Below are 144,179 nucleotides of genomic sequence, written 5' to 3'. Positions count from 1 at the left end.
CATCAAAGTAAGATAATGGCTGAAGGCACGAGCAAGGGTGAAAGCTTCTTCTAGTGTCATCTTTGATAACTCCGAAGCCAACTGCTTCTCAAGCATCTCTGCCATGTTTACAATACCCGCCTGCCTCATATTACAACCACTCTGCCAGAAAGACAAACATCAGTCAGTGTCACGTCTAACATTCTCATCACACCACAGCATCATCGCAAAAGCACGCACATCAAATCAGTCATCCCTTCTCACATGAACTCCCATGCATCATCATTCATGAAACACCAATGCATAATATCCCATAACAGTTACAAAAATACAAGACTAAATAGCGTACGTGTTATTCAATCATAAACCCGCATGTCCACTAAATTTATTGATTTTTACAATAACAACTACCTTATAGGTCATATCAATTATGATTTTTGAGGTGTTTTTCAATCAGCAACCGTCATGTATACTAAATTTATTGATTTTTATAATAAAAAAATTCAATAAAAATTAAACTCAAAATATAAATAGGCAACACCCCCCTTCAAAGTAAAAACACTAAAAACCACATAAAGCATTGAATCATGAAAGAAGAAGCAAAACAAGCACACCCCATTAGAGAAAAAAAAGTGGGGTGTGAAGGAAAAGAGAGAAAGGTTGGTGCTTTGTTATATCGGTTAGACCTGAGCAAGGACTCGAGTCCTTTCGATCTTGTCAAGCAAGTTGGTGCCAACTTCACGCTGGAGAATGTCATTGAGGAGATTACCAAGCAACCTGCAGTCATCATCGAAGCTCTGGAAGGAGATTTCCTCAGCAATATCATCAGTGATGTCAGTCATTGGTAGGAATGAAGATAGGAAATGGAGGAAGGAGAAGAAAGCAAGAAAGGTGGAGAAAGAGTGAGAGTGTTTGGTGTGAGTGAGTGTGAGTTAAGACATAGTAATTAAGGGTAGAGTGTGGGGTCGGTATAAAGGGTGGAAGGAAACAAAGAACATGTGGCAGGCAGGCACCGCGGGAACCAAGCGGTCGTTAGTTAGTGAACTGTGATTGGAACACACTCTAACTATTCTAGTTGCTTCATATTTTATGTGTCAGATATTACTAGTGTACTTTAATTTATCGAGTTAAAAATTAATATGATTCATGATATGGAATGATTGCTGTCTTAAATTCTTTTTACATATAATAAAAATTAAATATGAATTATCTCACTAATTGTTATATGTTAAGAAAATTTACACCACGTGAAGGTCAACCCTTATGTGTTGTATCATATGTATGTATATGTACCAAAAAGATAGATGTACCTAGAAATATGTATGTATGTAATTGTCTCTGATGTGATTCTACCCTCAAAGTGTCCCCCTCTGTTGCTTTCTATTTTATTTTCTCCCACTAAACCGTCCATTTAATCACCACCATCATTTCATTCAACTCACTTGGTTTTATGTGTGTTTTTTTTTTTTTAATCTCCAAAGGGGATAAAATATATAGGTTGATTAAATAGATTAAAAATATTGTTTTTTGCCCCCACACCCCCACCTCAGTCGTTATTAGTTCACGAGGAAAAGAAAAAGACTAAAGTGTACTATTCTTTTTTAATAACTACTTTGATTATCTTTTATTTATAAAAATTAGTAGAGATAGACGATATTGTCCTGCCTTTTTATTATTTTAATAAATAAAAAATACAAAAGGACTTATGTATATAAATAACTAGCATGATAGAGAAGTTAGCTTTTGTAATAACCTGTGTGATTGAGAAGTCATTTATAGAATCAGTTGAAAGATAAAAAAGTTCCAAAAAAAGTGTAAATCAAAGAAGGGTGTCTTTTTTATTATTAGTATAGATTATAGGTTTCTTTTCTTTTCTTTTTTTTATAAAAAATAATTTCCTTAATTTTTTTAATAGTTTTATTCTAAGTATATTTGTTTTAGTTTTCCTTTTAACTTTAAGAAAAACAAAAATTAAATAAAATTGAATTTTAATAAATAAAAAATATACCAAAAAACTTTCAAAGGTGATTTTGTTTAAAATACACTCGAACATTATTCCTCTGAGTAGAATATTAACTGTGGTTATTATTATTATTATTATTATTATTATTATTATTATTATTATTATTATTATTATTATTATTATTATTATTATTATTATTATTATTATTATTATTATTATTATCATCTTTGTAAAAACTAAAATTGTTAAAATTAGTTTGTATTATGATTTATTAATGAGGTGATATACATTTAAATATATTATTTTAACAATATTTTTGATATGATATTGCACTTGATCCCAGGTAGTCAGTTTCAACCAATTGACCACTACATGAAGGCACATATCCTTAGTGGACGAAGTGAAGCAGTTATCAACTTGTTATAGGCTCCATATAAATAGACATCAAAGCAGAGAAGATAAGTAAGTAACATTCAATTCACACAATATATACCTCAACAAATCAGACGAGTAAAGATATATTTCAATATATATTGTAACATTATTAAATGATCGGACAAGTAAAGATATAATTGAATATATGTTCTAACATTATTAAATAAATAAAGATGATTTTAAAATAATAAAAAATGAAAATTTAAAATTAATAGTTTTATAGAAAGTAAAAGAGTATTAATTTTTCTAACTAAAAAGCCAGGAATGGGACTTGAAAGTTAAAAGTTGAAACTGATGTCCAATGAAACAGAACGGATGATTTTACATTTAGGTGAACGGCTTTATAAAAGTTTCAGACTTTTCACTCGCAGTCACAGATATCTGTTGATAACGTGCCTTTTTACTTGCCAACGTTCTTCTCATTCAACTGTACAAGCTAAAAATTTGAACCACGAATTATTTGAGTCATCAGTCACGTACCTAACAACCTATACAGATAACGCATCTTCTTGGATTCTTTTTGGTACATTCGCATCTTCATGGATTGGTTCTGTATAGGAAACACAGACGGTGGACACTTTAACACAATAATATTATGACGTCTGTTTTCATATTCAAAGTGCAACAACTCATTGTTGGATCACTTTCAATAATTTTGCTTATTTTTTGCTTTAGTGGATTTTAATTTGGATTTTTTATTACTTTTTTTTAGTTTCACGCTTGAAATTAGTTAAGAAAATAGACTTTAAAAATAATGTTTTTTTAAAGAAAATCTAAAGTTTTAAAAGTTCTTTTCACAGAACAAAACTTTCATATAAAAATAATAAATCTAATAAATAAGATTTCTTGAGCTCAAGAATCTAACTCAAGAATAATAATTAAAGATGCTCTTATATTTGAAACAAACATTTTATGTTTAGCTAAAGTTTCATTCTCCTAATGTATTTATTTGATTAGCTAATAAAATATAAATATTATTATAATACTAATTTTAATGATAAATAAAAGGCATAAAATTCATTAAGGACTACAATTGAATTTTAAATTCTATAGACAAAAATTGAAAATTGATAATTTATAGGGAGTGAAACTAAAATTTAAAAATTTTCTAGTTGCAAAAACTATTCTTAAAATGACATATAGGACAATTGCCATGTGACACATCCATATGTTTGTTAAGTGATATTTACCTTGCATAATTAGGAATAACAAAACGGATTGATTCAATCTATCATTGATATGTCAAAAATGGGTTGATCCGCCTCTCCCCCACATAAGAAAATTTGGTTAAAAATTTCTTCCCGTTTGTACTTGGGTTGGCAGTTGGCTGTCATAACAAAAAAAATAAATAATAAACATATTTTAATTGATTTTAATTAATTATATTTTTATAAATATTAAATAATAAATATTTATTAAAGATGTATTATCATAAAATTTGAATAATAATTTAATTAAATAAATTATATTAAGTAAATATTAATAATATATGTATAAAATATAAAATAAATATTAAGTTTATATTATTTTTTATAAAAAAAAGTTGACTATAATTACTTCATGTATTTTCATAATTGCTTGTATGTAATCTGAAATATATCTGAAATTATAGAGGTGCAGGAAGCTCGAATAGAAATGAGCTGCTAGTGGGAACTAACCAAGGTGACTGGGCCTTCCTGAGCGGTGGACTTCGAGTTAAGCCCAGGCCTAGCATTTGGACCAATCTGGGTTTTTTTTATTAACAATAATCGTAATAATTCTACCAACTAAATTATGTCAATTGGGTCCAATATGTCTTCATTTGATAGCAATTCTACAAGTTTCCTTAAGCATTGTGCAGTCCAAGCTCGACCCTTTTTTTTTTTTTTCAATCCAATTATGAACATTCTTTGAGTCTTCCAATTTACCTTTAATGAATTGCCTAGACTCGAAAGTATCTAGAAAAGTAATCAATCTGCTGGAAGATTCTAATATTTTTCTGTTACCTCTTGAGGGGCGTGGGTATATAATCTTGTTACTGGCACTTCATTATTGCCATTTGTTGGTGGGGTTATTAAGGTGGGGACAGAGGGACTCAGGGACGTATTAATTAGAAGGCCCCTGATCTCTGCATGTCATACACTTTGTTATATAGTATATACGTATCATGATTGCTGATAAAAGCAAAAAAAGTCATTACAAGATTCTCCTAAATCACTTTGGCTGTTCCTGTTTCTATGAAGTCCAGGCTTCTTCCAATGATTAACAAAAGAAACAGTCTCTTGCTGCTAACCCTCCATTTAATTTCAGTGATAACATGGATGATCGGGTTAGCTTGTATCAGGTATTGTTGGCATCATTAATATATTTTTGCCTTTTTCAAAAAAAAAAAAAAAAAACTACTAGAGCATCTACATTTTTTAAGCTAAAGCTGCCCATCTTTTATTCCAAGTCCATACAAACATCCAAAGCCTCATATTTATTCTAATAGTTGGACAATTATTCTATTTTAAGTTAGCTTTTAAGAGTTAGATTTTCTTTCTTTTTTTCTTTTCTGAAAAGCAAGTATTTCCATAACCTAAAGGTGTGAGATTAATCCCTAAGAAAGTAGAATATCAATTAAAGGACAACTTCTCTTCCACAAATGTTACTCTATTCACATAGCGAGAAATCAAACTCCTATCATATGCTTAAAGAGCTCAAATTACTAGCCACTTGAGTTACACCTTGCCAATAATTAGACTCTTTTCATTTTTATTACAACATCAGAGTTTATCCAATCTTAATACTAGATCACTTATAAATATACGATCGAGCACGTGGATCAAATTGTTTTAGCTTAATCAAAAATTTTGAATTCAAATCTTAAATATGATATGTTAGATTAAATACTCAAAGAAATAGTTTTATTACTTATAATAATTTTATTCCACTTAAATATAATTCTTTAGTAAATGATACACGTGATTTATAAAAAAAAGTCACTTATAATTATTTAGTCACTCAGTTTAGACTAAGTTAGGTCAAATTCATTTCTAATAGTAACTCCTATTTTTCTTATTCGCGGGAGGGGCTTAATAGCAACTCCCATCTTGATGAAGCTTGAAAAACCTTTAGTAGGGTCATCTAGGTAATTTTAACCATTTTCCTTTAGGTGCCATAAACATCCAAGAATGCAACATATTTAGCAAAAGCACCTGCTTTTATTAACAAAATATACAAGTACTTCTAAGAATTTTCTGTGTTCGCAAAAGGAGAAAAAACGTGCTCCTATAGTTAATTTCCTGAGGAAAATAGATCAAAATTAATTCAGGATACGGAATTTGGGAATAAATACACAGCCACATTAGAGGCAGTTTATTTCTGAATTGTGAAATCACGCAGATCATAATTTATTAATTCAAACATCAAATCTGGCCTTGTTTTTTTGTTTCAACTCGACGATACCTTATTCTATGAGATGGGCATTGATACTGAAGTACAATAATTGAGGTTACAAAATTTCAATGAACTAGCCGCAGTAAACAAATTCGGTGGAGCTGTACGTACGTGTTCAGATTTGTCAACTCTTATTCATTATGAAAAAAAAAATACATGAAACATAACCGATGCCTGGAGATATGTTTCACGTCCATGTAAACATAGTAAATAATTTAAGGATTATTTTTTATGTTACACTACTTCAACTTTTGCATAAAAAATTTAAGGATGCAAGTTAATAAACGAGGTTGGCATCAGGTGAAAATTGAGGATCGCACAATAATGGGAAAGTAAAAAACGAAATTCAAGGTGCATGATGCAGATACTTTTGAATTCATTAATGGGAAAGTAAAAAAAATGAAATTCAAGTGGATGAAATAGAGCAAAGCTTTAGATAACTTTCTTACTTACAAAGTGCCGATCAAAATAAGAGAAAAACTTGTAGAAAAACTGTAAGACTAGCAATAATGCAATATGCTTCGTGATAATAGTTGCTGGGGGACGAGATATTTAGAATTATCATATTCTAGAGGAAAATGGATCAGTAGCTTTATAATGAAGCCAATATTGGTTGAGACTTAATTATAACATGTTTTTCAATTGATATTTTTAATTTAATTTTTTTATCAAGAAAAAAAAAGATTGACAGAAACTTCTATGATTATTTGATTAGAGATTAAACTAATGCAAAGGCCAAAGGATACATCAAATAAAAAAATTTATCCGATTGAAAATGGTAAAAATTGAAACATATAAAATTATTAAGAGAAACTGTTAAAAAAAATATTTTTAAATAATTTAGAGAGAGAAAAAATGTATTTCATCAGTAGAGTCCAAGTACTTCACCACACCAAGTCGATAAAGTGTCTATAACTTTATTCATTAGAAGCAAGTGAATAAACATTAAAGTTGTGACGGTTTCTCTTTTTTTTTTTTTGGAGAGAAAACTGACCGATTCTTATGGAAAGAAAAAGTAGCACATAATTTAAATTATAAAATAAAAAATTATATACTAAATATTATAATCTTTTTTTCATATCATCTCTCAGTGCATGTGTTTTACCAATACTGACGTTCTTGAGATTTGGATTCCGTGAAAACTGAAAATTGTACACCATTGTACAGAACAGAAAATATGTTCATTGGCTCTTGCATGCCAACAGAAAATTTACTTTATTACACAGAAAGTTATGCAAGGAAGCCTAATCTCTCAAGTTAGATTACACTTATGAAAAGTCTCCCCAAAATAATGGCTTTAGTAGAATTAGAATACATGTATGCTTTTGATGGAGTTGTAAGCTACGAATACTACTTGCCGGATTATCTTGATTCAATACTTGTTTTATTGGTGGGTAGGGGTGTGTAAAAAAGTAAAAAAAAACGAATATAAATGATTTTAAATTATTTTAATCGATTTAATTTTATATTCAAATAGTTGAATTGATTTAAAAGTCAATTCAGAATTGAAATGATTTCAAAAAAATATTTTTGAATTTAGCTGATTTTTAATTAATTTTAAATTGATTCTTAGAATTACATCAGTTTCAAATAAATTTTTGAGTTATTTTTTATAAATAAAAAAATATTCAGTTAACTAAATTGACTTTATAAAATAATGTATTTTTTTCTTGGAATAATTTGGATAAAAATTAATTCGATTTAAGTTTGATTAAAATCTGATTTGATCTCAACCAATTTTTTTGCACATTCCTTTCTTGAATTCAAATTTTCATTCTTCTGGACTCGTTTCAATTAATGAGTTTTATAATTTGACTAGTATATAACTGAAAAGGAAAATATATATTTTTCTAACTCAATTCAACGTTAATTTCAACTTGGAGTATGATTGAAAGTTATAGTTTCGTGTATGTCTCAACTTGGAGTATTAATTGATGATAATGTTAAGATATTGCCATTTTCATTAAATATATACAATTACCTTGATACATGTTCAATCTCTGAATACATTTACTGTCATTTCATATCCAACTAAAATGTTTTTTTCCAAACAAAAAAAGTATTCAATTTCCATCGATTCCCCAAGCAAGTCAAGATGGAGTGACAAAAATTGAAGTCACGTCTGTTGCTATATTATACTAATATATCAATGAACATCAAACTCTCATTAGGTATTTTGCATGTTCTCTGTCTAATATATATCCACGGGATTCATTGGCAATATATTGACTAAGGCACAAGTATGGCAAATGCCAAATACCCTTACTTGTTCAAGTTTAAGGTGAATTTTTTTATTCAGTTAACAAATCATAAAATGTCAAGTTATCAGTTACAAACCCTTTATGATCCAGGTAGCAAGTTTAAACCCCGAACAACACCCACATGGGGTTTGGTTCAGCTTCTTTTTATATAGATAATTAGAAATCAAACTTTTGAAGACATGTTTAAAGAATTTAATTATCTATAAACCTTATTGATTGGTGTATCCAATACTTTACAATTATATAAATAACATCAGTAAGGAAACTTGATGAAAATAATCATGTTTTTCTGTATTCTGAATTTTGTGAATCTATACAATATACGTAAATTAAACATAGTTAAAAATAATTTAATTAAAATGTATTGAAAGTAATTTTTTATTTTATTATTCAATCATATAACATAATTATTTTAAAATCATATTAAAACGTTTTCTAATCTTTACTGATATAATATCAAAACTAAACTTTATAATAATTTACTATTAAGAAAAGTTTAAAAATAAAATAGTTTTTTTTTCTAGGATCCACATCCTCTCATTTGATTCCTTGAAAAGATTGTCTAAGAAGGTGTGTTGCAAACCTATTTATTACCAAATATATCATCATTTTTTTCCCTTCTAAAAACAAAATATTTCCATAGTAAGGTGTTAGACTAATCTAGAAATTACTGCAATGCGTTTTACCTAAAATACACCATCATTTACCCAACTTCATAAAAGATATAGTGAGTGACACGAACTCATTTGTGTGGTCCAAGGCAACTCTTGGCTGGATTTCTTCGAATATGCTTCCTCAAGAGTTAGATTAGTGACAGAAAGTCTTCTGAAATAAATAACAGCTACCTACTAACCTACCCCTCAAAATGTCACAAACTATTGTAACCCTGTAAAATCTTCAATTTGCCATGTTAAAACGAAAAATAAAAACAAAATTGACCTTGTGCGCCTAATCGATTTTTGTAACATGGTATTAGAACACTTTCAACCAAGTGAACAGTTTGATCTTTGCCACGCTCCATTCTTCTTAGTAACTTTGAATTTCAGTATTTCATTAGGAGATGATCTAGGCCTGAAATTCGCCCAAAAATGGTTGTAAAGGGAACCTATTTCCGGAATTCTGGCTATATGGCATGTTGGTATGTACCAAAATGACCGTACAAATAGGTCTTGAGAGTATCCTGTGTAGAAAACGTGCAACCTTTATTATATTCTCAAGCATTGACTAGTGATACATCTTTTGCAATGTACATGCTGCATATGCACTTAAAGTCAGCGTAAACTTTGCAAACATATCTTCAAACTAAAGATTTTTTATACTACTGTGCTACATCTAATTAAATCAGGGCATAGTTATCTGACAACAGATATGCTTGGCAAAAGGATGAAAATAAATGAAGAAGCACCCCCAACATTTTTTCATTAGTTCATCGTTTTATGAACCTCCATATATCTTGTTCCTGTTACGGTTGGGTTAAGGAGAAGTTTTTCATGTAAGACTGTTAAAAAATTGTCATATTTATGGAAGAACACTATTTGGAATTCTAACTGCATTGAGAAGTTTTAGAGGCAGAATTCCAGGCACTATTTAATTGTATATAGACACTTCCGCATTACAAAGATTCTATTGACACTTATCATTTTTTACTTATCTGTTTTTTATTTTACTTTACACTGGCGACAATCAAACTTATTTTAGTCTCCACCAATAAGCCGACCCTACTAGATTATCTCATCTTATATCAGTATCGATATCATATCTATATTTTTCTCTCTATTATATTCTTTTCTCTGTGGGTGACAACTAGTATAATGGTGTTGATACATCATTTTCCTAATTCAATTTATCCTTGTCTAATAAATGAAACTAGAGTCCTAAATTCCCCTCTGCATATGGTCAAGGTGAAAACATCATATTAATAGACAAAATTGAAATTCAATTGGTGTTAAGGAAAAACGGTTGCACGCATTAATTATCACTGGCTTATGTGCAGCCGTCGAAATTATGAAACTTTATTCTAATAATTCCCTTGCTTTGAGGGATTTAGAGTCATTGAAATTCATACACAATTCCAACCATAGTTGGCCACCATGAAAGAATATACAAGATAGAGCCCATGAAGAAAGTGGACTTCACCTAATATGGACCCAGCATCAAGATCTCAGCCGAAGCCATAGCTTGTCCCATTGGACTAATTCAATGGGTGTGCCAAATGCCAATAGGTACTACGTGCCAAATTTCTTCAATTAACACAGCAAAAAAGGCATAGGTCATTTAAAGAAAGCAAGAAACAAAGTTTGTAAGAAAACAAAGTTTTCGTTGAGTGGAAGTTTCACAAGTGTATGTGGGCCAAATGAGTCACACTCGTTTAGACCATAATTTTCCAAACGGCAACTTGAAAGACTTTGTAATTGAGCGTTGTATTATTGCCTTTTGTCCTACGTACAGTTCTGGGAAAAGATCCAAAACCTTGCTTTTTTATTTATGAACATTCACCTCAAGTCAATGTTACACGTAGAGACAGAGAGCAAGTGGGTGCATGGGGGATAATGTACTATGTACTACTTGAATGAAAATCAACTGTACATGTTTCTGGATTCTGATTTGCTACATGAAAATAAAATTCAATTCAAGAGAAACCATTTGGTTTGATTATTCAATTCATCATGATCATCACAAAGCACAAATCAATAGGAGGAAACAAAAAATGAAAATATAATAAGATAACAAAAGCCTCTAAAACTGAAACTGAGTAAATATATTATTACTATATGCCATATCTCATATGTACAGTAAAATTTAGAATTACATAACCAAAAAAATTTAGACCTTCTAAGGATCTAATATATAGTATCATTGTGCTTGATCTATATCTGATTGCAAACCTTGCATCTTCTCTCATATCAATTCAAAACCCAACAATTAAAGAAGAAAAAATTGGAGAAACTCATGTAAAATGGACATCTTGGTCAACTCAATTCTTAGGTGTGGAAGCCACCACTGAGTTGTGCCTCTTTGAAGGGCCTGAAGGTGGAATTGGCACCCCTTTGGGTAAGAAGTTGAAAACAAGACCTTTGTAAGGAAATCGCGGTTGTTGCTGCTTCCGCCGGAGAAGTTCTGAGCCTTCATTCAACCGCATGGTTGCGCCTGTCCTTATTGCAGTGCAAGAACCAACAAGAAGCAAGTAAACAAGGAGAATAGCCATAGAGAAGGATTTGCATGGAAGATGCAAAGTTTTAGAATAATGAGAATTGGCCATGGAAATGTAAGGAATAAGCTAAGGTTGTTTTGCTTCAGCAGGATTTTAGCTTGTTAAGAATATGGAAGAAGTTTAAGGAATATGTTGAATTTATTGTGAAGAATTTTTTACTTTGAAGGAACTAAGGAAGTGGTTTTATATATATGTGGTGGTTTGCATGGGGAATGGAAAATTGTAGGCTATTTGGGTTTGTGATGAATGGTAGGAAATATGAACGAGAAAAGTGAGATGCACGCAATAGAGACTATTGAATTTTAGATGTCAACGTTTGTGAAAAAATATTGAATATTTTGGTATAAGTATTTGGCGCCGGCTATGCTTGGACTTGGGGCACCAAGTTTATTACTAATTTAAATTTTGAAGTGTATGAAAATGTCTTATTTCTAGGTCAATAAGAACGATTTCCCGAGAAAACATACCAAAGCGTGTAATTGTGAAAAAATTGAAAACTTGAGCACATGTTTCAAACCCCAACAATTCAAATAGGATTAATTGTCACCGTCACTATACGTGGAAGAACTATTTTCATTTTTCTCTCAATTTTATGAAGTTTAGACTTTGGACGGATTAATTGTACCTAAAATCAAAATTAGAATTAGAACTATAATATGGCATGTACGTGCAGACAGGAAAACCTTAGAATTAGAACTATTATTTGTCTTTCTTCCATCTTTCTAATGTCAATAAGGAATCTTAGATCTAGTTTCACGCGCAGGAAGTTTTGGATTTAAGCACGTACAGCAAGTGTGGCATTGTAGAAAATTAACGTGGCGTGATTAAATTTCAGTAACCATGTAATTATATGAGCTCTATGATTTTAATTTTCTGGCATGGCATAATTGAGATTTGAGATGGGTATAGTAATTTGTAGAGAAACCGAAATTATTGAAGCGCGTCTAGCACAACACAATGGTTGCATGCCAAGCATTCTATTTTTGGCAACAAAGGAAGAGAGGCTTTTCGTGAGTGAATACCAATAGCATTAATTATTGGCATTTTAGTTGAGAAGCCACTTCATAATTCTTGAATGCTAGATGTCCATGAGATGCTTTTTTTTTTATAATACTTATGACACCATTAATTGGGGTGTTTATTTGGAAAATGAAAATATGCCTGGGGTTTGTTCTTTCCGTAGAAATGAAAACCAATAATTCTTGTGGGTATCTTTTGCGTACAATGATTTTGTAAGAAAACAAGCCTTTCTTGGGGTCCACTCATCCTTGGTTGTACATTCAACTTATCGACACTAATAAGATTAATCAAGTTAGTTCATTTTTTTTTACTTTTTTACTTATCTCATAGCCAGATACTAATTCAAGCCATATCTTGCTAAAATATTCAATGGTTCTTAACTAATATCTAACCATACTTTAAACTGCTTAATTTTTCGAATTGTTTAATGATATAGCAATAATAATTACATAATGTTTTGATTTAGAAATAATTACATTTTCACAAGTGGTTTATTAAGTCAAATATAATAAATTATAATATCTCTTTTAATAAATAAATGAAATTGCTTCTGTCTTTGATATCAGCCTTAAAGGATGATGTCATGATGTTAACAAAACTATATAGATTACATCGTCATTTGAATTATCATTATCAATATAGCATGTAACGAATAATGTGATTTGAAACTTAATTAATTAAATGTGTTACAAAGAAACATGATAACAAGGACAATACACGAAAGTGTCAACGTCTGCAAAATAACAGATTTTAAAATGTGTTTTTTTTGTGTGTGTGAGGTGGTTTTAAAATATGAGTGGATGTAGTTCAGTGAGATGTTGTGCAATTTATAAATAAAAACCATGTATTATGGAAAATCAATGTAATTACGAAAGTCGACCTAATAGTGAAAAATCTGTGCAGTTGATAGTACAAAAATTGAAGTTAAAATCTATGGTAATCTATCAAACAACAAAAATAAAATGTAAACGTGGCATGCATGACGTGAAGTTTTGAATTAAAGCATTGAGGCAAAGTGGGAAAGGGTTGAAGAAATTGAAGTAAGAAAAAAGGAAAAAAGTACTGGACATAGTGTGACCGACAAAGAGCGATGGGTGTGGAAAGGTGTTTGGTTGAATATTGTAATTTCTAAATGAGAAGGTCTTTGAAATTGGGAGTGCCTATCTGGCAAGTCTTTACGGCATAAAAATATGGTGCTTAGGTCGAAGGTGATGTTGTGTTTTTCATGTCTCTACGTGGAAAATGAAGGTAATGGAAAAGGATTTTTGCAGTAACTGCGTGCAATGTTATGCCACCAAGCTCGATAGACTTTCAAGTGGTCAACCAAAGGAACCGCGCAAGATTAATTCTTCTTCAAGGGACAAAACTCAAAACAACTTGTTGTTGTTAAGTTTTTAAATTAAATAATGTATATGACTTGTAATTAGTTTTCTCATTTTACAAAATACTGGTAATAATTCTTAAAAGAGATTATTTAGTATTAAAAATTAAAAATATATTAATAAACCAAAAGCTTATGCATCAACTAATGGTACATAGTCATTTTAGATTAACTAGTTTGATTACGAATGTATTTTTCATCAATCACTTTCCTCCCTTAAAAAAAATCAATCAGTTTCTCACAGTTATTTTTCAAAAAAATGTTAATTATTAATCTACTCATTCAGATCTGGTCCATGTTTAAAGGGCTATTAAGAATTGAGCATTGTTTTTCCACAGGTGGAAATTAAAGCGAAGGGACAAAAACTAAGAGATTAATGTTTTTCATGATAATTGACTTTTTTTTTTGGATAAGCTTAAATATCAATATGATTCCCCCCACCCACCTTCTACGTACGTTATCAGACATATTATAACCCAATGGCGACCCAAAACCATTATTGTGTATCTTGTACCTCTCATTTTTTAAAAATTCTAACTTATCCCTTCTATCTTTTTCCCCTTTTTCATCTTCTTTCTCCCGTAGCAGACGCACAACCCATTCTGTTCTTCTCTTCTCGCAACGCAATTTTAATCTTGCTTTTGAGTTCTTCTCTTCTTCTCCAACTCAAGTCTTCTTCCTGCAGCCATCAAAGGCTCCAACGCAAAAGTCTCTCTCCTCCTCCAATGCTTCTTCCCGCAAGTTCGTTTCAACGCTTCACATTCACATTGTGGACCTGTTACAAGAACAGGTTTTCCGTAAGGGAAAAAATAGTTTACAGAATGGCCATTCCGAAAGGAAAAGTCCTACGGATATTCTGGTGTAGATAATCTGAAGGAGAGAGGTGTTAGGGCTAATTCATTAAGGTTTATAGGAAAATTTCAAGCGAAATAGGGGAGTACAAGATACACTTTTGGGAGTGCATGATTCAACTCCCAATATTCTGGTCTTGGAAAACTGTAGGGAAGCCCAATTGAAGCCCATTACCGAATATGTCCACTGATTTATCATCAAATGTGTAGTTCAGTTGGAAGCCAACTATTTTAATTTCTGATATAATTTTGAAATTGCAAATAATTCAGTACAGAAAAGCACACGGAACAAAATAATTGAATGCCAAAAATAAATTATTTTTTTAACAAAATAAAAAGATATATTTTATTTTCAATTTTGAAAAAGCAGTAAAAACTTGCTTTTATTTATAATTAATTTCAAAGGATTACAGAAAAGATATTAACTCGCTTATGTTTATTCTTTCAAATGATCACAGAAAAAGATATTTATGTAGATAAACATGCCCTTCAAGCCTATATTTTTTTTCCAATATGAGTCTTAGGTAGTATTTGATTTTTTTTCTCGTTAAAAGAAACTAGATCAAACATGTTTTCTGAAACTCTTAAAATTAAATAATTTAATTTTTATAAAAGAAACAAAAGTATTTTCTCAAAAATAAATTAAATGAAGGAGCATTTAGAGAAAACAAAACTGATTTTTCTTATCTCCATCTCCCTTTTGAAACATCTCTTTTAAGTTGAAAAAAAAGTTATCAAATAACTTCTATTTCTTATTTTGCCTTTTGAACCCAAAAAAATGGCCCAAACACGCTCTTAAAATATTTTTAAAAATTAAAAATAGTTAATCAATAATTAACAACCAAAGAGAAAGGAGTTAGCCAAATAGTTTACTTATTGTGGGTCATGATTCAATGTGTTTAAAACTGTCAATATGCTGCGTGAACCAAATGTTCACGTTTTTAACTTTCGCTTCTCTAAACTGCCAGGGGTATTTAAAGAAATAAAATTCAATACAAAACACTTGGATTATCTAATAATATGAGACTATTTTAACTTAAATAATAGTCTTAAATTTGAATCTTAATTATGCGCGGTAGTTATATATATATATATATATATATATATATATATATATATATATATATATATATATATATATATATATATATATATATATATATATATATATATATATATATATATATATCAGACTTGAGCACGTAGTTTTTGATATGCAATGCATTAATAAGAATTTTGTTGTGTATAAGTATCCTATCCTCGAGCACAGTTATTTCTTATAAAAGTTACTTGTAGTCTCGTGAAAAAAGAAGGAAAAAAAGTCCATTTCTAACCGATTCGAACTAAATTTTGTTTTCCAAACTAAACTGTTTTTCCTTTACATGGATATATATAGTTCCACAAGCAGCATGTACCATGCCACTGGGCTTTCTGTTTGGTGTTTTGATGAGAGAAAAACAGGTGCTGTTCGTTACAGACTGACTTAGAAGATCAGGAACTCAGAGAATGGTGGCAATTAATATGGCTGTGGCATGGCATGGCATGACAACTTTAATTTGAGCATGACTTAGCCTATGGACCCTGCACATGCCCTTTGATGCCTAACATTGCTCAGTACAGGACAAGAAATTCCCAAGGATTTCAAGATGAATACGACCCATTAGATTTATTATACTGGAAAAGTCAATCTGCTAGTGCTGTCCCATTGATAAAAGCTCATCATTATTTTTTTTATTTTTTTTCCTTACCCTCCATTATTTCTTTAAAGTACAACTTTGCTCTGCGATTTAACCCTTACCAATTTTTTTTATATTTTTTTAAGTACAACTTAGCTCTGCGATTTGAGCTTTTTTTTTAAAGAAAAAACGTATATTTCTATACTTAAGATTTTTAATCTGAGAAAAAAAAACCTGTTAATTTGACACAACTGTATGACTAATACATGACTGGCTTTTTTTTAATTGTTTCAAAAATGGTAGATTAACGCCTTAAAGTTAATTTGAATCATGTGTGCGGCTTGGTTTTCTATACTTTAAAAGTGAATATTTCAATACTTGACATTTTGAAAGTGTGCAAATCATCCATTCAAATTTGTTTACACTTTGGATTTTTTCATAAATGTTAGTTAATATATGATTAGTTTTTGTCTTAAAAGAATTTGAACTCAAGTCTCTCCCTCCTTTTCCTTCTCTTTTCACAATTAATTAGATACCTAAAGATCGATCAATATTTAAATCCTAATTATTTTATTAACGAACATAAGTTTTTACTGTTTGTAATTCAAATTTTAGGATGCTAATTTACATTTTTCCTTGGTAGTAAAACTATAAAAAAAAAAATAGTGGTGTATTAGTCACGTAATTAAATCTATCAAATTTTATATATATAAAAAATACTAATGAAGAAACCACTTTGCACACGTTGCAAACCTTAAAGGGTCTGCCAAATACATATCTTAAAATTTAAGTACTAGGTTACACATGACATGACTCAAAATTCTAGGTGTTAATTTTCTTATTTGTTTACATATAAAATGTTATTTGCTCTTAGAGTTTATTTTATTGCATGGCAGGCAATTATTGATGTTGCCGAGCCAGAAAAGAGAAGGGCATGCAGAAACTATATAGAGAAAAGAGGAGAGAATTGGAGGAGGCATGGTGACATTGAAACCTAAGTTTCGTTGTGGGGAACAGGAGAAAGACGAGGAACATTCAATGCAATTTTGCTCCGTTACTGACAGATGATGTACATTGTCTAATGCCCTAAGAACAATTTCGAAAACCAAGTTTTTGAAGAAGAGAGCTAGCCCAGATCTGGAAGGCCAGAGCATTTTCCATGATACACAAGGTCCATTAAAAACAGTGTACGGTCCATTTTCCACCATCACCCTACGTACCTACGTACCCATCATCTCAAGTACATAGTAGATTGTTGCACACACACACATGACACATCCCTATACTATGGTCTACAACCCTACAAGCCTATTAGCCTAACCTCTAAATCTAACCCTCCACACCTCACTTTCGATGCATTAAAGTCGTAACTGTCCTGCATTGGCAATCAAAAAGTAGAAATGCCAAACCCTCATGCCAAATTCTCTGTTTGCAATGGATCATATTCTCTATTAGGATCATCAAATTATATCACAAATTTTGCTGTATTTTTCTCTTTCTGAACTTTTGGGCCACCTCATCCAACAATTTGTAGAAGTTGAATTCTACAAATTTCAATTTCAAATTGTCTATTCTTTTATACAACAATGGACATCTTTTATGAATAACAAATAATTTCCTTTCAAAAAATTCAACTTAAAACTGATGATTAAGTCAAAATAATTATATGTCAATTGATTCATACAATGATACATTCATAATATTTACTTGAAATACTAATAAGAATATTACGAGAAGATGTTAGAATTACATTTATTAACAATATATTTTTTAATATTTTACAACTCATGATTTTATTTCTTTACAATTTTAATATATATATATATATATATATATATATATATATATATATATATATATAAACATTATCAATGTATCTCCTAAAAACACTTCACGGGAATTCAAATTTATAATATAGAAGTAGATAAATTTGAACTTCAAATTAAAAATACATTTAAAATGAATAAATAATTAAAAAGTAAATTAAATGTTGAATACATTAGATAGGATAATTTTTTTAAAAAAAAATATTAGATAGGATAAGTGATGTGATTTAATGAAAGAGAGAATAACTCTTAAAAAAAATATCATTCAAGGACATAGATTCAAATTTATAATATAAAAGTATATTAAATATTTTTATGACAAAAAATAATATTATGTTAAAAAAACAATGAAGTAAAAAGTATATATTTTTAATTAGTATAAGAATATTTTTCATATAATTCATATTTTTTTTATTTTCATTATGTTCTCTACTCATCGAAACCAACAGAGATAAATCCTTTTACTTGTTTCTTTCCTATTTTTATCAATCCAAATAATACATCTTCATTTTATTTATTTTCTTTCTATCATTCTTTTAGGATCTATTTCTGTAGTTCTTGTTTCTTTTCTTATTTCTTTCATCTCTACTACATACATTGTTGAAGCATACGAATATAAGTGAAATCTATTTAATATTTCCCTTTTCTCATCCTTCTTTTAATTGCAAAATGATAATTTTTAAAGTGTAAAATAGAACTACTATCTAGAAAAGGATTTGAAACCCAGCAGGGGGAAAGTTAAGTAACATTTCAAATGATTCTTCTTGTCTTGGTGAAGTTGAAAGCTAAACCTGCCCATATGTGGTAGCAGGGGCCAATCCTCAGCTGAAAGCTACCCCTTTTTTGGATCATTATTTTTTTTGAAAGGCAAATATTTTTTGGATCATTATTAATTTGTTATGCAACCAAATTGTTGTTTAGCGTGCACAAATTGATTCAAATGAGGAATAAAATCAAGGACTAGGCAACAAAAACACTCTATGGTCAAAGTGATTCCATTCTACTGTGTAGTACATACTTATTCAACTTACAGTCCAGTCCCTATTATGTATAAAATTTTCCACCGGTACAATTGTACAGAATTCTCTGTGTGAAAAGTTGTATAACCATTGAGACGCCAGTATTTGACTCCCAAAAATTAAGAATGGAAAATCTTGTAACCTCAAAATATTTATAAAAAGAAAAACTTTGCAGCCTGTCCTGATGCAAGGACAAAAGGAAAACTAGAAAGTGCAAATAAAAAGTAAGGTGATTATGTAAGCTGAGGTATCCATGTTGAAGTAACTAACTTGTAGGCCATTGCAAGACTATCATATTATGTTAGAACAAAATACAAAAAACATACGAGTTTTTGTAACGCCTAAAAGGTTAAACAAAGCCTAAGTTGAACTCTTTCTAGACTAATAAAGGGTTATATAAGACTTAGAAATAAGCCCATCATCAATATTTTTTCCAGAAAAGTCCACCAGAAGCCATCAGTAGCACAGCTAGAAAATCCCTTAGAGGCTATGAAATGGAAAGTCTCATTCATATCCCCATTGATCAGCTCAGTTTTTGAATCAGATTCTAACAAATTGACCTCTTTCTGGCATGGCTTTACCCCAAATGGAACATGGCTTGATGACATTAGTCCAATTTGGTAGCAAAGGTTTGGGTTGTTCCAAGCACCAAAACGCCTCCCCATTTTTCCAAAAAAGTCCTTAGAGAAGTTAATCTCTCCTGTGAGATTGTTTCCACTAAGGTAAAGTGCATTGAGACAAGGCAGAGTTTCCAGCTTTGGTGACAGGTTCCCTGTGAGATTGTTGTCACTAAGTCCCAAAAATCTTAACAACTTTAATTCTGATAAAGACTCAGGAATTTCCCCTGTCAATCCCATGTTGGATAGTTCCAAAATGGCCAAATTGTTGAGGTTTTCCCACTTTAGGAATCTGATGTCTCCACCCAATGGATTGTTGGACAAAACTAATTCCTCTAAGGAGGACATCTCTTGCAAAGATAAGGTCAACCCACCAGTGAACCTATTATTCCTAAGGTCCATAAGGGTCAGATACTTAAGATTAGCAAATGCATTTAGAAGATTCCCTTCAAGGTGGTTGTAGCTCACATCAAGCTTCAATGCTGAAGTTAAGCTCCCAAGTGTCAAAGGCAAAGAGCCAGACAATGAATTGCTACTTAAGTCAAAGATCAATAACTCATTTAGCCCATCAAAAACATCTGGAATACTCCCAGTAAGATAGTTTCCAGCAAGAACAAGCTTCTTCAACTTGATGAGATTGCCAATGCTTGATGGTATTTCACCTGTTACACTATTTTCTAGTATTACTAGTGATTGAAGGTTCTTGAGGGCACTAAAACTTGAGGGGATGTTTCCAATGAGACCCGGGTTTGATCTAAACTCCAGTGATTCTAAGCTGCCAGCCAGTTTCTGCCAGTTTCCAGTGGGGATGGTAGCTGGAAACATGTCTTGTGATTGAAAGCAATTGAAGAAGGATAGAGCTTTTAGGTGCTTGAGCTCAAATAACTCTCGTCTAAATTCCAATTCTTGAGCACAACTCAGAGAATTGTCATGGACCGGTCCAATGTTCAAGGCAGTAACATACCAAAATCCATCAAACAGATCACAAGAGACCCCCTGCAGAAGAAAACAACAAAGAAATCACAATGTAGCAAATAATTTATCAACATGTTCTAGTTAATTTATAATTTTTGTATTAAATTGCAAAGAGTTCTGATTACATGGTTGAAGGGGCAATAAAATTTCTTGTTAGAAAAAAAATAAAAAGAGGGAGGAGGACAGCTGCTGAAAAACAATTGTACACATGGGATGCTCAACTGTAGAACTAAGCCAAGGGATTATACTTTTACTTTTCTGGCATCCAGCAGAATTTAAAAAGCTTAGGTTCTCCTCAGAGTTCATTTATGAAATTGAGTGCAAAGTCTTATTTATATGGACCTATTAACAATTAGCCAAAATCTTCAAGAGTAAAAACAAAGTTTTGTGTTCAGAGTGTCACTGTTGATTGTGAAAAAAGTATGTGCAAGTCATTAACCAAACAGGAACTATAACCTTGTAGCTATATCTCATCAAGAAACGATGGCCTTAAACAAACTTGAACTGTCCAGACCTTGTCTCTAGCACAGTATAAAGTAGTTGCTTAGACAAGTTGCAGTAAAAGGTACCTGAATTGGAGTCCAACCACAAGGATCTGGATAGAGATCTGAGCCATTCCAGGAATCACCAACAAAGCCTTGAATGGTGGAGTATAGAGCTTCCTGCTCTGCTTTCTCCATAGGAGCTAATATATCATTATCAAGGTCTTCTTGTCCACAACATCTTGCACTCACAGAGAGTATAAAGATAACAAATATGGCATGACTAATTGCCTTGGTGCTCTTCATGATGTTATTGAGTCAAAACAGGATTATCAGGCACAAGAGAAATTCAAGATGGATGAAGATAATTTAAAAAAAAAAAAAAAAAGCAACCACAAGTAGGAGGTTCTTAGCTTGAAGCCTTGAATTCAAGTGCATCTTATGGTTGATGTATCACATGTGCATTTCTCATTTTAGAAAAGAATGAAAGAAAGAAAAAAACAAAGAAAAGAGGAAGAAAATCCTCAAGTTAATTATAATAAAAGATTCAAGATAAAGGTGAAAGTTGAATATCCCTCAGCAATGAATTAGTGGGTATCTAGACAAATACCCCAACATGGGCTAAGGCAGAAAACTACAGTTGTTTTTGGAAGAACACGGGTTGTAGTATCAAGAAAGAAAGAACAAGATCCTGAATTTATGCTCAAACATAGAAGGATAATGGGAATAGAGGAAACACAAAAGCTGAGCAAGAAACCTGACCTCTTCCTTCCTTGTTGTGTTTATGGAAAAACTAAGGAAGTATATATAAAATATTTAAGAGAGAACAACACAATATCTTAGCACAGTTCTCGAAGCTCAAAGTCATAATAACAATGGCATTAATATATGATCAGAGAGCAGAAGCAAAGCAACTGTGTGGCCTATAAGACGGAAGCAAAAAAAAGTTAAAAAGCAGTGTTTCCTTTTTTATGCAGCTATGCTATGCAAATTGCACACCCTATGTGATTGTCTTATTGAATACCATTATTAGACTAGTAATGTCTATGGTGGAAATTATGTAGTATGAAGTGTTAATTAGTCACAACTATTAAAAGTGTTATAGGTGGTTGAAGGCAATAAAGGGATTAGAGTTTGGAGGGATTAGTTGAAGCCTTGAAGGAGCGTTGAGTTGAGTTTGCGTAGGGGACCATTGTCCATGCAAAAGGAAGAGGTGCATGTAAAAGCATGCAAGACAAATAAGGGTTTTTTATTCGTTATTACCTCGTTGTCTTGTGTTTTTTTTTTTTTTTTGCTGATTTTTTTGACAGCACCACTGAAACTAAAAGGACAAGAGAGAGCACAGTGGCTAGCTTTCAGGAGTGTGCACTTAATCACATTGCTACATAATACAGTAAGCCCCAGAGTTGGGCCATACCTGTGTACCTTCAAAACTCGTTGAGTCTATTTTTCTCCTCAAAATTTGTAGCCATCTATGTGAAGTCCAAGTTCTTTTTTTTTAGAAAAAAGTATCATTAATCTTGTTTGAACCTTCTAAGAACACTTTAGGTCAATAAATTTTTCCTCCTAATATTTAACACATGATCCCATGTTCAAGATTCAAACTCAAGATATTTAATTAAATTAAAATAATTTTGTGTTAATTATCTATGCCTTTGGTGTTCAGTGGTAGTTTAAGTTTATTTTTAATGTAAATAGGTAAATAATTTTTCCCACTATTTAAAAGTGGAGCGCGCGGCTCATTAAAAACTTGAGAGTAAATATATTTGCACTTGCTAGAGAAAATTAGGAGTGGACACAGTTTTAAATGCTAAAGCGAAAAAGACAATCTCTTTTTGTGAAACTTCTTTCAATGAATTCATTAATTGCTTGCAGTTTAAGAAAATAAAGTTTTAACGTAGATTGTTTCGTGTATGTTACCACGGAATTCATAGTTGGCACAATAATTATCATGAACTATCGACTCTTTAAAAAGATGCTAGATGCTAATAATTTTCTTTTGTCAAAAATTGCTCATCAATATGACTGTATTTTTTTCTTAGAAATTAGAGATTATAATACTCACATACCTTACTTAATCAATTGAATTAAATTCTATTAGTAAAAATATATTTAATAATTGAATAAATGTTTCTTCCAAATTTTAATTCGTAATTTGAAAAAAAAAATGCTCACTTGAAAAATATACAATGTAACCCTTTATGTTTTGTGAATTTTATATACTTTTTTTGTATTATGAATTGAATAAACATATATTTAAGAAAATCATGATTAATATCTGGGTTGGTAAGAAAAGTTTGTTCCCAGCTTTTGACTGGTTTTATTAATTAGGTAAAATTACAAATTTAGTCTTCCATTCTATTTATCTTTCATGGAGTTGGCATCAGAATATGATATGTGAGAGTCATTATCCAATAAGAACGTAACACACGGTTAACATTCCTTTGTAATAGTCAACATCCAATTATGGGTTGGGGACCAACATTGCGTGATTTAATTAAATACGATAACAAAATTCATGAATAATTTTACCGAGAGACAAAATCTGAAATTGAAGACAAAATGGAGGACCAAAAATGCAATTTTACCTATTAACTAATAGCGGTTGTATTAAAAAAAAAAACTAGCAGAGGTTGTTGTTGTTATTTTTTTTATTTATTTTTTGGTTATGATTGGAACATATAATAGAAAAGGTTGGATTGTTAAACAGCTAGCAAACAGCAGCATCCGTTAACAAGCTTTAATTGAAAGTTCTCTATATTCATGGGGCTGTCGTAGCATCAATTGTTGGTAAGTTTAATTCCATGATGAGACATGATTGTTATATCATATAAACCTAAATTTCCTGTGTTGCTTCTGGTTTTGCTATGGAGAAAATCAACTCCATAATGTCTATGTTTTAACCTAGCTATGTGAGCAGATCGATATATGGCGAAGAAGATACATAAAATTTAACTGAGTCCAAGTTTTTTGTACTAATAACAGTGGAGCAATGACAGGTTTGAGAATGTAAATTAAATATCCAACCAATACAATTAAATTACAAAGTTAAGGTTACAAGTTTATTTGCACTAGCAATTTGATTTGGTTTTTCTGCTGTTTTTTTTTTAAACTTTCTTAAGGTTTCTAGTACCTATTTTTATGTATTAGATGCACTAAATAATTTAATTTCTATGCATTAAAAGTGTAATAGGATTTATACATTTAATTAATAAAAAATCTTGATACATATATACAACACTAAGTCAGTAAGGATCCATAACCTTTTAGTTATGGAGGCAAAACTCTCTCTCACACACACACACACATATATATATATATATATATATATATATATATATATATATATATATATAAATTAGTGAGGGTAATATTCATATTACAATTTTTTTTAACTAAATTTTAAATTATAAAAGTAATTATTACTACAAATATATGTAATACTAAGAAAAAAAAATTAGTAGGACAATTGACCCCTTCCTCCAACAAGTAGATTTGTTCCGCTTAAGATGATTGTTATATAAATCAATAAATTTATTGTACATGTTAATTTGTGACTAAATGATACTTCCTCCATCTTAATATAATTATCATAATATAATTATCATGTAAAAAAATCTTAAAATAATTATTAGTTTAGTTTTTTTAATGTAACATTGATTTTTTTTATTGTTTTTTTTTTAATTTGTGTAAAACAACGACCAATATAATAAGACGAAAAGAGTAATATAAAAATTGTTTAAAATATTTGTGCAATCAAGAAGTATACCAAAAAAGTGGGGAAGATAGGATGAGTTCCTCTTACTCCCGATGACAGTGAGATTAACACCCATCTAATCTTCATGCCTGAAGGATGAGAATAAGTTTGAAAATGATTTTGAAAAGGTCAAAGAAGAAATGAAGAGAGTGAAACTTACTTTGTTATCATGTAAATGGGTAATTTGTGCAAATTTGTACGTAAATTTTTTTGGGTTTTCTCATTTAATTGGCTTGTAGTAATGTTTGTACCTAAATTGCACACAGCATGTAATTTGTATGGGCAGCAATTAAAAAAGTGCTGATCGTTAACACAGTCAAAATAGCCTTGGTTTTAAGAGCAAGTCACCGTGATAGTGCATTGATCCATCAAATTCATCTAATCATCACCCTTTCCCTGTGTAAATGAAATTTGATGAGAATGGGGGAAGAAGATCAGGGGAACCGAATCACCTGCAAGTACCACTTATTGAGAAAAAAGAAGAGAAGATTCAAAAGAAAAAGGACCCATATGGATACTTAGAAGGAAGGACCACACTAAACTAGGGGATGAGAAGGATAATGAAATTAAAAATAAAAAAAAAGGTTAAGCATGTGTAGCCAAAGGCAGCACAACTTTGTCACCTTTCATCGAAGGACTAATATAGCTTGATAGGTCTTTTTCTGTCCTACTCTCTTCCCTACAATTTTTGTTGTTGCCCTTTTTTACTAAGGATAAGTTAGCCACGGGAGTACTTGAGATATAACTATATAGTTATTAATTACCCCCGAAAAATTGAGGAGATAACAATTAACTTGTGTTTTTTAATGTAATTTTGTTAAATTTCTTTTTTTTTTCCAATAACCTTTTTTTTGTAAGCTTTTTTTTTCCAATAACCTGATATGTAGAAATTGCATTAATGGTCAAGAAAAAAAGAAGAGGGAATTACCTTATTTAGCCTCATGTTACTCTACCTACTAGAGTTGCTCATTTAATCGGCTAATTATTAGCATAAAAGTGTTTCAATTCACGGAGACCTTTATTCAAACCACGCTGCCAAAGTAACATATATACATATTTATTTTTTAGTAGACAAGTTTCTTGGTCCAAATCTGCTATAATCATTAAAATTAAACTAGATTGAATGCTACACGCTCCTTTTTTTCAAGTTATAAAAGTGTACGTTTCTTATCAACTAACTATGATACATTTCTTTTAACACACGCATTTAAATTTCTTTATTGTTATAAGAAATTCCTAAACTTATTGATAGAAAAATGAACATAACATTAAATGCGTTTTGAAAAAAGGTGAGTGTTGACACGTTTAAACTTTTTCGACATTGATAACATGTTTCACATCTTTCATGAGTGGGTTTACAAATCTACTCTATGTCTCTATCATGATCTGCACGTAGAATGTGTGAGATACAGCCAATTTTACTGCAAAAATAGACATTGATCTTAATAGGTATTCTTAAGATCAAAACACTCATTTTAATTTTTTAAAAGAATTTTTCTAGTTCATTTCAACAAAAAAAAATCTAGTTTTTTATTTGGTCTTTTAAAAAAAATTATATTTAGTTTTCAACATATACATTGTCCCCCAACATAAAATTCTTAGCTCGTTCCTTTGCTGATCTTCACAAGCCATATCGAGGCTCGAGAGCAATCTAGTGGTGTATGGGTTCTGTCGTTTTGCTTGGACGTTACCTTCTTTTCTGTTGTTGATGATCACATTCACATTCACATGCAAAGCTGAAGCATATCACCTTCAAAATTGAGAAAGGTGCCTATTGGTTGGTTTACTACTACCTAGATATTTTATGGCAATCAGTCCCTCTTCACAGTATTTCTTCTTGTAGTGTTTGCCATAATTAACCGAATAATATCTAAATTCTTTGTGAATTTATGGTTATTATATTTTAATGCACGTGACCTTATTGGTCATGGCTATCAAGGTCCCTGTTTACATAAGTGACAAACATATATGACGGGGATAACTATTTGTGAGAATGGAGTAGTTTTATCAAATTCATAATTAATTATCTTTGTACTAGTATTTTTTTTATTATCATAATAATATCAGTGTGAAATATTTACTAATTTTCTTCTACATAAATGTTTTCTCAAATAACCAATTGCTTTACATTTTTGCATCCACTGTTTAGTATGCCTTCTTACGCAAAGCTTGTTATTCTATTCCAATCTTGTATTTTGGTTTCTGACTCTAAAATAGTGTTTGGTTAAAGAAAAATGGAGAGGAAAGTAGAGTAATCTTTTTTAAACCTTCCTTATTTGATTTAATTTTTAGGAGAGAAGTGGAAATTGAAGAGTAAAATTCCTTCTCACCCAATGTTAGCTTCTCCACTATTGAATAAAATATCACATGCTTTCCAAGAATCATACTCTGCATTAGAAGAAGCTTATTATGACAGATAGGATGAATCAGTTATGTTAAAGAATTTTCTGAAGAGAACGAGTATAAGACGTCAACAAGTCAAATATCCTTAAATAAGAAAAAAATTATCAGAATCCCTAGAATGGAAATTAATAATCGCATTAACGTTCAAGTGTAAGAGGAAAGTGGGTCAGAGAGGTAATCAGATGAGAAAAACTTCCAGAGGTAGACACTTTTGCAATTTATTTTAGTCAAACTCACAATGCAGCGTTTTGTTTTTATTTCTTTTTTTATAAAAAAAAATTATTGAAAACACAAGTTGCACCACAAAATTCTAGTAGCAGTAACAAGCAAGACATTATTAGTCTAGAAAGAGAAAGGAATTGCGACATAATATGGCTGGAGTTGTGGCACCTTTGGACAGCACTAATTACGGGTCAGCATTCCTGAGAAAAATATTTACACTATGCAAAATTGAAAAAAATAATATATATATATATATATATATATATATATATATATATATATATATATATATATATATATATATATATATATATACATATTCTGGACTACGGAATCGGAAGATGGTAAAATGACTTCAAAAAATTATTAGGCAATTAAAAGAATTTCACACACGAGATAAAAGTAATTTATATTTCATTCTTTACCACTACAAGACACTTTTATACTGAGAATTTAGCCTAATTTTAACATTACGTATACTTAAATCGTAGAATAAAAAAATACAAAACTTAAACTAAGATATATCTTATCATATATATTTTAAAATAAACAATTTCATTATATTGATTCAATGCCTCCATTATGTTGTTACCAATAAATATAATTATTTTAGGTTATGGATCTTTCAAATTATTTCCGCAAGGAGTCTGAACTTATTTTTTTATGATCCTTTTATAAAAAGATTCATTTTCTTCATAAAAAAAAAGGAGGAAAATCAATAAAGAGTGATTTTTTCAAAAAATGTTTTTGACCCAATCCAGAGGAATTAATAGTTATGATACACCAGATCCGGTCGTTATTGATATATAATATCATATTATACAAAATATTAACTATTAAATAAAAGTTTCAAACATAAACTATCACTGTGTGTAAATATATAAATTACCACTTTATCACTAAAGTGCACTTTCATACTGAGACCATTTTTGAAAGTCATCGTCACTGTCATCAGGTTGCTCTGGACTATGAACTGCCACAGAATCTTCCTGTGCTTTAACATCGGCATCCTCCTTAGTTGTTGCAACCTCCTTCAAGATAAAACAATTTATGAAAATTTGCATGGCCAATTACGGAATAGAACATTAGAGTATCTTTAGGGGTTAAGTTTTCTGGAGAGGACAAATTCTTCTTCCCTAATATACTCTAATTTAATAATTTTTTAAAATAAACAAAATAAAGTGATAGATTAACATAATCTTTTATTTATTTTTATAAGTATTATAAAACTATCTTAATTTAAAAATAAAATATTTGCCCTCCGTTCCATTTCCCTCTAAAACCTAACTTCCAAACATAGCCTTTGACTTCATAAGGCTACCACTACCAGTGTGTGGACTAATTAAGGATATCCTCAGTCAATAATTAAGAAGTGGAAGCTGTGACAATTATAATTGCCTTTATCATTCCCTATACTTCATAGACACAAAAGAAAACTCATGCCAAGCACGAATTGGGGTAACTGGTTTTCAATTCCATATCGATGTGCACAACCCATAACCCACAATTGGTCCAGGGTGTTCTCCTGCGTACTCAATTATGCTTGCTTCTGAGCTCCAGTCTGTCAAGTTTATCATGTTTCTACACCTGTTTTTCTTTTTGCATTTGAATTACTCCCTTGGAGGATTTCTGAACACTACCAAACTTGATAATTGCACAAGCTAAATTTAGCTTTTCTTAAAAAAGGAAAATAATTAAGGCAAGTTATCTTTCACCCTTGGAGCAACATACTTAAGTAACTTGGCCATCTGAGCTTTGAAGCCAAAGATATCAGCATTGATCTAAAAAGCTTTAAACCTCACAGAAACTAATTTAGGAAATGAAGGCCAAAACCAAGTAAAAATGTTATTTTTTTTAGATGGACCTGCTATGTTCCACATCCCCACAGGTAAAGGCAAACATCATGCATGAATTAAGAATATTTCTCTCATAAATAAGCCACTGAAATAAAAAAATAAATAAAAAATAAGAGCACCCAAAGAAGGGAGATATCAAAAGATAAACTGAAAAGGCCAAAAGTGCATACATGAGTTCCAGCTGTTAGGTCCACAACCTCCTCTGCCATCACGAAATCTGAGGCATCTCCACCGGGGTCTTCTTCTGCCTTGGTGGAAACTGGTTTCACTGGCTCAATCCACAAATCACGAGAGTGATCTACAAGAAAGGAGTATAGATTTGCTTTAGAATAACTTTTTTGCCACATCAAAGAGTAAAGGAAGAGCAATGAAGTTAACCATTCTAAATTTGCCATTATAAGTTAAAGTCATAGAAGCAATCTTGAGGATCATTTCTGGACCGCTTAAACAATAAGCACATCAATCTGGCAGAGAACAGCACAAAACAGTAACTAAAGGGTAAAACCTTTAGCAAAGTGATATACAGCATCATCTACCCGTGAACAATACTTTCCATCTTCGTTGTTGAACTTCAACTTAATTTGATGGGGTGTTTTACCAGGGAAAAGCGGTTCAAACAGAGAAAAAATTGTGCCCGTCATTCTAACAGCCTAGATCAAAATAATAAAAAAGGAATTAGGTAATTCGCTGTAATGTACAGCTCTTTCTGCCATCCCCCTTCTCTCAACCCCAAGAAAAAACAAAGTTACCATGTGAATAGTTGTGTTTAAGAGAAATAATAATGTCAGACATCTTGTGAGAGTTATGCAAATACCTCATAAAACTGTTGAGTGTCTTGTTCTGACCATATTGCCCCAGGTGCCTTTTTCATTAAACACTGGTGATTGAATAAATGGGAAGTTGATATAATCCCTTCATTGGCTTGATCATCATATGCATCTTCTGAACCTGAGAACTCCCCTTCATTATAAGCACCAGCCTCATAAAGAGAAACTCCACCACTTCAGATAAATATTATGCAAACTGAAAATTATTTACTAGTCCACATGTGACTCAAAAGAGACAGTAACAACAGCCAGTAGATAATATGCAGTGGCCTTGTGAAGAGAATCTCCACCACTGCAGATAAATATTATGCAAACTGAAATTTATTTACTAGTCACCACCACATGGCAATCAAAAGAGACGGTAACAAGTAACAACAGTCAGTGTAAATGTAAACTCTTAAAGCTGAGTACCTTTGATTGGTGGAAGACGTATTCGAAGTCATCACCTCATTTTTCTACATAGCAAAACAAATGGAACAGTTGGTGAAAATTTAAGCCATAGTGTCATACTATGAGACTAACAATTGTTAGACATTGAAACACAAGGATTAGAATAGAGTATACACACCGCCAGCCACTCCCTATGTTCTTCAAGTAAAATAATATCCTTAATAGGTATTTGTCGAAGATCAAGTTCATCCTCAGGAATTTCCAGCAGAGCTTTGTCCACTATGAAAAAGAAAAACTTTTGCATAAGTATATCACCAAAGATGAAAATTAAACACAAACAGTATAGTAAGTTCTACCGCATCTTTTTCTTCGTCGAGTCGAATGAGAGAACTTTTTGGGACGTTCCTCAGTTTTTTCTAAATCATCATTAGCCTTCTTACGCTTTCAAGATGTTTTTCCACTTTTAGCCACAAATTTCTTCTGTGAACTTGTTGATACTCTTTTTTTCTTGGATGGATAATCAGCTTCATAGTCTCGTCATTTTCTTGAAGTTCATCTCCATTAGAATTATAAGGAGGGTCAAGGTCATTATTATCTTCAACATCCTCATTGAATGAACTGTTTGCAGGTTTACGAGCTGCTTGTTTTCTCAGCTGCCTTGAGGTTTTACCACCTTTATCCTCCTCACCCTCACCAGCAATAGAAGATCTTCTGTTCTTCCTTAGAGAACACGACGTTGAGCCATCCTTTTTTCTCTTATTAGAATCTTGACAAGCATAGTAAATGACATGAAAAGCTATATACAATCAGATTCACAAATCAGAAAAATGAAAAGGAAAAAAAAAAGGGAAAGGAAAAGTCGTAGTAACTGATATTTACTTCTATTTCCCTCGTAACATCTGCATGCAAAGAATCAGCCAATGTGGGGACTATCTGCAGCATTTGTCAACTCTTCATGCACTGGAATTCCAGAAGTTGGACCTTCACCAGATTTCATGGATTGATAATGAAAGACATCATCACCTGGGCAGGCAGGATTCAAGACCACAATTTCCAGATACCAATAATAATCATGATCACCATTATTCAATAAAAACCCAATCAATTATTTAGCACTTACAGAAAATTATCATATCTTTGAAATCATATAATCTTCACCTCTGTTTCCAACCTTATATTGCTAGTGTGAGTATCATCCTCATTGAGGAGTGCAGCTTCATCGAAGGTTAATGAATCTTGGGGGGTATGATACTTGGGACACCTTTGAACTTGGGTAATATCACATTCCCAAAAGAGTTAATAGAACTAGAAGCAGGTGTAACAAAATTTTGCTCAGCACCCTTCTCATTTAAAGAATGAAGGGCTGGTTTTCCTACACGCAATTTTTCCAATTACCACTGAAGAAACCCATGGTCACATACTTACAAATTACAGTTGTCTGGGAGCCAATCAACCATAACAGCGAGATTTAAAGGCAGCAGCACAATACAAGTGATGCTCTTGAAAGCTAGAATGAAGATGTATGAAGAGAGTTGATGTAATTTGGTAAATCACAAGGAATATAGTAACTCACCTGTATCAGTGGCAGAAAAAATGTCTGCAGCCTGTAAAGTACAAAATCCATCAACATTTAGCAGAGTAATGAAATAGAAAAACAAGCATTAATTTTTCCATTACCTCTCCGGATGATTTACCTATAGTTCCATTATGAACTGCATCCTCAGAATGCATAGCATTAGCAGGGTGAAAAACTGGTATTTCCTTTGGAGAAAGCTGTTTTGATTTGGCCTTTGGAATAAACTTGGCACCCGGCCGAGCTTCAAAAAGAGTGAAGCACTTACTACGTGCAGCAGGAGCCACTGGAAGAACATCATCAAAAGGATCCATGAGGCAACTAATTAGGTCGAGTACAGTTGTATCCAAATCTGGAAATAAGAATAAGAATACTGAGCATGGTGCAAACTTGGAATTTAGATTATGATAGCAATTTTAATTTGGCATTCATAGAACGAACTCTAGGTCTTCATCTTCAACAAAGCACCACAGATTAGCCATGAATGAGTCTTTACCTGTACCGTGAGCTGCAGCGCTGCCGGCGACGGAACTCTCGTCTCGTCCCTTTCGCTCGCCCTTCTTCTGGTTTGCTAATATTTTAAAATAAGGATCTCGCGGTTTTCATAATTTATAGTAGGCTTAATTATACATTTATTCCCCAGATAATTTTTAATTATTTAATTTCTTACAAATTAACTAATTTGATGAACCGTTCAATTACATCCTCAAATTTTTATAAATAAATAAATCAATTTAGTTCTTAAATGTTACAGAATTTAATGATCAAATAAATCATTTAAAATAATTTGAAAATTAAATTGATTTATTTTTAAAAAATTGATAATCAATTTATTTTTTAAAAAAATTGATAATCAAATTAATTCGTTTCTAAAAACTTGGGGAACAAATTTAACTTTTTTAAATTTTGGCAATTAATAATTAAACCTTTCTCGCGATTTTGATAATACTTTCTTGATGAATCGGATACTATATTTTTAAATATAATAATAAAATCATTATTATAAAATAATAAATAATTATATAATGATTCGCACCTTACAATTCCAATTCTTCACAATTTTATGATATTATTATTTTAAAATCAATCAAATAAATCATTAAATCTTGCATGAATTTTGATTTTATATATGATAATCATTTTATTAAGTTTTATGGATTTTTTATAACGAGTGATATTTATAATTTAAATATTCAAACTTTTATTTTTTTAAAATATAAAGTAAAATAATATCAAACTTTGAATATTTAATAGATTGAAAAATTAATTGATCTTAATGATATTTCTTTTATTATATAATATCTATATTTAGCTCTTTTACGCGAATGTTTCAAATTTCAATCAATCGATTTATTTTTGGGAGCTCCTGGTTTTGACACATGTTGGTTTATTTTTTTAATTCCAAATTAATTTACTATTATTTAAAACTTTTGAGAATGTCATGTGTAAAGATTTCTTTTAGGTATATATAAATATAGAAGATATAGAAGAAGAAAAAGGATTTTAAGCGTAACTCTTAACTCTAAAAGTGAACGCCTAGTGACATACTAAGATAAACAAGTTCCATATATATAATAAAAGCCAAAAAGAAGACTAGCATGTGATGTGTAGGAGAATAAAGTACCCGTTGAGTAGACCCACTTGCCCCGAAAACTTCTATAGTTCTATACCCACAACAAATCAGACAAATTTAAAGCCCTTGATCTAAATCTAAATATATTGTAGGTCCCCTCCCAAGAAAAAGAATCATACAATGTTTCTGTTTTTATATTTTTTTTCAAATACCTTAATTATTTTTAATCCCTGGAAGCTTTATAATTGTTTATGTGTCTGTATGTGTCATTAAGACAAATTTTATGTTAAAGATTCAAATGACAGTTCTATTCTATATTTGATAAAATGATTCTCGTAAAGTAAGTTCAGACTGTAAACTATAGCCTATTAGTCTCTAATATAGATATTAGAATGTGGATATTCATAATTTTATCATCCCCTAAAAAATCATAATTTTATTAAATGCGTCGTGGGAAATCTGTGGTATAAGTCGTAGTTAGGTGTCTTGCTTAGTTGTATATCCTTGTTGGTAGTTGAAAAAATATCAAATGAAATCAGATGCAGAATTGAATATTAAAACATTATAAATATCAAATCTATAAATATTATAAATAATAAATCAAGAAAAATTATTAAAATTCATGAAATAAAAGAAATATCATTAAGATCAAGTATTATATTTACTCCACTCAAAAGTAGCTTGGCGAAGAAAGGATATAAAGATAAATGATACAATATGTTCTAGTCTTTATCAATATAATCTATTTGATTTTAGTTTTTTTAATTATTATTTTTTTTAGTTATTATTATCACATATCCTTTTCATCCTTAATTACAATAGATTTTTTCAGAAATTTAATTGTTTTATTTATAAGATCATTTTTTTTAATTTTCAAATGAATTAATTTTTTTACTACATACTCTTAAATATTCATCTAATCATACCAAGTTATATTTTACTTTAAATGTTAGAAACATAATAAAGCTTGAATGGAAATAATCAAAAGAATGATTCTTTGAAAACAAAGAGAAGAAAAAGAAGAACAAGAGATTGGTAAAGGCAAATGTGAAACAGAGGGAAACTAGAATAAAAAACCGGGCCCCCATTCAATTTTATTTGACGTAAGCATGGTTCAAAAACCCCAAACTGATCCAATAGCATAGTTGACTTTTGTATTCCATTATGTATTTTTTGGGATGAAAAATTATACTAAAGGAATCATGATTTTCCTGTATAAATTTTTTTCACCGCTTGGAAAAAAAATTTCACTCAAGAAATACACAACAAAATCTTGTTTAATTTTTTTCACTCCCTAAAATATACAATAAAATCATAATTCTATTATATCTCCGTCTAAAATATACAATAAAATCATAATTCTATTATATCTCCGTCAAAAAGGCATTTTTGGGATAATGATAAAAGGTACCTCGTGAGTAGTGTAATTAGCAACTGTAGTAGGACCAATAGCAACTCCATTCGGCCTGGTCTAATTTTTCCTTTTAAAATTAATGGGTCAATTTGACCTGGTCCGGCAAGCCAGCTTGCCACCCAGAAGTCATAAGAGATTTTTGGGCTTGTCCGATTGACCCTCTTTGCACCCTCTGACCCTTCAGGCCAACCCGACCCATTAAACAGTTTTAAATTGAAATATATGAAATGTATATTATCAAACATTAGGAATACAAAAATAATGAGTTAATTGGAGTGGAACTCTTTTCAGTTTGCAGGAGGCTTTGATACAGAGAGCATAGAAGCTTTTGAAGAACGAAGGAGCCGCATCCATGCTCCACCAGGTGAAGATAATAACCAGAAACATAGTTGATCAACAAAAGTTTTCTTTTTCTACTTTTTGTTCCCACTAGTAGTTGCTTCTTTAATATATATTACCTTTTTTAGCTGTATATGTCATTCTTCTGGCTCAATTTTCATTGAATATACTGAATGATATACAATGATATAAAAAAAATCATACTGTAGTGTTGTAGCTTTGAAAGGTGAAAATGAAAATAGTTATCACTGAATTTGTACGGTTACAGCAATGTAATGAACGACACTCACTCTGGTCGATAACTTATGTAAATGGTTATATATTTATTTATTTTATTATACTTTATAACTGTAACTTTTAATATAATTTTTTACATATAGACTACATGTTAATAAGTTTGTTTAATATTAAGAGAAAATACAACTTATTCAAAAAACTAACGTACAATAACAAAGATAAATTAAAGAGCGACGTGTGCGTGCATGGGTCAACCGGTTAGTTTTTAATTAAAAAAAATGAAACAGTGAAAATTAAACAAACAAATGTATATTATTATTATTATTATTTGGAAAAAAATAATTAATGAACTTGATTGAGCTAAACTGCCCAAACATGACAGCTTCATTGAAATGTAAAAGTTGAAAAGAAATATTAATCATTAATTACCTTAAATTAAATAAGATCATTAATTTTTTGATAGAAAAATAAGATCATTATGAACTTAAACTCAAAATCAATAATTAATCATATTGATGTCAAGCCGTGATTCATTCGGGACGAAACAAACATAACACCATCTGAAAAATTAAACTCTCATATCTACTTCTAAAGATTATACCTTAAAAACACTAAACTCATAAATTTTTAATCCTCTAAAAAAATAAACTAACTTTTAAAATTAAGAATACATTAAAGATTACTTTTTCTGCTGTTATTAAATTTGTGTTAATTCATAAAGAGATTAATTTTATTTTTTTAGTAGAAAAATTATGTTACCATTTAAGTTTTCAAACGATCATTTCTATTATAGTTAAATATTTACTAACACAATGAGTTAAATATTTTGCAATAAAAATGAATCGAAGTTAATTATAAATCTGTTCATAATGAAACTAGCACTAAAAGATTGATTTCGTAATATATCAGAATCCCACACGATTGGGGACATGGTGGGACTTTTAAGTTTAAGTAACCTTTTTCATTAGGTGAGCTTGCACATTCGATCTCTTTCTCTATCTGGGTAGTTATTGTGTACGAATTGCAATGATACACATTACACATTGTTTTGCCTCCATCAATTGCAACAGCTATATATATATATATATATATATTTGGTTGACAATGGCAGTGGATCCATTACAAGTGCTAATGTCTAAACTTAAAAATGCAATGTGGACAACGACATTATTAAATAAGTAAATGAACCCATTATTTCTCTATGCGAATTAATTGGGACAGTCGGCAAAACCTTTTTTATTTGTAAAATTTATGACTTGAAGAAAAGAAAACACACCATTCGTTTTATTTTCCTTAAAGCCTTCCGAAAGTAACTGGTGTTGGCCATGTACAATAATATAGAGACAACAGATCAACGGGGTAAACAAGACAATTTTAGTTATGTAATCTTATAATAAATGTCGGTATTTTGAGATATTAGTTTTTTACTCCGGGCCGAGAATACACTCAAATTCAAAAAAATAATAATCTTATAACTAGCATTTATTTATCATGTTAAATAGTATATGATATGCTTAATATGCCTATACATGTATGTGTATCATACACTATTATTTTTCGATTAATATTCACGATGAGATCACATTCACATGTGAGAGAAACAGCTTTAGTCATTATAGAAGAAATGTAGTTATCAGCTAGAATAAAGCTTAACCTTTCATGTCAACAAGTATGCAATTAATAATGGACAACAGGTATTGTTCTTGCGATGATTTTACACGTGAAAACCTGCATTGATGACCACTATTTTTTTATTAACATGATGGCCATTATTTTACATGTGTAAAAGATATAATACCATTGATTTCATTAATGATAAAAATTGGAGTGTTTATGAATTTAATAAATATAATAACATCATTCTTATTTTTCAAAAAATATTGAAAATAATCATTATATAGACCCTGAAGGTACCTAGTGTAGGTGGTTAAGTGAGGAGATCTAATATTTAAACAATGACACAAAAAAGTTCAACCTCACGTAACTTAAAAATGAAAAACTCATTTTCATGAATCATATTAATTATAATCTCTTCCATGCATTATTTAACTTTTTATTCTATAAATATGAAGCCAATAAACAATTTTTTATTTGCATGCTTATTATTTAACTAGCAAATATGAGAATGATTTTCTTTACAAAAGTTGGAAAATCGGAACAGAATAACCATTTTTAACATGGTGTGTAAGCGAGTATGATATCTGGCTAGTCCCACCCCACGTACTATCATTAGCCTTGCTCTACTTGAGTTCTATTCCAACCTCCCAATGTTCAAACACTATCAACGAAAACCACTAGACCAATTTGTTGGAATATAATCAAGAAATATAATATAAAAATATAAGTTATTATTTATTGGATTTTATATTATTATAATATTATTTTAATAGTAGTAAATATATGTCATTTTTTGTTGCTCATTCATTTAAATAATTTTCGTGTTCGTATATTGAAGTATATATGGAGTTCAAATCCAGTTTCCAACACTATTAATTTCTAAATTCATTTTTTACATGGCACGTTAACATAATCACTAAATCGTAATACCTTAGAATTCTTCTTTTCTGTTATTGTTTTAACCAAAAAAATTATAATAAGAATAATCCATCTCGTGATATAGCCATCGAGTCTTTCCTTTCTTCTATACTTAATTAATTAATGAGTCTGATTTCTTAGGTAGGTAAATTAGTGAACAAATGTCAAACAAGAAATAGGAACCATATATATAATTTATCAAAAGCGTGACCCATACGTTTAGAATATGCTGCATTATGCACATCAAATACCACTGCCTTTTTTCTTGTCCCTCATCATATCAATGAATTACGCACATCAACATCCGAAAGCACTACTTTAAAAAGATCATGCCTGTATATATGCATTATATCATGTCAATTGGCTAATTTATTAATATAATTCTCATATTATTACTAAATAAAATGTCACATTAAATATAAAAATAAATAATATATACATTAAGAGTAAGAGTTTTTGCATTATTATTTAATTATAAACTGTTTTCTAAAATAAATTTATTAGTTTTTATAATAATTACTTTAAAAATTATACTAAATTCTTTATTAATTGATAGTATAAATTTTCTAACTTTATTGGGTGCATGGAACAAGATTATTTTGAGAAAAAGGGGAAATAATGAACCTTTCTATTGACAAAATTAGACACACACTTTTTGTAGTTTTTTTCTTGGGAAGACAAATTGATAGTTAAAAGTATAAAACAAATAAATATTTAGTGTAATTATTCTCGTTTCTATATCTACGTAATTCTTACATCAAGAAATTGCTCGTTTTATTAGTTCACACATATATATACTTTTTAATCTGTTTTAATCTTCACACATACCCTTTTTAATCTATTTCAGACTTTAGTTTCTACTATTGTAAACACGTCAAGGATTAAAAAAATTAAAAAGTGTATGAGTAAAATATAAATGAAATCATTTTTAGGTTTAAGGACTAAAATGAAAAAATTGTACTTGTATAAGAAACAATGAGTAGTTAAACTTAAATTTTTTTATCATACGAATAAAAATAATTCTTCTTACTTATTTTTGAAATATTATTTTTTTATTAAAAAATTATATTTTGGCTCCAGTTTTTCTAAAATTACTTTTAATATTATTATTTGAACTTTAATTTTATTAAAATCTAAAAGAATTTATTGTGGGTGGATCTTTTTATTGTCAAAATCTTACAATTAATACAGTTTGGCCACTGCAGTTATTCATTTAACTTTTGAGATTTTGTGGAGTACATGTGCATGTATTTCCTTTTTTTAAACCGAAATATCACCTCTAGGCTTATGAGAGTTACAGTGGGGACACGAACTTCCTAAGCAAAACTGTGCATGTTAAGTTTCGCTTCTAAGCTTAAAAGGATATTTAATCATGTTTAAAAAAACTTAAAAGAAATCTAAAGATCGAAGCTTTTTTCGGAAGCATTTTTAGACGCAATCTCCATTTTCTTGTGTAAACGAGATTATACGAGATGATGATGAACATAATATTGATATCATTATCCCCTAATCCCGAGGATACTTCCTTTTTGGCCCACAATATCTTCGTTCATCCATTCCAGATCTTCAAAGGAACCAAAGAAGTTAATTGTCTCATTAACAAAAACACACATATAAAGTAATGTTAAATTTTAATTGAGGAACCATGACCTAACCCATCATTGGTTATGTACATGCTCCTTTTTTGCTTTTGCAATTTAAATTTTGTGATATTTTAATAGTCTTGACATTTATATATACTGGTAGTTGGTCTGTGGTTCATAATTATCAATGACAAAATTAACTAGTATGTAAGTGTGCAATACTACTAAAAAATCTTTTTAGAACAATTAAAAATAACTTTTCAGATTGGTTATACTGATATTATGATAAGTCATATAATAGAATGTTATGATTCTATATATTGATTACTATTTTTTTTTCTGGTGAAAAATTACTAGTATTTGATTACCAGTCTTTTTATAGAACAGTTTGATTATTTTGATTACCAGTTAAAAACTTGTAAATAGGCATTCAACAGAAAAGACACAAATGACAAAACCATGCTTCTTATTACCTCAAATGAATCTCCTCAACTTGAATCATATTATTTGGTTCATTATAACTCTTAAATATTGAAGGTTTAACATAAAAAAAAATATAGTTAAGTATTAAAGAAAAAGTAAAAATTATTATTTTTATAATTATGATATTGATATGAAGTTGTTTTCATTTGAAAGATCACTTGATTAAAAGGCACAAGTGCTATCATTTGTCTTAACTGGTGTTTGGTCATAAAAAAATAATATCTCCATATGAATAATAAAAACAAGGAATTGTGTTAGTTAGACCCATGCATTGTCCGAAGCTTTAATTTATACGAATTTATGCATGTTTGGATTTGCATCCAATTTCTTAGAAAATCACGTCTATTTAATTGTGACGTAGAAGCTTCAATGAATAGCTTCATATATTCACGTCAATTACTCAAGTTTTGCCACTCAAGCATGCATCCAAACATGTGTTTTGACACTTTAAATGCCTTTAGTTGTATCTTACATTTTTACGTTAGTATTAATAACGATCGAATAAAGATTTATTGATATTTTTATTGCTTTTCTTTTTTTCTTTTTAATTTTAGAAGGTCATTTCACATAAAACATAATTAGATATTATAATATTGTGGTTTGTTATTAATTAATGAGATATAACTTAGGGGATTGAATGTGCGTGGTAACTTCTCTAATTTACCCTTTATGTTATTAAATATCACTGTTTGCTAATTTATTGATTTTTTTATATCGAATTTGATTAATAAATCAATAAATTCAAATTAAAATATGCTTAGAATGCATGTTACTTATATTTATTTGGCAACTGAAAATCCACAATTAGTGGAATAATATAAATATTAAAGTAAAATAATAAAAACTCAAAAATCAAAATGAAAATGTAGATTTTTTTGGTATCCCATGTATAGTTTTAGAAATTTGTAATTTTAATTAAATTAAAAGTTCTATGGACAAGATTGTCACAAAAAAAAAGGAGTAGAACATGAATATGGTTGGTTTTTATTTTCGGGTATCTTCATAGTGAGCAAGGCATACGGTGGCAACAACATGCAAAAGGTACTCTAATAAGCTAATATTAGAATAAATCATTTGGCAATATCTTTTTTTTTTTTAATTGACATGTTTTTTACGTTGAATTGTTTCTAGAGCGAGAGAAAGAGAAATATCAAGAAAAACGCGCATGATAAGAATTGAATTCAATGTTTGATCGATAAACCCTTTCACATTTTCAACCACCAGGGTTACGATCACTTGCAATGACAAAGTGTACTTATTAATTAATCTTCACTTCCCAGAGAGAAATCATGCTTCGACGCCAATCAAACACATCATATTATATATCATTATGCTCAAACTAAAATCTTTTCAATATGTGCAGTGCCGTCTCAGCTACTCATGTTTCAATATAAGTTTCCCTTTCTTTTTTTTAACTTTCATGAATCTTTACGTTGACGAAATCAGCAAATCATGGTAATCACAAAAAATCATATGCACTGAAAACTCGAAAATCGATAGTATTCACTTTCGGTAACTCAAAACAAATGAACTTAATATACAAGTACAATCTCAAGCTGGCAATATGATCATATACTATATAATTATACACAATAAGTTGGTCAATTCTGAATTCTGGTTCCAATATAGACCAAAAAGGGGAAAATGGGAGAAAAAGAAAGTTAACAAACAAGACAACAAATATTCAGGTTATATCATTATCAAGCATTCCTCTACTAACCATTTATCAAGGTCGAACATAATTGTTTCCGGTGGAGAATGATATTTGTGATTTAGACCAAAAAAACCATTTCTGGTTCAACTGAGAATTAATCCATGATCAATGGTGTAATGGGTTTGGACCAGTTGGCACGCGACGCTTCTCAACGCCATAACGTGGATCAATCTCTGTGTCTGAAGGATCATGGTGCACTGCCCCACCCGGTTGGTGGTGTTTATGATGATGCCTGAAGAAAGGAGAGAAGTCAAATTTGGTTGCTAGAAATTTTCTGCTCATAAAATGGTGATGAGAGGGTAATAATGAGTAGTGGCTAGTTTGTGTGATCTGCTTCTTGTTGATCTTGGACTTGAGATTGTAATACTCGTGAAAAACTAACAATAGAAGGGAGAGCAACAAAAGAATGTGAACTGCTTGGGAAATTTTTATGGCCATGATGATGGAAGAGATAGAATAGGAGATGGCAAAGGGAGAGAAGTGGAAGCATATGGGAACATATGGAGGAAAGTGTTGAGGTTGAGAGGAATTTAGCAGATGGAGTTTTGACAAGTTGGATTTGGTGGATCAGGGTTTAAGATGAGGAATATGGTAGGGGGAGTGTTGAAATGTGTGTGAATTGGCCTTTTCATCAAAACCTCAAAGAGTTTTGAGTACCTTTTTTTATGGTTTATTCTCAACGAGAGGAGTGAGGATTATTGGAGGTAGAGGTAGACACTTTCCCCAATGAAAGTTCCTTAGAAATAAAGGGAAAAAAAATTAACTTTTAGGATCATAATGTCAATTGTCAAACCTGGAATTATGTATGATTATACTTATTATTATTATTCTCTTGTATATCTTAGATGCATTGGGAAAATGAGTATGATTAAGATTACTGTCTCTCTTTCTTTCTCTGGTTAAGTCTAGGAAAAAAAAGGAACGAAATAAAATAATAAAGATGATTGGGTGCAAGGAAAGATCCGTGCTGGTTTTGAGTGTATTGCAACTTAATAAAAGGGTGGGGAATGTGCAATCCATATTTTCTATCGGCAAAGCAATCTAAAAACTATTTGACAAAGGTAGGGAACAATATAATTTTAACTGTGGCACAAAAGAGAAGGACCAAGTAATAGATGAAAATATCTGAAAAGTGATTTTAGAGAGAGGGACTATAATCATTTTTTGCCTTTTAGTTTCTCCTTTGTTCTTGTATTTATTATATTTATTCTATCCTTCTCCATTTTCTTTTTCTACATTGATCTGGATAATGGGGAGGTTTTTCTTCTTAAGGGAAAAAGGAATTAGGCACTCAAAACCAATCACTCTTATTAAAAAATAAACGTTTTAAATAGATTGAGAACATTTTGAAGAACTTATTTGAATTTGTAGAAATGATTCGTGGGATAATGGATAATGGATTTCCGTAATATCTAGCCTGAAATTTACATAACGAAGTTACTTTTGTAAGCCAAACATACAATCATTTCAAACTCCCCTGCCGACTTAAGTGAGTATATAACGTGTCTCTGCGTATATTAAAGAAAATATTATTTTAATTATTGATTACATTTGTATATTAAATAAAGAATCATTTTGAGATAATTTTGATTCGCTTAATTTTGTTTAAGAATACATTTTTATAATGAAATTACAAAAAAAAAACAATAAAAATAATAAAATTGATTTTTTTTATAATTTATCTTCAAGAACAATATCTGATGTTTTGAATGCTTTTATTTGAATTATAATGCATATTTATACTTAATATTTTAAAACCTTTTTAAAAGTATTGATAAAATATGAAGGTTATCCAAACATTATATGGGTTAAAATACTAGTATTTTATAAAATAACACAAAAATATATTTAAATATTTTAGGCTTAAATATATTTTTAATTCTTATAATTTAATTTTTTTTTACTTTTGGTCCTTGTAAAAAAAATTGATCTTCTAAATCATTTTTTTTTATTTTTCATTCTTATAGTACTTTAGATAATATTTTTTAACTTTTAGAAGTACTATCAAAAATACTTTAAAGTCTACAAGCAAAACAAAAATAATTTATAAGAATTAAAAATAATAATTTCACGTGAACGAAAAACAATAAAATACAATAATTAAAAATGTATTATTTAGTTATTTGGGACAATACTTATGTTTATTTATACATAATCTAATATTACCTCTTAACTTATTCCTTATATAATAAGAAAGAGAGGTGTAGTTCTCGATTTATTCTGTTTGCATATATAAATAATTGTGTATAAAATAAGTCTAACTTAATTGGTTGAGTAGTGTATGAAATATATGAAATATCATACTATCTTTTTATACTTAAATTCATTTGTTAAGGAAAAAATATAATTTATTGTTTGAAAAAAGTATAATGTGATTAGTGAAATACTAAATACAAAAACTTATTAGTTAAATCCACAACTTCTAAAGAGTTTTTTATAAATAAATAAAAAGTGAAATTGTAGATGTAAAATATGATTTTTGTATTTTATTAGTAAAAACTAAAAATTTAAAGTGAAATTGTGGATTCTATGTACAACTTCATTTATTTTATCATTTTCTTTTCATTCATACATTTTTTTATATTTAAAAAGTAAATTTTAATTCAAAACCTATTACTTTATTTTAAAATCGTGATCCATAATCAGACATACCCCATTTTAATAGTTTATTCAAATGGTACACTTATTTAATATATACTATTTTTAAAATAAATTATACTATATCCATAGGGAAAAAAACCCTGAAAAAATAAAATCCTTATTCAACGCATTGCTAGAAAAAGTACAAGGCCGTTTAGCTTCTTGTGAAGCCCAGCTTTTAGTTGGACTAGGGCCGAGTGGCTGGCCGAATTTGTATTGCGAAATAAGGCAAATTCTATATCTACTCCCCTCACTCCCCTTTTTCTTTAATTTAAATTTTTTACTATCATTAATATTTATATACCCAAAATATCCTTATATGCTATTTAATCACTGTTATGAAAAGTAGTTTTCAGAATGCTGTTTTAGTTTTTTAGTCCCGAAAAGTATTTACCACTATATTACAACGACTTTGTTATTTAAAAGTAAAATATATTTTTAGTACTTATACTTTTACTTTTGTTGAGTTTTATTTTTAGTTTTCGAACTTTCATACCAGATAAGTTAGTGCTGAATTTTATAAAAAGGGTTCACAATTAGTTCTTCATTTTTTCTAATTTTTTTTTATCTGATTTTAGTCCTTTAACTTTTTCGTTGTCTTTACTTTTAGTCTTTTGATTTCATTTTTATTCTTATTTTTAGTTCTTTTAAAAAGATTAAAAGTCAAGATGAAAAAAATAAGAAACTATTTTTTTCAAAAATAAAAAATAAAAATCCTAAAAAATTTAAGGACTAAAAATATATTCTACCCTTAAAAGAACATGTTTTGGGCTATTTAAGGCTGATTTAGTTTTTTAGTCCCGGAAAATAATTTTTGGAATACAAAACCTGAAACAACATTCTGGAATGCAACAATAAAATTTATGGAAAACTGTTTTGGATTATGTATTTCAAGAAGTATTTTCTAGAATACAAAATGTAAAAAAAGTACTTCGGAAATTATTTTTTGGAATTTAAAAAAAAAATCATTGTATCAAATTATATTTTTAATTTTCTTTCCCTCAACGCTTAATTTATTTTAAGATGAAAAAACCTTAATGTTAGAAAAGAGATCAAGCAAGCAAGGAAGAGGATCGTTTATATCATAACCAAATTAAATTAGGAAAGGAGAGTATAGTTTTAAAAAAAAAGGGAATGGATATAACATTTTAAGAAATTATTTGAACCCCTTTTAAGGAGCAAAATCCCCGAATAAAGTTCTATCATGTTTATCTTATACACTATTATCCGAACAGAACATGCCTTAGCACATTCTCAAGAACGTCGACTCCCTAGTCCAGAAAGCCTAGTATCTTATGGTATTTTGTTTTAACAGGAAGAACAAAAACACTTGGTTCAATATACTTGCTTTCTCTGTTTAACAAAGCTGCCATACACTTCTCATTTTATATGCTCAATTTTCTTCATAGTTTCAATCTACACAGCTCATGAAAGCTGCCTTCACAGACCTTATTCTTCCTTTGCATCATCACCCAGCTTGTAAATTCCCAACCAAAAAAATCAAAGATCTTGTTCTTGTAGTAAATAGGAATAGTCTAGTTATTTTGAAGCATCTAATTAAAGTTGTTAGTTACTAATTGGATTGTAAATTTCTAATAATACTGAAGCCCTTGCCATCTGGAAAATTAAACATAGTTAACTAATCAAATAGTCAAAAGAAGAAAAAAAAAAAGTTTTGAAATCATATTAATATCATAAACTGTCCTATATTACAATCATCAGACTATGCATATTTATTGAATGAATGTGGATATGATCTTTCTATTGTATCAGTGTTGCCTTCTCAATGAATAAGGCTATGTTTTTTATCTCCACTGGAATTAGTGGATGAACAATTCAAGACACTTGGCCTGACATTTAGTTAAGAATACACATTCTATTGGTTGAAAATTAGGGAAAGCTGATTTCTTATTTTTCAATAATTTAGGAGATGATGTGCTCAGTCTTGGTGATTGTTTTTTTGTTTGCTCAGTATATAATTAGTTAGCAGTTAGCACTTAGTTATACGGTTCTTATGAAATTGATGCTTTGAATTTGAGTAAAAGTATTTTATTTGGTATTTGTTAGTTGATTTTGCAATTCACTCAACTTGCATTGCATTGTTTGCATTTCTCCAGTTTTCCCTTTCAGCTGCTAGAGCAGGCAACTTTTACTATCCCCTGGAATGGGATCCAAGTCAGGAATGTATATTTGCTTACAAGCATTCAGTTCTGTTATATTATTTAGTATCAAGAAGTGTTTTTTCCTGTCAGGGTTCTCTGAACAAGTTTCATGTTCAGCAGCATGTCTTGAGATAGTGAGCAAGGAAGATAGATCTGGTTATATAGATTATAAGGTACTGATTCACTTTAACAACAGCTACAGTATTGCCATTAAGTCATTTTGGTTATTTTTTATCTTCCTTATTCTAGGACTGCTATAACATGGAAAATGGAACAATGTCGAAAATGATCATTTTTAAGTTATTAATGTCTGTTTTGTTTGTTGAATAGTCATAAACTAGTTCAGGTGTATAACATGTAAAAGACAAATATGTTGATACGTAATATGAATTAAGATCGATGACTATATTTTAATGATCACTTATGATTGAATGGGATCATAATTTATTTGATGTGTGTCAAAATGTGGTCTTACCCGCAGGTATGAAATTGGTTTGTTTATTTGATATGCTTTGAATTAGCTTTTGTATATCTATACTTGTAAAACTAGTCTTCCATTACCCCCCTTTTCCCAATGTGGCTTAAATTGGATAGGATGCAATGTTAATTTTTATTTTAACTTCTAATTCCACGTTATCTAATGACCCTGCTTTCAGGTTTCAGATACCTTTTAATGTTTAGTGTGGAGGATGCAGTTCTATGATTGCAAAGGGTGTCCGATTCAATGCAGAGAAAAAACAAGTTCGGAGTTACTACTCCATATAAGTATGGTGTAGTCTTGTAGACTGCAAAAGTGATAGGAAGAAGATGCAGCAGTAGGCCCAAGAGGAGCATCAAGCCTCCCACGTATTTGGATGGATATGCATAAAATGATAAGTGTAGGAAGTTAGTTATAACAGATTAATTACAGCTTTTCCAATACTGTTGTCAAGTTGTTATTGCCACTTTGGATCGTGCATTCTGTTATCTCACAGAATGACCCTATGATATGTATAAATATAGCTATAATGAATGAAAGAAGGTAGAGATGAATTTGAGTCAGAATGCTTGGTGTAGAAGGAGGCCCCTTGTCCTCGAAATCAAGGCACTATTGTCCTCTGTTCCTATCAAAAAGCATCTAATGTTTATGATGGCTACAGTGGCCAAGATTGTTGTATTATTTTTTTGGAGAAAAAAGCAGGAATAGAAGCACCTGCTTGCTCATAAAAACTCTTTTATCGTTATATATATAGAAATTAATTTTGATTAAATAACTGACAGTTTTATGCTATAATTAACCTTATGGTGGCACATATTTTAATAAATTTTGATATAGTATCTTATTTTCTTATAGTATAAACAAATTCTCCCTGACAATGGTTTGTATATGTCTTGTAACAATACCATATGATTTTCAAGTGTTAATGCACTACATTTTACTTGGAGTAATCTAAATAATACTGCTCAATCTATCTTCATTTGTTTATCACTAGTTAACAGTTTTATCTGGGTTCTATCAGATATGAAGCTTTACCATGAAGACTGCATGCAGTAAGCATGAGATCATCATCCAGACAGATCCAAAGAACTGTGAGTACGTGATCATCAGTGACAGTGGTGCTCAAAGAAAAACAGAGGATTTTGATGTTGAGGATGCAGAAACTTTTGAACTACCAGCTGACGAAGGTATGTGTTAATCTGTTGCAGAACAAAACTTTGCCGTTACTTTTTCCTCCTTTCATTTAAAATTTGAAAAATATTTCTTGGAATATTATATTCTAACCAAACATGTCTATGAATTTACCCAATAAAAACATTAATGTCATTTTTTAGAATGTACTTAATAATATACCTTGAAAGAAAAGCCCCTTAGCTCATTGCCCTTTTTACAAGTTTAGTGCTGTTACTTTCTTGGCATTACAAGTCGTGATTAAAAAGTGTAGCAACTGATCCTCTAATCCAAGTGTTAGCTAACTAGCTTTTTTTAAAATTTCTGCTTTACAGAGAGAGAAAAGCTTGCTGAACCAGTGATTGTATGTCTCCAGTGAGTCACTATCAAATTCTAGACATTCAGATGACTATGCCCTAAATAAGAAGCTGCAATCCCAAATCATAGTATCTTATATAGCTCATGAAATTTATTGTCCCCCCTCCCTCTCCCCCTATTTTTTGCCCTTTCAGTAATTGTCTTTATTTTTTGTGTATGATATTTTCATCTTAGTTTAAGATTAATTCTTTTCCATTTTTCTCAGCGTCAAAAGAAAAGAGTTGCTGCAGAAAAAACTGCTTCCAGCTTCAGAGGGCATTGATCAATGCTGGCTCCATCTTCCCAGGATTATTTCCAAGAATGTGAGTCTTGAAATGTAACATTCTTATGTTTGTTACAAGCTATAAAAAATATTTGAAGACATAATTCATTTTCACCAACTTATATTACACATGTTTTTTCCTCTTCTGATAACTATGTAGAGGGATGACAATGTTATATTTTTATGAGAATGAAAGTTATTTTCTAAAATAATTTTTTACTTTTCTCTTATTATGTCTCATTTATTTATTTAATTTATATTTTATTTTTAATATAAAATAAATTTAAAAACATTTCATTTTTTTACAGGAAGACATTCCATTTAATGATAATAAGTAGTATGAAACATTTTTTATGAGGAAAATATTTTCGGTAATAGTTTTTTATGAATATTATTCTCAGGAATATTGTCAAAGCCGTGAAATTAACAAATCGTCTTCTAAGAGAAGAATTTATTTTGCAAGCAAAACATCTAGGATACTAGTTGGGGCATTTAAACCATCATATGGTCACAGCGTGCTGTTTCCTCAAGCTGGCAAAAAGGAGCTTCATTGAATGTAAGGCATTAGATAGCAGAAAAATATCAGTTGAGTTGTTTACTTGCCAGTGATTTTTGACTTCTGGCCCAGCGAATTGGCATTGGAGCCTGCACATAAAAATTGCTTAATATATATAAGGTTCTTGTTCATGCAGTCGCTTGTTTTTGGAGCTGAAGAGTTAAGATTTTTTTTTTCTTTGAGGTTAAGATGAAGCATAGGGTTTTGTGAAAAGTGTAAGCCATTTAGGACGTGTGATGGAACTAGTTCATTTTCGCGCATCCTTAAAATTGAATTATGGATACTCATTGTTTGTAAGAACGGGTGTAAAAATTAAAGATAACAGAAAAGCCTCCCCATCTGTGACTAGACAATGTACCATCAAGTAAATAGTGTATTATTCAAATAATCCTAATTATTTCATACTTTATTTTACTCTTATTTTTCAACCCTTCTATTTGTACTAATAATCCTTCTCTATTTTTCATTCTTCTTCTTTTCTCTTTCACTTTATTTACATTACCTATCGTATCTTTCGTTTTCTCTCACTTATTTTCCATCTCTCATTCTTCTATAGAATGAACACTCTTATGAGTGTAAAATTTTTATTTTCTAGACACAAATCTTCATAAATTCTTCTCAAATTCAGGTGCCACTGAGTAAACAAGAACACCAGAATCCGAAGGAGATTTTTGTTTTCGTTGGGAAGTGACAACTTATATTGCGTACCGATATTGCGAGCAACATGACAAGAAAGATAGCAACATTATTAATGGTCTGTACACATGGTGGTACTCGATCAATACATTAGAAACTTGACAAAATAATTTCATTTAATATTTTTTTCTTAATAAGTACTTGATATTACTCATTAGTATTTCTATATTTTTATTCACATCAGGATTATGTTCGGAATACCATGAAATGGAGGAGCAAGAGATTTCTAGAATACTTAAAAAAAGGCTGGCATTTATTTTGTGGATGACAAAAAACATAAGAATATTAAATTATTAAAATAGAGTTAGTAGGTGAAAAAATTGAATAGTTTACTTGACACATGTATAGAGTTATATTAGCAAAAACTAGCGCACAATAAGAATCAAAGAATAACACTAAAAGCATTTAAGGTATGCATAGATTATCGAGGAAAAACTTCAATTTTAATTAGAGAATAATACTAAAAGCATATAATTTTATTTAATTATAAGAATTATTTTAAAAAAATAAACGCAATTAATTTAAAAATATAAAATAGATTCAATAATTACCATATTAAAGATGCAAGAGGATGTTATACAAAGTTAAAATTATTCATAATGGAATAAATAACAATTTTAACCTCTTACATTACTAACACTTTTAAAAAAATTCATATTTTTTTAATTGCTCAAAGTTATTCCTATAATCAAAAGTCACCAGATTGATCCCTAGAAAAATAGAATATTCGTTAAGGAATAATTTCTCTCCCCACAAGTGTAATGCCCTATTATCATAAGTGAAGCATTATATTTCAACATTTTAGAATGTATTAGAATCTCTCACTTCAATTAATATCTGATATTTTGAATTGACTTTCTCAACAATCAATCAAAAATAAAAGATAAAATGTTAATCCTATAGTTACACTTTTTTTCTATTTTTAAAGAAAGGATTTAACTTTAATCTATTGTTATTGTCATAATTGTTACAAGGGTTGACTTTGTAGATAATAATTATTGTCAAAACTCTTACTATTATATCCTAAATATAATTAGTACGGGGTAAAACTATTTTTTTAACCTTAACATTAGACCATAATTGAATCTTTTAAGTTATGGGACATGAGGTCAGCATACAATTAAGTTAAAGATACTACGCAAGGATGGGGAAAGCTTATGCTAGAAAACAGACCAAAGGCAAGCTGTGCCAATATTTCAGTGTCTTTAAATTGTCAAGAATATATATAATCTATAACAGCACTAATGCACACATTTAGGGACTTTTCCCTTTAATTTATAGTTGACAAATGGACTGTCCAGTCCAATCTGAATATATATATATATATATAAAGTTTGATTGTGTCAGGTCAACATTTTTCAAATCTAATCTTGATCATTGGACCCATCAAGTTAAATTAGTCAAATTTTTTTAGGTCTATAATCTTAGAATCCAACTTGTCCATTTTTATGGGTTATTTGGACTGGGTCATTGTGTATTTGTGTCCAACTCATTTTACAATCTTTAATTTTGATGCCTTAGGTAATTGGGGTATATCAATTATACACTTAAAGTGCATAACTCAACCTCCCTGTTAATTAATAGTTGTCACAAAATTATGCACAATTATACTAATTTACATAATGGATATAAAGTGATTAAATATAAATTTCTCAATAAATACCAATAATTAAAAGAAATAAAATGAATTAAAACTCCTTTCACAATTATGTACCTTACTTTACAGAGAAATTAAATGAAGAAACTTCTAAAAAATATTGAAATACATAAAACATAAACTAATTTAATTTTTGGAAATTTGATTTATTTACCTTATTAATTTATTTTTTACACAAATTTTTGTTGAGATATTTATGCAAATTAACTAGACCCTTCTCTAATTAGTCTTTTTTTTTATAGGCAAAAAGAGAATTTATTAAACATTTATGTTCAGCACAAATTGTACGTACCAAAGAATACAGCGAGTGTATAGAAGCTCACTCACTCAGACCCTCCTCTAAGTATTTTAATCATGGTATGATCTTAAACAAATGTGATTTCATTTATAGCTGTATCTAAAACGATAAATATTTGGCCCAATCTTGCAAGATATGGGATATTTCCGAGGGAAAAAAAGATTCAATGTACCTTGCTAGCTCTTCTATATAAATCTTAGATATGCCTCCCATTCATATTAATTATGTACAAATTAACAACCTTATGAAAACTTAGTTGTCTCTGAAAATGAAATGATTGCGGCTACTGCGCGCTACATTATTCTCTTACACTAATAATCTTAGTGAGTTGATACACTTACAGTAATTATTAAGCAGTGTATGAAGATTAAGTTACTGAGACTCGAGATTTTCGCGTTTGAGTTGACTCATTGGTCTGAGTCTAAGAAAGAGATGAATTTGAAAGCAGGGCTGATTTTTAATTTTTTTTGTATTCATTTATTAAAGTGGCTTAATGGAAGCGAAGATACTAAGATATGCTTGTATGAACGAACAGAAGCATCTTGATTCGAGGCAATACTACACCTTACGTGTGTACGTAAAAAAAGAATAAACGTTATATAGCAACTAATACACACACAACTTTCTAAGTGTTTATTTGATTGTATAAAAGCTTTTGTGTCTTATGGCAGACACACACACCACACACACAAAAACACTAGGATGTCCATCCATATTGTTTTATTGGGACCACGTGCATATATCTTCAATGGAATCCTCGATAGCTAGCTATATATATTGAAACTGGACGAAACTTAACATCCAATTATGTCTCTAATATTTTACTTTTTTTGTTACGTGATGAGCAATGGTCAAGATTATATTGATTATTTTGTAAACTACATGGAACAGTTCAGGAATATAATAATACCTTACTAAAGTTGGCTGGTTTAATTAACTTCTGTGTGTTCATTTATATTGCTTGTTCATGGTTTTCCAAAAAGAAACCTGATGAAAAAAGCAGCAATGTAGTCATTTGCTTTCTACAGCTATGGCTTATGACTCATCAGTTCAATCTAATTAAGTGGCTGTACTTCATTATTAATTGATCAAAGTTGAAATAAATCATGATGAATACAGAAAATCTAAACTGAGAAGATTAATGAGAATGGTGCAAGCCTGCACCTTACGGTTCTAAGCTATGAGTGTAACTGTATAACTATAGACACATTACTCTAGGCAAAATAAGCATGGCTTAGAAGCTCCACTTTGGCAAATCATTACTACTATTTTACTTAATTATTTCATTCAACATCGATTATAATATAATAATTAGTAGTAGCTCACAGGCAAAGAAAGAAATGGACTGCAATCAGTACTAGAATTAATGGAATATTGTTTTTTTATAAAATAAAATTATTATTTAATCACAGTTATCTGATTTCAGTAACATTCAACGTAATCCTTGATTAAGAAGCACATGATGTCAAGTTTGTATCAGTAAGTCTCGATTTCAACTTGCCATTTTATTTACCAAAGTTTTACATATCCCTGTTTAAAAAATTAGACGGGGAACAAACACAACACACGCATTCCCCTTTACCAATGTAAACGAGGGGTAGTATTTTTATTTCAGGCTTATATAAATACTGGCGTAAACATATTTATTTTGGCATGTTAGTGCTTTGTCATAAATATATCAAGTGGTACCTTTTGTCTTCTTTTTCCTTTTGTGCGCGGTTGGTGACAGATAATTTTAAAACTAGCGATTGAAGATTCCACCACAAACCAATACTGGCATATAAGGCTACGATCTATCATTTATATGAAACGCATGAAGACAAATAACCAACCCGATTTGATTTGAGAAATTGTATTTGTTAGTGTTTTTTTTTTCTGCAATGGAAAAGAGAAGAGAGAGAAGTGAGAAATAAGATAATTAATATAGAGTGATGAGAATATTATAAAAAAACTATATAAGTAATATAATATAATTCATTTGATTTATATATGTATCATCCATGTCATGGATGCCTCACGTCAATGTAGTCTATGTTTATCCAAACGAAATAAGAAAAGAAAAGATATGTAATCTATATATAGAGCTCAATTGAGGTACGCAAGTGCCAACTCATTTTCCATTGCAGATACCTTCTGAATCATCTAATACATAACTTAATAGTATTAGAATATATAACATTTCAGTTTATAAGCACTACACAAAAATTGTCATATGATAATAGAATAACCATCAATATAGTATTTATTTAAAAAAAAATTAGTCTCTCATTATAGATATTATAAGTGTTCAATAATAATGCAATATTTATACCGTCAATATTATATATATATATATATATATATATATATATATATATATATATATATATATATATATATATATATATATATAATCTACTGATAGAATTATTTGTTAATATGATATATTATATCGTAAATATAATGTAGACTTATAAATAATTCTAATTTTATTAAACGAAAGTTATGCCACTTAGAGAATTACAATTGAAATTAGTTATTAAATAACTTTATTAAATTCCAATACAAACACTTCTGCAATAGTAGCTAATTATGAGTGTAGGAATTATATAAATAACACTGCTCAAACTTGCCACATGGTCATGATCATACCAATATATATTTTTTGGAAAAGGAAGAAAAAAATAATAGTAAAGCTAGTTTTTCACATCATTACTTGTTCTGTGCTCAACGAAGGTAGCTCACGCTGAATTAATTGATCTCAAGTGAGATTAAGAGTGTACTTGATAAAAATAAATAAACATATATGATACGATCACATAGAACAAGCCATCATCATAAATACACGCTCAATGCTTGCTGATTTGGCCTACTTATATTTCATGTTTTTTAAGCAATTTTAATTGCTAGTATATGCAAGCACCCCTAATCATTTCGCAAAGTCCAACTAATTTTTTTATTAAAAAATAATATATAAATCGCATATATATATATAGCCATCCATCACCATATATATATGCATGTCAAAATCTATACTTACTCACACTCGGATCTTGATTTTTTATTTATTTTTTTTATTTTTGTAATCGTAATCGAACAACCCTAATCATCATTTGGTAAGATAGAGATTTTCATGTAACGAGAAATCCAAGTAATCTCTATCCAATATTGCCTCTTAGAACGATACACGCTGATTGAAACTCGAAAGTAGTGCTCTCATTGCTCGTGTACCAACTAAGTGTTATTTTATTTTGTAGGTAAAACATTTTAAATACATGAAAAATCAAATCACAACATAATTAAATAACCAGATACTTTATTATCTATATCTCATTGTAATAGCCCTATCTAATACCCCTTTTGGTGATTAACTAATCAATAATAAGAACCATATGCATATATATATACATTCCACAACCCAGATAGATAGGTATTGCAAATAAATTCAGAAGTAGTTTTATTTTCTTTTTTTTTTGCCGAGAAACTTCTTAGGAATTTCCCTTGTCTTTCATATGTTAATACAAATGCATGAATCTTGTGTTGATAGCAAAGGCAGGGAAGAATATTCAATGATCATACTCATTAATCAAAAGCCAAAGTCTCCTTGAGTTGGTTGTGAATGCTGGAGAGCAGAATAAGTAAAGAAGGGCATAGGCACTAAGATTGAAAGAGCACACGTCATGACAGGGTGGGACTGATGTCATCATAAACTCCACTCAAAGGGTTATATGGAATTGGTAGTGGTGGTGCAGCTATCATCAAATGTTTGAATAGGGTTCTTCTTCTAAAATTAAATTCTTAACACTACATATAAAACTATTCAAGAATATTAAAAAATGTGTACACATAAAAAGGTATATTAGTTATATATAAAAAAGATGGAACATAAAAAGTTAAGAAAAGAATGGGACCGAAGCAGACATGCGTGTGATGACCACAAAAATGCCCTAGAAAACAAGTACCCTTTCTCTCTAAGTTTCCAAGCCCTACAGCAAAAAATATTATTATATAATTAAGGGAAATAAAAAAAAAAAGGCTTAAAAAGGGGGGTTCCATGCTGAAGCATATTAATAGTAACGTTCCAGAAAGAAAAGAAAACAGTGCCTAGTGACCGACCTTATTTAGAAAAGGATAAGCCTCTTTCCCTAAAGAAATAGTGAAAGGATGCCTGAGAGGAGACATAGTAATGTGGTTATGTGTACTTGCAATTAAAATGTTATGTTTCATCTACCTTGCGTTACTTATGCAGTAATGTTGTTCTGAATCCAGGTTAATTATGTCAGGCAGGGGAAAAGTTGAGAAGGAAAAATAATGCTTAAATATTTGGCCGGTACCCTTTTTTTTTTTTTTACGAAAAATGAACAAAACCCACCCTTTAAAATAAGGATTTATGAAAATAAATTAATCAATATTTTAATTTTGATAAAATTATAGTTGCACCATTTTTTTATAAAATTATAAAGTCTCAACAGTTAATAATTTGTGCGTAAAGCAAAAAGTGATTTCAAAAATTTAATTTTTTAAATGTGAAAAATCATAATAGAGAGCGGATAACGGATCGATGACTAAAAAATCTGGGTTAGAAATATTACTTACGTACGTGGAGATGAAATTGATAATTAATTTTTATAAGTGTTTAAAATAAGTTCTCTTTACCTTTGTAATATTTTTTTTATTAAGAAACGAATGGTGGGTTTTGAAAACCCATAATATATCCAAATATTTCTTTATTAAGGAAAATTATCTACAATATAAAATTTTAAAAAGGTGAAATTCTCTTCCTTGAAGATTTTTTTTTTTTTGTTTATTTAGAGTGAAGTGGTACACTCTTTTAATTTTAAGATATAAACAGATTACCACCCTCATAAGAATTTATATTTATATTCAATTAAATATAAACTTACACATTATATGATTAGCATAATTTTTTTCTTAATAAATTTTAGAACAATTTATATTCACTTCTATTGTGGTTTCTTCAAAATTTACACAATGTCATTTTAACATTAGAGTAGTAACCTCCTTACAAGGGTACACCTTTTAGGTAACATGTGGCGTCAATGTGATAAGTTTTAAACAATAAAAGAAGATTACTTTAGGGGCAAAACAAGGAGTATGCGTAAATTTTGAAGAAATCATTGAAAATGTCAGTATAATTTGCTCTAAAATTTAATAATAAATGGAGATATTGAAAAATAAAAATAGACCAAAATGATATTCTTTTCATTTAAAATTCGATGTAAAATTAATTTGGTAATAATTTAAAATAGACAAATACGTTTTTCAAGAAAGTGACTGAAACGCCATAAAATAAGAAGAAAATAACAATTTGACAGGTGATAGTATTCAGAGTAGATTTATTATATATATCTCTACAATTTTATAAAAAAAATATTTTCTTTTTCTTTTCTTTTTTATTTTTATGATAGAAATAATCCATTTATGTTCAGAAAAATTATTTGAAAATGAGTTAGATATATGCTGTAAAAATATCATTAAGCTGTTATATAACAAAAAAAAAATTGAGGAATTTGAAATTAATTTTGGGAGGCCTACCCGAAAGCTCCTGATATACCTTTTGATTGGCATAGAACGAAGTTTCTGGACGGTTTGAAAGTCTTCTAACTATATATGCAAAGCAAATTAATACAATTACTCTTGAATCCAGAATTCACAATGTGTAAAAAATAAAAAGAAAAACATTATAGACATTTGGTGTGTGGTTATCTCTGGACACTCAACAATATAATTATAATGTTGAATAGGGAAATGAAATGTGTATAGGCTTTAATGATTTTAGTTTTACTTTTGATGGCCAAACCTGCTTATGGAACCGTGTATTTTATCTTGCAGGCTTTGCCAGTGAAGAGATCTAAGACTTGCCTTTTAAGCATTGCTACTAACTCGGCTTGTTTTTCACCATGCAGCACGAGTTGACTCATCAAAAGAGACAAACAAACAACCATTTTCAACATCTTTTGGACCAACCACGTTCCTTGTTGTAGCAACAAATGCCAAAACAGTCTCTGTGAGAAGAGATTCATGGACAAAAATAGCAGAAAAAGTAACAAAAAAAATGCTCAACTATTTTGATCTACTAAATTAATTTTTTAATTTCAGAAAATTCAAGATGTAGAAAGTGATGCAGTTAAATTAGAATGAATGTTAATTTTTTGCAATTGATTTACTTTTAAATGTCAACACAATGTTTTAAGAAAATTGTTTATTACTATGTGAGTAAATTATTTTTATAAGTTGGAAAAGAAAGGAAAAAAAAGATAGAGAGAGCTTGATAAACTGTGCCACTTGTCAAAAGTAAACGGAAACATCTATTATTCCTTGGTGTTGTGTGGCTTTTTCAAGTTCTAACATTCTGGTGGACAATATCTTACCAACCCATTTCAAAGTGACATATTTTTATGCATTCTTTTCACACACACAAAAAAATAGTTAATCTTTTTTTTTTAGCTAAAAAACAAAATTATTTTGTCCTATAAAACCACGTTATTGGCTGCCCTTTGCTGTCTCCTAACTCTGAGTCAATTACGTCAACGAGAGGTAGAAACTAGAAACAAAGTTAGATTAAAACTCTGTCAAGAAAAAGTTAAATTTAAAATACAAAGAGCTTGAAGAAGCAGTTACCAATTAAGATGATACTCCTATTGTTAATTTGTTATGAAATCACTGCCATCGATCCATGGTTATGAGAATATGTATGCATTTCCAACGAGAATTCATCAACTGATCGTTCTTCTTTTTTCACACTTTAAAGCAAATATAAAGTATGCATGTAATTAATATTCTCCATTTTTTCTTGCCTGAAGGAAAAATTACCGAATGGTTTTTCTATATTGTTCATTCAAGTTGTGAAATTAAACGGCCAAGAAAGAAAATTAAATTCACGTGATAATTAAAAGGAATGATTCAGTTGTTTTGCAATATGATGAGTTGCTAATAATAATATGCTAAAAGTGACAATGATCTGAACTTTAGTTTAGATTAAACTTTAAGCTTCGGCTATCGTTGAAATTAGCATATAGTAGCATGCCACGTTAAAAAAGAAGGCATTGCGCTGATCCACTACTCTATCTCTCTATAATCATAGTACTACTACATTATTATTTCAATCGGCATTAGCTTTATTATCTACAGTATTATTTTTCTTGTTTTCCCATTTGTCCTTGTCCATGGACCATTGATAAACATAATCACATTGTACATGACACGATATGATATATAGTAGTAGGGCAATGTTAACATGTGCCCTTAAGGCACATGTTAAGGAGTAATAAATGGCTCATGGTCCCACCTATTTTATTTTGGACAAAGAGAAAATTAACTTCCAAAGTATAATAAGTGGTCCCACATTTATGATGCTGTTTTTTCCAAAGTATAATAAGTGGGGACCAACCATCATTTATTACACATTAACATGTGCCCTAAGGGCACATGTTAACAGCACCCATAGTAGTATATGCTTAAATCTTGATTAATTTTGGCATTAACAGGTTTAAAAATTAATAAAAGGGGAGGGCAAAGGGGCACGAGTATAGTAATTAATAGTAGTAGTAGCTTACAGCTGAAACCAAGAGACATGCTAGGAAGAGAGGACAAGTAGAGAGAGAGGTGGAAGGTGGAGTGTGTTCCAAGACACAATGATTACATGGTCTTGGGGAAGCATAAAGGGTGGCGTGGACATAGCAAGAGTATAGAAGAACGTGGGGGGCTTGACCGAGGAAAAGGAAACGCCTAAAGCCCAAACTAAGGGCTAAAAATGCCCCAAAGGAACTAATAAAAAATATAAATTACTATAGTTAATTAATTAAAAATTCATGATAATAAATTATTACAATTTTGAATTTTGACTTAATTGTATTTTTAGTTTTTGATTTTTAAACAATGTAGTATAGTAGTTTTAATCTCTTCATATTGTGTTAATTATGTTGTTATATTTTTAAAACTACATCAATTTGATATTACTATTAATATTTCTATATAAAATTTTAAACATTCATTAGATTTTAAAAAATTTCTTAACAATTATCTTTAGTTTAATGCTACACAAAATTGATGTTTTATTTATAATCTCAATCTCATGATTTTTTTAGTGTTAATTTTTTAATAAATTAAAACACTAATTAAATTGGGTCTTTAAATTTATTAAATTTTTATTAAAAAAATAAAATTTATTTTTAAATCATTAATTGTAACAAAATACCAGTACTTGGTAAAACAATAAAAATTAATAATACTAATGGAAGCAAGAAATTAAGAAAGGTTGGCTAAGAGCATTCATGATACTATCAGTCTTTTTTGTCCTTGGTCGGTCGACAATCTGTGTTGTGTGCGTTCACTACGGTTTGGTTGTGTTTCCCGTCCCTATCTCTAGCTCTTTCTCTCTCACAAACTCCTATATAGCTATTTTAAAATAAATAATTAAATAAAGTTATTTCTATATGGTTATTTCTGTAGATCATTTGCGTGCAAAACACATGTACTTTAGAGTTTAAATATGATTTGCAGAAATGTAGTATTTTTTTTTATAGCGTCATTCAGTAATATGTTAATTAATTAATACTACATTATTAAAAAGGTAGAGTTCATAATTTTTAGGTAATTTTACAATATAACTTGCACAATAGTAGTATTTTACTCGAATCAAAATTAAAAGCATATGACATGGCATGTATACCTAATGAAAGCTACTCATACATATATGCCTGTATAGTTATGATGGAGTGAATGCCGTAAGAAGAAAGGAAAGTGAAGTGGCAGCACTCAAACAGTCTTTGTATATGTTAGAGGGTGGTGGTGGTGCGCAGAAGGCTGCAAAGAAAGAGTATATTAGAACGAAAAAAATATAAATAAAAACAAAAACAAAGTAACCAAAAAGAGACCAACAAAGCACGAAGGAAAAGGAAAGTTTTGTTGAATGTAAAAAGGATGGTTACATTGCCCCGCACAAAGGTTTGTGGCAGAAAAACACTACTAAGTGAAAGAGATTTGACATTGAGGCAGAGAGAGACAGAAATGGAAATCCAAAGCCTTTGGACTTTTCTTTCACCGCCCACCACCACAAGAGAAAGAAAGAAACAAGGAAAGTAACTGATTGATCCCAGCATGATAGAATTACAAACCACAATTGTATTGTATCACACATCAAAGAGAATTTAGGTATGTCTCTTACTTCTTTATTTTTCTTTTTATCTCTTTGTACAAATATATGCTACTATTTTTTTTATATTAACTTTATTTTTCTTATTATATCATTCATTATATATGTTTATTGTATACTACTACTAGTATTAATTTTCTTTCTTTCCTATTTCTGTCTTTTATGTCAAAGTATACACTCATGATTGAAACGGGTGTGAAAAAAAGACCCATTTTTTTTAACCCACGTTGTCCCTCTAAATACCCTTTTCATTTTTATTCCTTGTGCAAGTGTAAAGCAAACTTCTCCGAACTCTTTATTCTTCCAAACCTCCTTTTCCTTACTCATACCAGACAAAACAAAACAAAAAACAATAGAGCATGTAGAAAACCAAAAAGAACAAGCCCACCTCAGCTATATATTCTGACATTTGAATATCAAATTTTCCTTTTTTTAATTATTATTATAATTTTCCTCTCCAGCAAAATATTCTTATATAAATAGCCTTGGAGTTTGTATTATCCTTCAATAGAGTTAGTTTCAGATATAAAATAGGAAGCAACAACAGCAACAGCAGCAGCTATAGACCCTAGGGAAATGATACAGGAAGATCAAGGACAGTGTTCTTCTCAAGCGATCAATAACTACCACCAAGCCTATCAAGAGCAGCTTCTCCTTCAGCAACAGATGCAACAACAACAACAAAACAATGATATCTTTGGTGGAGGAGGAGGATTGAACATGTACCCTGGTGCTGAAGTTTCTCCAATCATGAATCATCATCATCAACCATGGTCTATGACTATGCCACATCATCATCACCATCATCAGGTTCATGACCCTTTTCTTGTCCCTCCCCAACCTTCACCCTATGCAAGCTTGTTCAACAGAAGAGGTCCTTCTCTTCATCAGTTTGCATATGATCATCATGGTTCATCTTCTGACCATCTTAGGATCATATCTGAATCCCTTGTTGGACCGGTGGTTCAACCCGGTTCAGCAGTACCCTTTGGCCTCCAAACCGAGTTGGCTAAGATGACTGCTCAAGAAATCATGGAGGCTAAGGCCCTTGCAGCTTCGAAGAGTCACAGTGAAGCTGAAAGGAGACGCAGGGAGAGAATCAATAACCATCTTGCTAAGCTCCGCAGCTTGTTGCCTAGCACAACCAAAGTAAGTCTAATTACTAACTAATTCTTCCCATAAATTAACCACGTATTAAAATTATGAACCACGAATTAGTTACTAGTTTGCATGTATAATTAATCATCTGTTCAACAAAAACTAAAGATTTCAATCTCGTATATATTATTACCACGCGCGCCTACAACATGATGCGTTTTGTGTATAAACAATAGTGTAAGAGTGTGTTTTTAATTACTTTATGGAGTTTCAATTGCAAAGATCGATTTGTAAATCTTTGCTAGATTCTATATTGTTACTTTGGTATAATAACCTTTTAGAAAATGACCTGAAAAGATTGTCTCATTGTTTTGCCTGCTTTTCTAACCACACTTTTTGGCTTTGTTAGTTCTTGTTTTATTTACACATTGTTCTTCTTTTTCTTTTGGTCTTAATTTCTTCACACTAATGACTTTAACTATGTACATGTGTTTGGAGTGTATGTGTGTGGTAGTTCCGAGGACAGCTAGCTAGAAAAAGTACTCGTTGTAGTAAAAGAGGATATGAGAGAAAAAAAAGCGTATTAGCGTTAATGTCGCTTGGTTGGCATGATAAAGAGGAACCAAGTACAGTAGAAAAGCTTCGCATGAAAATTTCTTGCCGGATAAATGTTGATCAGTCAAATTCAGTTTGAGAATGAAAAGAAATAAAGCCAGAGACAAACTAGCACCCTTGTCAGTCACAAACACACACACACACTATCTAAATCTATATACCCTTCAAAAAGTACCCACTACTTCCATTTCACAATCATCATGCCATAACCTAGCTACCAACCTCATATAACATCTCCAAAGCCCCATTATTTCGTACATGTTTGATTTTCAAGTCAAAAAATTCTTCTGAGACAAAGGTAATTTTATCAAAGGATGAGAATATTTCATTTTGTTCGTTAGATTTACATTAGAAAGTAGACGTAATATTTCTAACTTCAATCGTATTTCTTTTGACACCATCATAATATACATTTTGTATAATTAATTAATTTCAGTGCTTTATTTAATTTTACCATAAAGTAGTTAATTAGTATAATTGCTTTATTGTTTTGTTATTTTTATTTTTTGATAGACAGATAAAGCATCATTGCTAGCAGAAGTGATTCAACATGTAAAGGAGCTGAAGCGTCAAACCTCGGTGATAGCAGAAACGAGTCCGGTTCCGACCGAAGCTGATGAGTTAACAGTGGTAGACGAAGCCGATGAAGATGGAAACTCTGTGATCAAAGCCTCATTGTGCTGCGAAGATAGGTCAGATCTGTTCCCTGAACTAATCAAGACATTGAAAGCGTTGAGGCTAAGAACCCTTAAGGCTGAGATAACAACGCTTGGTGGGCGCGTCAAGAACGTGTTGTTCATCACTGGAGAAGAAGCAGATTCAAGCAGTGGCAGCACTGAGGACCATAGCCACCACCACCACCAACAACAACAACAACAGTACTGCATTAACTCAATACAAGAAGCTCTTAAGGCTGTGATGGAGAAGAGCGTTGGGGATCATCATGAGTCTGCTTCTGCCAATATTAAGAGGCAAAGGACCAATATAATATCAATGTCCTAGGAGGAACGGATCGAGGTCTTTATGAATTTTATTTAATTAAAGGCCTATATATGCATGATCATTATTATCTTCTAATTATTAGTTGTTATAGAAGTATATCTATATATTTTGATTTTGATTTGCATATTTTTTGGGGGGTATGGTTTGTTTTTTACTCTTTTTTTTCGTGTTAATGGTGTGTGCTGGAAATTAAATGTTGTTACTCTATATACATATGTATCTTCTCCATCAACATCATCATCGTTAAGAAATGAGGAAATGATAGTTTGGTGGGTTTTTTGGTAACATGTGTGCCTTGTTTGTTGCTTGAGTCTACACTGTAGTGAGAACCACTGGTGAAGATCATAGATGTAGAGGAGGGAAGGAATTGGAAGAAGGATCTATTTCGTGGCAAGAGAAATTCCTTTTATTGAATCCCAATTAATATGGAAATAAGATCTTCATTGTTGGGAGAATTGAACCTAGAATAATCTTATATATATTCTTTATTTTTTATAAAAATATTATTAAGATGTTAAAATTATCCTTAAACCTGAATATGCAGCAACACTAAGCGTTTTTATAGCCTCCTCTCTCTCCTTCCTTCTCCAGGTGCATCACATTATAATTATAGATGTCAACATGGAAAGGTGGTAAAGTAATAGGCATATGCTGCGTCCCCGTATAAGATCATTGGTAACCATACCATTAATTATACCGTGTCTATAATCACCTAGTTCAGTCAACAATGCTTTCCAAGGCATAGAATATATCATGCATTTCAGTACATAAAAAAACTATTAATCAACCTAAATTTCTTTTATCATTTCTTGACTAAAATTTCTTAGGTGGAAAGTTCTTTTAACCATGAGATTTCGAATTAGAAGTGTTTAACACCTGTAAAGCCTATAGTCATGTTAAAAATATAGTATATTTCTTAAAAATTAACTTTACTCGAGTTATCGACGTGGATATGATTGCCTAGGATTATATTATAGTGAAGGGCCATATATATAAAATAAATAAGCATTTCAAACAATTTCTTGAGTCTATATACCTTTATGTCTGTTTCACAATTCACAAATCTGAATATCAAATATAGAGTATGTAGTTTAATTTTTTACATAAAAGTATTGAGCTTACGATTTTTTAAATATTTGTAGAATTATTTTTCGATTTAAGTAGAAAATAAAAAGATATACGCTTAGAAAATCTAGTAATTTTGAAACATAAAATAAATTAATATCAGATTAAAATAGTTAAAATTTGAGGACAAATTTGTTTAAAAAAATAATCAAGTTAAGATTTTAGAGTTTTAAATCTTAATATTGAAAGAAAAGTTTAAAAAATCAATAATTTGATCATTTAAAAAATAGAAGTTAAAATTAAATAATGGTAAAGTCACATATATAAAAAAATTAAAATAATAAAGATATCTTCAAATTTTAAAATAAAAATTTATATTTATAATGAGTATTAACATATAGTATCATCAAAACTTATGCATCAATTGCATCAATGAAAATATTTACATTTAATTATAAAAAAAGTATTTTGTATATTAGTTATGCAATTAAATTTAAGAACAATAATGAAATTTTAAAAAACTAAAATGAATGGAAAACCATTTAAAAATTATTTTAATTCATTTAAAATAAAGACTTGAACAATAAAACAAAAAATAGAACTAAAAAGTTCATAATTTTGTAAAGTTTAGAAAGTATACATTATTTAAATTTCTTATATCAGTAAAAAAAATATAAATAATTTTATTTATATATACATAAATGCACAATAAATAATATTCAAGTCAGTACAATATGCTTGTTAAAAAGTTATCCGATAATATTAAAAAAAAAACTCAAGGAGACTAATTTCAATTACACTCAAATAAATTGACACTACACTCATTATTATTGTGTTCAAAAGGCCAGGGACTGGCGAGGGCAATTATGACTTCGACTAGGGTTATAGCTTGATATCATGCATATACATCACTGTTAAATTCCAAATAATTCATACGATACACTTCTTAAATTAAAGTTGTAAACATTTTCCTTGTAGTATATGTTGAATCCTTGAAATTTACACAACAGTTATTTGAATCTAATTATTTTTCACACGCTCATGTTTTATACTAATTTATACTTTTTTTATTTTTCTTTCTTTATTTAACTTATCAAAAGTCATATCATAACTTACCAATACAATTTATGTAAAAGGATATAAATAAATTAAAGTGTAAGTGTAAAAACACTAATTTCTCTTATTGTTTTACATGTATGTTGAATCCTAATTAGTTTACAATCATTTCATTAAATACATACTAACAGGTTACAGATCCCCTAAAAAAAAAAAAAGAAGAAGCTTATTGTATGGCAGGATATAGTATAAATTAAGCAATCTTGAATCCACATTGTTCTATCTATAAATAACCACGATTTAAAATAAATAAAATAAAATCGTATGAGCTGTTGCAAGTAAGGAGTAATAGTATTTAGAATATATAGAATTTTTTTTCCTTATATAGTCAAATAATTTTTATTAACAGAATATGAAAGATATTTTAAAGTAAGTACAAAACTTAATGTCAACAAAAAAAAAACAAAAACAAAAAAATGGGTTGCATACTTGCATAACAACCAGTTAAATTAATTAATTACACGACAATGGAGAATTGCACTAATATGAAAAGTGACATCTCCTTGGTTAGGGTAATTAAAGTTAAATTCTTGCCTAAACATATCGTAAATCACAATAGATCCGAACCTCTATATGTTAATCTTTTTTCTTCTTCTTTCACCAAATGTTTATTATAACAAGGGAAAATGGACTTTTCACCTTGTCCAAAGTCATCATTTCAAATTCCGACCAACTGACCAAGCATACATGTTGTCATCTTGACCTAAAAGAAAACCTACAGGCCAAACACATCAACAGATCTGTTTTGCGTGCTTGTTGCTTTGCTTTGCTTCTCATGAAACTTTTTCTTTGTAGTTAACAATTTCTTTTTAATTTGCGTGCAAGAATTAACTAATTCAAGTTAGTTACATAACATAATAGAGTAGTTAATTTTGATAATAAGCGAGAGGAACAAGAATTGCCACAATATTTGTTGGTTCAAAACTTTAAATCGAGGGAATAACATTTCAGAGCTGATGAGTTTGGATCTATTATTAATTACAAGATGTCTTGATTCCATTCAACAAGCTCAAGATGAAAGGGAATTAACATCGAAAAGATTTAAATGATATCAAAATAAATTTAATGTTACATTTTAACTCAAAATGTTAAAGTTTAAATTTATATAATTGTACTTCAATAATTTTTCCTTGCATTGATGTCATCATTTCCAATGAAATAATATAAACTTCTTTTGACACCTTAAAAAAAATTCTTTGAGTAAAAATATAAACACTTCAAATCTATTTAATTACAGTACTATTTAGATTTTCATATCTTTAGCCTTATCTCATTTGATCTATTTTTTTCCTCAACAAAATTGCATGAATCAGAATTAGTGTGAAAACGATGCCAATTAGCTTTCATATTCATGAAAATGCACGAATTTATAAAATATTTAGACTTAAATGCAATTTTAGTTCTTATAATTTAATATTTTTTTTGCATTTCATCCTTGCAAATTTTTTTATTTTTAATTTTTGAAAGTTATGTTTGTTTTATTTTTTATCCTTATAGTATTTTAGATAATATTTGTTTACTATTTAAAATATTATCTAAAATATTTTAAGGACTAAAATCAAAACAAACATAATTTATAAGGATTAAAAACAAAAAAAATTGTAAGGACAAAATATAAAAAAATTATTAAATTTTAAGGACTAAAAATATATTTAAACCAAATATTTAATATATTACTTTTATATTATTAGTAGTAATTCATATTTTTTTTAGAATAATGTTAAATAAATTTTTTTACATCAATATAATATATTTTAACTTATAATTATTATAACTTAGTTAAAAAATAAAAATATTATTTATTTGGTACAATAATTTTAAAAAATAGTTGATACCAATTTTATTATTAAATAATTTATGAATCAATTAATTCTTTCAAATTTCATCAAAAATAATTATTCAAAGTTATTTAGAATATGAAGTGTTTTTATATCTTTATTCAGAAGGACTTAATATCATAAGTATTTTAAAATAAATTAATATTAAGTAAATTGTTGAAAGAATAAATTAATATTGATATTTCGAAACTTTAAATTATTAAGGTATAATTTATAAATATTTTTTGTATATATTATATTTTTTCATATTATGGTAATCATCAAATATATACAAAAAATGATTGATTAATATAATAAATTACATTAGCATATTCTAAAGAAAGGGTTGATTCATAATATGTGCTCTAAAATGATTCTTAATTTTAGTAAAAAAAAATATAAACTCTAGTGAAAAAGTAAAATAATGTTTAAAATTAATTATGTCATTTAAAAGGGGTTTTAACTCATAACTCATACAAATATTTCCAAAAATAATTATGTCATTTAAAAGGTAAAATAATGTTTAAAAATTAATATTATAAATAAATACTTGAAATAATAATATATAAGTCATTGAACTCAATTATACATTCATCAATAAATTGATTACTCAAATAATTATTAGTAAAAATTATCAAATATAAAATGATTTAATTTATCATAATCAAATCGATTCAAACAAACTAAAATAATTCATTTAACTTATTTATACTTTAAATTCTATTACATTAACATTTTTTTAAAGTATTGTGATGATTAGGCAATTCTGAATATGTTCCAATAAAGCTAGCAATTTAGTTAACTTCTAAATACTTAAACATTGTTTTTTTTAGTTATTCAATTGTGATTTTTATTATTCATTTTAATAAAATAATTTATATTATTTTTAAAAATTAAATAAATATTTTTCTCATACTATATTAAGGGATATCTCTACTTAAATTTCTATGCGTTTTTTCAAACTTTATTTCTGTTTTTAATATGATTAGTATGTATAAAAAACTCAAATTTATTATTATTGATAAAACATACAAAAATAATTCGAATGAATTTTCATATATTTTTATTAAAAAATATAAGAGTTTATGCATTTATTGTGCCAATATATTCATATAATTTTTATTAATATTAAATTGTATAGTAATTAAATAAATGTTATTACAATATTATTTTTGTTATGTCTTATAAGGATAGTGTAAGATTTCTTTTTTTTTAATAACATTTTATATGTTTTCATTTTCTTTTTTTTTATAACATTTTGGATTATCGATATCATCAAAGAGATAGATACTCTCTCCTAGCTCCCAAGTCCAAAGTCTACGCTATTGTCCAAACCTGAAATACATATGAAGTTTTGATAAGCCATTTAATCCATATTTTAGCAATGTAAAGTAATTTTTTTGTCCTTTTTTTTCATAACTACACCCCCTTATTTTTACTACTTTTTTTTCTTTGCACATTTTGAAATATCTAAACTAACCACACACCTTTATTCTCGTTTCCTTCCCTCTAAGGCCACCGTGAACTCTCTTTTTTTTTTTACTTTTTGCATATCCCGCATAGATTAATTTCCGAAATGGATTCCAACATTATGAAAACTAGTTTTTGCAGGGTTGTGTTGAATTTTAGAAAAGCAGCTTTTGAGAAGCGTACTTTTATTAAATAAAAAACGGCAGGAGTACGAAGAGGAAAAAAAAATTGGCTGAATAAAAAGTAGATAATGTGGGCCCAAAACTCAAAAGAAGCCCAATATATACACTAGCGGTGTCAAGAATTTCTCATGGGTGATTACTTTTTATATTTTTTTATGTCTTCGAATTTTTTTTCTATGTTTCAGAAATTAGTTTTTGATTTTTTTCCTATACTAAAAATTAATTTTGAAATGTAAATAAAAAAATAGAAGGTGTAAAGAGGAAAAAAAAGTGCAAAAGAAACTTCATTTCTTAAGATGCATGACATGAAATGAAATGGAATTCTATTTAATACCCTTCCCTCCCTATTTTAGGAATTAAATTTTAGAATATATTTAAATTAATTCATTCTCAAAGTTTCAGCATGCATTCTAAAATTTAATTCCTAAAATATGAAAAAGGTATTTTGGAAATATGAACCAAGAAAAATTAATAAATAAACAAAAGAATGTAATAATTTTTAAAAAAAAAAACGTAAGTTTTATTCACTGACACTAGTTTTTGACCCGTATAAAGTTTATTTGTGTAGTGATAAGGTGATTTTGTATTAAATAATATAATTTTATAAAAAAAATTCATGTTTTTTATTTAATTTTTTTTGGCATATAATTAGTAAAATATTTTTAAAAATTCAATTTAAAAAATTAAAATAGCATGTGTTACTAGAAAGTCATTAGTTTTGTTACAAATAGTTGTAAATGTATACATGTCCCAAACATCTAATAAAAAATAATAATTCAGGATTGAAAATATACATGTAACTAAAAATTTCTGTAATTATTTACCTAAATTTTTCCTCCAACAAAAACTATCATCCTTAGTGAATAAACGACATTAATACTTTCGAATTGAAATTGAGTGAAATTGTAGAGGAAATATAATTGATTTTATTGTATATAAGAAATAGAAATTTTATATATATATATATATATATATATATATATATATATATATATATACATATATATATAATGTATGGTATTATTTGGAAAAACTTGATCAAATCGATGATAAACAAAAACACAAATTAGTGTATAAAGAACATAAATTAAACTCATTTACAAAACGGAGACTAAACCTATCCATTGCAACAAAAAGAAAAAAGAAACTCATCTTGTAAGTAATACAATATTTTTTACAAACACAATTAAAAAAAAAGGAAGAAAATGTGAGAAAATAACACAAATCAATAAAGTTGTTAAAATCAAATTTAACAAAAAAAAATATTTATTGTACCTAAGATTTTGCTAAGGTTGAAATTATCTGTTAATACAAGAGAGAAATTCAACAACCATGCATAAAAGTTTTTATTAAAAAGGAAATACTGCAAAAACCAAAACATACCGTAATTATTATTTATATTTATACTAGGTTAGAACGGAAAGATATTAATCATAATATTAGAGAACTGTACATTAATGATCATTTTCAAAAAATAAAAATAAAAACAATGCAATGTAAATTAGAAAATTGAAATAGTGTAGAAAAAAAAGCATTTGCCTTATAATTTAAGGATTTTAATTATATTAGTGGTTGCAATAAATTTATTTGTATGCATAGTGATCACTATAATTACTTTTTTAAATTTCTAAAAAGACACTAGAGCATTAGAGGATATTTTTTATTTTACTTTAAACTTCATTTTTTTCTCTTTTTCGTTTGATATCTTTAAAAATGTGCATGAGCAGTAGCGTAATATTTAATGTTATTGCTTAATATCAAAATTAACATTTATTTAAATTTTTAAAATAAAAACATGTATAAGAATATAAAAATTAATTTTTAATTATAAAATAGAAACTCAAGCATCCATCAGTTACTCACGTAACTATTTTTGGTATAAACTCACACTACTTTTAAATCATAAAATCTAATTTATATTGGTTATTTTTTTAAATTATATAAATTTTATTAAATTCCATAATTTTCCCTGAAATAAATTAATTAAAATAAAGGAATATTATTTATTTATTTTAGTATGTTAGCAAACCCTGAAGATATGAGATTAGTTTAATAATTAAGAAAGAGGAGAATAATAACAAAAAGTAACAAACTAATAATTAACAATTGTTGATAAAAAAAATATTCTAGCAAATCTCATATATATTGTTTTAATTATATATTTCAATATTTCTTTTTAGCATATATTTAAAATATATGTACACAAATAAAATAATTGATTTTTAATTAAATATTTAGAAGTGCATTAAAAATAATTATAGTAAAATCGAGCAAGATGATTAATTCCATTTTTAAATAATAGACATTGACTCAAAAAAAATATTAAGTGTATTTAAATTCATTATTATTTATTCTTTCTTCAGATAATGATGCAATACCTATATCAAAAGTATTTATACAAATAGAATGTAAATATAATATTTTTTTAATATATAATTATTTTAATTTGAGTGTTTATTTTTGTAATTATGGATATTGTTTTAATGTGTACTTGATTTTTGTGTGTTTATAATAAACATTTTTAAATTCATTTATATTAAAAATTAAAATTAATTTAATTTTTTGAAATTGTATAATTTTTTAAAATATATTCACCTGTTAATTATTTTAAAATGATATTTTATTAATTTATTTTGAAGATAATATTTTTAATTATGTTATACTGTTGAAATTTTGAGTTGGTTAACTTCATCATTACATAAATTGTATGGTTCCTATCATACAATAATATTTTTCTATTATTATTAATATTTATTATTATTTGACTATAATTTCATTAATTTTACGTTTTAAAGTTATTTATCTATAAGAATTATTATATCATTCAGACTTTATATCTTATAATTTGATTATAATAAGGATTATTTTTATATAAAATATTAACTGTATTTTTTTCTAATTATTAAAATATTATTACATGCTATATTTTATATGTTACTAATTTTTTATCTTATATATTTTGTAGTAATTATTTTCCCATTTTTAATAAATTGATAAAGATGAAGTTATAATTAATAATAACTACAATATTATTATACACTCTATAATTGTTTTATATTTATGATACTTAATGAGTATTTATCATTCTTTAAGGTGTTATATTTTCTCACTAATATTATACAATATCTTGTAATTGAACCTCATGAAACCACGCTGCTTTTGTATTATTATTATTATTATAAATTTAAGATTTGAATAAAATTCATATTAAAAAAGAGTTTAATAAAATTAAATAATAAGCATCAGATATATTTAGGTTGAAAAAATATCATTGATAATAAAAATTAATAATATTTAAGATTTATAAAATTAAAAACTAATCATTTGACAATAAAATAAATGATAAATATTTCTATATAAAAATTAAAATAAATGATACATCGTTTAGCTTTTTTACTATCCTATTTAGATATTTGGTTTATATATATATATATATATATATATATGAGCATGTTGAAGGTTAAGATCAGTGAAGTTGGATATTACTAAGTCAATTTAACTATATTAATTTCAATCAAAATATATATTATTAACGTAATTATAATTATTAAACTTTATACTAATTTTAACTAATATTAGCAATTGAATTATTCATTAAATAAAATTAAATTTGTTAAATGAAATAAGGATGAACATATTTTGACAAATAACATACGTGTCATTTGAACAAAATAAGAAAATACTAAATAACTGGTATTTTTAAAAACATTGTTTGGTAATATATTTTATTAATTTTGGTAAAAATAATATTGATTATAAAATGAAAGAAATATCTAAATATATGTTTCATAAAAATTAAATATTCATTATTTTAAAAGTATATTTATCTAATGAAAAGTGGAAAGTGAGTGAAGCAAACCATAACAGATAAATATGTATTTGAAAAGGTAGGGTAAAGAAAAATAAAATTATTAGTAAAAAATAAATGATTAAAAGATTAACTATTCATTTAAGAAAGTAAGTGATCTCAAATAATATGATGAAAACTCTAGATAAAATTAATAATAATAAAAAATACAAACCAATCAATATAGAATACAAATTAAACTCGATAATTTTAATTGAAAGAAAAACTTGTTCTAATTGTAACTAATGTAATATTTGTTCTATTTCTACAAACACAATTAAAAGAAGAATAAAATAGAAAGAAAAGTGAGAAGATAATACAAATAAGAAAATTTCTTAAAATCTGATTTACCAAAAATCATTTAGGTGTGTCAAAAATCCTGTTAAAGCTGAAATCATATGATCATGAAAGTGTGAAATGAGAAAATGGAGGAACCATGAGAAATTTTATCTTTTATTTTGGAGACCAAACCAAACAAAACAAATCTTTATCTTTATATATTAAAAAGGAAAAATTATGCACAGGCTACAAGTCACAATATGAAGCTAAAACATGATATTTATAAAGTTTATGTAATGAAGAGTAATTATATAAGTAATTTATTGGCATTGGTTGTTATGAAGTTGAAAAATTGTGTCTATATATTATTATTATTTTATGGATTAATCATTGTTTGAATTAACAGTGCAATAAAGCAATTTTATAAAAAGTATCACTCAGTATATAGTATTTCTATAATATAAATATATATTACAATTAAATAATAATATAATTATATATATATATATATATATAATAGTTATTATAATATTTGACATATGAGATATAATATAAAGATAGAGGGAAAGAGAGTTAACTCTATTTTTTAAATGTTAAAAAAATTGATGTTTATTTTATTTTTGGAAGTAAATAAAAGCCTATAATAGAAATAGAAATAAAATAAACTGAATCGAGATTAATTCTTGTCATTGTAATGGTAAAGAATTATAGTTCTTAATTCTTTTACACTCTCACTATACGTAGAAGGTGTATTGAATTTTTTTCCAAAGCTTAAGAATCAACAACTTCTATTTATAACACTTTATAGGTATTTTATCGTCAAAAATACATTTAGTAATCATTACTCTTATAATGATCATTGAGAAATAAGCCTTACAAATTCAAAAACATTTAAATCACTAAATAAAATTAAACATAATTTTATTAGTTTTAATAATAATAAGATTGTAACAAATAAATTTTAATATTCATTATCCATGTTTGATTTTCTTTCACAACTACCCCAACCATACAATTGATAAACTTGATCCTTTGGTGTACAATTGCAAACTATATATCTTGGATTTTGACCTTACTTGCTTAACTTTTTTAAATGGCGAGGAAACTTCCTTTTGTATCGTACTCTTTCCACCATGGACTACCCACTATCGTTGGCATGCTCTTAAATCAACCCAACTTGGTTATCCCATAATAACGTAACTTACCGATGAAAAATGTATAGTTTCCATAAAAAAAAGGTTTTGTACGTTCTTGGCAAATTAAAAATATCTAGGTTATTCACAATGAACAATGTAATTTAAGTGAAAAGCAAATTGACTAAAATCCTAACGAAATAAATTTGATCAATAATGTTAAAGTTAAATCTCTGTTAAAAGATAATTTGTAAGAAAAAACAATCTTCATATCTTACAAGACTAAAAATTTATCAAAATCATGTTATATTAATAATAATACTCGTAATAATGATTTTTGATAAATAATTTAAATGCGAAATTTGAAAATTCATATGAAGTTTGGCATTTAATTTCAACCGGTAATTAAAAAAATGTGAACTATTTTCTAATTAATCAGGTAAATTTAAGAATAGATTCTAGAGTAACCGAAATTTATCAATAAATTATTGCTACGAGTATAATTGGATTTGATTTTTTGAAATAAGTTCTTGAGTTCAACTCATTTTCTTTATTAAGTTCAAATTCAATCTTCATAAATGATAAAAAAAAATTGATTGAGAGGAAGAAATTTCATTAACATGAACTTCCAACTGACGTTAGTAATCAATTGATCTTTTTTTTTTTTTTTATAAAAAAAAACTTTGACTCACTTGTAAACCCCAATTAATCAGATCAACTCACGAGTTACTACTCATTTTAATTAACAGCTCGGATAAGTCTGTATTATTTGACTATATATGGAATAAACCGTGTTTTGCACAGTAGGGTGGGTTTATTTTAAATGATTTGGGTGGAAACTTCAAAGCACTACTCGAGTGGACTGTTATGCACGTAGTAAAGATTCGAGATAATGAAGTTTTAATTATAATTCCAATTCTCATATAAATACAGTGCCAAATAAAAATTTGCTTTAAATGGAAGGAATAAAAGATCATGCATATTTCTATTAGTTAAATTCGGTTATTCAAATAAATACTAAATATAGTTTACTAATTAAACATCCACTGGCCAATCCCATGAGGCTAATTAGACGTGTGAAACTGGACAAGTTTCGTTTTGGGGTCCACACATTTATAAAACAATCCTGACGTAATGTACATATCTTCTTCTGTGGCCATCATTAGCAATAATCTCAACAAAAATACCCCATATATTAAATTGGATATGGACTCTGGATTATATTTTTCATTGGATTACAATAACTTTCTAACTTATAAAACACGAAATGTTTCTAAAAATTAAAAGAAGTTTTCCTACTTAAACCTTGGTAATAAAAGAGGGGTGGATAGATTTAGAAAAATATCAGAAAATGAGACAAGGGCATGGTTTATCTTGGTAAATTCGATCCTCTCAACCAATCAAGTATACTTTTATTAAAGGGATCTAATTAATTGAATTTATAAACATATATCGTGTTTAATTTTTAATGATAAAAAAATTGTATATATTTTTCAAAATAATGTTCCATTTCGACCGTACTACAATTTTAAAGTACCGTGTATGTATGGCTAAGATGTTGAACAATAACTGTGTGAATAAGGCACCCCTCTTATGATATTCTTCGTACCAACTCATACAAATCCATTTCAAAAAATAATAGTATGATATAACACGGACGACTTTGAAGCAATAAAAAATGTTTTCATAAAAAAATGGCATTTCAATTTCCAAAAAGGCCAATAGAATAGAAGTTGAATATAGAAATGAAATAAAATATGAACATGGAATCAAATTTCACTAAGTGAACCCCCAAAAAAATGAAAATCAAATTCCACTAATGAATAGGTGGACAAGACACCGACCCCTAGCCCTCTCTCTCTCCCAACTTATCCCCACCTTCCATTTCATAAGTCAATATTTCATATTAGTTTAAAATTTGGATTATCTGTATTGGTTAAACAGATTGGACTCCATATTTTTGCTGGTCCAATTTTAAATAGCTTTAACAATTCAATTGCTCTAAATTACCTAAACTTAGCCGGAAAAATAGAATCATGTCAGTTTTGAAGGAAAAAAAACACTCTTCCGGAAGTAAATTTGCATTTAATTGAGTAAAATTTTGGCCGAGTTGTCATAATAATTAGTCAGGTCAAAAGAAAAATAAAAAAGAACCCAAATTATTAAAAAAAAGAAATTCAAATATTCCTAATTATGTTAACTGTTTTATCTTATTGTTTCTATACAAGATTAAAACATTTTTGCAGTCAACAAAACTCTTTTCTTTTTTCAATAAAAAAGTCCTAGGTTTAATTTAAGTCTCTGTCTGTTCCTTTTCCTTTATAAGCAGTTTATTATTCAAAAATATAAATACAATTTATAACTATTTAGTGGAATTCATCTTTATATAAGATTCCTGGTTGAGTTTTCTACTTTTCTTTTCGAACTCTGAAGTTGATTCCATTTGATATAAAGATGGGTATTTTCGTCCATTCAGTGTCGCACTCAACATAAAGATATAAAGATATTAAACATATAATAATTATTTAATAAATGAATAATAGTAGGATATAAACGTTTCTTTAGCGTAGAAGAGAAGGTAGAGAGAGAGAGTAGAAAATGTTTTAAAAAAGGCAAAGATTTATTATGTAACGCAAGAAGCTGAGGCTGTTCCCAAGTCACTCTCTTTGCAACCTCCGAGGAATTTTGGTAGCATCCTCTGCGATGTTTTGTCATCAGTTTCAGTTTTTGTAAAAGATAGATAGATAGAAAGAGAGAGATATAAGTGAGTTGTTTCAGTTTCTGTGTGTGTCAGTAAGTGCTTCTCTTTTGTCCATTTTTTCTTCTTTCTCGTGTGGGAAAATGCTGGTTCGGAGAAGGGTGATGAGTTGGAGAAGGGTGGCGAAGGCCCTTCAGGCTCTGGTAGCTCATGTCTTACTTTTCACCTTCACTATTACCCTTGCTCTCAAGCTTGATCATGTCATTCGTCACTCATGGTGGTTAGTTTTCTCTTTCTCTTTCTTCATTCACACACTTTCTTTTTGGTTATACCCAATTTAGAAATAGTGGAAATGAATCAAAGGGTCACACCAAAATTCTCTCTTTTCAATGATTTTTGTTTCCAATTACCATATCTAGTGACCCTGCTCGGTGCTAATTTGTTTCCCCCTTTTGATTTTCAATGCATGCAGATGTTTCCTTTTTCTTTTCTTTTTTTGTTGTAATTTTGGGAAAAAAATTTGGCATTCATTTACCTTGAGATGATGTTTTATTATTTTCCTTTTAGAAAGGCAACTTGCTTACCTTATATGCTATTGTTCTGTTGTGTTATCTATTTATTATTATTGTACAGTTTCCCCTTATTCCTTGGTAATGAGATGAGACGAGATGCCTTTGAGTTATTTTAATAATTTGATCTTTTGATACTTGTACTGGCTAACTGGTGTTGATTTCAGCTAGTAAGGATGAAAGTACTTTGCTTGAAAGTGTTAAGTAATTTCCCCCCTCATGTCTTAACCTGGTTATGTTCCAAAAGAATGCTTTTCTACTGCTATGCTAATCATGATAATAGTACTGCATAAGCGTTATGATCAATATTCTCCATTGCCTCGCTAATCAGTCACAACTTTGGTGGGTACTGTCCCCAACCGAATTGTACCGATGAGAATAATCATCAAAGGATCCTGGGTTGTCTGTGTGGTTTTGAACATGAAATGATTATTCTTGTGATGCATGTGTGAGATGATGATTGTACGGGAGCCTATAGGATTTTATTCCATGAAAGTCTTACTGATAGCAATAAAATTATGGCATTTCCTTTTTCATTCCATATGGATGCTATATTGTCCTGCTGAGATCTTGTACCGTATGATCCAAACTAACAGCACTCTCAAGTTTGTCACACTCAGGAAATGGGAATATATATGGGTGTGTTATTTTCATGTTGATGTGCAACCATTTATGTTATGCCAAACATTGAATTGAACATAAACATTTGATCATTCCATGTAAATCATGGGCAAGTCCTTCATGATAATCATGTCTTAAAATATTATTGCAAAGAAGATATAGATTAAGATAGATCATATTATTCCTATAATAGCTAATATTGTAACATGTCCTTTTTGGCAGGAAGGTATTTTTTCCTCTATGGGCTTTTCATGCTGTGGTAGCACGAGGCAGGTTTTCCTTGCCTGCTCCTTCGATGCCTCATGATCGCCAAGTGAGATATGCTTCTTGGAAAATCTTCCATGTTTTGTGGAAAATTAGAAATTTATCCTGTAGTAGGTTTTTGTTACTGAACTAAAAATAAGTTGTTTATGGGCAGTGGGCTCCTTTTCATTCACTCGTAGCAACTCCACTACTTGTTGCATTTGAGCTACTTCTTTGTATGCATCTCGGGAGCAGTTATGGTAGGCAACATTTTCTTGTGGTGCAGCCATATGGATTTTGTTGACAACTGTATCTTCACACCAAGATAATCTGTGATATGTTATCAATTGTAAGATGATATCAAATTAAATAGTATTCATTGTAATGATGCAGTGATGAATTTAAGGATTGTCTTCATGCCCCTGATATTTCTTGAAATGGCGATTTTGTTTGATAACGTCAGGTAATTGTCTTGTTCCATTTATAAGCTTACCAAAATTTATATTCAAGTAGTTCATAAGCAGTTTGCAGATATATTATAACCCATTCATAGTCCTTCATCTTCTTTAATATTAGATGGAACTGTCTGAAATAAAATAAAAAATGGCAACAAAATCACCACAAACATTCAACTTTATCTACTGATTTATAAAGTAACCTGCATATTTGGGTATGCTTTGAACAAATCATTTTGATTGTTGAGAAGTTTCACAACTTAAAAGATTTTAATAATTGAACTGTATGGCTAGGCATGCTTCTGCTCAATGTTAATAAATTATACAAGCTGCTTAGCTGCAAGCTGCAATACATTCTCTTCTGACAAATGGATGTTTTATTGACAAAAATGCCTTTTCATAGGATGTGTAGGGCTTTGATGCCTGGAGATGATGAAAATCTGACCGACGAAGCAGTATGGGAAACTCTTCCGGTAGGGTATTATTCATTAGTTGACTAATTAATTTAATCATTGATATGTTTTGTAATAGCCTAGAATAAGGTCTCTACTGGCATTTGCTTGGCAATTTAAAATACCAAGATTTGATGACTTTTAAGTAATATTTATTCAAATCCTCAGTGAATTACTTAGTGTTATTATTATAGTCTATAGAGGAATGAGGAATGAGAAACAGCAATAAGATTGTGATTATCCATAATTTAAAATCCGTTGATGTGTATGGCATTGTGGTTGTAGATTATACTTAATTTTGGTTGAAAATTAGTACTCAAAATTCAAGTCTCTTTGTTTTTGCTTTATGGAAAGTAAAAGAAAAGAAGAATCTTCAAGCTCTATAAAATATAAAAAAAAAATTGCAACTTCCCTTTTCTTTTTTTCTGTCCTTGTTTTGCACTGAATTGACAATTATCCTTTTATGTATCAAATGTGACTTACTGACTCATTTTAATGATTCATTCCTTGGTTGGCAGTTGACTATCTTTTGGGCATTCATTTCGATGTCTGATGACCAACATTCAAGTTGAATAATATTTCACATTTCATTCTTATAAATTGCTGTATATGGTATGCTTTAGAAATATGGTATGCCCTGTGTTTGTGTGTGCGCTGCATGCAAGGCCACTGCCCAGGGTTTTGAGGGGTGTTTTATAATTTGTGTTATGGAAAGTGCTATCTGGTTGAAATGGATAGCCACTGCATTATGGATTATTGACACTTGTACAAGGTAGTTAGTAAGTGTTGGTGTCTTTATATCCTAAGAGTAGGGCAGCACGCTGGTATGAAGTATGAAACCTTATCCCTTGCATTTTGGTGTGCTCAATTTCATCATAATGTCAATGGTTGTTTCTAGGCAATAGGAGCCTTACAACTACCAATTGCACATCTCATCTTGGGCGTCAACAGTTGTTATAACCTTTTTATACATTATATAAGTTGATAACTCTAGTTTGTCTGTAATGTGTATGATGTTGATAATTTCCTTTCATTGAGGTGATCTTCTAATATTCATGTGCTTTCTCTGTATTTCATTTCTCCTTCCTACATTACAAGTAATCATGTGCAGGGAGGAAAGGGGGGATTTATTATGAATATCTTTTGTTCTCATCTTAATAATTGATATACCTTATTCAAGACTTGTCTACTACAAAGAGAACATTTTAAGTGTTTTACTCAATTGATAATGTAATCTTTGGTTTGCTTTTATTTTCCAAAAGTTCAATACTAAGTTGTGTAATTCTCTTTTCTAGCACTTCTGGATTTCAATATCCATGGTCTTCTTTATTGCTGCCACTGTGTTCACCCTTCTAAAGATATGTGGTAAGTTTCAAGTTTCTCTTGATAACAATTGTTGATCATATAATGAGCTTCTATTCTGTCTAATTTCATTGTTAACTTGGAGCTGCTTCTTACTATTGAAATATGACTTTATCATTCCCCACCTTTTCTTGATCATATGATGAGCTTCTATTCTGTCTATTGTGTTTGTGATGTTGGTTACAAGGTTGTCAAGCTCTCGAGTTAACTAGTAAACTCTTACGTGTTTACAATTCTAGGTGGAGGAAACGAGTTAACTCGCTGTCATACTTTTTTATGGATGAAACCGGGTAAACTCTTTAAACTCGGGTAAACTCTTTAAACTCGTGTAAACTCTCGAGTCAAGAGAGTTTGAAATCAAAATGTAATTTTTGCCTCCAATTGGCCCCACAATATTAGTGTTTTACTATGGCTCAATTGTTTGATCATTTATGTAGTTTAATCGTATTTGATATTAATGTACTATAACACTATTATTGTGGTTTGCTACTTTGCTTTATTGTGGAGTTGAAATGTCAAATTATTGTTGCCTTGAGAGCATATATGTCATTAAAAGAATTTTTAATATTATTAACTCGTTGGGTTGAGTTTATGAGTCGAGTTTACAAAAGCTACACGAGTTTACGTAGATTCTCGAGTTTGACAACCTTGGTTGGTTAATTTTCCACAACATTTTTCTGATTTATGAAACTGACTCTTTTAAAGACATTATCTGCCTGCAATATTCTCGGGCAATGACTTTTATTTATTTAATGAAAAATTTAGGAGACCAACTTTAGATCGGGTTTTATTTTGGAACTAAGTTGTTCTTACATTAAAACTCAATAGAGATTCTAAATTTATTTTGTAAGTTACAGATTTAATTCCCTGTTTGGTTAAAATTCATCTATTGTAGTTAATCTTATGATTTTTTTGGGGAGAGTGAGAGGTGGGACTAGGGTTTTAAATAACCACTCTTGTCAAATAGTTACAGTTCCTTATATTGGCATTGTGATCAAGAGGTATCCTGAGTTATTTTTATCGATACATAAACTAGATGAAGTTTTATTTGTTCCTCAATTTATACCTAGCACCCAGCCTACGAATATTAATTGCAAAAAAGATGAAACAATTTACAACACAGATTGAAGGTATTTGACATGGTTGAACATTAAGAAACCAATCTTCCATATTCTGAAAGTCAATTATATAGTTGTGATATAAGCTGTACTCATCCTGACTTCTGTAATCTAAATTCCTTTTTAAGCTGGTAAAAACAAAGGTATACTATAAAAAAGTTCAACATGATGTGTAGTAAGGAATTATGATCACTATAGCATATATGTGGTTATAAAAAAGTTCTCTATGCACATTCTAACATTGCTTAGAATGTTTGCTATTGGTTTGTCAGACTGTAGGAAATGGTGTATTTAGTTACTTCATGTAAAGTACAGGGAATGAGATGTCATAAATAATCTTTAAAGGGTCCTTCTAATAAAGCTAAGAATGAATTAATGTATCTGTAAAGAAACAGATGCGTATAAAGGGAAATTGGCACAAACAGTAAGGCATATTTACACAGTGACACTAATGTAAACATTGATATTGGTACAAAATTGAAGGATACAAGAAGACAAGTATCTAGAGTAGGTTGTCTTCCATGAAATACTTCAATTGATACAGATACTAATAAATACAGCATCCTGGAGTCAGCACATATATTCAAACAGTTTTTATCTACAGAACTGAAAATAATAAATAGTCATTTTCCCATGTGTTTCTATCACATCTGCATGCATCTATGAAAGTAAGCTGTATTTTCTTTGGTCTATTCCTCCAACAATGAGGATTGGTCAAGATGGCTTAGGAAAACAAGTCGTTAAATATGTGTAATCGGGGATATATACTGTCTATGTTTGATTTGCTCACAGTATGGTTTTGTGCTGTTTTGTGTTACTTTGGTCGCATTCCTTGCAAATTTCACTGTTTGACAGTGATTGATACTCCTCAAACTTTTTGTTACTAACTTTATTTCAATTACCTTCAGGTGATGTTGCAGCTCTAGGATGGTGGGACTTGTTTATTAACTTCGGGTATGATCAATATCTTCTGGTAGATTGTTATGTATTTGACCTTAATCTTGTGCCTTTTCCTTCATAGAATCCTTGTATTCTTTTGCAGCATTGCACAGTGCTTTGCGTTTCTTGTTTGTACAAAGTGGCACAATCCAACTATTCATGGAGGCTGTCATATTACAGAACCATGCTCATCGTCAAATACCATAAGATACCTAGACTTTAGGACAGGAGGCTTAGTTGTTTACACAGATGAAGATAGACAGCAAAATGGGTTCTGCAATCTACAGGATATCGGTGGGCATATTATGAAAATTCCATTCATTGGTTTCCAAATACTTCTTTTTATGCATTTAGAGGTATGATAATTGCTAGCAAAAATCTTGTCATTTATGTTCTCGGAGTTTGTAGGTTTCCTCAATTTTTGATTTTCTTTCCTCTCTTTTTTTCATTTAAATTTTAGGGAACACCATCCAGTGCAAAGAATCTGCCCCACTGGGTCATTTTTTCCCCACTTTTTTTGTTGCAAGGAGCTGGGGTTTTATTTGCAGCTTATAGATTAATAGAGAAGATAGTTCTTCTACTCTACTGTGGAGATATTCCTGAAAGATACTCAGCCATAGCATCAAAATCCCGTGAGTGCTTTGGGTTCTTTCGACGTGGGTCAAGGTATAAGTTTACATCTGATTGGCTAGAAAAAAGAATTTGTCTTCGGTAGATTCTCTACTGAACTTAGAAAAACTTGAAAAAGTTTATGAACTGACATGGACAGTTTTTCATTGCCTGCACTTTCCCTCTTAACAGGTTGCTTGGTTGGTGGTCAATAGATGAAGGAAGTAGAGAGGAAGAAGCTAGACTTTTTTGTGCTGGGAGTCCTGGGTCAGTACTCTACCCTACATTATGCCTTTATATTGCATATCTTTGATGTCATTAGCATTTTTCCCCCCATGCTTGAGAGCTTTAAAATCCTGGAACCTGGTTATCACTTTCATATCCTTCTCTTGGAAGTCTCAAGTTGTGTAGTGTAATGATTTTTTTTCTTCTTCTAAAATTAGCAAAGTTTTCTGTGTCTGTTTCAAAAATAGAATTGTGGAGATCTTGTTCAATTCTGATTTATCAGTGATAGTTATTACTACGTCAGTTAACAATTGGAGTGTGCTTGCAATAAGACGAGCTTTTGTTCTTTCTCTTTATGCTCTCAAGTGGCTCTTACAACAATAAGTATTTGCCCCTTATAAAGTTGCTATTTTCAACAGTATATAATGATAATCAAACTTTTCTCTAATTATGTGATTTGATTTACTATTTAGGTATAATACTTTCACCCCTGATACGGTGAAGAAAATGCCTAGGGCAGATCTGGTTGAGGAGGTAAAGATGTTTCCTTATATCAAAATATGTAGCTACCACGTTATTTAGTAAGATATTGTTTCCTTATTTAATATTACCTTAGTTAAACCAATTACTCGAGAAGGTTTAACCTCTTAAATACATTTCAATAATCCCCCTTGTAACTCACAGATTTGGAGACTACAAGCTGCATTGGGCGAGCAGACACAAGTTACAAAATTTAGCCAGGATGAGTATGAAAGACTTCAAAATGTAGCATTCTCAACTTTGATTTTACTATTAAAAGTAGTTTATATAATCTTGTACAAACATTCTTGTTATTAGTTTGTAGGTTATTTTTGTTCATTGTTTGTACTTGAATGACTGTCAAGTGTATCAGGATCTAACACTCTTCAAATTGAATGGTAAATGTATCAGGAGAAGATCTTATGCAGAATTTGCTTCGAGGAGCAGATTAATGTGGTCCTACTTCCCTGCAGGCATCACATTCTTTGCAGGTACAAGCCCTTGCTTTGCTCCAGTCTGATACTTTTCTGTCACTATCCCAATTAACTTTTCTATACTCAAGCCCCAAAGAGGGAACTCTAAGGGGCAGTTTGGTTTGAGAGAATATTTTCTTCTTTTATTTTTAATAATTATATTTACACTTTATTTTCTGTTTTGAAAAGTTTGTGTAACAAATAATGGAGACAGAAAAAAAATTCACTGTTTCCTTTGCAAACTTCTGAATACAGGAAACAAAATAAAAAATTCACCATTTTTATTTTTATAATTAAAAGTAATCAAGTAAGAACAGAAAACGTTTTCTGAAACCAAATGGTCTCATGTGCTTTGTATCACGTTTTATTTTAGTGAGGAAATTTCCAGCAGTATGCTGCTTTTGTAAAGAATCTATTCGTTAAATTGCATGCAAATACGTTATGAGCGACTTGTGTTTGAAGATATTAATTGTTTCTTTTTTTCCCGTTGCTTCGGACTTCTAATGTGGATAATAGCACTTGCTGCGAAAAATGTAAAAGGTGCCCTGTCTGTCGTGGACCAATTGAAGAAAGGATGCCAGTATATGATGTGTAGACTGAGTTCAATGAAGATGTATAGGTATCTTACTGACCATACAGCTTGTGATTTTAGACGAGGCAAGCACTGAGAATGATCAAAATCTCTTCTCATAGATATGATGAACATCAGAAGTTGGATAGAATTTTAAACGTGTTACCCCCCCTATTTTTTCTTCCATAGTGCATTCTTGCAATTCAGAAGGGATTGCCAATAGTTGCATTGTCTTGAATTTTGGTACCATAAGGATTTATCTACACCAAAAATGAAAGATGACATATTTGAGGTATTATCTGTTTTGATGTTGGTCTCAGCCTCGTGTATGGAGTCATGGTTTTATCCTTAAAAAGTCAATTTCGATAGGTTTAGGTGAATTATCTTTTGTCTCAACTCTTAAACGATGTGAGATTGTTTGTTGGGAACAATATCTATTGTACTTGTAGAATGTAGTCTGAAAAAAAAAAGACTAAGGTAGTCGTATTTTACAGACTAAACTTTAAACAAAACGTTGATGGATAAGTATGGTTGTAGGTAGGGATATACGCCCCTTAGGAGGACAGGAAAAAATGATACGTAAATACTAAAATAAATACGTGATAGTCAAACAGGACTTGTTGAATGTTTGGTGGGGGTTGCCTCATTCGTTTCTTAGTCTGACAAAGCGTCCTTTGCCCTTGTCATCGGCTTTCACTTAGAATTCTAAGGAACTGGGCCCTGAATTGTGACTTTTTTCTAGAACTCAACTGTATGAAGATATTACATGAATTATGTTGTAAAATAATTAATGTCGTTATATGTAATATTAAATTTTTTAATATATATTAAATTTACATGTAAATTTAGATAATAAATTTTGTGACAAGTAATTTTGATCTAATAATTAATTTGTTTATATATATGAATTTTATGAAACCTATGATTTTTATTTAAAATTTATATAAGTAAAAAAATATATTATTATATCAAAATTAATTATAATAAGGTAAAAAATACATTAGTAAATTTATCTTAATAAATCTATAATTTTTATTTATAATTTATATATGTAAACAAATTAATTATTAGATCAAAATTAATTGTCACAAAATTTATTATTTAAATTTACATGCATATTAAATATACATTAAAAATTTTAGTGTCACATATAGTGACATTAATTATTTTATAACATAATTAACTTATTAGCTTAGTTGGTTAGAACGGCATGTTAACAACGTAAAAATCACATATTTTTCTACTAATCTCTTTTAGTAAGACTTTTTCACTCAATAATTTTTGTCGGAGAACCTAACTAATCACTTTTAGTAAGACTTTTTCTCTTAATAATGGTCTTTTACCCATTTAATTTTACTCAAACCAATATAATGTTGGTTCACTATTGATTTATTAACTCTACAATGATAAGTGCAAGGTGGGAGGGGGTTTAGTTGAATGTGGAATAAGAAGTCTTACATAATTTTTTGTTATACTAAACAAATATATATAAATTTGGACAATAATACGTTGATTTTGGAATATTACAATAAGAAGTCCTAGACTTCTGGTCAATGGTTGAATTCGAACATGTCTGCAGCTTAGTCCATATCGGAGAGATCATGTTGAAAGTCATTGAGTTAGTATATTTATGCAATTTGCAACTTCTCACTCGTAAGTCTAAACTAATTTCTTGTTTCTAATTCTACTATTTGACTGACGGATAGCACGTAAGTCAAATCTGTTATTGTTCTTCTTATCGCCTAGCTTCAACTGAACAGTGTCCATCACAATATATTACATTTTTATCCATAAACTGCTCACATCACAGTACTTGTGGGGGGCCACAATTACTTAGATTCTTTGTAATCTTTGTATATTTTGTGCAACTATTAAAACAAATTACTCATTTTGCTTAAATTTTGGTGTTATTACAAAAAGTTTATTTACTTTTACCTTTGTCAGAAAGAAAATAGGAGTAAGGTTTTCAAGAACATCTATATAGACTATATAGTCCAGCGCTTCATGACGGTGAATAGTAATTCTTAAAATGTTACACAATTAGACGAAGATTTGACACCAAAGCAGAGTAACAGGTAACAACTAACAAGAATTTGTTGCACCTAAGAACATACTCTAGGAATACAATAAAACACTTTAGATAAAACAGTCTTCGAAATAACATCAACATAAAAGGTCCATTTCTAATGACTCAATACATTTCCACCTCACCAAAGCCTAGTAATTGGTAACAACAAAGTTAGAACATTTTTGAGGAGGTGATTCTTCTCCACAGGAAGCTGTGAATGGCACTGCTTCCACTACAGATTTTGTGCCGGTAATTTTATTTTCCCCTTTATTAATCTTGTCATCGATCATAAGAGCAAAGCCCTCGAAGCAATCCTCCAAGCTTCTGAATGCTTCATCAGGATAGAGAGTGCTAATCTCAACATCACCAAGTCCATCTATGTTGAAGTTAACTTGACAACCTTTGATGAATATGTCATGAGTGAAAGATGCCACAATACTTCGCGGTATGCAATTTTCTGCACATGCACACATCAAAAGTAATACTCATGCAGTGTGGGTGAGGAATGCTTTTAATGAGTACACATACCCTACTTTAGTACTTGAGATTATAATTGTAGATCAATTTAATCTTGGCTTTACAAATTAATCTTTTAGTAAATATCATTCACTTTAATCTCTTTTTGTGATATTTATTCTCACATTAAAGATTACGGAAAAGGGTATTTTGTAAAATCAAACTTTTGTAAAGTACTAAAGTAATGAATAGGGACTAAAATAGGGGTCTGTTCCCTCTTTATAAACATAAATCACAAAATATGGTCAAACTTATGAGACACAAAAGAGTAGGAATTTGTGAATGACTGAACCTGCTGCTACTGCCAGAAGATCATCTTCTGAGATGGTCACTCTGGGGATTGTAAGGCCAATTTTCTTTTCCCACAAAGAAGCTAGCTCGTTGATGCTGTAACAGTTGTTAGATGGTCGAAAATGAACATTTTTGTTGACTGTCCTGGCATCATCAACAACCTTCATTGTGAACTTTCCAATATCAATGCCATCAACAAAGTAAGCTGCACACATGAAGAAAAAAAATGTCACAGTTTATTGTTTAGTGATAGTTGATTTCAGGGATAGGACAATTTGTTCAATAAATGTGTGGAGTAGTAGTTGTTTTTGTTTACTTATTATACCTTTGACATTGCCATGACCATATATCTGTAATTGATCCAAAGGTGGAGGAAGCTGTGATGGGTGGCAATTGTCATAGTAAGGCCAAGAAGCAATGGAATTACAACAGATATTGGTATATGGAATCCCAGATTCCTCAACCACACGCCTAACCAGTCGCTTCTCCTTGTACATTGTTAGACCTGGCTCCACAGGATCTGCTTTGTACACATCATGCCCAAACTCTGAAGGCAAAAACCTCTGCAACATTGCATTATAACAAGTAAGAGATTCTACACTAAACATTGAACATCTTTTGGTTAAAAGTTAGTAAATAAATAGTAATGATTTAACAGTGAAGAGACTTGTGCTGTTTAGATGCCGTTGAACATAATATTTGGTAGGGTCTCTCCATATGAAAATCACATCAATACCCCTATTCACTATTATGAGATATAAGATTGGTTGAGTGGCTGGAAAATGGAAAAGGATGAAGGGAGAAAGAGAGATTGTAGTTTCAAATCCTCTTAATTGACATTTCTAATAAAACTAACAAATTAATATTTGCCCATAAAAAAACATTATTCACTACATTACTTCGTACTCTTCGGTGGGATAAATCACACAGTAAATGGACTTTTTTTCAATAGTATAAAGTTTATAGACGTAGTAACTCTTGCTACATGAACGGTTTTTTGTCATTAATTTGTTTCGATAGTTACAATATAATAAAGAAAAAACATTCTGCTACAAAATGAAACGTACTTAATTTATTATTTATATTTGTGTCGGTGCATGAACCAACTGTTTTCATTTTTTAAAATGTAAAAAAAAAAAAGAGGAATTTTCCATTTAAAAAATTACTAGAAAAGAGTAAAATTGTACCTTAATAGTCTTAACCGATTTCATGGCCTCAACAAGTATAAGCTGATCCAGCAAGCTCTTGGCCCCAATAGCAGAAATGACAATGTCTATTTCATACTCTTTCAAAATCTTTTCCACAAAGTCCTTGTTATTTATCACACCCTGCCACAAAATACAACACAACAGATTATTATCTATGAAAAGAAATTAATGAAACTTACCACATTCTTTTAAACATATTGTTTATCATAAAAAAAAAAGTTCACATAAGTCAACTAAATATACAAAATATGATGACTTACGTGAATGACAATGGCACCTTTGTCTTGGAAGTTTTTAACAATGGCATCCTTGGAAGGGTTAAGAGGTCCTGGCCGAACAAGCAAATAAGTGGGGTGTGCTGAGATGAGGCTTTCCTCGGCCACAAATTTGCCTATGAAACCTGTTGCTCCGATGATGAGAACACGACCCTTGGTGGGCATGGCTGGTGGTGAAGTTACCATGCTTCTGGAATATTGAATATTGAAAGAGTTATGTTATGATGACAATTTGGGCATGCAATACCAAAAGGGTGCTAGGTGGTTTATATAGGACAAGTGTACGTTACTAGAGCTAGAAAAAGAAATAGTTACATTAGGGGTAGTGTGATGCATGTAGTGCACTAGTGCTCCAAATATTTTTCATCTACTCTTCAACACACACATGACTCTTTACCTCATACTGAAAATATAAGTGGGAGTGTTCTGCCTAGATTGTCATATCGAATTTTAGAATATCATTTTTTTTATACATAGAAGAATATCAGATTCAAGTGCTCAAAGGTTTTATATATATACCCAAAATGGACTTATTAGTGAAAAATTTGGAGAATTTGCATGAGATTTTATTTTATGTTAAAACTTCATTACTATCACTTTAGACAAAAAAAGAAGTTATGTATATCTATTACACATAAAAGAAATATTTTTTGGCTTTTCTACCAAATTTAAGAATGCTATCTCCCCTCGTCCTTAATATATGCCTTCTTTGACTGATAGATAGTTGCATCTTTCGTCCACAAATGTCGTGAAAACTAAAAAAAGAAAAGGAAAAGAATAAGGAATTATTTTTTTAATCAAAATCATTGCACGGCTGCTTGAATTTAAGATCCATTTATTTATGTCTTTTTTATTATATAAAATTTCCATTTTAAAGAAAAACATGTTTTAAAAATTTATGAAGATATTTAATTTAAAAAATAAAATTAAAAAGATTAATATTACTTTCTTATAAGTTGAAAATAATAAATTGTATCATAACATATTTTTTCTGAAAAACTTAATTATTACACAAACGAAGCCCAATAGCTTCTGACACGTAATTTTTTTAAAAAAATTTACGATAGATTAATTTTAAAATAATCAATAATATCAAATTTTCTATTTAAATTTTAAAGATAATAATTAAATAAATTTGCATTCAAATTATGATGCTCTATAATTAGTGGATGCTTACAAACGAGATATATATCTATGACATAAATTGAATACAAAATCAATATAACTAGCGAAGTGTTTACTAAGGAAAATAATTGTTTTTCATTTTTATTTTTTCAAGACATTAGAAAACAATAAATTTAATATATATGTATTATCAGTATATATGTTTTTACGCAAATAACTAACAGAATTTGATCATTTTGTTATGACATTCTATTTATTATATATTTTTTTGGTGAAATCTATTTATTTATTATATATTGATGACACAAATTATTGGATGTTTATTTAAAAATACTTTAATAGTACATACATAAATTAAATTTTGAAAACATAATTTTTATAAGTTAAAACAAAATATACATTATTTTATATTATCAATATATCGTTGGTCCAAGTATACTATGTATTAATACCATGATGATTCCCAAAAAAAAAAAAACTCTATTTTTTAATTAAATCTTCATTTAAATTCATATTTATTCTTAACTTTGATTTCTTTTATGTCATCTTTTCGTAAACCACTGTCTATTGATTAAGACTCCTTGTTGTTACAAACGTCAAAAATCCAAATGCAATAACGTTTTTATGTACTAAACTCGAATAAGATAATGATGTGAAGAAATAATGACCTTCCGTTATCGGCCAAAGAGGCAAAGATGGTGGGGGTAAAATTGCAAGAGCACGCACGAGAATTAAATTTGTGTCTGTCTGATCAAACCTAAAGTGGCATTTGACATTCTGAAGGTATGCGCCACAAAAAAGTAAGACAAGAACTTAGACTATGTTTGTATATTTGTTTCAACCGGGGGTTAATAGCAAAAGTATCTATATACCTTTTCTTTTGTGTTCACTTAATTCTCGTGACAACAAGTTGACAAAAAACACATGCACTTGTTGTTTTATATTTCTTAATGTATGTTTGGATAACCATTGTAAATTAAAGTCTGCACAAAACTCATCTTAATTTGCAAAAGAACTTTCACCATTCCTTTTACAAAATGAGTTTTGTAGACCATTAATTTGATTTTGAAATTTGTGGATAATAAGTGGGACTAAAAATGAAGCATGGATTGACATGTTTTGTGTTTCAAACACATCCCAGTCTTCTTTTCTTGAAAGAATTCACCTGAGTATGTATCTCTTCTCATCTGAGTCTTTTTTTTAAAATTATTATACTAATTTTTATAAATTTAATTCATTTAATTTTGAATTTTGATTAATTTAATGATTGAATTAAGAAAATATGATGTTATAAAAAAAACTATTAGGTAAGTTAGAGTAAATTAATTTTTGTTTTTTAGACTAGTTTGTCTTCTCAAAGGAGAGGTGCATAACACAATCCACTCCACAGCATACCCAGCACTAGGCTCACGATTGCTTGCTCTCATCGTCACCTATCATTATGTCATAACAACATTTCTTTTTTAAATATTTGAGCAAGCTCTTCAATGTTATTGTCATTTGCAATATTCACAAGAAACATAATTAATTTTTTGTACAAGTGAAAAGCCTTCATATTTGTCAAAGACAAAAGAGTACAAGATTCGGGAGCAACAAGCCTTTAACAAACGTGGTATAACCTTATAATTTCCGCACCAAGTTCAGATGCCATTACAAACAAGTCTCACATGCATGCCATGTCATTCAATCATAGCAACAGACACCATTAATATTTGTTACATTTGAGGTATTTGGTTGTATATATACATATTGGAAGCTGGAAGCAGTTATGTAGACAGCGCATTTCCTAGTGGTGCAGGTGCAGCCATATGGATTTTATGATCACCAGATATCATTCAGTCACAGCAACACATTACTTGTTGCATTAATTTTGGAATATTGCAACTTCTCTTAAACGTTTATATATGCATCTGAAATAATATAATGAAAGTCATGTGTTGAGTTACTTTATTTATGCAATTTGCAACTTCTCACTCCAAACTAATTTCTTGTTTCTAATCATACTATTTGACTAGCGGCCTTAGCAAGCATATAAGGTGGCAAAATTTGTTATAGTTCTTTATATATCCATCACAGTAAATTACATTATTATATATCCATAAACTATTAAACTGCACAAATCACAGTACTTGTGGCCAACTACATAGATTCTTTGTAATCTTTGCATATTTTGTGCAGCTATTATTTCCCATACAAGATAGCCTACAGTTCCCCTGCCCCCCTAAATTTTAAAACAAATTACTCCCATTTTGCTTAAATCATGGTTTTATATATAACAAGAATTTGTTGCACCTCAGAACATACATAATCTAGGAATATAATTAAATACTTTAGGCAAAACAGTCATCGAAAAAACATCAACATAAAAGATTCATCAAAATTAAATCTCAGATATTTAATTTTTTATTTGATAAATCTTTAAAAAAAATTATGATTAGATAAAATTTTAATTTGAATTTAAAATATAATATTCTTGATTTTTTATTTTAATCTAAAGATTAAAATTAATTATTCTCATTTTTACATAAAAAAAAGATCATTCTCATATAATACATTTTATATATAAAGTCGTCTTCTTCGAACACTAGTCAAGAGGAAGAACAAAGACAACAAAGATAGACGATGATTCTCAGGATTGTCATACATGGCGATATATATGTATGATCTCGTTCTAGGACATTTTGACACAGTTGGAACATTGAGGCACATTCTGAACACAGATAGTATTTGCTGTACAATTACGCCACTTACCAAGTCCAAGGCAATTCACTTCTTTTTACTTTTTTAAATAGTTTGTTTGGACTTGCCGTTGGCCTGCATTTTTTTTAAATGCAGTTGAACGGAACCATGTGATGACCAAATGGGCTTATATACAACATCCATCATGTATATTCTTGGGGTGTTGCTAGATGCACCCTGAAATATTGTTTGTGCACCCAATAATTTAAATGAAGTGGTAAAAATGTCCTTTACTTAAATTTTAAAAACCCCCTCTCTCTCATTTCCCTCGCGCATTCTGTACATGCTTTCACCGCAACGCAGCTTTTTCCTACTCTGTCTTTGTGTTATCGTTGTCGCGTCACCACCGTCATCAGCCTCCATTGGCTTCGTTTAGGCCGTCTACACCACCGTCGTGCTTTTCCATCATCAAGGTAAAGTTTTTTTTTTGTGATTTAGGATCGCATTTGATATCCGTGTAACACATACGTATTACCTAATCTTTATGAGTTATACGAATTAGTTAATCCATATAACAAATAAGGATTACCTAATCTGTATGAGATATGTAGATTAAGTTATACAGATTAGTTAATCCGTATAACTCATACAGATTAACTAATCCATATGGTTTTTTAATTTATTAATAAATTATTTTTTTTTAATGGTAAATGTTTTTTATTTATAAAAATATTATTTTGATTTTTTTAATAGTTATTGTTTAATTTTTAAATAAAAAAGATTATTTTGAATTATGTTTTTAAATAGCATTTTTTGTTTTTTTAATTGTAAATACTTATTGTTTAATTTTTAAATAAAAAAAGATTATTTTGAATTATGTTTTTAAATAGTAATTGTTTTTTAATTGTAAATATACTGATTTTATTTTTGTTTTTAAATAGTTATTGCTTCTTTTTTAACAATCATATTAAAATATTTATAATTTAAAAAAATTCAAAAAATCAAATATTTTTTTTTAATTAAAAAATTTAAAAATTCATATAACTCTTATGTATTAGTTGATCTGTATGAGTTATACGGATTACATAATCTATATAACTCATACAAATTAACTAATTCGTATGAATTATACGGATTACGTAATCCGTATAATTCATACGAATTATAATTCATACAGTTTAATCAATTCGTATGAATTATACGGATCATGTAATCCATATAACTTATACGGGTTAACCAATCCATAAGTTATATAAAATTTACGAATTAATCAATCAATAAGTTATATAAAAAAAATTTACTTAAAAGGAAACAAAAAATATTTAAGGATATTTTTAAAATTTTATTTTAATACTGAGTGAGCTAGCAATATACCTAGTGTACTCAGCAACACCTATATATTCTTGTATTAAAAGAATTGGGGGACCAATCTTATATTAAAAAGTGTTAACATATAAGAAATTTTTTTAAAAAAATAAGGCCCCCTGCTCCAACTAGATCCACCCCTGAACAAAATTTAATAATTTGCACAAAATTATGTAAAGTACAAGCAAAATTATTTTATCTATCTCGGGATAAAGAAAAAATATGTAAGACAAAAAGAAATATAATATCATATTTTTCATTGCAGTCAAAAGGAAATAATTAGGTTGACAAAAAACTTTAAAAAAAAAACTAACTATTTCTGATAATATAAGATCATATTGCATCAGAAAACATATGAAATCTAAGCTCAGATAGACAAGCATTCTATACCAAAAGACAATTGTCATTCATGACTTCATACTTTTACAAATTATTCTTCTAATTTGGGTTACAAAATAATTTGTGTCATAAATTATCCATAAATTGATTTGTGTGTAGTGGCAAAAATGATAAGAAGCATAATGATGTTGTCAAGTAGGATAAAATTCTATTTGAAATTGCGCTTTGAGATTATTCTAACTTGTATGAATTAATAAGATTAGATTTTCATTTATATATTATATTGTATAGATTCATTTAATTTTAATGTTTAATATTTTATTACTTCTAATTATACCTCTTAATTTTAATGTCAATTTTTATTTGATTTAATGTTTAGTAAAAACAAAATTCTTTATCGATTAGTTCAAATCACTTTTCCTTATCTTTATACTTGTTTTTTTAACTATTTATTTATCTCTATCAATTTATTATTTTCATCTTTATTTTTAAATTAAGTTTCAATAATTTTAAAATAAATTACAACAATAAAAATACATTTATTTATCGTAAATTAAAAATATGGTATATATATTAAAAATATTCATTCATAATAAATTTTAGTTTTATAAAAATATATTTTTTATCCTATATGCTACATATAGTAAAATACTAGTATATATATAAGATAATAGATAATATATACATTTTAATTTTTTTTAAAAGTTTAAATAAATGAACTCAAAATCTCTTAATAAATTACTTTTTACCCATTTTAAAATATTTTTTAAAACATAGAAAAACCTCCTTTATAAATCACAAACATTCTGATAAGAATATAATATAAAATTGCGTTTAAAAACGAAAAAAACTAAAAGGAAAAAAAAAAATCAAAGAGAGGGAAAGAGAATACTAAAGAGACGGTTTTGAATCTCTCTCACACTCACACCTGTGAAAGCATCATTCTCCAACCTCTCTTTCCTATGGCTGGGTAAGTATTTTCCTTCTCTGCTTCACTTTCAAACATCATCGAACAAGAACACTGTTGTCTTGTGCTTCTCTTTCTATATTGCAAATGAGGTTTGATACTTTCATGTAAAGATCATACCTTTATGGAGTTTCGTTTGGGTTTTTCTGAGTTGGCTTTGTCCCTGCTCTTTTCATTCTTCTATTAGTGAGAACTAAATAGAAGATCACCCTGAGCAATTGAAAGTTCAGCTTTTCTTCACCCTTTTTCTGATGATGCGGATAGTAGTGGAATGCCCCTTCTTTAGTTTAGTATTTTCTGTAAATATAATTGAAATGGAAGCCTGCTGCTTAGTGTTACCTGAGTTTTGATCATGCTCGTGGTTTGGTTTTTCTTAATTTTTTTTTTACTGTAAAATAGCTTTTCTGGAAAATTTTCTCTGTGATCAATCATGTTGATCATAAGCAAGGTTTTCAAAAAATGTTCCACCACCGCTATTTTGGCTGCAATGACAAGGTTTTCAGAGTATCCGCAAGTGCGATTGTCGTCACATCGGTGGCATTTCTCTGCAATATCAAGGATTGTGATGAAACCAGGACCGCAAGGCTGCAATTTAAAACCTTGATAATAAGTTTATCTGAAAGTTAGTCAATTCTTGTTAAAAATGTCAAATTTTACTTGGTTGACCTAGGTAGTTCCTGTCAAATAATAAATTTTTTATTCTGATGTGCCTCTTAGATTGTATGTCTTCCTGAGTTTTTAAGCCATCTTTGTACTAAGTTTAGAGGGTCAAGTGTTTTTCCCTTGTTTGAATTAGTCTTTTATTAATTCTATCACTTGTATTTGTGACTATTTTTTATTTATTCTTTCTTGATATTATCCTTTGGAAGCTCAAGATATAGGACTCTTGTTGTTATTTTGATCTTAGTTTTTGGACCTTCTGATTATTATGATTTATGTTCTGAAGTGATGCATTGTCTCAGATTGTTAAAATTGTGTTTCTACTTGTATATGCAGACCATCATGGTTGGTGGACAAAAGTAGAATTGCAACCAAAATAAAGAATGCCTCTGGAACATGTGGTAAAGTTATATGGAAAAGCAATCCTTCCAGAGCTTGTCCAAGTTGTCACCATGTTATTGACAACAGTGATGTATGTGTATCTTTTTATCTAGCTTTCATGTTTCAGAGTATATTTCACAGGAACATTTTTTCTGCATAGATATAGATATTGCAATTGTGCATGTAAGGTTTGTTTCATGTAAAATGTTTGTCCTCCACCTCCTTCACCTCTAGTTTTGTACTTGTGTGTTTGTTTACTTTTCAATTCATTATTACATTTTATCATAATTATGCTAGTCTTGATAGTATTTTTGGTTCTTTGCTGAGTTTTGACAGTGATCTTCTATGAGAGTGATTGTATATGAAAAAGAAAATGTTTTTCAGTTATGCCTTAGTTAGAGCTGCTATAAAGAAAGAAAGAAAAAAAAATGAAGAAAGTGATTTATCTTAACGGGATCGAATGTGAAGTATTAATGCAAAAGCATTTAAATATTTACATGTATGTGTTATGTAGTTGTGCCTTGGTGACTTGTTGGTCATGGGTTCGAATCCGGAAACAGCCTCTTTGCATATGCAAGGGTAAGGCTGCGTACAACATCCCTCCCCCATACCTTCGCATAGCGAAGAGCCTCTGGGCAATGGGGTACGAAGTTTATGTGTTATGTAGTTGAAAATAGCAGCAACTACATAACTTTAAATGATTTATCCTTAACTACCACTTAAGAATTAACAAGAGATGAATCACTTACTTTTTACTTTTGAATGTATAAGCATTTAAATTTGACACAAGACACCAACTAGAGGGCTATAGGCATTATCCAAGTACCATTTTCTTGAACACATACTCATGATCTCAAATGTTTGTTACTTGAGTGTCTGTTTTTCTTATTTTTAACTGTGCTACTTGCCATATTTCTGGAGTCCATGAAATGTGTCCTAAAAGTTTATTAGCATTATTGAGTTTGCTTATACATATAAGTTCAAGACTTCATTCTTTTGTCCCCAAGTATTGCATTCATAGTTGTAGGTGTTCTCTTACATTTGAAACTTTATGTTGTTAGGTAGCCCAAGAATGGCCTGGACTACCTTTAGGTGTTAAATTTGATCCATCTGATCAAGAGATAATATGGCACTTGCTTGCAAAAGTTGGTGCTGGAAATTCAAAACCTCACCCTTTCATTGATGAATTTATTACTTCTCTTGAAGTGGATGATGGGATTTGTTATACTCATCCCCAACATTTACCAGGTGGATAGCATGAGTTTTATTCAAACCTTAATACTGGATTATTTTTCAATCAATATAAATAGTTATATGGTTATAAAATTTAGGTGTCAAGCAAGATGGAAGTGCTTCTCACCTTTTCCATCGAGCAATCAAGGCTTATAATACTGGCAGTCGAAAGCGTCGAAAGATATGTGGTCAGGATTTTGGTGATGTCCGCTGGCACAAGACTGGAAGGACTAAACCTGTCATCTTGAATGGGGTTCAGAAAGGCTGTAAAAAGATTATGGTCCTGTATATAAGCCCAGTGAGAGGAGGAAAACCTGAGAAAACTAATTGGGTTATGCATCAATATCATCTAGGAACAGAAGAGGATGAAAAGGATGGAGAGTATGTTATCTCTAAAGTGTTTTACCAGCAGCAGCAAGTCAAATTTGGTGAAAAGGGTGACCAGGATATTCCTGAAATCACTGAAGCAACTACAGTTAAAGTGGATCCAGTCACTCCCAAATCTGTGACTCCTGAACCTCCTCGTATTGAAAATCGATGGTCAAATCTAGACCTAGGACAAGAATCACATCACATTCCTCAGGTAAAACCTCAAACTGTGCTTTCTTAGGAAATGTAATTTTTTTTATCATATGCCACACATTTTCTTCTTGCGTGTTTTTCTTTGTTTTAGGAAGAGAATGTATCACATAATGAAAATGTAAGTTCTATTTGGCATGTCTTTTAATAATATTTGGCATGTCTTTTACTAAGTTGTCAAAATCAAAATGAAAGTTGCTATTAATCTAATATAAAAGGTCTATTTGTGGTTTTATTTCTATGCCACCAAATATCTAATTTTCTCCTGTTTTAGTGAATTAGGCTAATTTGATTAAAGGATGTGCTATGATCTAGTTTTTTTTTAGAGTAGATATTTATTTCATATGGTTTTGCTACCAATAGATGCATGCTTACTTGTTGCTCATTCTCTGAAATAATTTCATACACTTATAATTGTTCTTGGCTATTAACAGTGTAATACTGAAATGTCACCTGACCACTTTGCTAAGATTCTTGATGTCATTTTTTTAAGACCTGAATGACAATGATTTAAAAATTGTGAGATTAGTTTTGATAGTGGCCACTGGTGGGAAATGTGAAAAATAGCACCTACAGAAGTTGATAATTCTTGTTCTTCTGTTTTGGTCTTCTGCACAATATTATTCAAAAGCATCCTCAGACAGATTGTTTGGAGGACCTTCAGGCTGATTGTGAAGATCTTGCAAAAGATGATCTATTGATAGTAGAAACTGAAAATAATGAAGGGATAGATAATATAGAAAACAATGCTGAGGAAGACTCAAAATGGTGGGATAGTGAGTCACAGAATCTGTTGAGCTCACAACAACTTGTCGAAGCATTGTTCTTGTGTGATGATCTCCTTCAAAGCCAGTCTCCCAAGAGGGATGGGGAAAATGAGCACAAAAAACCATCTAGTCTTTCTGTTTATGCTAATCTAGGACCAGAGCATCTGAAGAAAGATATCGAAGAGTGTCAAAATCTTGTCCTTGACACTGCAAATGTAGTGCCTGAGACACCACCTTCAGAATTTCAACTAAGTCAGCTGGTATATTCATGTTCCTATGATTCGGCATTACATTGAATTCATTTTAGTTGTCACTACTACCTAATTTTCTTCATTGGTAATACATTTTTTTGTTTCTGTAGGATTTCAGTTCACAGGATAGCTTTGTTTCCTGGTGTGCCAGCAAAGCATTTGACTAATATGGTTCTTCACCTCAAATGGGAAGTAAAGTTTTTTGTAATATTTTTTTTGAGAACTTCTCATTTTAGGATCAGGGCAAAATTGAACTGTTACTTTGCTTGATTACTTGGGATGTAATGGAAGGCAGTGAACTTGTGTTTTGATACTTTTACTAACCATGCTGAAATTATAAGTATGTCCCTTCTAGGTTCTCAGATCTTTGATGTGGACCTGACTTGCCCACATGTATACAGACACGTGTTTCTCACTCTGAAAGTGAAAGATACACATGTTTATTACTGTTTTTAAAACCTTTGAAGTATAATGTCCCTATAGTCAAATGCATTGTCTACCATTAAACACTTGAAAAAAAAATGTTGTAGTGGTGCCAGATTCATGAACATTAAAAGTGTTAACAGTTTATTCCAGGTTGTGTTGGTTTGTAACTTGCAAGAGCTACCCACGAGCATGCTTTCATTTTCACGGGTAGCATTAATGCCTTTTGGGACTGTTGAGTGCCCCGCAAGAGCACAATACCGAATCCTTTTTAATTATTTCTTTACAAACTGGCCAAGGCGTGTCATAAAGTGATAATAAAAGTACTAAGATTTTTAATGCTGGCTTTGTTGTGAAAAAATAAACAACTTAAGCAAAGTTGTTCAATAAATATATAAGTTGGACAAACCATGTAAAACTTTCTAACAATCTAAATAACTTGGTTAATCTTTCAAACCTTTTTTTTATACTTTCTATTTAATCAGAGCATAATAATTGAGAAAAGTTTAGTTCAGTTGATTGAACAAAACATGAAAGTTGTTTAAATTCTTTGTTACTTGTTTTTTATTCCCACAAATAAAAAAAATAAAAATCAGAACATAATAAGTTTGTTTCTACTCTCTATTGACATCATGCTACTAGTTTTGGAGAGGTAAGAACAGTGTATTTTCTGATGCATAATAATATCATACAATTATGAGTTGATCATCTTATCTTCTTGCCTTGCCTTTGTCTTGATTTATCCCCAATGCAGTTGTAAATCTAGAAACATTTGAAAACCCTTCCCTCCCCCTTCTTTGTTAGCTTTGGATTCCTTCATCTTAATGTGTTATTCTACAAGAGAGACAGACACTATAAATGATTCCTCTGCGGTCTTTGTAGAAGAAAATTGTGGGTCATCTAACATGGACAATCCAAATCATAATGAAATTATGTCTCTCATTCTAGTGCAATCTTTCACGAGGCAACATAAACCGACCATGGTTAGTTCATAGTGTTCAAAATATCTGACTATTAGATCAAAGACAATGCTAGCTGTGATGTTATTCACAGACAAATGATCTGGCTTAGACAATGACGAGCTACAAAATTAAACTTGTTTTTGGTTCAGTTCATTGGGGCAGATAAGTCAATCCAATCATATTACTTTCTTTGGAGTTTATAGCGCAAAATACTTTTTCTTCCCATATTGCACAGCATCTCTAACGTCTGAATTATATGCTTGTTGGATAAAAAGAACAGCAATGCGTTAGTTTTTTTTTTTAATGACTTTGTCACCAATAGCAACATTGCATCATATATGTTGGCTATGAAATTATAGGTCTTAATCTTAATATGAACATTAAGGTGGATTTTGCTATCGATCCCGAACATTTGGAAGAAAATATCTACAACAATATTTTATATCAACACGAAAAGAAAAAGTCTAAAGCAATGTCTCAAGATTCTAATAAACTTCCTTTAATTAATCACTACTAATCACGATTCTTGGGTATTTTATTGTTTATTGTGTCAGGCAATAGTTACAGGGAATGTCATTCTGTTAGGGGTCTGACTCATCAACACCATGCAAAATTGTTGGTGTCTCGTTTAACAGCATCTAATCTAATTTATGTTGACGAATTAACTGAGCACATGTAATATATTCTATAAACTTGTAAGAATCAGCACTTTTTGTTACACATTTTATTCTCCCTCCCTACTTTCAGGGGAAACAATGAAATGAAGCACGGGTTTTAATCTGAAGACACTTTTATTTGGATACTTTATACTTTATAGTCATTAATATATTAATTTTATATAGATACATATTGACAAAATGTGTGCAACATTCATTCACTTGTGGAATGATGGTAATGGTTGTTATTAAAGGATAAGAAAGAATAGTTATAAAGAAGAAGAAGAAAAAAAAGGGATAAGAGAGAAATATAAAATGAGGAGAGGGGGATGTATCAAAAATGGAAACGAAAGGAGAGGGAGGGGACCAAGACAAGGTGTGACTGGAAAAGAATCAAAAGGACGTGGTGTGGTGGTGGGGCTTTAGGATAAGGGAGGCGCACGTGGGTGCCCTAAGCCTGCAATTTGACCACACCATTCTCTCTCCCCGGTCTATGTCATCCACAGACACAACACAACACAACATTTTGACTCATCATATTAGTTAGTTTTCATTGTTGCTTATTGTGTTCTTCAAGTTAATAAACAATATATTTTTTGGTTTCATGATGTGAACTTTTTATACTCATGTTTTTATCTGCATTGCGAATATTCTCGGCCCATAGTCGAATATTAATATTTGGATTGAGATAAAATAGGAGACAGAGAAAAGGAGTATATTTTTAAGCTGTTTAAATTATATAAAAAAAAAAGAAGTAAGAATTGAGCCCTCTCTTTCTACTTATAATAATATTTTATTACAAAAACAATTTTATCCTTATAAAAAAATATATAATTAGGGTGTGTTTGAGTAAACAACTTAATAAGTGTTTATTAAATATGTGCCTGCCCTATAAGCTTATATGTATAAGTTATTTTTTATAAATGAATATGAAATAAAATAATATGTTTTCATAAGTTATGCTTTTAGTGAACTAAGTCCAAAATAATGCCTTAAGTTTATTGTATCATTAGACTCATTACATTTGAGATATTGTCTATTTTTACTTGTATGAATTTTCATGTTTTTATCTTTAAAAGATATTTTGATGAGTTAATTAAGAAAGGAAGATGTTTATAATTTGTCATTAAACTTAATTTCTAAGTTATTTGAGTCATTTTTTGGTATAACAGTACACTAACCCCCAATCGAGCCTAACAAATTAGAAGACATTTATGTATGGTCCCTGCCTTTTATCACATGTTAATGTTTTTATCTTAAGTTTATTGCATTATAAACTTTATACTTAAAATATTAAGTATTTTTTAAGGATAAAATTATGAGGTTCGTAAAAATGTCAAAATAAACAATATATTTGATGTGATGACCTTAATGATACGATAAACTTGAGGTTAGAACATTAAAGTTAAAAAAAAAAAAGACATAGGTCACACACCTGAACTATAAGATCCTTTATCGTCTTGGCCTCAACAAGAAAAAACATTTCAATACACAAAAAATCTTATATCATTTAAAAATCTAGGCTAAGAATTGTTTTGAAATATTATTCTCTCAACCTTATAAAGTATTTTTTAAGAACAAAACCATAAGATTCATGCAAGCTAAGGTAATAATACTTTGAATGCAATGACTTTAACACTACAATTAACAAGTTTAAGATCTAGACAATAAGAAAATTATTCATCATTATCAGCCTATGTGGCTAAATCCAAATCTATTACAATCTAATTTTTTATATTGTAGTTTGAACCAACAAAATTAGATTAAGTTCATTTCTTTGAGTCAAAATCCTTTGTCCCAGATTATATATAAGTATAACAAGTTCAATTTAGCACAATTTGCATCATTTTATCAATCATTGCGTAAAATCATATTTCACACCTTCATATTAATTACGTGTTCAAAACAACACATTTCAAGTACAATAACATATCTTAAATACAACACTACATCTCACACTCACATAATTCATTACACACCATCACGTAACAAGTCACAACGATCATTATATAGGCGTTATGCAATAGATACACTAAGACTCAATCTTATATGCAATGTAGTATCATGTAAGTAAAAAACTTCGTCGAACGCCTAGAACTACATGACAAAACAGACCACACACTGGTAAGTCAAATCACTCTCACTCGGTAAAATCATAAGGAAACCAGTCAGAGTCACGATATTTTGCGAGAATACTCCAACCATGTGAGACGGCTCAGACTTAAAGGAGCCCTCAAATCAGGTATATTCACTCCCTCCTAATTCAGGTCTAAATCAGAAAATATTTTAACACGCAGATTCTATCTATGAATTATACAAAACACACAACTCCACAATTGTTCTCAAAATAATTTTAACTCATCGCGCCTCAAAGTGATTCAACTCGTTGGGTTCCCATAGTGGACATCATCACAATATTCGTCACTCATTGTCCTTAAAGGGTCTTACAGTCGTGTGATTGTACGATTCATAACTCATAACTCAATGCACACAACATCTCAATACACATGTGATCTCACAATTTAACACATACTCAACTTATTACATACACTTAATCTCAATCACAATGTTATAATCCCAAAATAGCATGTTATCACACTTCGTGAATCATATATACATCACATAGTATTGATATATACATGACATAAACACAAACTTTACATATGAACTATGTAACACGCACAACTACTCAATTGTTTTCAAAATCATTTTAATTCGTTGCGCCTCAAAATGATTCCACTTGTTAGGTTCTCGCAGTAGATCACATCACAATACTCATCGCCCTTAAAGGATATTACAATTGTGTGATTGTACAGTTTATAGCTTACAACTTAATGTCATCACTTTACACTTCACAACAACATGTATAATCACATTGAGGAACCTATTAATCCCACACTTTGTCATACACACATGTTCCATCATACCTTCTCATTAATACATTATCACCTTTCATACATCATATATATATATATATATATATATATATATATATATATATATATATATATATATCATACAATATCAATCTTCCAACATTGAAGGCATATACACATTCATTTATTCATTCAGTTAATAGTATAGAACATGTGTTCACATTATGGGGAATAAAACCCCTCAATCAATTTCAAGAAAACATGCAAGAATCAAGAATTTCCAATTTTCTAGGTTTCTAACATCCAAAGTCAAACACTTAATTAAACCATTCTATTAAGATTTCTCAAACTTTTCCTCCTTTTGCACTGCTATAGTTAGGGTGCCTATTATTTACTTTATTTGTTTTATATAAAAAACTCTATTTAACTCCTTTTAAATAAATAAATAAATAACCTATTAAAATATTTCTTTATTTTCTAAAACATATATTTATTTTATTTATTTCAAAAATTATTATTTTAATTAATAAATTTATTTTCCCATCATTTCTTTAATTACAAAAATAATATTTTTTTTTCTAAAACTCTATTTATTTTTAAATAAAAATATTTTTATTTATTTTAGGAAAAATTGAGTGTTACAAAATATAGTGATTAAAAATAACTAATAGTTAAACTAAATATATATCATAAAAAAATTAAAATCATTTCTTCAAGTCTCACGTGTGCATCGTTCATGTTTAAATTCAATAAACAACCCATTGAAACACATTTATTTATGATGTTACCCTTATTGTACACCAACAAAGCCTGCATCCCTAACATTATTTTGTTAAGTAATAAATTGACAATTTAGTTTTTAAATAATTTTTTCTTATTAGTTTAATATTTAAATTTCATCCTTTTATAAGCCAGTTCGTACATTAGAGAATTTGTATCTCACTCACTCAATCTTTTTCGCATTTCAATTTTATAAAATGACATAGTTGATATTTATTTTTTGGTAGCGTGACATAATTGATATAAGTTCTATATATTCAACTACTAATTTTACAAAATTAAATCGATAAAGCTATACCGCAAGGGAAAAACAATTTTGCAAATTAAATTTCTAATTTATCGTGATTCAATTTCCAATACTTCTATATAACTTCAATAGTTCACATCCTACACATTTATTAATTGTATTCATTCATTTATCTTTTTGTGTTGATAAATCTTTTTTTTTTTCTTTTGGTCAGTATTCATCATCCTCAAGCAGACAAAAGAATTAGGGGCATTAGTTACAGGTGTAGGGTCCATTCATCTTGATACGTGGCACACGTGAAAGTGGGCTGGAAGCCAATAATTCAATAAGACCCACCATACATAAAGATTTGACCATAAACTCAAGCTTTTTGATGCCTGGTTTAGCTAAAAGTGCGGTGTCTAGTAGTGTTTTAGACACTTTTTTTTCAAACAAAAAAAAGAGAGAGAAAGAAAATAAGAGCACTTCTATTTTTCTTTTTTACCTTCTTCCTCCTGGACAAAAAGGAAACACTTCTTTTTCTTTGAGACTGAAAAAAAAAAACACCTATTTTCCTTAATACTTATATTTACATTTAGACTAAGTTGAATGAATTGAAAACTAATAAATTTCCATTAAAAGACTTTATCTAATGTTGTTAGGTTGAAGACAAGAGAATAACTACACTCCCAATTTCATCAAAATGGGAGAACAAGACGATTCATGTCAACCTTCTTGTTAGTGCACACCTACCAAGGTCTTTGTCCTACCTATTAGTTGAACTCAATTCATGTTTCCCAATAGTGTCTAACCATCATAAGTGGGTTGCTTTATTTACTTTTAGAAAGAGGCTCAATCATTAAATACATTAAATAATAAGTATTTTTTGTTAAGGAAAATCATGTTTAAGTTAAGAAAAATATTATAAATAACAAAGTTCTTTTTATAAATATTTACCAAAATTGAATTTTTAGGCTTCGAACTTGAAAGTTAAAACTATTAAATATACTAAAATAATCATTTATCAATTGATGCATGCATTCGGTGATAACATACATATTAATATACTAGTTGAATTTGAAATTATTAAAATAAGTTAGGTATACTTTAAAAGCTTGTAATTAAGTCTCTAAACTTATAAGCACTTTTAATTGAATCCTTGAATTAAAATTCTCTTCAACTAGACAAAACATTTCTTATCTTCATTAAGATATTAAAAAGTTTTGAAGCGTTGAAGGATCAAATCATAATCACTTGTTTGATTATCCATTAAATTTCTGAATTATTTAAAAAATAAGTTCTTTTATTTCATTCAATTTAACGGAATTCTGATAAAATCCTAATCTAAAGACCCAATCAAATATAATATATAAATTTGAGAATTTAATCACAAACTTTTAAAACATAAAACTATTTTCAAATTCACAAATAATTCAGGAACTAACATATCAATATAACTTTAAAAAAGAATTCTGTCACGCTTTGAGTTCAAGCTGCAAACACATTATAGATGCCGCTCTTTTGGGTAAAAGATGTAAAAGGTAGATTCCAAAAGCCATCCATATAAAATGTAACAACTATGCTAACAGTTCCAATTTTAGAGTCATGAACACAATCTTCACTTCAAATGATTAACGGGCCTACATCAAACGTCTAATTATTGATGCCCCTTGCTATTAATTTAATCTTACACATAAAACATCTTTTTTGTTTCTTAAGCTCTTTTTTTCGTTAATTTTTAATTTGGATCCACTAATCATAGTTTGCCAGACGCCAGGTAGTCTTAATCAATACCTTTGTCGTAATTTTATATAAAAAAGTCTATATGTCGGGACTACTTTTTTCTACTTAAGTGAAATGTTCATACTAAAAGAAGTTACCAAAAAAGATGTAGATCTTTATTTTATCTTTTACATTATATTAAATTATGAGTTTAAAATCTATGTATTCCCTATCCATGTACTATTTTTTCTTTAATTACTAAGTTGAAAGGTAATTCATTCATAAGCCAAAACTAGTGTAGTTGAGTCTAGACTAGTTTTAAGTTTAACAAATTAGATCTTAGCTTTGACACACAACTGCTGAAAAATATAAAATTAATGTATCATTTGTACAACTGTTGCAGTTCAGTGAAATTGTAGAAAGAAGCATTCAAATGGAATTAACTCTTATTTTTCTTGAATATTGAATATTTCCAGCAACCTAAGAAAACACACCATGTTAGATGATTCTTTCCCGGTTTCCATATCTGTGGGAAGGTATGTGTTTGAAATTAAGCAACATAAGAACATGGCAAAATAAAGCCTCTTGTCATGAAACTTGTAAAAAAATCCCGAAGACCACCCGAAATTCTGTTAAGAAAGGGGTTTTTGGGGACTAAAACTCCTTAACTAGAACCACTCTTCAATTTTACAACCACAGAGTATGCTCATAAAAGATCAAAATACCGCATCTATGCTTAAGATATAAATTTTGTTCAAGATTCTGAATATGCACAAGCTGTTAACTAAGTAACTTATTTATAAGCTTTATTTTTTAAGAAATATATTTCCCCCATGAATCTAACCGGTGTTGAGAGAGGGATAGAAGAGGAGAGATGAAGAACAAGTCAGGAAGCATGCAATCAATTACCTTGGAGGACATGAGAATGATCCAAATCAACCAGCCACAGCAAAGAAAGAAATGAAAGGAGAAATCAAAGGAAAGCTAAAGAATATAATTAACAGAATGAATAGTGAAATAGGCTTTGAATATATGATAAAATTGGAATTGTTATAAATAATTTCACTGTTATTTCTGATGTACATAAAGCCAAGCCATATATGTATTTATAAGGCCAGCAATCCATACAAAAAATTGTTACATCTCTCCCACAAATAACCAGCCGTCAGCTATATACACTCCACCTTATGAATCAAAGGAAGAAGAAGAAAAGAATAAAACAAAGAGAAAATAACCAAATCTTGTTCCATAGTCATGGAAATCAAGCTGGGATTCTAGTCATGCCAGCAGAGGAGCATGACCACACACCTTCTAATTATGTAAAGCCTTGCCCTTCGCTCCCTAAGGGCTCCTCCAAGCCCTCTGCTTGAGAGCCTTCTCTTTGAGCCTCCCATGCTAGGACTACCCATTTTCATTTTTCAAGAGTTAGTAATATTTTTGGTTTTCTTATCTTTTTTTCTTTAAGCTTTGTTGGGCTTATAGCTTGAAGCTTTGAATTGAAGTTGTGTTGTGTTGTGAGTGAGTTTGTTTAGTGAGGGGTGAGGGGGTTCTTATAGAAGTTGAAGAGTTGTGGTCCTATCTCACATTGGTCGAGTAAAGAGATACCGATGGGGCATGAAAGGTTGTGCAGTGCCTCCAAACCCACCAGACAAACAGCAATTGGGCCCCACCCCTCACCATTTGGGAATCCTTACCCTAATAACCAGGAATTGGTAAAAAAAAAAAAAAAAAAAGCCACAAGCAAATTCAGATAGGCCTCTCTTTCTTGCATTGCTATGTCACACTCTATAGTCCTATGTGTAGGCACCACCCACCAACATAATGGGGTCTCCCACTTCCAAAACTATGTGGTAGCATTTTATCTTAGTTTATTAAGCTGCCCTTAATCTGTGCATGATGGAGGAGTTTATGGTTGCCCATCAGGACAAAACTCAAAAAGCCTTGTCATTTTTTTTCTTCTATCTTATATCTTTCGTTGGATCCACATTATCAGGGAAGTGACTGATGGATGGGGGTTTGGGTAAGGGTTTGCTGAATCCCACATAAAGAGTTCATAACAACAACCATTAGAAAGGGCTTTAGATTAGATCATAATGGACTATCTTATTACTACCTTGACTTGATCTAAAAAAGGTGCACATAATTAGGGCCCCAGCTGTCATTTTCAATATCAAAGTTTACATTTCCACGGGTAAAAAAATCATGCTTATCATGTTTATCCAATGGCACAGAATTTATAAATAATTGAACCTCTTGGTCTTGGCTGATCACTCAAGAAACAGAAACCGGTGAACCTAACCTCATTCCTAACGAATAGCATAATTAGTTTGGCTTTTTATAAATTTTAAATTAAATCTAATTCAACTCTACAAAATTAGTTTTTATGATGAGATTTTTTAGTCAATATAAAATCTCCAATATCTCCTTGTTACGTTAAAAATTGGACATCTCAAGTGCGTCTTTCAAAATCAATTTTTTTTTTACATTGAAGGCAAAACAATACAAAATTGCTTCTAAATTTTTATAGTGTCATTGTGATTTTAGATCCCTTACCGTGAATCGAAACACACTATAAAACTTCAATTTCACTGGTTTGAAGAAAATAAGGTTTATTAATAAATTATAATAATCCAGATGAAGACATGCTCAATAGATGGTTTGGAACCAAAATATAAAAATTCAGTTAGTTAGAAGATTTAAAAATTCAGCCTCTCTTTTAATCAGATACACTAATTTAATTATTTGGCCTCTCTTAGGAATTAGTATTAGATAGGAGATTTTGTTGAGCTTAGTTAAAAATGTGTAGGGAAAAGCTGCATGATGGATATCCAATCAATTTCGTACACAAGATGATAGGCCAGAACATTTTCTGCACCTTCACACTGTATTTTTTGTTTCTCCTTATAGGGAATCCAAACTATTATTAGAAAAAGAAATCCAAATAAATACCAGTTGATAATCCACTTGGTTTTTAATCACACTTAAAAACAAGCTGAAGTGGTTTTTGCATAGGCATGATTTTTTTTTTTGCTATTGTAATGAATCAAAAGGGAGAAAAGTTTTTTTTCTTTCTAATGCAGCATCATAGAGGGCGAAGAGAAGTGATGTAAGTTTCAAGCTTTTGACTAAGATTCCATAAGAGGGGGCACGAGATTTTATTTTAAGTGTGATTAAAAACCAGTTTAAGTGAATGACTAAATTAAATTATGATAATCCACTTGCTCTACCTCGTGCTCTCCCCAAACCACTCAAGGTGCCAACCTTTTTCCAACGGCTTGTTCTAATAATAATTCTTTGCTACTTTTTTTTTTAATTCTTTCTTTGTTCAGTCTTCATGCAATTTTAAGCACCTCATATTGAATTATTCGCTTGTCAGGAATTTGTTGCTTCTACCAGCTTCTTCTGTCCTCAACTCCTGTCCTGAGTACTCAACTCGTTTCATCCAGAAAGAGTGGGTTTAGAATAGCTTAATCTGCCAAATTTCATACATTTTTTATTATTTAAATAAACATTATATTTATTTAAGGTATTAATAAAATTAATGTACTAACTTATTTTTACTTATTTAACATTTATTACGAGTTTTTTTAACTTATAGGTAATATAGGATGGATTGATTTTGAAATTAGAACTAATGGTTATATTTTTCCTTCAAAAAGAAAAAAAAAAACTAATGGTTATATTATATTGTTTAAAATATTTAATAAGTGTAAAACTGGGCGTCATGTTTTATATTTTTCTTGCACGACCTACATATGAAAAAGTTTAGTTTAATTGCATTTTTAGGTTTCCTAGTTTTTTTTTTTCAATTTTGAAAATTTATCTTCTATTTTTTTGACTTTGATCCCTATTATTTTAATTGTGTAATTTTAGTTTTTTCATTAATTTAACACTCAATATTTCACCAAAATGATAATATAAGAGTGCAATAAAGTGTCAGATTAGCTAGATGGGCTGAAGTAAGGCACGTCACAATATAATTAGGTTAATAAATGAATTAAAATAGTGAGAGATCAAATCATGAAAAAAAAAATTGACAGACAAAATTAAGAAAGTACTTGAAAATACAATAAAATAAAAACTTAAATATTTTAGTTCTTACAAATTAGTATTTTTCTTCATTTTTATTCTTATAAATTTATTTATTCTTGTTTTAATCCATATAAATTATGTTTGTTTTATTTTTTTTTTGTCTTTAAAGCACTTTAAATAATATTTTTTTCACGGTTCAAAATATTATTATTTAAAGTGTCTTAACAATGAAAAATAAAATAAACAAATTTTGTAAGGGCATGAAAAAAAATAATTTGAAGGGAAAAAATAAAAAAAAACAATAAAATATAAGAACGAAACATATATTTAAAATTAAAATAAAAAAGTTTTGTTTAAAGAGTCAAAATTCATTTTAATAATTTTTAGGTTTAAAAGCATTATTCCTTTAAAAAAAAAAGTTTAACAGCACGCGTACTATAAGTGCTTTTGGTATAGCGAATTCCCAATTTGAATCTCCTATTTTTAAAATTATTACATAATTTTGGTTCATCTATTAACCTATCATCTAATACTTAAATGAGATTCTAACGTGGAGTGAAGTGCTCATAAGCTCCACCTTTACCATCTACGTTAACATGGACACACAAGTTTCACTGTAGCAGCCAATGCCATCATCACTTCACAACCCGTTAGCACCTCTGTTAAGTATTGGATGAACTACCTCATCATATCATATTTGACTCCTCTAATGTTAGAAATGGTAAAATAATGTAAAAATCTACATTTAATATCTCAGTATATCTATGACTTGCTATTCATGTCCTCACGGTTGATTTGTTTTCACTAACACTTGATGATTCTTTACTTTATAAAGTGAATTACTCTGTCTAGTGGACCTAAATCCCAACACATCTAATTGCCAATTTTACTTAGTTGTAATATGAGTAACTATTAATTTCCTTTTCTTTTTATTTCCTGTTTACAGAAATGCATGTCCTATACATTGTGACAACTCATTGAATAGAAATGATTTATCAAACAGAGAGTAAGACTAGCTATAATCTGATGTTTCTTCCTCTCGCGTTTTGAGCAATAACTACAGTGTTTACTTTTCACTTTTCCCCCTTAAAAAACTACTATTTTATTCCCGCGTTATTTTTGCTTCATATTTCAATTTAGTCCTTAAATTTCTGAAAATTTATTCATTCTTTTCTCAATCATGTTGGTTTGATACAAAATTCCTCTTTATCTTGAAATTTTGCACAAATCTCCGTCAATAATTTTTACAGAAAGTTTATCTGATACTGTCTCAAAGATTGGCAGATCATCACCTCATTTCACAAATTTTCCCGTGTTCATGGCAGAAGTTTTAGTAGAAACAAAATCTATAATTTTACCAAAGTATAATTGACAAAGGGGCTCACAATCCTCTTAATTTATTTTCATCAATTCATTTCTTGTATTTCACCTCCAGGTATAAGGTCTTCCCTATTATCAAGAGTTAACAAAGCAAACTTTTTTGTCTATTTTTTTCCTCTAACATATAATAAACTCAAGCAACTTTCCCTGCACAAAGTTGTTGAAATACAGAGAGAGGTGTAACATTAATGTCTGGGGATCAAAGTGGTCCAACCATAGTATCAGCATATATTGAAACTTCAAAAAAAGAATTGGTCGGTTGTGCTGAAGAAGGAGGTCAGAGTTACACGTGAAGTTCTCGTGATTCACAATACCATTGCCTGCGGTATAATCAACATATATAGTAATTTAATAGTCACATGTACTTTCAGAGCCTTTAAGCCTCAACCCCATCTCCATTCCTCTTCTTCATGCTTGTTTCGTACGGCACAAACTCACCACATGTTTCTTCAGTACAACAACTGCGAAGGATTTTAGTTTTGATCAATTTTGACTTGGTTAGGGAGTTTCTGCTGTCCTCTCTTACCAGCATATCACAGATGGGAATGTAATTTTCTTTACACAAAGCTTCTTTTAGAGTAATGATAAATGTACACCCCAAAATGAGGTGGATTCCGGTGAAAAGAAGAGAAACATAGGAAGAAAGTAGAAAAAGTAAAATGTGATAACTGATACAGAGATAAAAGGATGATAAAGATGCCAAGAAAAACTAATATTTTCGTTTTAGATTATATGATGTTATTGAGAAAAAAATTATTCTAAAATATATATAATTTTACAAAATCAAATCAATGTTGCATTAATTTTTTTTTTAAACTAGTCTTAATCGATATTTAGTGAGAATAGTATATAAGAAGAGTAAATAAGTCGTTAATCAGATAAATAAAAAATATATTAGAAGGTTGTTAAATATTTTTTTTGAAATTCAATAAATTAATTACAATCCTTATCATAATAACGAAGGAAGTATATATTATAATTTTTCCACCTTTTATGATGACATCACATACTGAGGTTTACTAGTTAAGTAACATAAGTACAGCTTCACTTGTGTACGAACACAATGCGATAGCTGGTTATGTAACAATGACAGATCTAATGACTGTGTTACCAATATGTACATGTAACTTTAGAATTCCAGCCACAGCTAATTCATGAGGATTCTTACACACATATTGAGATTGGCAGTGACAACTTACAGTTTTACTTTAGTTACACAAATAATCTAGTGGATCTAATTTGCTTTAGCAAAGTTTTGTTTTGGCCATTTTATAAAAAAACTGTTGTCTCACATCTAGTGATAGGTGTGTTACCTCAAGTATTCAGAAAAAAAAATTGGATTCAATTATGTAATCCAATTATTATCCCGTAATTTGAGGAGAAAGGGTACGAGGAGTGACTAAATTGATGCAACAATTCATGATTATTAAAGTGCTCACCTTTTGAAGATCCAGAGTTGGATCATATCTTTAAGTAAAATGGTCATCCATTGAAAAATCTCTAGGAGTTACCGTAATTCACTCAGTCAAGTACAAATGAAAGAAGAAATATTGAAGTGAGGAGAAGTTGCAAGGTCTTTTCGTGCTCTCTAAAGTCTAAAAGGCAACAATGAGTTTTTATTCATGATGGGATAACAGCTGGCCAAAAGGAACGTAAAAATAGTGTCATTGAAAGATAATGTCATGTTATTTATCACGATTTCCATCATTCTTAACACCTTCTCAACAACATATATTATAAAAAGCAGGTTTACACGTGCGTTCAAAAGATTATCCCCTTACATTTATCAGACTTGGTTTGTTTTTTCTTTTCAAATTAAAAAGCCGTTCTATCTCATCAAGATAATTAACTTTGATATCCAAAATATGGACAAAGTTCTCACGTGTACAATAATTATTTACAATTCATTCCTCCGTGGGGATCCATCTGCTCCACAAAGACTTTTTTATGCATTTGTTGAGGAACACATCCATGGATAGTCTCATTCAAGGTTCTTATATATAATTATATATAATTTCTCTCTGAAGTCTAAAAATGTCAGTTGGGGGGCTCAGAAGTAATTTTACTCAAAACAACAAATTCTTATTTCTACATTTTACTCAAGAACACGTTTCCAACTTTGGTCCAAACATAGCCTAAGAGCATAATAAAGCATTTATCTGTGCTAAATCATTCTTGTTCTTGGCTCAATTTTCTACAAAATAACAAGAAATTAAAGAACCACGTCGATGATAAATGCTGAAAAAAATTAAGTAATTTCAGAACAAAGATAATTTCTCTTAGTTCCTCAGTAATATTCCTGACTTAGCGCAATAGCACTCACATGTGACATGACATGCCTTATTCAGAGTCCTGCAGCCTCACATTTTGCATAAAAAATATTGCAAACAGTCATTCCCATTTCCCAGTTAGAGTGTGAACTCAGCCTTTGGTGTGCTTTGTATCATACTATTGATATTGATGTCATTTGTTCACATCCAATAGCTCAAGGCCTCTCGAGTTCAAAATTTTAAGTTGGTAGACATAATTCACAAACGCTATCCCTTAGCAAGAAGACTCTTTTTAGGCTTGAAACTATGTCACGACTTAATCATAAAAACTAATACAATGTTATGAATCAATTATCCTAAAAGCTTATTAAATTGTTAGTTAAAGACACACAAATGGTTTTACATTAATTACATATCTCGTAAGGACCATAGGGAGGCTCTACAGTTTTCTTCATGCAACCCCAATGAGTAATACCTTATTATGATAGTCAGATAACTGAATTAATGTTGAATTTATGAGTCTATGTATGTGCTTAATCCAGGGAATGCCTACAATTAAGAAAATGACATAATTGGCAAACTCGCTCTTTGAAACTCCAGCTTGATCAATCATATAATAAACAGGATTGATAAATCTCTAATCCAGAAATGCAGCAAAATTAAAAGTATAACAAAAATTGTTACGAGGCCAAGCCAGAATTAATCTACCAAAGTGTAAAATATTATTGCCTATATAAGAATGTTGGAGAAGACTAAATAACTCTAGTCTCTAGTTTAGTTTCTGTTTGTTAGTTACCCACATTTGAGTATCTGTATAAGCTAGGGATAACTTTAAGGGTAAATCTTTTATATGCTGTGTTCTTGTTTATATTACTACTTGATGGCCATACAATGTTCATACTTCATTCAATTCAGAAATTGACTGATTAGTTTTGACAAGGAGAATGAAAGGTTATTAGTATTTGACGCTCGGCATTCTAAGAAAGATTATAGCAGCACCAAATATATTGAATTGTTCACAAAAATGTGATTTACATTTACCATTGGAGCATGAAACGCCACCACGCAATCACTGTACCCTATCACCCACAGAAAAAACGAAAAATACCCTAACAAAAAAGCCTTTTCAGAGAAAAACGAGAAAAAAAAAAAAAAGAAATCGCCGTTGCCGGGGATCGAACCCGGGTCACCCGCGTGACAGGCGGGAATACTTACCACTATACTACAACGACTTTGTTGTTAAAATGACTCGTGATATTCTTAATATTAATATGTGAATGTAAAAGTTAATACAATTGAAAAATCATGTGATGATAACAAGTATCCGTGTTTAAATGGAAAAACAGATTGCTTTTAATGTATTTTTTATTATTTATTGAAAATTATTTGGATCTCAATTTTTATTTGATAAATTTCATATATTTCAATTAATTAATTAAAATAGTGTAGTAGGAAATATATTTTCAATATTTCCAGTTGAAAAAAAAATAGACATAATACCATACAGTATTTTGAATTTATAAAGTCTCGTTTATGTCATCCAGATTTAAACAAGTGTTAACTCTTAGTAATAACTAAGAATTAAAATAAACTGTTATACTATTTGATGGAATTCGTGAAAAGTTTTTTGACATATCATCATTCCACTTACCTAAATACAATAATATCATTTCAACGGACAGAAATTTGAGTAATAGTGAAAAAATAAATCTCTTATTTTACATGAAAAATGTTAAAAAATAACGTAATAAGGTAAAATTAAAAAAAAAATTTGATAATATTCATTGCCATCCAATTACACATTATCATATGATAAATTTATTCAATAAAAAATATGACAAATCTATTAACATTTATAAACAATTCTTATGGACACACAAACCTAACACGTCAGCTTTAAACATACTCATAAATTAACAATTCAATAAAATTAAAAATAAAAAACAATATATGGAATATAAAATTAAAAGCACGTGAGCATTCCAAACTTTTTTCTCATACTTTACCAAAACTTTTAGATATTTTTACCACCACCTCCCACCTCCTTCAAGCATCACCATTTCTTTCAAAAACGCCGTTGAAACCTTTTACTAGAGTCTGTGTCACTCATCCTCCAACAGCCCGCAAGCGTTACGCCACCTTCTATTGGAGAGATTCTATTAAACGATTCTCTTCGACGTTACATCCATCTCTTGACCCTGCCTCCTTTAAATTACCTCTGCCTAGACTCTGTTACCAAGGAGAGAAAATAGAGTACTACCACCCTTAAGAACTTTCTTGTGTTCAACGAACTCTTGATATAGGAGGTGGCTTGGTGCTTCTTTATGTTTCTAAATATCATGACATTGAAACAATTGTTAACTTCATTCTTTGATATTAACTTCTGGGTGTTCCTCAAACAAGTTCATTTTCAATCTATTATCGTTTTGACACTGTTTGATAAATGCCTAAGAACATCATTCGTGTAATATCATGATAAATGTCATCTTAAAATGAGCAATCTTGAGAGTGTCAAGAACCTATTTGTTGAAGTGCATGCCAGAGAGAAATGTTTCTATTTGGAAAGCAATGGTCATAGGCAACAACCCGTCACATTTCTGTCAACTACAAAAGATCACGGTTCCTAAATAATAGGCTCTAAATCACATTTTTGTCAACACTGGTTTCATTGTCTTTAATTTTAAATTACAAATATATTTAGATTCAATGTAATATTTTTTCACTTAAGCAAGGTGCTGTAAATTCCTCTGACGAATGAAAGTTGAGTTCATTTTTCACCACACGAAGTTCTCTAACATCTTAACTTAGACCATAAACATGGCCCCACCACTGCTCCATAGTGGGTAGCAACTAGATATATGGTGTTAGAAACTCAGAGCATTAACATCATCGGAAAATGCATAGCTTTGAAAGCACAGTCGCACAATCACGAAACGCGCGCGAGGCAAACAGACTTCAATGTTGGAACCAGAGAAAAGAAGAGATAGAAGCTCTCACGTGCCTTTGATTGTAAATTTCATATATTATATTTTTCATCTTTTCTTTTAGTAAGCTATCAAATTTTGAGTGGTTGTGTGTAAATTTAACGTGTTACGTTTGTGTGTATACAAGAATTGCTTAACTTTATAACAACTATTTTAAGTGTCATTTAAGATAATTTCAAATTGATTTACAATGTAAAAAAAATTAATGTCTAAAATTAAAATCAAATAAAAAAATGAAGCTTAAATCAAAACTTAATACTTTACTAATGTTAAAAAAATGAAATTAAATAAGATCCATATACTCTCTCATTTAGGTTCGTCTATACTTGAAAGTAAAATAATATTTTTATCAAATAGCCAAGAAGATCACATACTTCACTAGGAATAGTAAATTTTCATTGCCAATGCACTTACTCGTCGCATTTGAACTTGGGTTCTGCTTAAAAGCCATGCACATATTAACAACTTGAGTGTTAGCCACGCGAACACTCTTTTGCCCTTTACCACTAAGTGTGATGCTCTCAGACAAATGCTTATTGCTTTATTCTACAAGGCTTTAACAGAAGCTTCCCTCTTTAAAGTGTAAGAGGAAGAGCTCTTGGCATTGATTTAGATATTCAACATTGGAAACCATACTTGTTCGGGAGGAAATTTACATCATACACAGTCAGAAGAGCCTAAGCTATCAACTGGAGCAGGGGATTACCACCCAGAAATAGAATTAGTCAGAGAAGTTATTGGTAGTTACCGAAGTATGAACTCGAAATTCAAAATTATAACAAGGATGCAGTTCTACTTAAGTTGTGGATAACCTCATCAAATTGGACCACTCCATTCCTGTCAAACGCCCCTATTCTACAAGCTGAAATTTATGCTCAACTAGGATTCTCCCTTATATTGTTAGTGATAGAGATCCAACTTCAGTCATTTCTTTCTGAAAGGAATTATTCTATTTGCAACCCTGAGGATGAGTAATGCATATCATCTAAAATGGATGACTGACATACCAAATCGAAAAATGGATGACTGAAGGATTCTGAATAGAACACTTAGAGACCTATTTATGTTGTTTATGTTCTAAACAATCAATGGTGTAGGGTGATTATTAGTACATAACAACTACCGCTTAACAGCCAAATACCTAAACCTTACAAAATAATGGTGTGGAGGCTTTGGTGGGTGATGAAGGGAGGCACGGTGGTTGTGAAGGATCTAGGAACAAACAAAAGATTACTAGGAAAAGCCAAGTAAACAACATAACAGTAGCATAAAGAGATATACACCAATCACATCACTTAGAACTCTGTCTCTGCTATTTTCCTTTCCTTTCACCTTCAACCCTCCCTGACTGCTGCTTTTTCCACTCAAGTAGTGTCTAATCTTTTTTCTTCCTATCTTTCCCACACTCAGAATTTAACTCCCCCCTTTTTCCTTGAATTCAGTCACTCACTACTCTCTCCACTCTTCTCCCAGCCATCAAGAGTGGCGAGAAGATCTGTCTCTGCTATTTTCGACTGTCTCAGCTATCAAGAGTAGCAAGATGTCTCAGCTATCCTCTTTATAGTAAGCATATAGTTACCTAAATTTTTCATTGACTGTTTTTAATCAACAGATATTTTTATGACACTATTTGAGTAAGCTTCTGCATAAGCACTTCTAGGAGAAGAAAATAAGAAGAAAAATGAAATGAGTTTCTCCAAAAGCTAAAATTATTTTATGCATAAGCTAATTTTAACTTATGGAGAAGATAATTTCATTTTTTCTTCTTATTTTCTTCTCCTGGAAGCTTACCTAAACAGGCCCTATAACATGGACACTGCACAAACAAATCCTAGATTCATACAGGAAAGAACAAATTGTGTAGAATCCTGTTAGTTTTACTTGAAACATAGGCTCGTTTCATTTGTGATTTTATGACAGTAGATGTCTTATTTCTACGACACTTGGACTTGATTAATGTGTAAACCACTATTCTGAAGATCCAGTAATTTCAGATTTTTAGATGAAGCATGACAACTACATGGCTTCAGGACATGATAAATGCTCCTTACATCAAATCCTCTAGCAAACTGAACAAGAATTCCAATGGAAAATAAAGGATGAGCTGAACAAGTACTCATCAAAGTTATAAGAATCAACAAACAATGCGATATATGTAACAATATTACTAATTCTGAAGAAAAACCAAAGTGGCATCCAATGCATAGTCCATACAAAGTAAAAACAAAAAAAGTACGAAAAAAATTGGTCAATATGAACCTCAAAGCATCACTCCCTGTCAAAACTCAACTTAAAGGGCAGAAGCTAAGTCTCCAGTGTGTGGGCACAGGACTGAAACTCGAACATTGAACAAGATGCTATTCGTTTATAATTATAAAATATTTACATGCTTTTCAAAAGTTTTTTTTAGACAATTATTTTCGTCATTTCTTTTTATAACACACACATATAAGAAAACAGGATAATATTTCAAAATAAATTGTCAGAATCAAGAAGAATTGCATAAGCATAAAAACCAAGTGGTGTGTTGACAAGAATGTGAGACATGCATACATAAACCAAAATCAGATGAGCTACTTTTGCTACTTCCCAGGAAACAAATCTAACCAGTTTGTCGACAGCAAGATAACCTATCAATTTATTTCTAGGTGGTATTGAACAGAAGAGGGTGCAACCACCCACCTTCTCCAAATGTATGGTAGCTATTATCTTCAAACTTGTAGGGCAATAGAAAATATAGCTTCTGGAGATATACCTAGAATAAAGGGTAAAAGAAATAAGAGAAAGAAATGGGAGAATAGCACAGAAGGAGAAGGGAGAGTCGAGTTCACCATTGTGATCAGCAGCAATGGTTGGTTGGTCTTGGTTGAGGATATGTCCATTTAGAGCAGCAACAGGGAATTGATGAGATTGTCCTAAACCTGCTCTAAATAGAAGGTGCTCAACAGGCTCTGAAGGCTTAGCTCCAACGGAAAGCCAATACCTAAACAACACAAGGGGGAATCAAAGTTCTAGTGTCCTATTATTAAATTCATAAAGAAACATTTCACATGGGTAATATAATTCCAATCTTTGAGTTAAACAAATATATGGAAATTACATACTTACTTGATTCTCTCCAGTTTGAGGCTCATTCTTTTGTCATCATCCTTGCCTGCGACGGGATTGTAGAAACCTAAAACTTCAAGTTGCTTGCCATCTCTTGTTGTTTTGCTATCCGTAACAACCACACGATAGAATGGGTGGTTCCGGCACCCGAGCCTTGCCAATCGAATCTTCACCACCATTTTCTTTTTTACCTTCTGCACTCAAACATTCACCACAATGCAATGGCTTTTGGGAGAAGAAGAAGATAAGAATGAATGGAGGGAAGGATCAGGATGCTAAATTTCTAATAGCCCTTCGATTACAGGCCCCATGTTTTTCGGGTTCCGGGCTTAGTTCATGCCTTTCTTTTTGCACCCGTTTTTCCTCGTTACACTCCTCTTTACAAAATTTGTCCCCATTTAATTTTTATCTAACACAAACTTTTATAAATATAATTTAAATAAATATTATATTATAAAATTATAATTGAAATAAGATAAGAATTAGAATTAGAATTGAAACTTAAAATTTGTTGCTTTTTGAATAAATTTTATATGTGAAACAATTAAAAATACTTTTAAAATAATGATATTTAGTCGTAAAATAGTAAAAAGAAATTGTTATTAGAAATTATATATAATGACTATAACATTAACATTGTTTCTTTAAATAATGATTGTAATTTAATTATTATTCAAAGTTTATTGGTATAAAAAAGAAAAACGTTGGCACTTTTATTTACATTTGACTACCTGAAGCGTAATGGTTATCGTGATGTTATTATTGAAACAGATAGTCAGGTAATAGGTTTAGGAATCAAGCGTCGGAGTCGCGATGATTCAGAATTTGAAAGTTTGATGGCAAATTGTCATATCGGAATTACCAAACACGTATGTGTGTTTTGTTAGAGTGGCAATTTCTTGCGTTGGTCCTCGTTATTTTGATGTTTTACTTGTATTGCTACTCAAGTTGCCAAGGAGGGAATAATATAAGCATGTTTCTATTTAAGAGAGAGAGAATATACTTCAAAATGATGAAGAGAAACCATTCCACAGGTTTAGAGTTAAAAAAAAAAGAGGTGTTAGGGGAATAGCCCGTTAGAAACACAATATTAAGCCAGTAGAATTGGCGCAAAAATCCTCATCTCACTAAAGAAGCTCAAATTATTTGCTAGAATATAACAGCCAACTAGCCAAGCAAACAATTAAGCCAGCAACTTTCAAGGGAGGGCTGGCCATGGTACGCACCAGAAACATTTATGATTTATCTCACTGTCATTCAATTAAACACTGATAAGTGAAATATTGGTAAGCAAGCTTAAAACGGTGACAAAGTAGGGAATAACCTATTTCTGATGACAAGTAGAATTCTGGTATATATCTAGAAATATATGTTGGATTTTCCAAAGAACCAAATACAATCTCTAACTTCTTCAATCAATCTTTGTTCCCATTGTTCATAAGAATCAATGATCAAATCCAAGCACACTACTAAATTTATGATAATATTTCCTATCAACCTTTCAGACAAATAAATCAAAATATCAAATTTCAATAATTTTGTGAAAAGAAGGCAACTTTGCCTACAAACCAGAACCATAGTCAAAAAGACCAAAACCACAATCTTTGCCGTGTGTATAAACTTGCCCGAAATCAGGAGTTAAGAGTCTAAGAGAGACTAATAATTAAGTTAATAACTGTTATTAATAGGTGCAAAAAAGAAAAAGATGATATCTCATGTTATATATATGTACTATTCCACGTTTTTTTCCCTTCGCAAAACGTAACCCTCCTCCTCTCCAACCCTTCTATTCACTCATAAGCCTCATTCACTCCCTCGCAAAATTCTCAGGCTTCCCACAATTAAACTAGCTGGAATTGCTTTGATTTCATCTTAATCGATTTAACCAAAGATGATAACTCATGTTTATCTTTCTTGGATTTCATAGCATCTAATCTTTCTTCCTCACCCTTCTGCTGCTCCTATGCTAGCTGTCTGCCATGAGTTACATGTAGGGAATAAATAAATGTGTATGTTCAAGATCTAATTCATGTTATCAATTTTAGTAAATAATTATTTTATTTTATTATCATATTTATTATTTTATTAAATTGTTAATTTAGTAAGTCATTGATTAAAATTATAGACTTGTTATCATGATGAATATTATAATAATGAATTTTTTTTTAATTTTAATCTAAATTGTTCTTGTTCATAGGATTATTGTAAATAAGACATTAATAATCCGAATAGATCAATACATATGTAATAGTTTTTACTGGATAAAGATTAATAGATCTTATTTATTAAATTGCATATATATAGATTATGTATATGTAGATATCATCACTGAATTGATTCAATTGAGAATTCTCAATATGATTAATATTACCTTAATATGTCAATAGAAAGTTCTCAAGAAGAAATATAATAGTTTTATTTTGACATGAGATTATTATAGTAATTAACAACTTATTTGTTATATTTAATTTCGGAAACCTAACCTCTTAGTGTACTAGTTGAATGAATGTTGGATATGATTAAATAATTATATAAGTAATGATTAATCAAGAATGAATCTATCAGATCTAAATAATGAGTTTGAACTCTAAGATAAAATTAAAATATTGGTAAGAACAATTGAATAAAAGAAGCAACGAGTTTAATCTGTATAACTCATACGAATTACCCAATCCGTATGACCTACACAGATTATTCAATTCGAATAACTCATACAGATTGATTAATCCGTATGACTTATATACTGATCTCACAATCCAAACAATTCACCTACCCACCCCAATAAAGTCAAATCAATGATGGGTACCACTTACAATGACGGTGGCAACGAGTGGTTTATCGGTGGCAATGGATGCAAACAGCAGCGACGGAGGTGTGGCAAGAAGAAGAAAACGAAGGAGGAAGAAGGAGGCAGGTAAGGTTTATTAAAATTTAAATGAAAGATATTTTTGTCACTTCACATATTATTTATTATACAGCCCATGCTTCAGTTTTTTATTATACAGCCCATGCTTCAGTTTTTATTTTGTTTTTGGGCTGTCCTGATTTGTCTGAGTTGGCCCTTGCATCTCTCAGCCATCTCAAACTCATACATACAATTCAATTCTCCGTAATTTAATTGTTTTCAGATGTGAATCTCAGCGGACCATTCCGGAACACTTTGTTTTACTGCAATGATCCAATAATGACTTATCTGTAATAATAGTTCATGAGAGCACAGCCCCGTACGTATAGCTTGTCATTGCAGTGATTTGTTTTTCTGGTGCCAAAGAGAGAATGCAAGCTTCACAACACTAAACTCACAAATTTGTGTTTCTGGTATGTTTCATAGCAATGCTAAATTATTTTTCATCTAAATTTTCTAGCGCTTTAAACATGAGTCGAAATCATAAACATTAGTTGAATGTTTGGTAATATAGTAATTTGCAATCATCGCGATTCTCCAATTGTTTTTGTATTGATTTCATCATAATTTTACAGTGAATGCCAATTTTTATTGCCAATCCAAATACTCTATTAGCATCTTTGGTTTGGTTGCCACAGCACAAAAATCACATAAAAAAATGTATAACTATCAACACCGTATTTAATGACTTTTTTTTTTATATGGACACCAAGTATCTTTTAGAGACATAATTTTATTTGAATATGAATTACAAAATTACCATCCCAACATTTAGAGACTTTAGATACAATATTTCATAGTGTGAGACTAAACGAAATTATTTTTTAACCCACCACTGTAGCAAACATCCAATATAAAACTTTTAACATTGTCCAAGATACAAGGGAAAGTAAATGTGCGTTTTGATGAAATCGCTATTTGACCTTCTTTGCGTAAGAGCTGCTGGGTCATAGCTGTATGCATGTAGTGCCTAGTTGGTAATAACATTCCACCGAGTTTAACGTGCACCTAAAAGCGTATGTACAACGACATTTGGAAGTTACAATACAAATTACATACAAGAATTTTAATTAGGTATTCATCGACTTTTGACCAGGCCAAAGTTATCAACATTCAGCTGTCACTAACACAAGTTTGAAAATTCACTTTAAGCAAGCATGTGCCGAAAGACTTTAACAAACGTTCAGGTAATGCTTTGACTGAAAATATGGATTCCAACTAAACAGTGTAAATTGGTTTTTAAGATGCAATACGTTAATAATTTATTTATAATCATCTGTCAGAAACATACATATTCTCTTCCAGCCATGCTTTGACTCAAAAGACTGATTCAAACTCAACAAGTGTATCGTTAAACATAAACTTCATAGAGCTTGTTTTTGTTTACAACACATTGTTTTCATTGGTGTCAACATGCATCAAGCACCATTGTCACACCTAATCTTATTATATATTATTAGGAGAACAATGTCAACAACTTCCTGGGTTATACATAATGTGTATGATTACGCGTTTATAACCTTTTTAGTCCAAGTACCGGCTTACAGTTACAAGAATCTATTAGATAGTTTTGGATTACTATTTAACTATAGTTTTGACCAAATTCTATATGATAAATAATCAAAATTTTCAATTAATTTTTTTTAATAATAATCAGACTAATAGAAAGTTTTAGTTGCTTGTATAAGAGATTAAGAGTTCGATGTTGTGGTCGATTAGCCTCTGATGCGATTGCGCTAGAGGTTCTTCCTGTGTTATTTTCTTTCAAGTTTTATTAAAATGATTTTAAAATTTCAATTTTAGGTGCAAATTAAGTAACACTACACTGGATTAATAGACGGGATTGGGAATTGCTCCTATATTATAGTTGTTTTCTTTGTGCATTCTAGTTGACCTTTTATTTTATTCAGTTAAATGTCTGTTAGCACCACTTCTTAGGTTATATTTTTATCAAAGTTTTACACAGAAATTTGAAAAGCTCTTTCTCGATCATATGTTTATCTGCTAAACGTGTTATTATTATATTTTGAAAAAAAACATTTTTATAATTACACAAATTTTATTGTTTTAGTGCCTACACTTACAAATCATACTTTTACTCGTTATACAAATACTTTTGGATCTCTTTTAATCCTTGCTATTATACAAATTTTATCTATTAATTCTTCTCATTTTGTAATGACAAGATCAAAAGTCATCCAAACGTGTTTGTACACATTAAAAGAGAATAATTTTTAAGTATAAGAGTTAAAAGATAAAACTGTTGGAATTTCTATTTCAATCATTATTGCGTATTAATATTATAAGATAATTATATTAACTATTTATCATTAGTGGATTTTATTTTATGTAATTAAATTAAGTGAGTTTGTTAGACAACTAAATAAAATGATATAGACTTAAACGAGCATATGTCAAAGTTGATCCATTGGAAAATAAAAAAAATCTTATTAGCTTAATACGCTATAAGAAGACTATAGTCTCTAATATACCGAGTCATTACACGTAATTTATCTCTAGGAGTTACAAAAATCCTATTGAGACAAACAAGTTTCGGTCAAGGAAGAATTATGAAATCATCGATTAAGTTGTTAGTTGGTTATCCGTTGTCTCTATAGCATTCCGTAATAGAGTCTAAAAAGAACGCATAGATCGAAAATCACCTACAGATTTCGCTATATTTGTTTGATTAATCATTATGGATCTATGTATTTCAAAAATTCTTCTTTATAATCTAACATAATATGTTTATGGTTATTATTGGTATTTTATAAGGTTCCTCTAAAATTTCAACAAGAATTTGTAATATTATATATAAGGACTAGATAGTAAAAAAAAATTATACCATTGGAATTATGTCATCAAAATTATAAATATTTTTTGTGTATAATTGAAAAGGTATTTAATTTCTAAAATTTAAGAAATAAACATACAAGAAATTTCGATACGTAAATAATTATGCACTACTAAAATATCTAATGTAGTAACAATTTCTGTAATCAGGTCATATGATATGAGAGTAAAAATACCTCACAGCAGAGCAAACCATTCACATAAAAATTTATTATAATAATAAAAATTCCACATCATCTTATTTTCATAAATAATATTATTTAATAATTTAATATTTAAAGAATGTTAACTATACAGTGAAGAAAGGAAATTCTAAGTTCTGTAAGAAAAAAAAAGTATGCTCCAAAAGATGCTCCATACACATTTTGGGAAAATTTCCTATAGAATATTGGCTTGAATTTACAGCATATATACACTGGCAACTTGAGCAATGATATGTCGACGTTTGACTGAGAAAAAAAAAAGGTTTTATATTGGGTCAGTCCGTGGAAGTAGCGAACACATAAACAAAGGTGCCCAACAACTACGCCTGCCACTTGTCCTAATTTTATTTGACTTTGATTCAACATACTAATCATGCCGGCAACATAATTTCAGGGTCCAATGTTACTCCACTTGTAATTTGTCTCCTCCTTGCATTGACTATTTCACTTGTTAATACTAGTCATATTCGGTATATATGTATAATTTTTACGCCTTAGTTTATATACTTACAAATTACTCTTTGTTTGCCAATAAAAATTACTCAGTTAATAAGGATCGAATTTATATATTATAAAAATGCATGTAGATTTAAATTTCGTTGTTAATATAAGAATTTTGTTTGATAAATAATTTATAAATATTCATGTAAGTGTTTAGTGTAACTTGAAGTATTTTCTGATCTTAATAAGTTTCAAAACCTAAATTCTTTTAAACTTTTTATGTTAAAAAAATATTTGTTTTAATAAATGTTTAAATTGAAGTCCAATTTAAATTTGTAACTTGTGTTTACATAAACAATCCAAGTCTTAGCTTATATAAAACTGAATCTTTAGTCAATTTTAACATATAAACATATTTCTCAGCTGACTCTTTTGATGGTAACTAAACATATTACGAAATTAAATTTATTTTTTAAACTGAATTAGAAACACCTTAAACAAAAGATCAAACATAGCCTTAGTCTTCCCACATAAACTTTTTAATTAATTTTAGTTTTTACTGTATAAAATTGTATATTGAACCTAAAAATTAAATAAAAAAAATTAAACTGAATCAAAAAGTGTATGTGTAAAGACTAAAATAAGGTAAAAAAATATATACAGAATGAGTAATTTTTAGATGTAAGGACTAAAGCATAATGTAGTAAAAAAAAAGAGTAAAGCATAAAAATTATGCATGTATAGAAATCAAATAAATATTTAAAACATACTATTTTTTAAATCAACTTTTTATTATTGACAAAAAAAATATTAAAAATTATAAGTTTTATGAGTATTTTAGTTTGAAAATTTTAAAAAATGACCTGGTTTTTAAAAGTTTTAGTCTGATTTGATTTCAGTTTATTTTAATTTACAATTCTATTATCCCGATGTAAGTCTGGAATTGGCTGGGTCTCAATTAATAAATTGTTGGCGATTGCTATATACGTTATTCTTTATTACTACTAATATACTGCCCTTTCTATTTATTTTTTCTTTCCAAAATACTAGAACACAATTAATGAGAGGAAAAGCGTGGAGCATCAAGAGGAGGAGTGATCAGTGGGTATCTGCTGGTAGTGATTAGGTTATAATTAATTAAGCTATATAGTATTAAAACTTATAAGTTATTGTTTGTTAAGTTTAATTATAAATGAAATGAAAGTTTTCGGATTTAATTAATTATAAGTTGTGTTCATTCGTGCATATAATAAATTTCATAGTAAATCTATCCGTACTTATAAATTGAAATAAGTGGGGAATAATATATAGCATCATACTTTTAATATATTTTTATTAGTTAAAATTTATTGAGACACATGAAATGGAATTATTTTTTAATAAATTTCACTTGTAATTCTATAAGTTTTAATAAATAATTTATAAGAATAAATTGTTATTATTTCTGTCAAAATAAAAGTGAAAGTTTTGTTGTGACTTGTGAGAGACAGTGACACAACATGAGGGAAATTTCCTTTGATAAGGTTCAACGGAGCAAAATCATGTTAATTAGAATGTACTGTATAAAGTAGCCTTGGAATACTAATGGCCAGATATTAATAGCAGTTAGATGTGATGATATAATTTTTGAAAATTAAAATATAAAAAAAATCATTGACTAATTAAAATAAATGAATTATGAGTGGTCCAAGTTAAACTTAGATGATGGATGACCTTATAACAACCCTAGCCTATTTGATAAAATCTGTGGATATAACATAACCGGGGAAAATTCAAAATTTCTGAGTGACTATTGAGTATTGACTAAATATCAAAGGGTTCTTAGTATAATTCCCAGAAACTGTGGGACACTATTCTGCAATATTTTTAAGGTGAAACAGAAGACAATCACAATCACCCTGTGGCTTAAATTATTAACCTCTCACCTGTGCCATAAAGGCTATATCTGACAGGGCCCTCGCAACCAATAACATTAGTTAATAGCTATGTGGCACAGTGGATCTAATTATATAATAATTAATAATAGCCAACATAGATGATGCTTAATTAGCTCATAACACTACGTAAACGTAACTAACACAAGCTAATTATCCAATCCAATGATCTCCTTTTGAGAACAAGTGGCTGCTGTGTGGCATTCATTATTCATTGCTTTAGAAGACCAAATGATCAGGACTAGTTGTAGGTTTTCTTTTTATTGGGTTATTCCATTAGGAACGAGATGGAATAAAATCCTCCAAGATGATGATGCTTTCTAGGGTTTTTCTTAGAGTAATGTAATGTTATACTCTTTTTGCAATTTTTTTTATAACAATAAACATATTTAATGATTAAAAATATATAATGCATTTAAATTTACCGAGTAAAAAATAGAAAAATTAGTAAGAGAATGTTTAAAATTATTATTTTCTTTATAACACTCTGGGTCTTAATTTTTCTTTTCTTTTTTGTAAGGTTTCTTGTGCTGTTGTGCATGATGTGTATTGAGTTCATAAGTGTATTCTGTATTATTATATGAACAGATTTAAATTTAAATGAAATAATACAAATGTTGGTAAAAATATTGAACTGGTCAAAATTTTATTTTATCAACTAATACTATAACTAATGAAAAAGACAATTCTTTTGAAATTAAATACAAATTATGAAAATAATTTTTTTTGTTTAAGATTCATATCCTCTACCTATATTCATTTGATATGATGTATCAGAATTTAAAATTTAAAATTCAACTGAATTTAAATTGAGATGAACTATTATTAAATAATAGTAATCGAGATAAATAAACAAACATAAAAAACTATTATCAAATGTCTATTTTAATATAATTAAATTTTATAATAAATAAGTATTTTTAAATATAAAATTTAATTATAATTAAAATATAATAAATAAATATATTTAAATATATAAATTATATTTAATTTAATAAATAATTTAAACTATTATATAAGATTATTTTTAACTATTGATAATTTTGTTTGTAACGAACAAATACTGCCTGTGACCCCTTTTATAAAAATTAAGTGATAATGTATTTTGCATTATAATTTCTTTCTTATAAAAAAGATAGAAGGTAGTATTAATTCATTTTAAATAATAGGATTTACAACTAATTTATTATGACATGTATAAAATAATTAAAGCAATTTTATTTTCTCTTAATATATGTATATATATATAATATTTAATTAATGTGATATTGAACTTTAAACATATATTACTTCTTAATAGAAATAATTTTTTTCTAAAATCCAGCAATTTAAAAAGAACAGAGGTAGTTGTGTAGTACTATTATACTCCGTTAATTAAAGGCTTGTTTCATAAGTACTATGATTTACGCTAATAAGTGTCAGAATAATTACTCCATTAATTAAAGGCTTAATGAGCTGCGCATTGCATAGGTCATTATGCACGTGTTTGACCATGAATACTCTGTTTCCGCGTAGGAATAATATCAACCAAGCAATCGTCAAAGACTTTTAGAAGGCATCCAAATTTTTATTTATATAATATTTTGAAACAAAATAAAGAATCGATTCATTAACACTTTATTTATTCTACTTTTTTTAATTATTTCAAATTTGTTTTTGGTTTGGGATGCGTCGTGTCAACGGAATTTAAAAAACACAAGTTGCCCATAGAAGCAGGCAAAATCCAAATGCATAGAAATAGTCACATATTAAAATTAATTAATAAACAGTCCTAGTTGAGGTGAGGTAGGAGAAGGTTCCGCAACAAAATTCTAATTACCTGTTATTTCCACTTTTTATTGCTTTAAAACAAAAACATTAGAAATTTTTAATAAAATAACATGCGATACAGTTTAGGATAATGACTGCGGACATATTTAAGAGCTATTTAGGACAGTATAGCTAGCAGCTAGCACTCCTCCTTTTACTAATAAAGGTCTCGTGCTGTGGTATGTGAGTTATTCTCTTCAAGAAATATCACCAAATTCAAATCCAATTAAAACTTATAACTTAATTAAAAGCCTTCCTAAAACAAACACTCAAGTTTTGGCATTTTCTATTGGTTGAACCTATACTTTTAGGAGGATCTGTGATTCTCATTAGTACGGTGTAATTAATCGTGATGGTACTTGAAACATTTCGAGGCAAATTCTCCTTGTTCTATAAAATGTGTCTTGCTTTGTGATGTTTTAGTCTTACTGATGACTATTATGAGTGATTGGCTCATGTTGATTGTGTGGCTCAGTTAAGTTTAATATTATCTTAGCATTATGATTTTTGGGGTTATAATCATAAGTAATGAGGTAATTAATATGGTGATACAAGTCTTTTACATGATATACATGAGTGGTTTATGACGTGAATTCACATAAATTTGATGTTGTCGATAAAAAAAACATAAACTCAATGTTGACATTTTTTAGATGGTTTAAATTTAAGAAAATAGATGTTGTTTTTCTCTATTAAATATTTGTTAGTATGTTATTTTTTTGTTAGTCCCTTTAAATTATATATATATATATATATATATATATATATAATTAGTCTCTGTAAATGACTTTTTTGTTATTTAGTTCTTTGTAACTTTTTTTTTCTATCAACATAATGGTTTTGATGATATAACATAAATAAAATATCTTTTTTATGACATAATACTTGGTGATATCATCTTTTAATATTGTGACATTTGATAATAACAATAGTCAACAACGGTTAACTATGCTAATAACTTGCGATTTATAAACGTTGGAACCAACTAAAAAAATAAGATTTTAAAAATATTTTTAAAAAAATATCAGAAGAAAAATAAAAAAAATGAATAAATTATTACAGGAATGTAATTTTAAGTTAAATCTTATTCTTATAAACATATTAATTGGTATTTTTTATACTAATAAAAACACATCGCATCACATAACTCTATATATAATTGTCACTTGTCATAAAATATAAATTAGACTGAAGCATGGAAAGTATAAAAATGCATTTTGATCGCACACAGATCTTAGGCCATATACATAGAGTAAATATTAGATATATCAAATAGTACTAGTGTGTGGTGGTTCAAAGAAGAGGGGAAATGTTTAAGAGAAGCGAAATAAGGCCGTGCATAAGAGTTTGTTAAATTAAACCAAATTACAGTCGATACCAAATTAAACTTGAAATTTTAAATATTGTAAAGAGGGTTTTCTACAAAATTGGTTCAATTCTTAAGAAATGTTTGTTTTATCTGGTTTTAAAAGGAAGTTTTGGTTAAACAACGGCTTTGGTTTTAAACCTGATTTAAATGTTGTGTTTAAGTAAAATTAGTTTTAGAACAATTTTGTTTTTACAAAATTTATTTTCAAAATGAATTTTAAACAATTGAGCCAATTTTAAAATAACTTTTGATTTTAAAATCAATTTTAAAATTATTTTTCAATTAAATATTGTTTTCAAAATCAATTTTAAATCAAATATGGCTTTGTCTATAAACTGGAAACCGATTCAAAATGAGTTTTTGTTTTTGTTTTTTTGTTTTTTACGAACCACGGATGTCTTCTATAGAAGACAATTATTTTGAAACCAATTAAGATCACCATTCCAAAGTGTTTGATAAAAAGTTTAACTTATTTTGAAAAATAGTTTTGTTTAGTTTTAAAGTTTAATCAACATATTCTGGTTTGGTTTTATACAAAACCAAATTGTGCACACACTTAAAAGAGGAAATAAAAAGCACCTTATTGAATTTGTAAATAGAAGAGAGAGAAATATAAACATTATATTATTGTATCTTTATAAATATTAATAAAAGAAACAAGAAATAAAATAAAGTTTGGAACGATTTATATATTTGTACTTTAACTGCAAACTTTGACTATATATCTGAATTGAAATGAAGTAAAAAGATAAGTTGCATAGAATTCGATAGGTTGAGACAGTAGTTGAGAGCTAAACCACTGACAATGAATTAAATGATTGTTTGTATTATTTGATGAATGTAGCCTGCATATATAATTGGTGGTATGCATGGATGGATTAGGATTATGCTTAAAATTTTCTTGGTGGCTATAATTGAAAAGTTTGGGTGAGATTCTCTTCTCTTATTATATTATGGGGGGGTCCACAAAAAACAGAAGAAAACCAAAACCATCGAAGAGAAATTCATCAACTATGGCCCACCGTCTTGAGCCCTCGGGTTTTTATCAACTTGCCTATATATGTGGTCCATTCCAATGCAATGCTATAAGGACTCTTCCGTACATCTTCTATATGCCCAATAATACGGAACTTTGTTCTATTCACCACAAAAAAAATATATGCTAACTCGGATTTCAATTTCATTTTTATAGAATACTATATATTACATTACTGTGTCATGCTATGATTGAAACTGTTGCCGTGCCCATCGCATGTCTGGCTGTTATTTATATATATCATTGCACAACTCATCACATACCTATATTACCAAAATTCATACTGATTACAATAAGAATAAAAATGAAAATATATAAAAAAAAAAAATATTTGTCACTTGTATCAATAGGATTGTGATTTGTGAGTGATCTAAGGACAGCAATGCAATTGTATAATCCAAAAATTAAGGAAATTTTTTTATTTGTATATAAGTAGCTAGTAACAGAGCTTGACTGTAATTGTCTGAATGATCTGTGTCTTAGCACAATCCTAGTCATTCTAAGAAGTAAGATTCTAGATAAAGAAATCATGGGACAAACAAGAGAAATGGATCATCAATATTATCGTGAGCCAAAAGAGGATTGTGCAATGGATGTGCTTTTTCTTTATTCGTTTTCTTTTTTCTATTTATGTTAAAAAAAAAATACTCAGGCGAACCTGGTCGAAAAGACAAACTCGAACTGGGCAAGAACTGAGATGTGAAATTAGGTGGGGACTGATGGATGGGCAAGAATTTGTTTTTGGCTCAGAGCATGTATCTTTTAGGTTAAAAATAAAATAAAATAAAAATTAATTGGAGACATAATAATAATAATAATAATAATAATAATAATAATAATAAAATACCCTATTTATTATTATTTAATGACGATGATGATATTTATAAAAAACATGCTTAAATAAAAATCATCACTGGTATTTTTAAAGTCTATCCATGACTCTCGGATAAACAAAATTTAAATACAAAATAATATATAAGATTCCTCTCCTCTATTTGGAGTTTGGACATTTATTTTCTTTTAAACTCCTGATTAATATTTATCATTTCTCTCAAAACTCTCTTTTTGTGGCATGATAACATCATATCTCTTATAATAGTTACCATTCGTTCTCTTTTATCTTTGTCTTAGTGGGTATTTAATGACACACGGGATGTTGAAGAACAATTTTCCTTACTTTAAACTTGTTAAAAAGTTAAAGGGAACAAACTCATATATACTTCCTTACCCAAGATAATGGAGCAAGACTCAAATAATTGGGTTGATGATGCATATTTCAAAATATCACAGTATATCCTCCTAACAAACAACAAATTAATAATAGAGTATATTTTGATGAAGCTAATATATTTATTATTTTGAAATAGATAGAAAGAGTTGAGTTAAGATAAGGAGATAAAAAGAGGAGAGAGAGGCATGTTGAGTGGTTGTCCAGTAGCAGCTAGCAATGCAAAGCTAAGGGGGGATGAACATGAGTAAATCAAGGTCCACACTCCTCGTGAACCCCATCATGTTGGGTAATATGAACTTCACCAACTCATGGTCCACACCCCTCCCTCATGTGGGTCCTGCCTCACATACACTACCCACAACTCTAAGGCATGCAATTCCCCATCTCTACACCAGAAAATTTTATAAACTTACCAAATAAGTCTTCTTTCTTTAAATATAATATTCATCAATATGTGCTTTTAATGCTTTAATCGGATACTGCCCAATTTATGAGGTAATTCCATATATGGATTTTTTTTTATTCTTAACCCTTTTCAAAATAAGATCACTAAATGTTTTTGTATATCATTTTGGTGTAAGATTATTTTTCATTCGGATATTGACAAAATTCTTGTCTTAAAGCGACTCTAGCAGGTTTCAAATGGAAGTCTCGTTTTAGGTCATTTTACCTTCGGTTATATTAAATTTGAGTTGTTTTTTTTTTCAATGCATCACATATACTACATTTTTTTTATTAGCGACATGTCAGATAAAATTATTATAAATATTAAACTATTTCATTATTAGTTCAAATTATTATCTCGTACAGGTTATTGGGACTAACTTGTATTTTTTATTTTCTTTATTTAATTTTAAAATTAAAATTAGAAACCACAGTTTTAATTAATAAATTTCATAAAAATTATTTTTTTTATATTAAATTATTTAAAATAAACAAATATTAATTGTAAAATAGCATTAATACACTTTAAAAACGTAATGATTATTATTATGAACGATTTTAAATTCTTCTACTTTTTATTTAATAAGTATTGAAGGTGTTTTATATTTTCAAGATATTGAATGTATTTACTTTTTTATCTAATATTTTTGTTTATAACATTATAGATTTTTTTTTATTGTTACAAGGTAATAAGAAGATTTATAGAAGAAAATAATATTACTCTATAATTATTAATTATCACATTTTAAAAAGAGAAGTGCTAGCTAATAACATATTGTTTGACACCGTCATTCTAACACATTTTTCATTATTTGTTAAAAGTTATTAAAAATTATGAAGCTATGAGTAAAACCCGTTAAAAATAAGTAGGAGTTAAAAAAATTTGTAATGTTTAATAAATTCAAATCATATTAATTAATTAAAGACTGTGTGTCAGAGAATATATGTTATATTACTAACATTTTTCGTTTTTTTTAAAAATTAGTGATTATACTCTTATTATCTCATGAAAATCGTAAGTGTTCACCTAAAAATGAGGTGGATGATAAAGAAAAGAGAGGTAAAAAACAGAAATAAAAAAATTACACTAATCTTTCCTAAGTCTTTTTGATGACATAATTTTAAACAAACACTTACCTCCTGCATATTTATTGTAACACACACCTTTTTTTTTTTATTTAATATAGTGACACACACCCTTTCTTTAATGTTATTTAGAAGAGATAAGTGTTTTCTAAAAAAAGCCAAAGGGTGCCAATGTGATTTAGAAAGACCTCAATTGAATTAGGGTCATTCTCCTAATAAGAAAAAGAGAGAGGTAAAATAATAAATATAACTAATTTTCCTTTTTCATAAAAAAAATATTAAAAAAAGTTAACGAACTCTTCACATCACATCATTATCAAATTTATCATTTTTTTTTCTTTGTTGTTCACTATTTTTCTCTTCTATTTATCCACACATCCCAAATATGTAAAAATAATGATATTCAATTCATTCATATATTTTATTTTACATCTATTTTTATCTCATTTTTTTTCTCTTTTTCACCTTCTACGTCACATCATATGTATTTATTATTATTTCTGATTTTTTTAATAAGAAATAAGTTATAGTATGATATTTTATATTGTAACTTATTTCTTATAATTTGATTATTATAAATAAAAAGGAAGATAATATTATTTTTTTTTCTCTATCTATTCATTTCCTTCATCCCATTCCGCCTAAAAATAAGGTGAACGTTCACAATTTCCGAATTTATAATGTATGAATATATGACTGCCCTGCCCTTATATTTGTATTGTTAGCTCATTTTATGAAATTCAAATTGTCAAGTGACCCACATCTAGTGATCTTATCCTTTTTCCTAATTTCCCATTGAAACCTCTCTCTCACACACAATGAATCTTCCTCCGTCTCCAATAGTTGACCCACCCATCCTCCATACACGCTCACATTTAATGAAATAATATTATATAAGTAATCTTCCATGATGCCTAAATCATAAAAACCTCATTACATTAGCTCAGGTTCCTCCTATATATATATATACATACATAATATCCTTCTCCCTCAAACCAAACCATACCTATTCTCAAGTTTCTCTCTGTTTCTTCCTACTTCATGCTATAGCACTTACAATACTCAACAATAACCTAACCAAACCAAACCAAAACCCTTATCTGCACTCACTTCACACAAACCAAAGTTAATTAATTACCAACACAAAATGGATGGAGGCTGTGTCACAGACGAAACCACCACATCCAGCGACTCTCTTTCCGTTCCGCCGCCCAGCCGCGTCGGCAGCGTTGCAAGCGCCGTCGTCGACCCCGACGGTTGTTGCGTTTCCGGCGAGGCCGAATCCCGGAAACTCCCTTCGTCGAAATACAAAGGCGTGGTGCCGCAACCGAACGGTCGCTGGGGAGCTCAGATTTACGAGAAGCACCAGCGCGTGTGGCTCGGCACTTTCAACGAGGAAGACGAAGCCGCCAGAGCCTACGACATCGCCGCGCTGCGCTTCCGCGGCCCCGACGCCGTCACCAACTTCAAGCCTCCCGCCGCCTCCGACGACGCCGAGTCCGAGTTCCTCAACTCGCATTCCAAGTTCGAGATCGTCGACATGCTCCGCAAGCACACCTACGACGACGAGCTCCAGCAGAGCACGCGCGGTGGTAGGCGCCGCCTCGACGCTGACACCGCGTCGAGCGGTGTGTTCGACGCGAAAGCGCGTGAGCAGCTGTTCGAGAAAACGGTTACGCCGAGCGACGTCGGGAAGCTGAATCGATTAGTGATACCGAAGCAGCACGCGGAGAAGCACTTTCCGTTAAGCGGATCCGGCGACGAAAGCTCGCCGTGCGTGGCGGGGGCTTCGGCGGCGAAGGGAATGTTGTTGAACTTTGAGGACGTTGGAGGGAAAGTGTGGCGGTTTCGTTACTCTTATTGGAACAGTAGCCAGAGCTACGTGCTTACCAAAGGATGGAGCCGGTTCGTTAAGGAGAAGAATCTTCGAGCCGGTGACGCGGTTCAGTTCTTCAAGTCGACCGGACCGGACCGGCAGCTATATATAGACTGCAAGGCGAGGAGTGGTGAGGTTAACAATAATGCTGGCGGTTTGTTTGTTCCGATTGGACCGGTCGTTGAGCCGGTTCAGATGGTTCGGCTTTTCGGGGTCAACCTTTTGAAACTACCCGTACCCGGTTCGGATGGTGTAGGGAAGAGAAAAGAGATGGAACTGTTTGCATTTGAATGTTGCAAGAAGTTAAAAGTAATTGGAGCTTTGTAACATTACATAGTTTTTGAGTTTCTTTTGTGAATTTTGTAACTGTTGAATTCATGAGGTAGAGATGGTGATGGTGTTGTTGCAAGTTGCCACTCACAAAAGGTGTATAGTCTCAGACAAAAAGAAAAAGGAAAAATTAGGGCAAGAAAAATTGTTGAACAGAAATTTTCTTAACAAAAAAAAAAAAAGGAACGAGCTAGGAATACGACTGTTTATTTTGTTATTCTTTTTTCTTATTATAAATGTTTTCTATGAGAAGTAATTTTTTTAGACACAGGACATTAACTCTGAACAGCTATCTCCGACAAAAAAACAAAAATGAATTGAAATTTATCGCCTTATAATAAATCAATTCCTTGTATGAGATTTACTTTTAAGTTTGTTTTGTAACTTTGTTCATGTATATCACATGTGCGGTGCTTTCCATTTTCATGATTTCAGCTTGCATTATCATATGGATATGACCAACCCATATAAAGATATTATAGTTTAACTAATAGTAGTAATACTGAGTTATGTTAAATATAAATTTTTGTAAAGCATGATTACTTTATATACAGAATATATGTGGTTTGAATTTAATTGATTTTTCAAAAGAGTATGTAAATATTAAAATAAATCATAAAATATATAAATTAATTCAATATCGAATATTACATTTCATATATAACTTATAATGTAATTCAAAATACAAATTTAAATTAGATATAATATCGCAATATAATTATGCATAAATTAGTAAATACATTTTAGAATTAGTCTATTCTTTCTTTTCTAATATCTGGGTCACATTCACGCTCATCTTTTAAAAAAAGAAAAGTAAGGAGAGAAGACTTGTTTTAAAATTTAAATTAAAGAAACATTATATTTCATATATAGCTTATAATATTTCAAAATACAAATTCAAGTTGCAAGTTGTACACACTATCGCAATATAACATAAACCAATATAATTTAGAATTAGTCTATTCTTCATCAGTAATATCTTAGTCACATTCAAGCTCGTCCTTTAGAAAAAAGAAAAGTAAGAAAAAAAATATTTTAGAAATTTAAATTAAAGAAAAAAATTATTTTTAAATATTATCTTAATTTAACTTAATAATGACTAGTATTTTAAAAATTGTTAAAAAAATATTAATATATTTCTATATTATTAATTAATACATAATTTAAAAGAGTAAAAGTGTCACTCCTTTTGTTCTCTTATGTAGATATTTTTAATATTTGTTTCTCTTTATTCTTTTGAAAATACATTTCACAAACTAATATCCAAAATTAGCTAAAAAAAATTCTCTTAATCATCTGATTTTTCTATTTTTTTAATCTTTATTTGTATATTGAATTTTTTAATTGTATATCACTTTTACTCTATTCTTTTATCTTTATTTTTAAATTAAATTTCAATAATCTTTTTAAAAAAATTGTCACCGGATAGAAAATATATAATACACCGTTTCACAATTTAAAATTTTCATTATAAATCTAAAATATAATTTATAAGATCAAATACATTTATTTATTGTAAAGTATAATTATAATATACATTATATTTTTTTTGGTTGCATAATATACATTATATGAAAATAAATATTAATTTTCATATTCCATTAATTATATGAAAGCACGCATTTATTTTATAAAATATACAATATGGAAATATACATTTATTGTAGTAGTATTGGTTTGATGAGTTTCGCCATCTCACAATCCAGTTACGGGCTTCATGCTCAATTCATTTTTTTCTAACGCTAGGTTTGGATATACGTATCACATACGTACGTGTGCATGCAACCGAAGATTTCAAACGTAACCACATGCGTAGAGAATCTGACATCCTAATATTTTACTTTATTATTATTATTATTATTATGGAGTCCTTAATTAGCACATTCCCATGAATATTACATACAAACTTTATATTTATTGCAGTTGCTACTTCCGAAAGAATGATACTTCTATATATTTCTACTAGTATAATACAATTTTTATGTGTATGTGTATAATCACTATGGTATGGTATGCGTATATGGTTGAAATTGTTCTTTCATTACTGTGATGAATGATGATTGATCAAATATTTGTCTGAAACTAATTTCTTCGCAACTTCTACATACGTTCACGGAAAATCGCCGCATTAATTACCATTTGACTGTTTTTATTGTTTTTTTGTGACTGCTAATTAAACTGTCCAGTTTTCTTCAATTCTGATATACACATTAATCACGGAGTATAATATTTTTTACTATTCTTATTATGAGACACAATTATTTAATTATTAATATTAGAGAAATTTACATTATCCTTACATTCTAATTAAATTCATAATATTTAATTAAACATCTCACTAAACTTAATTATCAAGAGATTGCTTGATGTTAGAATCGAAGCCTGCTCAAGGACTTCCACATTTTTTTTGAGCAAAAAGTTATTATTATTATTATTATTGAAAAAGATTAAATATTAGATACTCCTACAAGGGATGAAAATCGTTTCCATCGTCTAGGAATTTCTCAGAAGGACTTGTTCCGTATGTCTTCCTGTTTATAAATTTTTATCGGATATATAAAAATGAGAACAAAAAACACGAAATATATTAATTTGAGGTGGATATACAGATTATATTAATTTCCTAACTTTGATGATTTGATGATATATATCCTCTAAAATGTTAAAATAATCTGTTTTTAATTCTAGTTATCGAATAATTAAGTACTCAAAATTTCTTAACCTTTCCTTCTAACAATCAAAATTCAAACTCAAACAAAACGTTATTCTTCTTCCAATTAATTGTTTCATTCGTGTTCATGAAAGTTATTACGACGTACCTAAATTAGACAGATTTGTCAATTTAATTTAGGTTAGGATTTAAGTTTGAGCCCACTTAATATCTTCACACTATCTAGCTAGTTGTTAATTATTGTAAATTCTATTTAATTTCAATGAATTAATTCATTTTGCTTCTAAGAAAAGTTATTCATAGTAAATTATTAGTTGAGTATAATTGTATATCATACTAGTGAAAGTATTCTATATAAAAAAAAAACTTCAAAACAAAATTTATTAAACTCATTATATTAACCTTCTGCTTCATAAAATGTCAATTGGTAATTTATTATATCATACTTATGAGATGACAAGGGCGAAGGAAACACTGTTATGTTTTCAGCATTTACTGATTCAAAAAGTATTTGTGGAAATGAAATAGCAAGTAGTGTAGTCTCTCATAAATTCCAATATATATATACCTGCCATAATTAATGACAGGATTTGGAATTTTTCAAAACGAATTGTGATATTTATATCCATCCTTGTTTTCATAGTCTTGGGAGTACTAGAAATGATGGGTGCACAAGATCAAGCGTATCATACACTCGGTCTTCTTCTAATAGTCGCTTTCGCTTTTGAAATTAGGAAAACAGAAGAACATGCGTGTTCTAAGTAACGCTTTATATATTTAATGTATAAACTAAAAAAACTATTACATTATAAAAAAATATTAAATATGTCAAAAAAATCAATATATTAGAAAATTTTAAAATTATTCCTTTTCTTATTATTTCCTTTCAAACGGACAAATATTTGTATATTATATAGATTTTTTAATTTAAGAAAATTCTAAATCATTAAATAATTTTTTTTGCATACCTTAATTATAAGATAAATAATTATATTTTTATTTAAATAAATAAATAGCTCAAATTTAAACAGAAAAACAATTATTTTAAAAGTATAAATACTTGAGGATGAAGTAGAATTATTTTAGATCGAGAAGGTATTTTGTTTTTTTCCTTCCATTTGGGTCATGAGTGCCAGCAGCGTTTGGGGGTGCCCAACTGGAAAATAAGTGCATCAATAAGACTTTGGGCTTTTAAGCCTTCAGTATTCTGCCTCTTATTTTATTTTGGTAATTCTATGTGAACTTTTTTTCCTCATCGCATTACTTTTCAAACAGATAGATAGATCTTAGATAAAATAACTTCTTTATAACCCTCACATGGCCAAATTTATTGGATAATAACTTCTTTTATATAATGTTTTTTTCTTTTCTCTATTTCAAAATTAAAGGTATCTATCGAGAGTTATGATAAAGATAACTATTTTTTTTTCATGTTTCTTTCTCTTGCATTTATTTTATCTTATTTTTTTTATCATATTCTTTATCACATAACTTTTTATTTTCTTTTGTTTTTCTCCTTTCTTTCTCTCCTCTATACTGTCATATCACATTATTTTTTTACATATTTTAATAATTATTTTGGTACATTATCACATTCTTTTTAAGGGTGTGGGAAATTATTTTTTAAATAGAAATTATGTATTAATTAGAATCATTTTTCCTTTTCAAACAATATACATGAGTTTTTTTTTTAATAATACAGGAGTTTATCTTAACACCTTTAAATAATTTATGTTTTCCAACTGTATCCCTGCAAGACCCCCGAGTCTCCAAGTGTTAAATTCTAATGAACCTTCTGACTTACATCATATAGTTCACATTCTTTTTTTTATTATTAATTTTAACGCAAAAAAGAAAAGAGTATAATAAAATGTGTGGTTTTTTATTTCATTATATAAAAATGGTGGGAAAATGTAAAAT

At 29.6% G+C, this 144,179-nt stretch overlaps 10 protein-coding genes and 1 non-coding gene across 20 annotated transcripts in view; 4 read left to right on the top strand and 7 right to left on the bottom strand.

Moving 5' to 3' along the window:
- Positions 1 to 920, bottom strand: part of LOC114369607 (phosphoenolpyruvate carboxylase 4-like) — an 8,997-nt gene extending 8,077 nt beyond the window's left edge. The window contains exons 1-2 of the mRNA XM_028326838.1: positions 666 to 920; positions 1 to 141 (exon numbers count right to left, since the gene is read on the bottom strand). The exon at positions 1 to 141 is cut by the window's left edge and continues 23 nt beyond it. Of these exons, the coding sequence (XP_028182639.1) occupies positions 1 to 141; positions 666 to 821 (297 nt within the window). The 5' untranslated portion in view covers positions 822 to 920. The remainder of the gene's footprint in view (positions 142 to 665) is intronic.
- Positions 921 to 19,102: 18,182 nt separating this feature from the next.
- LOC114370668 (piriformospora indica-insensitive protein 2-like) lies at positions 19,103 to 22,065 on the bottom strand. Its single transcript, XM_028328063.1, has 2 exons — positions 21,201 to 22,065; positions 19,103 to 20,652 (listed from the first exon to the last, which is right to left on the bottom strand). Exons 1-2 carry the CDS (start codon positions 21,417 to 21,419, stop codon positions 19,432 to 19,434), a joined length of 1,440 nt encoding a protein of 479 aa, XP_028183864.1. The 5' UTR covers positions 21,420 to 22,065; the 3' UTR covers positions 19,103 to 19,431.
- A 6,196-nt stretch (positions 22,066 to 28,261) lies between these two features.
- LOC114370347 lies at positions 28,262 to 32,731 on the bottom strand. Of its 6 annotated transcripts, none has more exons than XM_028327661.1 (12): positions 32,638 to 32,731; positions 32,246 to 32,493; positions 32,142 to 32,172; positions 31,689 to 31,940; positions 31,448 to 31,591; positions 30,925 to 31,334; positions 30,747 to 30,847; positions 30,590 to 30,633; positions 30,166 to 30,352; positions 29,857 to 30,001; positions 29,522 to 29,649; positions 28,262 to 28,526 (listed from the first exon to the last, which is right to left on the bottom strand). In XM_028327661.1, the coding sequence occupies exons 8-12, from the start codon at positions 30,619 to 30,621 to the stop codon at positions 28,395 to 28,397; spliced, it is 624 nt and encodes a 207-aa protein (XP_028183462.1). In that variant the 5' UTR covers positions 30,622 to 30,633; positions 30,747 to 30,847; positions 30,925 to 31,334; positions 31,448 to 31,591; positions 31,689 to 31,940; positions 32,142 to 32,172; positions 32,246 to 32,493; positions 32,638 to 32,731; the 3' UTR covers positions 28,262 to 28,394. The 6 variants fall into 6 exon arrangements, with proteins under 6 accessions (XP_028183462.1, XP_028183463.1, XP_028183461.1 ...); XM_028327662.1 differs by having other exon boundaries at positions 32,263 to 32,493; XM_028327660.1 differs by having other exon boundaries at positions 31,438 to 31,591; positions 31,689 to 32,172.
- Positions 32,732 to 61,165: 28,434 nt separating this feature from the next.
- LOC114369744 (transcription factor bHLH30-like) lies at positions 61,166 to 64,495 on the top strand. 2 transcript variants are annotated; one of them, XM_028326992.1, is made up of 3 exons: positions 61,166 to 61,469; positions 61,994 to 62,619; positions 63,697 to 64,495. In XM_028326992.1, the coding sequence occupies exons 2-3, from the start codon at positions 62,047 to 62,049 to the stop codon at positions 64,183 to 64,185; spliced, it is 1,062 nt and encodes a 353-aa protein (XP_028182793.1). In that variant the 5' UTR covers positions 61,166 to 61,469; positions 61,994 to 62,046; the 3' UTR covers positions 64,186 to 64,495. The 2 variants fall into 2 exon arrangements, with proteins under 2 accessions (XP_028182793.1, XP_028182792.1); XM_028326991.1 differs by having other exon boundaries at positions 61,982 to 62,619.
- Positions 64,496 to 77,671: 13,176 nt separating this feature from the next.
- Positions 77,672 to 86,376, top strand: LOC114371251. Of its 4 annotated transcripts, XM_028328712.1 has the most exons (15): positions 77,675 to 78,072; positions 79,205 to 79,295; positions 79,401 to 79,485; positions 79,619 to 79,688; positions 80,084 to 80,153; positions 81,428 to 81,497; positions 81,734 to 81,784; positions 83,521 to 83,566; positions 83,655 to 83,907; positions 84,012 to 84,217; positions 84,353 to 84,427; positions 84,859 to 84,919; positions 85,070 to 85,150; positions 85,316 to 85,395; positions 85,894 to 86,376. In XM_028328712.1, the coding sequence occupies exons 1-15, from the start codon at positions 77,936 to 77,938 to the stop codon at positions 85,970 to 85,972; spliced, it is 1,455 nt and encodes a 484-aa protein (XP_028184513.1). In that variant the 5' UTR covers positions 77,675 to 77,935; the 3' UTR covers positions 85,973 to 86,376. The 4 variants fall into 4 exon arrangements, with proteins under 4 accessions (XP_028184515.1, XP_028184513.1, XP_028184514.1 ...); XM_028328713.1 differs by lacking the exon at positions 81,734 to 81,784 and having other exon boundaries at positions 77,936 to 78,072; XM_028328714.1 differs by lacking the exons at positions 85,316 to 85,395; positions 85,894 to 86,376 and having other exon boundaries at positions 77,672 to 78,072; positions 84,859 to 84,966.
- A 1,549-nt stretch (positions 86,377 to 87,925) lies between these two features.
- On the bottom strand, positions 87,926 to 90,559 carry LOC114370702 (leucoanthocyanidin reductase-like). The gene is made up of 5 exons (XM_028328095.1): positions 90,292 to 90,559; positions 90,011 to 90,151; positions 89,149 to 89,386; positions 88,825 to 89,028; positions 87,926 to 88,473 (listed from the first exon to the last, which is right to left on the bottom strand). Exons 1-5 carry the CDS (start codon positions 90,490 to 90,492, stop codon positions 88,166 to 88,168), a joined length of 1,092 nt encoding a protein of 363 aa, XP_028183896.1. The 5' UTR covers positions 90,493 to 90,559; the 3' UTR covers positions 87,926 to 88,165.
- Positions 90,560 to 96,698: 6,139 nt separating this feature from the next.
- On the top strand, positions 96,699 to 101,140 carry LOC114370492 (SUPPRESSOR OF GAMMA RESPONSE 1-like). Its single transcript, XM_028327851.1, has 6 exons — positions 96,699 to 96,784; positions 97,778 to 97,913; positions 98,884 to 99,070; positions 99,154 to 99,638; positions 100,266 to 100,661; positions 100,763 to 101,140. The coding sequence occupies exons 1-6, from the start codon at positions 96,777 to 96,779 to the stop codon at positions 100,817 to 100,819; spliced, it is 1,269 nt and encodes a 422-aa protein (XP_028183652.1). The 5' UTR covers positions 96,699 to 96,776; the 3' UTR covers positions 100,820 to 101,140.
- An 8,167-nt stretch (positions 101,141 to 109,307) lies between these two features.
- LOC114372604 lies at positions 109,308 to 109,832 on the bottom strand. Its single transcript, XM_028330251.1, has one exon. The coding sequence runs from the start codon at positions 109,710 to 109,712 to the stop codon at positions 109,572 to 109,574; it is 141 nt and encodes a 46-aa protein (XP_028186052.1). The 5' UTR covers positions 109,713 to 109,832; the 3' UTR covers positions 109,308 to 109,571.
- A 7,307-nt stretch (positions 109,833 to 117,139) lies between these two features.
- TRNAD-GUC lies at positions 117,140 to 117,211 on the bottom strand. The gene has a single exon. It is a non-coding gene; the product is annotated as a tRNA-Asp (tRNA).
- A 4,201-nt stretch (positions 117,212 to 121,412) lies between these two features.
- On the bottom strand, positions 121,413 to 122,330 carry LOC114370091 (30S ribosomal protein S16-1, chloroplastic-like). The gene is made up of 3 exons (XM_028327374.1): positions 122,072 to 122,330; positions 121,795 to 121,946; positions 121,413 to 121,718 (listed from the first exon to the last, which is right to left on the bottom strand). Exons 1-3 carry the CDS (start codon positions 122,248 to 122,250, stop codon positions 121,675 to 121,677), a joined length of 375 nt encoding a protein of 124 aa, XP_028183175.1. The 5' UTR covers positions 122,251 to 122,330; the 3' UTR covers positions 121,413 to 121,674.
- Positions 122,331 to 138,299: 15,969 nt separating this feature from the next.
- LOC114372582 (AP2/ERF and B3 domain-containing transcription repressor RAV2-like) lies at positions 138,300 to 139,861 on the top strand. Its single transcript, XM_028330224.1, has one exon. It carries the CDS (start codon positions 138,530 to 138,532, stop codon positions 139,583 to 139,585), a length of 1,056 nt encoding a protein of 351 aa, XP_028186025.1. The 5' UTR covers positions 138,300 to 138,529; the 3' UTR covers positions 139,586 to 139,861.
- The last annotated feature ends 4,318 nt before the right edge of the window (positions 139,862 to 144,179 follow it).

This window comes from Glycine soja, chromosome 10 (genome assembly GCF_004193775.1).
Source record: "Glycine soja cultivar W05 chromosome 10, ASM419377v2, whole genome shotgun sequence".
NCBI lineage: Eukaryota > Viridiplantae > Streptophyta > Magnoliopsida > Fabales > Fabaceae > Glycine > Glycine soja.
The sequence above is the reverse complement of the archived record's forward strand: the minus strand, read 5'-3'. Positions and strand labels throughout refer to the sequence as shown.

Coding starts and splice junctions, on each gene's coding strand:
- LOC114370668 (XM_028328063.1), bottom strand. CDS start 21,419: ATGAAGAGCACCAAGGCAATTAGTCATGCCATATTTGTTATCTTTATA. Junction 20,653..21,200: donor GTGGTTGGACTCCAATTCAG/GTACCTTTTACT, acceptor TTTCTTCTGCAG/GGGGTCTCTTGTGATCTGTT.
- LOC114370347 (XM_028327660.1), bottom strand. CDS start 30,621: ATGACTTCGAATACGTCTTCCACCAATCAAAG. Junction 30,353..30,589: donor ACGTCTTCCACCAATCAAAG/GTACTCAGCTTT, acceptor ATTTATCTGAAG/TGGTGGAGTTTCTCTTTATG. Junction 30,002..30,165: donor ACACTCAACAGTTTTATGAG/GTATTTGCATAA, acceptor ATTTTGATCTAG/GCTGTTAGAATGACGGGCAC.
- LOC114369744 (XM_028326992.1), top strand. CDS start 62,047: ATGATACAGGAAGATCAAGGACAGTGTTCTTCTCAAGCGATCAATAAC. Junction 62,620..63,696: donor TGTTGCCTAGCACAACCAAA/GTAAGTCTAATT, acceptor ATTTTTTGATAG/ACAGATAAAGCATCATTGCT.
- LOC114371251 (XM_028328712.1), top strand. CDS start 77,936: ATGCTGGTTCGGAGAAGGGTGATGAGTTGGAGAAGGGTGGCGAAGGCC. Junction 84,218..84,352: donor TTCTTTCGACGTGGGTCAAG/GTATAAGTTTAC, acceptor CCCTCTTAACAG/GTTGCTTGGTTGGTGGTCAA. Junction 84,920..85,069: donor GGGCAGATCTGGTTGAGGAG/GTAAAGATGTTT, acceptor TGTAACTCACAG/ATTTGGAGACTACAAGCTGC.
- LOC114370702 (XM_028328095.1), bottom strand. CDS start 90,492: ATGGTAACTTCACCACCAGCCATGCCCACCAAGGGTCGTGTTCTCATC. Junction 89,029..89,148: donor TGGTCATGGCAATGTCAAAG/GTATAATAAGTA, acceptor TCATGTGTGCAG/CTTACTTTGTTGATGGCATT. Junction 88,474..88,824: donor TCTTCTGGCAGTAGCAGCAG/GTTCAGTCATTC, acceptor GTGCATGTGCAG/AAAATTGCATACCGCGAAGT.
- LOC114370492 (XM_028327851.1), top strand. Junction 99,639..100,265: donor AATCACATCACATTCCTCAG/GTAAAACCTCAA, acceptor ATTATTCAAAAG/CATCCTCAGACAGATTGTTT. Junction 100,662..100,762: donor AATTTCAACTAAGTCAGCTG/GTATATTCATGT, acceptor TTGTTTCTGTAG/GATTTCAGTTCACAGGATAG.
- LOC114372604 (XM_028330251.1), bottom strand. CDS start 109,712: ATGAAAATGGGTAGTCCTAGCATGGGAGGCTCAAAGAGAAGGCTCTCA.
- LOC114370091 (XM_028327374.1), bottom strand. CDS start 122,250: ATGGTGGTGAAGATTCGATTGGCAAGGCTCGGGTGCCGGAACCACCCA. Junction 121,947..122,071: donor CTCAAACTGGAGAGAATCAA/GTAAGTATGTAA, acceptor TGTGTTGTTTAG/GTATTGGCTTTCCGTTGGAG. Junction 121,719..121,794: donor CATTGCTGCTGATCACAATG/GTGAACTCGACT, acceptor CCTTTATTCTAG/GTATATCTCCAGAAGCTATA.
- LOC114372582 (XM_028330224.1), top strand. CDS start 138,530: ATGGATGGAGGCTGTGTCACAGACGAAACCACCACATCCAGCGACTCT.